This window comes from Spea bombifrons, chromosome 4, assembly GCF_027358695.1.
Source record: "Spea bombifrons isolate aSpeBom1 chromosome 4, aSpeBom1.2.pri, whole genome shotgun sequence".
Lineage (NCBI taxonomy): Eukaryota > Metazoa > Chordata > Amphibia > Anura > Pelobatidae > Spea > Spea bombifrons.
Genome location: NC_071090.1, coordinates 29,420,102 through 29,540,914, shown reverse-complemented (window position 1 = coordinate 29,540,914; position 120,813 = coordinate 29,420,102). Strand labels below are relative to the sequence as shown.

The window sequence follows — 120,813 nt, the reverse complement described above, 5'->3', positions numbered from 1 at the left end:
AAGTCATTCTACTATTTGTGTTTGTTAAGGTTATGCAAATCCCCAAAGTGGATCCCGACTGAATTCTACGCGCAATATTGGCTTTCAGAAAAGAGAAAGAAAAAACAGAGTATAAACATACATTACTTTTATATAATAATAATAAAAATAATTATATGAGCCATGCTAATGACAACGGATTAAAAATGGTCGCTAGTTGCACAAAAGCTTGCTAATATATTCCCATGTAATAGGCTGAAGGGTGAACTGCAGCCCTTGGAAACAGTAATACAGTTACATTATTATTATTATTATTATTGATTGTGTTAATCAGCCATTTTTAATAGTAAATGACATCAGAAGGGAGAAGACATTTATTAATAAACAATATTAATGTTGTATATTTTAGACTACACTAAAGTGTGCTAATTTAACAATATTTAAATATCTAAAACAACTTCACTATAATGTCCCTTTGAGCTTTTATATGAGTAATGATATTTTAAAAAATGGCTTAAAATACTTGTTTTATTTTCTGTTTTAACCTTGACCTTATCTCTATGCACAAGAGTGTTTAAATTGCTGCTGTCAGTGTTCCTTGCTACAAACAGCATATGCTAGAAGATGCTCTCTGAGTCATCAAGCCATAGGTTACAGAGTGACAAAAAGGCAGCAAGTCTTGATAACGAGAAAGGCGACAATTGAAACAATATCTCTATTAGAAGTTGATAAATATGCAGCTATTAAGAGTTTGGCTTATGATTAATACCAAAAAGCATTATGTATTTTCTATCCCAAGAGCGTAGGGTCTTCATGTTTTCATGGGGGCTCTTCATATTTGTGCAGGCTGTAAACTACCATTAAAATCACAACATAAACTACCTACTCACAATTATGATCAAGACAAATATGTTAAAACACAGATCCCTACATTTTATATCGTTCAGTACATTAAATAAACCTATATAATGGTATTTACAGATGGAAAGATACTGAGTTTAAAAAAAAGATAGAATTATAGATAAAAAGTTTGATATAAACAACAACTGTATTACTGTTAAAGACAGCTAGAGTTAATTATTTAGCCACAAAATGTTTTCTGTTACAACTCCTATGCAACCAGCAACCAACTTTCAATCCACTGGATGGAATTAATAATAATAATAATAATAATAATAGTTTGCATCAGTTCTTTTTTAATAGTTTAGGATTTTTTCTTTATTTTTTGGGTGGTCCCTTTTCACAACTCCTATGAAAGGTAATATGTAAACATTTTTATAGGTTGTATCCTTTGGGTGCCATAGGGAAGGACCATGATTTTCACCTGAAGAGGCCCTGAGCCTCCATCTTGGGTACATAGAGGTATGTGAATAGTTTTATTTTTATTTTTTTTTAATTACCCCTAACACATGGGTTGGTTAAGAACGTGGGAATTCATCATCCCTCTTTGGTTAATGAAAGTCTAGAGCCATTTTGAACATTTTTTCTGTGAAGGAAAATAACTTGCAAGCTTCAGTCAAAGACTAACATGGCTTCCAAGCAAGGTCTTGAGATATGAGACCAAAAACTTTAGCAAATTATTCTCATTGATTTTGACACAAAGAGCATTAATTAAGAGGGAAAAAAAATAATATTGATTATGATTTATGTAGTAAACCAAAAATTTTAATTCATTTAAAAGGTAAGGTGAACTGCTTCAATCCAGAGCTGTCATTCCAACCACTATGCGTTATTCATGATCTTGATAGCCTTTCCCCTCAATATTCAAAGGTTCTACATTCACAGCCTCCTGTCTACTTTGATTATTATGCATGTCAAGGGTTTTATGATTGTGCAGTTTGCCCGGCCAGCATAGATCATGCAACACTAACTCATAATTGTTAACTGTCAGAAACTCCACTCAGGTGAGCGAGGGGGCAAATTCCTGCCACACAGCTGTGAGGTAATTAATTAACTAAAGTCATGCTAGCAAAAATCGTTTTTATTTAAGAGAGTATTCGCAACATGTCGCAATATAAATAAAATAAGTGACTTCAGCAAAACTTTTAATGGCGGCAATGTTATGCTAGCTAGAATTATTCACAAAAAGATGAGCTACTGCCAAGGTGAATTCAGTGCTGTTGAGTTGGGCATTGCAAGCTTCTCATCACATCACTTTCCTACATAGTCACCTTCCTTTGCGATTCAATTTTCCCAATGTCAAATCAACTTTTTCCCAGAAGACGGTCAACATCAACTTTTCTGCCAAATATCTTTGCTAGAGGAGATGATGGATGCGTCCACTGCATACTCTGCTGCTTGCTTTCAGGCTCGTTTCATCTTCTGCAGAAAATCATCACCTTCTTCACTGTGTCGGGAACAAATGTCTAAGCGCTTGCGCTTATGCTTCTCTGTCAGCTGCTTAGGCACCTGTCTGGCATATACTTTACTGAACTTAAGGCTGTCATGAATCAGGGCATAGGCAGATCCAACACTCACATTCAGCTTTCCTGCAACCTCTTCAACTGTTATTCTTCTGTTTTTACGAATCGGTTCCAGGGTTCTTTTTCATTCATCGGGGTCATGGCTATAGCTGGACTTCCGGGGCACTCTGTATCCATCACACCAGTGCGGCCATTTTCAAACTTTTGAATCCACTCATAGACGACTCTACAAGAGAGAACTTTATCCCCATACTGAGCACACATGCGAAGATGAATTTGTGCTTCCGGCGTATATAGCGTATGACATAACACTGTTCCTCTTTGGTGCTATTTATAGGTTTTGCAGCCATCTTCACCCCAGGGTGAAAACTCTTATACTAAACTGCAAGAGGAGTCAGCTTGCCAGCCCGAACTAGTCACATGACCCGCTAAGACACGACCAATTACTACTCCTTCGGCCTTCACCATTTCCAACGAAAATAGAAAAGTGCGGAAACATTTCAAATGCCCCTCGTATGTATTCCAAACTGCTACTTCCACACTTTGAAAATAATGTATCTTAGATGATATCTTAGCTGCAAATGTCCTTAAGTCAACTTTTATGCCAAAAAAGGGAGACATGCAACATATTTTGCACATATTGAATCTGTCAAAGAAACCCATTGTTAATTTCCAAAAACCATGGTCCTTTTTTTTTCACATTTTATAGGTAACCGATAGGTAAACTGCCTTTATCCAAGTTATGTCATATTAATGTATGCATTACAAAACAAAAAGCAACAAAACAAATACAGGGAATCCCTGTAACATATTTCACTAGTTGTCGTTCTTTTATTTCATTTTTAAGACTCATTTTGATTCTATTTAAATATATTTAATTCTGTTATTTCCGCACTGATCATAAATTGTTTAATGAAAAAAATAGCAGGATAGTTCCAAGTGATAAACTGTTCCCTAATTTCATCTATAAATTATAAAAAAAAAGTCAGTGTTTCATTACTTAGGTTTACTGTAAAATCCCTTTTCATATATTTCCAGAAAAGTTAAGAAGCTGTTGTTGGGAACAGGATAACAAAGACAGGCCCATACAATGGCAGGTCTCTTGACTAAACAAAGTGTAAAATATAATTGGGTGGTATAGATTCGACCTATAACCTTAAAATATAATAACCTAAACTGATAGGAGGCACAGAGACTGTTATAAACCCCATCCTGTGGCCTTTTGGATAGAGGGGTTAAAAATACCCTTGAAGGCACAGAGCTCACGTTTGCCTCTCTTACCTTATCTTTTCCTATGAGAAAGAGGGCATTAAGTGAAACAATGCTATGAATAAATGGCCCTATTAAACCCGAACCCTAAATCTTCCGAGTGGTTTCCATACAATATTTTTTGTGTGACCTCATTGTCATCATGCTTGGCCCCTCCAAAAACAAAATGTAATAAAAGGCTGATGCAAACATGAAAAAACATGCAAAAAATAACACATACATTTGTGCTTGGTGGCAGTGGATTCTAAAATGGTTTTGCAGGACTGTGGTCATATACTACTGCTTTTTTGCACCAGCTGCCCCAAGTGGCACAAACAAATATGATTTGATGTGAATAAAACAATTCAAAGAAACGTGAAATGGTACAGCACACCAGTTCCCCTACCTGGCATGCCAAGTGTTAAAGTATGAATTTTTAAAGACATGCTTGGTTTTTCTAATTATCATAATATGCTGGAAGACATCAGATTTTTCTATTTTTATCAAGCAGATTGCACATGGGAGCAGCAGCTAGAAGGATGCCAGTTTAATAAAGATGTATATTGCTATTCAGACATAATGTGAAAACAGAGGAATAGCGAATTTCCTTTTTTTCATTTCGCTCATAATATTTGAAACACTTAGATTTCTCTTAAAAACCTACAAAACCATGCTGAAAGGTTCCACACCGGCATCTCATTGCCAGTCCTCTGGGTACAGATAGAGTTAAGACGGTGGTGCATTTCATGTACAATTTTTTTCTTTTGCCAATCTGAAGCCAATACAAATAGTGTTTTTTCCAAGTACCCCCATAAATATTGCAAGAGGCTGCAGTGATTCAGTTGGGTCCAACAGTTCATGTTTGTTGAGTATCACAAATGTTTTGGATCACTGCAAGCACCGCCATTGTTGTGGAAGTTGCTGCTGGGTTATGTCCGTGGGGATGTAGAAGAAGCAAGAAGAGAGCAGATTAAGGATTGAAGATGGAAGAAAGAAGAGGGAAGATATAAGATAGAGGAATATGCAAAGAAGATATGGAAGGGGAAGTGGTCGCCAGACAAGGTAGGGAGAGAGTGTAAGAGAGTCTGAGAGATTGAATGTGGGCACCGGGCAACAAATTTTGTTCCCAAATCAAAAATGTCCCCAAATTTTTGGCCGAAATGAATGGGCAGGGAACTAAATCTGTTGCCGGAAAACGAATAAGCCAAAAAGTAACCGAAACATTTTTCCGAAATGTTTTTGGGCCATTGGCACATGTCTAATGTATAGCCTAGGTGTCGGCATCACTAGCTTCACCCCTCTAATCAACTTCACCCTAACATTGAGCAAATTGGGTACAGTATATGAGGCAACAAGATAAAAAGCTTTTTTAATCTATAAATACTTTTTGTGAATTTTTATCCGCACACAAACACACAGGTATGTTTCATTTTCTAGATGCAGACTAGCATTACCTATTAAAGGCATCCCTTACTTTTCATGTTTGAATAATTACCAAATTATGCACAAAATATATTGTGATTCATTGGGTCCTTGTTTTAATTATCTTTAAGTTTGGGCACAAAAGTAGAAAAGGTTGCCTTCATAAGTCAACATATGTAAAGTAACACAGCCTCTCTTTTTAATGGATGAGTGAAGCAAATAGTATCTGTGCATCAGTGCTACTACAGAATTACTGGTGACCAAGATATATAGGGAATAGTGGGCAATACTGGCGTTAGTATGCAGTGAAACATAACATACCATAGAGAGTTTTTGGACCATTATCAATGGTTTCTTTGGCAGATTGACAATGCAAACGTTAGCTAATTATGTCATCTACTCTTTATCTGGCAGAAAAAACATCTTCATCATCTAAGATGTTAATAACAAAAAATATTAGATGCCACTTAAAAATAAATATACAAGTAATACAATTACCAACATGTAACTTACAGAGTTGGGCTGATTGCTTGGCATGTGAGTGATTATTTCTCCCATTTTGGTCTTTTAAGTAGTAGTTAAGGTTCCTGATAGGTACAGATGAGTTAGAGAAAGGAAGGGGGATCATCTTTGGAAAATGAACTACTGTCTAGTTAGACTTTACCATAAATCAATAGGAACATTTCTGATCAAAACAATCATCTTGCTCCACATTTTATTAAAGAGCATAATAAATAAACAAAGTATTTTCTTGTATGGATGTATGTATAGAACTCAAAACTTTAGATAAAGAATGGAAAATTGTAAGTATATTAAAGTAAGCGATTATGTACCATACTCAGTTTTGATGCCTTTTCATATTTTCCAAGTCATTTGACAGTTGTGATGATTCAACATCAACGCAAGATGACTTAGGTGTCAAAACAATATTTTTGATGTGATGCATTTGACAAGTACCTGTATTTGCCAGTACTCACAACTCATATCAACACACTCACATTAAGAAAGAAGGAAAGGAATCCAAATGCCGGAAAGAATATTGTTTGAATATTATTTTTTTTCTGAACATTTCCTACTAATTTTTTTAAGATGCCCCAATGAAACTTTTAATTTCTCAAGTTTCTGGAATTCTCTTAAACTCTACCATTAGAGTTTCCATAAAGACACATTAGGCATGCATAAAGGAAACTATACTGGGAAACTGACTTGGCTTTACATTGGCTCAAACCCAAAGTATCCTTATGTGTAACTCAAGAAAACATGCAGCGGAGATCATTTGATCTGATTTGATCTGGACCATTTAAACACCAATATTAGATAACTTAATAATAATAATAATAATAATAATAATAATAATAATAATAATAAAGAAATATGCCTCACTCTGACTATTGCAATCTACTTTTTTTATTAAAACAATGTTCTAGCCCAAGATACAACTTTTTGTGACTTAATATCATATCCTCACAACATAGAAAAAATAATGTATTGAACAATTTTTATGAAATGAAGGGTCTAACAAAAACAGGCAAAGGACAATTAATCAATTAGAACAAATGGCTTTGAAAATTAGCAGTGCCTTGGAAAAAGAAAGAGGCTGTGGATGTTGCCTGCTGGACAGTGCAAGGTACCTTTTGTGGATGATGAATGGAGGTCAAGGATAATAAAGGTTGCTAATATCTGTAGTACCAAATAAATGAATCATTAGTATCGTCATATATATAATTTATAATATGTAATCAGAGCCATAGCTAGCTCCTTTTGCACCCGAGGCAAGAACGGAAAATTGTGCCCCCCACACACACCAGCTTACAAACACACACATATACCTACACTGCTGTTTGTCCCCTAACAGCCCAGTGTAAGACATCTTTGTCGGCAAACAGCCCACCCTTCACGTGCCATCTTTGCATTTCCCCAAACACTTACACAGTTACTCACTCATTCACACAAATCATTTACACATATTCATTAACGCAGTCTCACAAGTCATTCAAGCAATTCATCCACACATTAATTCATTCATTCTTGTATGCATTCACACAATTCATCCACACATTAATTCATTCATTCTCTCACTCATTCTAACTTTTTGCTCTTCTTAATAGTCTTATTATCCCCTTTCTCACTATCTACCCCCTCTATCTACCCCCTCTCCCACTTCTCACTGTCTACCTCCTCTCACACTTCTCCCCCTTCTCACTATCTACCCCCTCTATTTACCCACTCTCCCACTCACTGTCTACCCCCTCTTACACTTATCCCCCTTCCCAATATCTACTCCCCCTTCCCCCTATGTACCCCCTCTCACGCTTCTTACCCTTCTCACTATGTACGCTCTCTCCCCCTTCTCATTATCTACCTCATCCCCTTCTCACTATCTACCCACTCTCATCCCTTTCTCACTATCTACCCCCTCTCCCCACTGTTCACTATCTACCCCCTCTCCCACTTCTCACGATCTACCCCTTCTCCCCATCTATCCCTCCCCTTCTTATTATCTGCCCCTTCTCTCTATGTCCCCCTTCTCACTATGTATCCCATGTCCCCCTTCTCACTGCCTTCCCCCCTTTCTCACTGCCTACCCCCCCTGCGCCTTCTCACTATCTACCACCTCTGCCCCTTCTCACTGCCTCCCCTCCCTATGCCCCTATGTTTTAATTTAAGTCCCGGGCAAGCGCCCCTGCTGCCACGTCACCCTGTGCAGCTGCACAGGTCACACACCCCTAAGGCCAGCCCTGTATATACACATACAGTCCCCTTACACCACTTTCTCCCCATATCATACCGTTCTCATCTTCCATCATGGGAGCGCGAGGTCTGTCATTTCAGTGTTCCCTAATGCACATCATCCCCGCGTTCTGCATCAATAGACAGTACATTAGGGAACATCATTTGACAGTGCGTAGTGATTAGGGAGCACGGAAGCTGAGGTCTGAAGTGACAGACCTCGTGCTCCCTAATGATGGGCCTGTTAGAGGGGGATTGTGATCTCCCCAACCAGCCCTGCAGGCTGCTGAAAGGGCGGCTGTGCGCCCCCTTGCAGCTGCGCCCGTGACGAGTGCCTCTCTCATCTCACCCTTCCTACGGCTCTGATATATATATATATATATATATATATATATATACACACACACACACACATACTGTATATACATTGTATATATAAGCCCCAGACAGTATCATCCCCAAGAATAATATTTCAGAAGACAGGAAGGGAGCCACAGACAAAGCCCAAGGGGACCATTATGCAAAGCAGATTTTCGTTCCCAAATAACTACATTACTTCTTACAGCTACTGAAAGAGCACATATAATCAAGTACTCATCAGGCAACTGCCCCATTGTTAATCTGACCCTAAACACTACCAGTGCCTGTGTGTCTGTGACTCTCATAGTAACTCAAGCTAGTATGCAGAAATGTAAATTCACATTAACTGATAGTACACTGCCCAAAAACAAAAGGAACAAAGAGGATGACAACATTTTGGCAGTGCATAGCTGGAGCTAGGAGAATCCAACGTGCTGTCATGAATTCTTAATCTCAAATATTAAAGCAGTTTCCAATTAGGGATCTTTAAGCCAACCAAACAATCCCCTTAGGCTTTAATGCAGGAATTTTATAAACGTGTTAAAAGTTTCAGTGAGCGATGTAATGGACAATGGACATACACTATGGCGATTGAAACTGACTATTTTTTATGGCATGTAATTGCTGTGCCCTCAACGATTTGAACATCTACAGATGAACAATTTTCCACAGAAAACAATGTCATGTTAGCTCCTTAATTACTTGCCCAGTGTTTGGAATTTCACATTTTGCTATATTAGGAAATATAATTTTTTTTTAGCAGAAATTATGACCAGATCAAAAACTTTAGAATTCTGGAAGATTTACTGTTGAGAACAGAGTTTGTAGAATTACAACCATTCCAACATTATGAATGGTAAAAGATGGATGCAGTTTCAGACTGGAGAAAGGCTTTACAACTTTAAAGTGCTTTAAGTGACTGAATGAATAGTGCTTTATGTGACTGGACAAATCAGGAGTAAAGTATTATTTTTACCAAACTAATTTTAATCTACAAATGCTTAAGGACACACACGTTACTAGATTTCTGCACATGGACCAATACCGATTCGGCCAAATTTTGTGTTTCGTTTTAAGTACATTTTTTTTTTCCGGACAATTGGAGGGATTTTTCAATTCGGAAACGAAATTCGTTCTCACTCCCTCATTCAGTCTCTCACACTCTCACACTGTCTTACACTTTCTCATGCTCTCTCTCTCCCAGTTTCTCCCTACGAACCGCTTCTGTGTCCCCATCCCATTTTCCACAGCTCAGCTTATTATCTTGCCTCTTCTTGTTCTTTGTTTTTTCTGTATTCTGTCTTCTTTCTTGGTCTGCTTCTCCCCAATATCCACTGGCTAGGCTTCTCTGAGTGCTCTGAGTGAGGGAGCCTCCACCCTCCACGCATTGAAGAAATAACAGACCCGATTTGGTTGGGATTTTCCCCCCGTTTAAGCGCATATGCATAACTTCCCTGTTATGCCAACCTCTTTGTATGTTTTCTGGCTTTTATATTATAGATATACAAGAAGATATTGCACCATTTGGGGTTTCTGTCTAGACTTGAAAGGAAGAAATAAAGACACTTTGCCACCTTTTACCTTGATGAGCCACTTATAACGTTTTACTTGTGAGTGTAAACTTACCACACAAACACTACCAGCATTTGAACGTATTACACTATTGTGTTTTATTTTTATTTTACCCATATGTTCATGTGGCCCATTGTTGATGTACTGATAACCTGAATATTTTTGAAGAATGTTGATTGGGAGCTGTAGTAGGTGTAGGCAGGGCCGGCCCAAGGGCCCAAGACTTAATGCCGCCTGGGGCGAAGTTTAAAATATCAAAGTGCCGCCCCTTCAAAAGTTTTCCTCTGTAAATACTGTATTGTTGTGCAGCACAGAGAGTACACAAGGCATTGTATAGAGAAGCATTGATAACATCACAAAAATAGAAAAAAATGAAATAGTTACAGGGATGCAGAGATTATAGAATCTTGCACGAGGCATAGGAAAAAGGTTTACAACACAAGAACAAAGATTTAAGGGGCACAAGAGCCCTAAATACTGTCAATGTTGGAATTGTTTTTACTCAAGCTGAGGATCAGTTTACAACAGTCTCAGGGCATTCGAAGATAAGTCAGTTACTAGAAGACCAAAAAGTATCCTTAACACAACACATTAGGCTCTAGGCTATGTTTTAATGTTGCCTTCTATATAATATCTCGGAGGAAAAGTCCATAAAAAAGAATGTTAGAAGTCATCGAGGTAATTTGGGAGGGTTCCCAGCATACCCTGCACAAAAGCACCCTGTCTGAACAAATCTAGTGAAATCCCGATAACAATGCACTGTGCGCAGTGTCTGGCCACCCAAACCATGTCCTTATGTCTAATGGTCAGCATGCTGGATGACATGTGTAAACAGTCCTTGCCGTGGCATCAGGGAGACCTGGAATCCTCACCATTATGTCCTTGGCTCTGATTGTTCAGAATCCTTGGTCTTTTGTTGTCAACTTAAGAAATGTCAAAGACAAGTTTCATTCCCTCCAGACATTGAACTTCCTTACTTTACACCTAAGCCTCTGACGCTCTTTGGTTTAAACTATGACCTCCTGTTCTAATATGTTTTCTTACTTCAAATAAGCTTTCCTTCTGTATTTTGTCAAATCCCTTTAAGTATTTACATGTTTTTATCCTACAAGTTTTATGTATTAAAATCCCTTCTAATCCAGTCTGTGAAAAGCTGGTGAGTCTTCCAGTCATGTACCAATGGTAGTCTGTAAATGTCTTGGTACATTAGGCCAATGTAAGCGCAATATATGTCCTGTAAGCCGAAATCTATGCAGTGCCCTAAACATCAACTAAACATCAGCAAAACAATTAAAGGCAGCCCAGACGATGCAGTCTTGTATGTAACTGATCATTTCCACGATAAAGGCTAGGCTGTCTGCTGTTCCACATCAATGCAGCAGGTCTAGTCATTGTGGACAATGATGAGGAATGCAAAGAAAGCAATAGGTGAAGGTAATAGTGTTACATTTGCATAGTAAAACAATTCATAAGCGTGTCACATACTGTACATTGATAGACACATCACAATATTTCTTTGCTAGTTTAACATATAATGGAATCATGCTTTAACCCTCACAATTTACTATATAATACCTTTATCTAGTCCCTCCATTATTTTCCAGATTGTGCAGCAAAATATTATTCTTTTGGCAATAAAACTGTGCTCAAGACTAACTGAGCAAATGCATCCAGCCAAATGTTGCGTGTGCTTTGTCCTTGCAAAATCCAGCCGGTAATAAAAATAATTTTTTATTTAATTTTTTTAGGGAGTATAGCTAGAGAACACATGCATTTATACATCTATTCCTAAAAAGGTTAAATTTGGTTTAAGATTACAAAGCACAGTGTGAAAATTGTCAGACTTTTATGATGACACAAGCAGTGTTGACCTGTGTCATTAGTCATGTGGGGGAGGGGAGAAGGGAATGCTAGACCAGGAAGAAACTGCAATTTCTTACTTCCATGGCTAAAATACTTCATTCCTGATTTCCATTTAGGAAGCAGATGCTCAACTAGAAGGCTGTACTTAAATTCCGGTACCCCTAGGGGATGTAGCACATAGATAAACAGATACTACTTAAAGTGTCTCATCTGCTCTATTAGCTAATGCAGAATTTAAATTAAACAAACAAAATGTAGCTACTTAATCTGCAAAGGTTCTTCTGTGGATCTACATTGCTATTTTACTTTACACATTATTGGCTAGGTTTAATCCTTTATGATGTTTAATGAGGTTTAATTTGTATGATGACATCACCATTACTTTACTCACTCAGGATCAAGACCACGACCAAAAGGTATGGAGCCCAGTCAGGCTTCACCCCCCTTTGAAGCCCCACTCTTATTCTCCCTTCCATTTGGTCATTTGCCTATGTCTAGAGCTGGATCTAGGGCCCAGTAAACTATGGAGACCTGGCAACCCCATGTGGCACTGCAAGTTCTCCAGGTGTTTATAACTTAATCACTTATCAAATGCATTATGAGTTTTTCAAAGTGCGTGCATCATAAAAGCAATTCTAACTTATTTGGATTATGGGCAGCATTTTGGATGCAATTTCCCAAACTTGTTGAGTTTTTATTTATGGAAAGCTGTCTATACAAAATAAGTTGCCAAAGTATAGCAACAGTATGCTATTGGTGAGTTTTATGTCAAATTGTTGACTTTATTACATAACACGCTTCTATCACATCTGTTGACCCAAACATTGGCTCTCCAGAAAACAAGAAAACAACTAAACACTGCACTGACTCCAGCTGGGTGAACAATAAATAATAAAGTCATTGTGTTTTGTTGTACTGACTACCCCACCATACACATCCACAAATAACGGGTTTGTGTTCTTCAGAGTTTGACAGAATTCCAGATTCTATATGTGTTAATTTTTTTAAGGATTAGTGTTGCTATATCGTACATTTTTTCTAGGACACGCATATACACTTTACAAATGACTTGTCATAAGTTTTATGTAGAACTAAGTAATTGATACTTATCTGTGATCTTATACATCCCGCATCCTGTAGAGTAGCACTCTACATCTGCAGGTCAACAACATGTCACCCAGAAAAATGGCCAATTTGACAAACCTTTAGGTATTGAGGTTCAAGTACATTTTGATACTACTGTGCCAACTCCTAACCGATCAATATAACACCAATATTTAGCAGACATCAGCTGACCTAGTCTGCTTAATGCCATGGCCAGCCCTAGACTTCCTAGAAGAACTATGAAGAGATCACAGTTCAAATACAAGGATACGTTTAAGGCAGGTGGCATATCTGAAGTCATATCTGAAGTCACAGTCAAGATATCCACTATCAACCACATGTTGTTTTACAGTCTTGTTAAGTTATATAGGGAACAGTTATACAGAGATATATTTTTAATAGGAAAGAACACCCCCACAGCTAAAGCATTTGACACAGGGGCAACATGACGCCAGGTAGACCTCCTTTTCTCTGGGGGCAGCCCACAGTTAGCATAGGGGTATATCAGGGGCCATCCCACAGAACTGCCCCAGAGTGTTGTTTGCTGCATTGGACAACGTCCTACCTACCTTCCTGTCCCCTTTAGCATAGGTTTGTATGTTTGGTTAGGCTGGCAAAGTGCAAGGATTTAAAACCTTGTGATTCCGAATGTTGGATGTGGACTGCCATGCATGGAAGCCAGTAGTCATGACTTGAATGGTACTACTATGCCAGCCGGCTGTGGCGTCACAGTTAAATTGGTTATTTATATTGGTTTTATTGTTTGTTAAGTGCCGTCTCAGTTGCCAGCTCATGCTAATGAGGTTTATTATATGTTAAAATGGTTATTTACACATTATTATGTTATAGTAGCTTATTTAAAGTGATTTGTTAAATGTCACTGTGCAGAGATACAAGTGAAAGCACTGTGGACAAAGTACATGAACCCAGTATACCTGGGATCTTACCAAACAATAGTTTCTTAGTTGAAAAAACAGGGTAAAGTTAAGGAAGATGGCATTTCTGAAGTGACAGGAACCTATAAGAGTCAAGATACTAGCTATGAACCACACTCTTTTTCAACACAGTTGATATTCAAATGAAAGACATTTATAGCACGTTCTTTTTTTTTTTCTTTTTAGAAAAAGACAGCATTAAATTTCCAAGTGTAAAGCTTTACCTCATGAAATTTACCTCAGAGAGCATACTGTCTTTCAGCAGCACGCTTTCTGCTGTTGTGGTATCTTGGTAAGTTGGTACAACTCATTTACTTTGACTTTGTCTGTAATAGTCAGCTTTACTATAGTGTATAATTTATTAAAATAACATGAATGAAGTAGCGTCCAATTTTTGGTCCCCCCACCCACCCTAAATAACACAAGAGACACTTCTTTATTTAAACTTTTATTAAACGTCAGCTACGGATAACATTTTGTCCGCAGTGCAAACCACAGCACCGCGATACTCAACAGACTTAATTAATGTTAAACATAAATTGTTAACTTTAACCATTAATGTGCCAAACACATTTTGACACAGTATATAACAGCTTTAATACCATCTTTATTACCGTCAAACAATAACAATTATAACCAAGTAAGTTACTGGCTGGTATGGGCGTATCCACCTGTATCCCTGCTGGAACGGCCGGCGTCCCCTAGCACAGCAGCCACACGACTACGAATGCCCCCGGAGCGTCCTGCACTTACAACCTCGTGCGCCACAAGATCGTTAATTCCTGCACCGTACTAGCCTCAAACCTGAGCACTCGGCTGATGTAAAACGTAGGGGAGGGATGGGCGGGAAAATTTTCTTTTCAGATGAATTACCCCTGCCCACATGCCCCCTTTATATACCCTTCACTGAAGCAAAATTACCCCCTCCCATATTCGGCTTTGCTCGTGCTATGGGGTATTAACTATTTCCTTGCCAAAATTTGGCCTAGTCATACCTTAACCCATTATTCCAACACTCTGGGGGGGGTACCTTGTCCTGCACTTCATTCATGGGTCTCCTCCATCCTATTCTTTCCCTCTGGGGCTGTACTATATCATAATTCTTCTCTACTGGTAAAGCTACATTTTTATTGGACTACTAACATTATATTTTTTGTAAATATAAATGTTAGTCTAATATGTAGGCATCACTACCTACAGTCATACTATGTGACTTGAATAACATATTTCTTTCTACCTTTCTCTTTCCCTTTCTCCCTTCACTTATCTCTTGAAACCAATAACTGTGACAAGAAGCACATTGCTCGTCAGATAATCCATAATGTTTCCTAGCTAATGTAGCTTCTTGCCTCGCATTTGCATTAGCAGAATTAGCGAGTTATAATCATGGTTTTGCAACTGACGTAAGCCATTATCACAACAATGAAATTATACGTTGAAATTGTTATGAATCAAAGGGACACTCCAGTCATCATATGCACTTGAGTTTATTTGGTCACTGAATGTCCTTTTTAAGTTATTGTTTGGTGCCTAATCTGCAGAATACCCCATACACACGTGCACTCTGCATTTACCTCTTTTCCCACCAGCCCGGCAACCTAGCTTACAAAACATGTGTTTGGCAAAATATATTTCCTGCTGCCTGCCCCTACGTGTATAAGCCACTCAGCTAGAGAACTTCCCCAATGAGAATTCCCGGGGTCTGAGAAGAGCCCCCGTGCACATATTCAGAAAGTGCTCAATTTAACTTTAATGGGAGCATTATCCAGCTACTGAGATATGTAGTGCAGGTTTTTCCTGAAGGTAAGTCCATTTTTTGCTGGTGAGACGCCTTGGGACAATAAACTGTCCTTTAAAGTGCTGCGTCCATAACCAGACTTGTAGATGGCAGCACTGAGAACCTACAATTTGTAACCAACGATATAGCCAGTGGAGTAACCCCTTGTTCCTGTCTCCTTGTAACAGTTCACAGTTTTTTTAATAAAGGGCTCCTTTGACTTAGACAGCACTGGAAGTGTATGTGTTTGTGTGTGAGCATGGATATGTAATTGTGTGTGTGAGAGCATGGATGTATAAGTAGGGAGAATTGGAGTGTGAGTGTGAGAATTAATGTGTACGTGTTAGTATGAGTAAGTGTGTGTATTTTGTCTGTGTGTTTACATATGTGTGCCAGAGTGTTAGAAGGGGGGACAAAGAATGCACAGACAAGTTGTTTTAGGTCAATGGTGGCACAAACCAGCTGTTGAAGTTGAGGGGGCACTAGGGCAATTTTTGCACCAGGGCCCTCTGGTTTCTAGTTACGCACCTGGTCATAGCATATCGTTTAAAATATATGCTCTTTTTACACTAGGGTATGATGTCATATTCCATATCTTAAAGACACAAAAAGAGCATAAAAGCATGCCATGAAAGCTATATGCCCTTTCAGTACAGTCTCCATTGTGTAAATGGACACATTGCCTAGTAGCAAAATAGAAGGGCAGATCTTCTAGAAGGGAAATTTGTGTCCCGGTTTTGCGACAGGGGAGTGCCGCCTCCCTGGACGTGTCAAATTATTTAAGCATTGACCTTGTGAGAACAGTACGTTTGTTTGCACAAATTCAGAAGATGCCAGCATCTTAATGAGTAATGGTAGAGCATTGCTATTTTTGTAAATCTGTCTCCTTTCTATCCTTCTTCCATACAACATTAGAATTCCAATGCATATTTTTTCAGCAACAAATTATGTGACTGCAGGCCTTCATATTTCTCTGTGATGCTTTCACTGATGTTTAGGAGACTGACTCCAATTGAACCAGACTAAAATGAAGCCAACATTGTGCTCAGACAGCATCCAGAAAAAAACGCCTTACAGCCAAGGGAATGCAAGCACTTAGACTGTAACAGGATAACTGATAACATATACATTCATGGAAAAATGATACCTGGTACGTATAACTATAAGTGTATTATTGCTTTACTGAGTTATCATATAAATTGGTGTGTTTTAATTGTTCAATTTATTGTAGGATTTGGTGACCTCACCCAGGAGACGCTGTGGTGCTTCTCGCAAATCAAAGGAACTCTGGACTTTAGGGAAGCAGAAGGTACAAAACCATTAAGGATTTTAAAGTGGCTTTGTTTCATTAATTTTCCAGATTAATTATGATTGCATCTGCTTTCTAATTGAGCACTGACTAAACTTTTAAAAAAATGTAAAAACATTGGCGTTATTATTTTCGGATTCAGTTCTTGTGTGCCTAATGTACAAATTATGTAATTAATGGATTCATTTTTTTTTCCTGCATGAGGCAAAAAACGTCTGTTTCTTGTTCTTCATTTAATTTATTAGTAAGAGTTTCGACATAACAAGATTTTAGAGCCCATGAAATATCGTTCATTATGTTCTAGTTTACAGCTAAAAATATGACACAAACGCATACTAGAATTCTGTGGAGGCAAGAAGTTTACGTTTCAAATGCTATTACTTTATGACAAAACATTTAATAATAAACAGCTAGTGACTGCAATGTAGCAGATAAAACAAAAAATCTTGTTGTTTTGATATTTGGAAAATATTTTGGTCAAACTATATTTCATTATGTAAGACCTACATGATAATAGATGCTTACTATTAGTGGTATGGTCCAGAGTGTATTTCTTGAAGCATTTGTATCTTTAGATTTTAAGGACAAGTATATTTTGCTTATAAAGTGCAATGCATCCTAACCCTGGTCTTGTAAAGTTCATCATAAATACTAAACCATCTAAACTATCTGGCTTTTGTGGATAATCCAACCATTAACTATAGTCTGAGGCTAAATTCATTTTCCTTGGATTTCCTTTGGATTTCCAGTGACCAGCACAGCTCAGTTGAATGTATTCATGCGCGTGTATAATCATCAATTAATTGGCGGGACTCTAGTTTAATCAATAATCAATATTTTATCTAAATTATATTCAGTTATGGTCAATTATTGGCACCCTTGAATATGTTGTATATCATGTACAATATCTTCAAAAATTATTGGAAATGTACCTACTTTGTATTATCAGAATATTTTAATGGGATATCCAAAGAAATTCAGTGAAAAAGATGCCTTTTTAACTTACATGTCGTGTTTTTTACTGAAGAAATATAAAATATGACCTGGACGGCATTAAAAGGTGCCTTCTTAATATTTGGTTGCACAACCCATGGCAACACGGACAGCTTTTAAACATTTATTGTAGCCAACTATAAGCTTCTTTCACCTGTCTGCTGGCATTTTCTCTCACTCCTCAACTGCAACTTGTTGAAGCTCTTGAATGTTTGCAGGATTCCTTTTCCCAGTGGCAGATTTCAGCTCCTTCCAAAGGTTTTCAATCGGGTTGAGATCAGGATTAATGTCCAGTCCATTTTTTTCTTTTTTTAACCATCCTTTTGTGCTTTTGGGAGTGTGCTATGGATCGCAATCCTACTGGAGGATCCATGATCTTCGACCCATACCTATTTTTTTGACACTGGGTTCGCTGTTGTATAATGAAGTCATGATAATGTTTACATTTTTATATATTTTCCTCTCATTTCTTTTTATTCTGTGCTGTTGTATCAAATTTTCGTGTATATAGCCCAAAGCTGTTTCACTAAACACTTTTTTTCAGATGATATTGTACATGATATGCAAAATATTTATGGGTGCCAATAAGCTTGACCATGAGTCACTTTATTCTTCCCTACTTCACAAATTTTAACACAGTGTTCTAACATAAACCACTGATTCATCTCTAACTTCACAAGTAGAAGTTAGTGATTAGGAATTGTGCTCTAGTAGAGTATAGAGACAATTATATAGCCTAACATTCATGTTTACAGCAATATGGCAAATGATTGCCTTAGAAATAAAGTACAAGCATCTCTGTTTTTCACAATAGTTGCTGCTTGGGGATTATTACAAACCAGCCATTTTCTAACATTATAATAATGAATAAGTGATGAGGCATTTTGAGAAACATAAAAGGCCCTTTTGTGATCCTAAGAACTTGCATTTTCTTGAATGATGAAAAAGAATAAAACAAAATCGTACAATAGGGTAAAAGGTTTTAGAATATTTTAACTAGCAGAAGTCAAAGGAATCAGACAAACTGTTACTATAATTATAATTATCGCGTACTGCATTTATGGGTGGCTATACGTTTTCTTCTAGGGGCTCTCAACTAAAGACATAAGGAGGTCAAATCTTTAACGCTACTATAAGTGATAAAAAGAATAAATACACTAGGAAAGACTTCACATATAATAATATAATAGATGCTTGCGTTGAGTCTCTCTCATCGGAGGCTCTTAGATTAATGCTCTTAGATAAGCAGCGGCTATATTTGCTTAAGTTATCCATGGTACCCTGTCCATGTCATCTGCTAGGGTTTCATATAACAAATGAGGATATAATATTATATAACGTAAAAAAGACAATTTGAGGGTCCTCGCGATTTGATCATGTACACGAATCATACTATATCATTTTCATATTCAAACTTGCAGGGAAAATAACCACAACTGGTTTGCTTGTCATCTTATATCCTGTTCCTTTTACAGCATGTCAAATAAAGTCTGCAGCAGTCCAGACAAATTATTTTATTATCAGCCAGGTCACTGTGACACTGCTGCATCTTGCTGCGTCTGTCTTATCTACGTTCCACTGCTTGCTCTGCCCTGCTAAGTGCACTGATTGTTCTCTGTTAACTTTGTAAGTTCTTGTATGCATTTTTGTGTTTTGTATGTAACTGTATATATGTACAAATATATGTAAAATTCCCCATAATTCCATATCTATTAGATACGTGCATTTGTTTTTGTACAAAATTATTTTAAATGAAAATTGCCTGTTTCGTGCGTTTGTATGACTCAACGAAAATGAGTAAACTAACGAAAACAAATTGCAAAAGTGGTGAAAATGTGTTTGGATTCATTAGATTCCTTGCCACATGTAGCTGCCATTACAAGCCATTTTGGTGTCAATACTGGCCAGTAATGTGTCCTTACTCTTTTTTTAAATTCTATAATTTTGGGAAATGCAGTCCTGCTTGTGCCCATGATGTGCCAGTGTCTGCCTGCCTAGGCCCAGTACTTTACAACTGCTGCTACTACTACTACTACCTCTTTGACCGTCCTTACTCTAGGCGAACCTATTATTAAAAAAAATCTATAATATTGCTCCATGGGGCTTCATGTGGCTAAGATGTGCCGGTGTCTACTACTGCTGCACTTCTTTAACTCTGGGGGAACCTTTTTTTTAAATCTATTATCAAAATGACCCTTGCTGTAATGACGTAATTCTTACTCAAGCATTCTCTCACATTCCCTCTTAACCTCCTAATAAAATGTCAGCTCACAAGGCCTGGGCCCTCTTCACTTTCTGTACCAGCGTGTCTTAACACTGTTGATGTTATTGTTAACTTGCGTATTATGTCCATGTTATGTAGCTGGTCTAAAAAGTTAGAGTTTTTGTAGGGTAAGAACAGTTGTTAATTTACTTCTGAGCTGACCAATAACCCTTTTATCTACTTCAGCTGAATGTCTCATGCACTTAACAGTATGTACAAGTATTTCCTTAAAGGGAAATTTAGTATGTTTACTGTTTAATGTGCTGGGTTCCTCTGAACAGAAGAGAATGCTGCAGATATGTCAGCAGCTTCTCTAGAAATACAAAACAAAAATAGTCTGATTTAGGCAGCAACTAGACCATTTGGACAGGCAGCCTATTTGGACAGGCAGCCTATTTGGACAGGCAGCCTAATATGGCTGCATGTTACTATGGTATCCATGAATGTGGAAGGGGGGGTTAAAGCTCCAGAATGCTACCAGTTTATCAATTGTAAGATCAGCTGGCTGGGATACCGGTACAAAAGCCTGATCCCTGACACAATGGAGAGATAGAGAGAGAAAGAGAGAGACAAAGGGAGAAAGAAAGAGAGAGAAAGAGAGAGAGATAACTTTATTATAGCATATGAGCCCATCATGTATACCTTTTTCCCTCATAAATTCTTTGTTATAACTATACTAAAATATGTGGTAGTCATTGAAATTGCATGGCCAAAATGTCTTCTTTTTTCAGCCTCTCCCTCCCTCTCTGCCTTGTTTCCTCTCTTTTTTCTCCTCATATCTCCCTCCATATCTTTTATCTGCTTTCTCTCTCTACCTTCTCTCCTCCTCTTTTCTCTCCCACATTCGCTCTCTCTCTCCTCCTCTCCTTAACTTAATGTAACCTTACATTTCTCTCTCTTCTTTTTCCTTCTATCCCCCTTTCCCCCCACTTTCTTCAATCACTCACTTTCTTTTTTTCCTAAATCTTTATTCTCTCACTCTTTCTTCTCTCTCTCCATTCCCTATCTCTTTTATCTCTCCCTTATGTCTTCGTATACGTTTTGCCGCCATCATGTTAGTTTGTTAGGTATTTGGCCTGAACAACGAAACGTACCCTTCGTGTTCGTTTTCATGTTCGCCCGAACACGAATGCAAAAGTCTAATTACAACTCTTTAATTGGGGTGCAGCATACACACACACTAAATTATTGTACATTGCAGTTACGGTAGGGGACTCTACAGACCCCATGAGCCTGTGCCACATGAAAGCATAATGTCAGTATCTGTTCAGGTATTTAAATTCATATTGAATGTAATGGCACTCAGTTAGAGCATCACTAATTTAAACTCAAGTGTTATGGTTTCTTGTATGGTACCTGGAGGAGACAAAACAGCTAACCGTAGGTTTTCTTAACACATTGAAAGTGCAGGGAGGCTTGGGCGGTTACAGTTTAAATAGGAACAAGGTGCTATTCACCTGATTCAACTTAAAGGCAGAGTTCACTATAAACAATGATAGGTGAAACATAACATCGAGACCACAAATTTTGTCCCAAGCTGTCAAAGGGAGATTTGTCTATCAGCCCAATCTCCTGTGCACCGGCTGTAGACGTATCACAAGGGTAAAAAAGGTCTTTAATGTCAATGAGAATTCAAGAATGTATTTAACCTGCAAGGTCAAAGTAGAAATGGTTTCGCAAAAAGGTAAAGACAACAAATAGTACAGAACAACCAAAATACATATACCGTATTTGCTCGATTATAAGACGAGGTTTTTTCCAGAGCAAATGCTCTGAAAAATACCCCTCGTCTTATAATCGAGGTCGTCTTCTAATCAGATCTAATTCTGCTGGGGCGGTGCTGCTTACCGGGCTTTTGTCCCGAGCAGCGTCTCTTCTATTAGCAGCAGGAAGCTAGCAGAGTGTCACATAATTCTGCCTCCCCCTCCTTCCTCTGGGGGCAGGGCCAGAGAAGTTGCTCGCACAGCCGGGCCCCTGCAGAAATCTGCGAGTGGGAGATCTGCAGTTCAGGTAAGGGGGTGGGGGGTTTGAGCGTGTGTGTGTATGTGTGATTAATGGAATGAATGAGTATTTAAATGTTTGTGAATGAGTGTGTGTGTGATAGCATGGATGTGTAAGGGGGGTGGGGGTGGTAGCATGGCATAGGGAGGCTGTAATCACACTACTATCATCCACAGGTTCCAGCATGTACTGGCTGCCTTGGCTTGATAGGAGAGTGATTGCTGTTAGCAGTATATATATATATCTCCAGAAATGCATTTTAACCCCCTATATGCCACTCAGCCCCATGAAATGCCTTTTAACCCCCTATATGCCAGAGTGGCATATAGGGGTATAAGGCATATCATGAGGCAGAGGGGCATATAGGGGGTTAAAAGGCATTTCATGGGGCACAGTGGCATATAGGAGGGTATAAGACATTTCTGATATGCTTTTAACCCCCTATATGCCCCTCTGCCCCATGATATGCCTTTTAACCCCCTATATGCCAGAGTGGCATATAGGGGTATAAGGCATATCATGGGGCAGAGGGGCATATAGGGGGTTAAAAGGCATATCATGGGGCACAGTGACATATAGGAGGGTATAAGACATTTCTGGAGGCAGAGTGGCATATAGAGGGTTAAAAGGCACATCATGGGTCAGAGTGGCAAATAGGGGGTATAAGGCATTTCTGGGGGCAGAGTGGCAAGCCTGGGGGCAGATGTGCATAACTGGGGGGGGCAAGTTGGCAAATAAAAGGAAATAAAAAATATATTTTTCTCAATCATAGCTTTTATTAAATATGAAAATTAGTTTACATGAATTAATATTTACTAGTAAAACTTTTTTCCTATAGGGTAGTCTTATATTCAGGCTTTTTCTTTTTTTCCTAAATTAATATTCAGATTTTGGAGGGTCGTCTTATAATCGAGCAAATACTGTAATATCGGGAAGCTAGCTGCTACATTTATATATTTATTTCACTTCACTTCACTGCACTACTTTTTATTTTGTTCTAGATAAAATGACACATAATCTATTGGATTATCTCATACTGATCTAGTACAATTTCCAAAGAGCGATCAACCACATTAATGAAACAGTGGGAAAACAGGAATTGTAGTACAGAGTGGTAAACGTGGTCACTGAGTCTCCTTTGCTTCTCTGCACTAGAAATATTCTCCATGTGTAATCCTTTTTGTGACAAAGTCCCCCCCTAGACTTACATTGTAAACTACTAGAAACCTATGAAATGTATTTGTTCATCTTTATTTTCTAGCCCCACATAATAATTTGAAAGTACACTTTCAAATGTATATTAATGTCAGTTTTATTAAGTAATTCACAGAGCAATAATTCAGCCTGTGTACTATTCCTTATTCAGTCACAAACTCATTTTCTACTTTAGTAATTTATTATTCCTGTAAAATTAATGTAAAACCTCTCTCGTGAGTTGATTTTTACATACTGATTTATAGATAATTGCAGCTCTGCTGTAGCAGTCTCAGTTGTATTCAAAGGCCCTGTGGCAACAAGGGACTTTAAATAGTGATTTCCCTGTATGTTATTTCTGTGACAGTAATGACTGTTTACTTGTACATAAAATATATTAAATATTCTTGAAGGATGATATACTAAATTTCTCCAATTTAAGGTTTGCAAAATGTTATTTACTGAAATGTTCTGAAAATAAATGCAAAAGAAGATGTAAAATACAATTTAAAAGGCAGGCATTTGAAAAGATACCAAAATAAACTATATTAGTCATTTTTTAATAGTATTTTTAACACCAGGATTTGTCTGTTTGCAATATTAACTTTGTATATTCACGCATATGTTCAACAATTTGCACCAGGGTTCACTGACACATAGGGGTTAACTCAACGGACCAGACTTGACTGAGGTTATTTGCCTTCACAACCTGCAGATTCGCTAAAATGCTAGTTGCTGCGAGGGCATGCGCCTTAAAGTTTTTGAGTTTCAGGTGAAGGTATGCAAGTTCAATGGAAAATTTCAAAATTACCTCCTCACAATACAAAATAAATAAAGGAGGGACCAATAATGCCCTCGTTCTGTGTGGGAGAATAATTAAATAAGCCTGGTGGGTATATTGTTCATGCCTCTACCTTGTTCCTCATCCTCGCTCCCTAGTGGGTTGGGGGCTGAAGTAAAAGAATTGCGCTTTGTGGTAAGGGAGGTTAACAAACTAGCAAAAACCCTCTAGAGTAGCACAGAAACCATCCCATGTCCTCCCCTATCCATTCCCCTGTGGGATGGAGGAAGTAATGTAGAAAACCTAGTCCAGCCACTGAATAATGTGGGTAATGGATGGGTTGTTACCTTCCATGCTTACTCCATCCTGTGTGATAGAGAATTTGCTTGCTGAAAAAGGACTGGCAGTGTGGTGTGCAGTTGGGAGAGGGGCTGCTGGAAAGTGTTGTGTGTGTGTGAGGGAAAGGGGTGAGGGACTGTTGGCTAGCGTTGTGGAAGGTAAAGAGTTTCTGGATAGTCGTCTGGTGGGGGCTAAGATAGTTTTGTGTGCTTTTTTTTCTGATTTAATACCATTTTGAACATAGTATTTATTTAGAGAAAATAGAGTGTGACTTAGACTGCTTTAGGCAATCATTTTGAACAATATAAAAAAATATTTTTACATCACCAGACTGAGAGTTAGTCATGTATATTAAGTGCTTGAGAATTTCATAAAGTTGTCTGTCCTACTGTACAGGATGGTGGACAAAGGATGTCAAACAGGTGGAAAAAGCAGCTCTACACTGAGATTATGTAATGATTAATCATAACTATGAATAATTCTAATTAAACATTCATTGAGAAGTTCTCAATTGGGCAACATTGAAGAAAATAAGTTACAGGACAACATTAAGTATTTATTCACTATGGGACGTTAAAACCCTATATGTTTAAGAGTTTTTTATGCCTTTCTTCTAAATGTTTTTTGTTTATTGTATCCATTAGACTTATGCATTCTGATTCATATGAATTACAAACTCACCGAATTTCGATAAATCTGGTGATTTGTACGAAGCCCCGAAAACTAGGCCAGACTTCCCCACTGAATCGGAAATCCCATTTAACATTAACTCTCTAAATGTTTCTCTACCTTCTCTGCCAACCACTTCTGCTTCTGCCAACTGCTTCCGCCTCTTCTTCTTTTTTCATCTTCTATCTTTTCCCTTCTCTTTAATCTGCTATCTTCATCCGCATCTGTGCAAACATAACCTGATGGGAACTTCCTGGAGAGGACGTCACCACAAGCACTGCCATATTGCCCTAAGTTCAAGTTAGAGCAAAGCGACGCTTTGCCAGAGAGGACGTCACTGCAAGCACCACCATTTTGGCAAAAGTTCCCGTTGGGTTATGTCTGCAGAGATGCGGACGACGATATAAGATAGCAGATTAAAGAGAGTAGAAAGGAGGGGATAAAAGATAGAAGATGAAGAAGATTCAGATGTGGTTGGCAGAGAAGGTAGGGAAACATTTAGAAACAATGTGGGCACCGGACAACGGATTTTGTTCCTGAATTAAAATTGTCCCCTGATTTTCGTCTGAACCGAATAGACGGGAAATGTAATACATTGATCATACGAATGGGCAAAAAACGAACCGAAAAAGGTGTCCAAATCTTTTTGGCGCTTTTTCAAATGTGTAGTATTTATACTATGCATTTCCTTACCCTGTTCTGCGCTACTTATTTCAATTTTCACCACAAAAAAAAAGAACACCAGTGTATGTGCCTAATACCAACCACTTCAATTCTGCAAAGAAACTGTCTGTACACCCAACCTTAGAGATCTTTACTTCAGTTACTTCTCCACATAACCTTCCTGGTGAAGTCATCCTCACCCCATGGGCAGATCCAGAGCCTGGCTTTAAGAAGTATACTCACATTATGGGACTGACCTCTTTATCCCTGCTTGTGAAGCATGCTGGCGGCCCATGTCTCACCCAAGCAGTCCCTCACCTTCTGTCACATTCCCCCTCTATCCCCCTTATGGATGGTAAGCTTGCAAGACTTGTATGTCTTAACATCTGCTAATGTTATTATCGGTTTGTATATTCCCAATTTTAATCGTTATTCACTCCCTTCTATTGTAACAGCTCTGCAGAATCTGTTAGTGCTCTATAAATAACATGTAATGTCATACTGGTATTTATGAATTACTGTCTTGTTTCTATTTCCGTGCCTCTGTTTTAATTTGTATACATTACAGAGTCGCATGATAAAACCATTTTTTATTTCCTTTTTATTCAAACTGCAAACTTATTGATTCTCCCTAAACGCAGAATCAAATACACTACACCAAACATCTTGCATTTGGCACGTGATAACTCATCATAGACACCTAAACATAGCCAGTGTAAATGTAATAAGGTATATGTTGGTGCTTTTTATTTTGTAGCGGTGTATTAATGTAGCTTAGAAACAACATATAAAAAGAAACAATTATTAACCCCTTAATGACAAAGCTCGTACATGTACGGGCTCAAAATGCATTGTTTTCAATGGGTTTAGGGACCGCTCATTGTCTTTAAGGGGTTAAAACTTTTTTTTACAGTTTTACCAGAAGATTACGTTTGTCATTTTAAGCCCCGTTGCTGTCACTGGGGTGTGTAAATCGCTCACAGCCCAAAATGTTAACACATCCGCAAATCTTATAATATGGTGTTGTTGTGTCTAGTTAATCATTTTGTTAACCCCTTATCTGCAAGGTGGGAGTGCAAACTATTAAACCCTCTGTTACTCAAAGGGGTTAACCTAGAGATCAGTGTAAGAAAATTGCTGTAGAGGTGGGAGGCAATTCCTCTTTGTTTTTTGTTTTGTTTTGTTTGTTTGTTTTTTTCTCTCTCACTGGACTGATGGAGAAATGAATGCAGGAAGCAGGCTTATTCTCTCTGTGTGTTTACAAGCAAGACTGACTTAGTCAGCAAATCCTGATCTGGAGAGCTTCAGCCAATGAGCAGCCTCCCCATCCTGCTTGAGAGCTTCAGAGTTGGAGCAGTGTGCATGCAGTAATGTGAGGCTGATCTTCCTGCTGCTGATGACCAAAAAAAAAACATGGGGTCTGTCTCCAGACAGTACTCGGGTTTCCCAGCCATGCAGAGCCCTGGAGTCATCAGAGGATGCGTCTGCAATGTAGCATGTTCTGAGATCTGGATCCTGATGGAATAAGAAGGCACTGCATGTCCCTACAATTAAAGATGAAATGCTTTTCCCGTTACCTGCCCTACATCTTCAGACCTCCAAACACCATCCTTTCTTCCAGCTGCCACACAGAAGGTACAGGTTATGAAAGGGTGGGGATGTGGGTGGGTGTGGAGATAAAGGAGTGGGATGGGAGGCAGCTTGACTTCCCAAAAGATCAGTGCTGATATTGCTGGTTCAGCTGTCAGATGACAGCCATTTCTGCCAAAAGCCTTATGTGAAATAGTCTTACTGATGAGACATGTGTTATAGCCTCAGACACGGATCTCAGTGAACTGAGCCCTTCCTTCCTATGTTATATATATATTGTGAGATGTACAGGTTCATCCTCACTGTTCTCAAGAAAGAATTCATTTATCTACATTACTACTTATTGCAGAGTAATTAAGCCTACTTCATCCTAACATCCTACCAAGGCAAGCCCCTTCTGTGCTGAACTATGCACTTTACAGCCTATACAATTTGTCACTGTCTGCTTAATGCTGTTTTATATTCCAAAGCAGTTTATTTGAAAAACACTTTTGTCTACTTTTATTTTTCCTGCTTTTTTCCCCCTTGGATAAAATATGCAAAAAAAAAAGTTAAAGGGAAAAAAAAATATCCGCAAGAAGCATGGTTTTCTATGAATGTATTACATTACAGTTATTTATATAGTGCCTGCTCAGACTATGAGATAAATTTAAAATCACAATATATATTATATATATATATATATATATATATATATATATATATATATATATATATATTATATGACTTGAGCCTCCATGCAATATTTTATACATTTTTGGGTGAAATTGCTACAGAAAATATCCATTAATAATTAAGTAACATTGCAACAACTAAATACAGTTATTTAATCATGAGCTAAAACATGGGTTAGTGAAGAAAATGAACAGACTTTTTTATATTCGAAATGATGTGCTTTTAAATCGCATTTCTATGTTATTTAGAGTGCTGGTGTATTTTTGTAATCAAATAGTATATGTTCCCCATAGAGTAACACAAAATTTAAGTAAATTTGTTGCGAAACAATACAAAACACAAAATTAGAACGCTATTTCAAGTGAGAATTTAATTGAAACCCAATGCTGCCAGCGATTCTATGGAGGCAGCCATCTTGCATCTTCACTTTTCCAAATAGACATCACCATGGCAACACGATACCACTATGGACTTAAAAAGTATTTTTTAGTGTGTTTATTATTTTATTGGGAGAATGTTGGAAGGCAGCAACTCCTATATTTTTATTTTTATATAGATTGGTACTTTGGGGATTGGAAAATGTTAGTTGGAGACCGTTTACATAAAAGGGACACTAGAAAATTCTTCACTCTGGGTGTTAACTCTCTGTCCTTTCCTGAGCAGCTACTGGTGGTCTCCATGTTTAAGCGGTGGAAACCAAGTATACATGTTAAAAGAAACAGTTACTGGATGTTAGACAGCTGGGATTTAAGTCAGGGAATGGCAAACTGTCCATACAAGCACACCAGTGTCTGTGCAGTGATTGTGAAGGTCCATAGAACATTATTAAATTGTTCATCACAGACCTCAGAAAATGTTCACCATGAGCAATGTTGGCGCCTACCCCTGCATGTAATGTTTTGAAGCAAAAAATGACAAAAACATATAAAAAGTATCCAGTGTGGTTGCATTATCGAGTGTTTGAAGAGACTGTCCAGTGTGTATCTCTCTGTAAGTAAATGGTACATTGGGCAGAACAAATATTTTGAGGCTGCCTACCAGCTGAATGAAATTAACACCAGAAACAGGGATACTCAGGTTGTAGAATGCTTGTAGCTGTATTGTTCAAAGAGGTGGGCCAATATTTAAAAGTAAAGGAAATCTAGATTTGGTTGAAGAAAATATATCTACTAAAGGTCACCTCTATTATATTTATATTTAATATTAAAGTCATCTATTAGCTGTTTCTTCATGATTTATATTAGAAATACAGATAACCCAACGTAAGCAACTGTTCTCTTGCCCATTGGTAAAGATGGCCCTATCAAAAGAAATGAATGGAAGAACCTGTGAACAAAGTCATTATGCAATGGTGTTTTTGGCACATATTAAGGCAGTACTTAGAACTCATGGATTTTATCGAGACTAATTGATTTCAACTTTTTTTTGTGACAATTCCATGTAGCTCCATATGTAAATGAATAATTGATCACTGCAGTACTTTATCCATGTTCTTCATGTGCTGTTCTACTTCTGAGTATTTGTTTGCAGCTCTGTCATGCATAAATTACATTTTACCAAGACTTATAAAGATCAATTCTGGGACAAATTATTGCTTCTGATTAAGGACTACCCCCCCCCCCAATATACCATTGAACTGCTGCTAATATGCTATATTCATCACAATTTCAGTGAAGTGGTGGTTATTAAACAAAAATGTACCTTTACATTACATGTTTAGCTTCACCAGTTGCCTCCTCACTGCTGTTCTTATTGCTGAGTGTCATATACTGGCACTCCATCTTTTCAGGCACAGTCCTCCATAGTGTGAATGGGCCAGTTGGGGAGATCAGTGATCTCTTTCCTTAACTTGACCAATGAGCAGTAGCACTGCAGGGAGCCTGATCCCGCAATTAGCTCCCAGTTGCGCCACAGTTTGCCCCCTGGACCTGTTGGCCTAGACCAAAGTATACCACTTGCTGCAGCACAACAGTCCCTCCGTGGGTCTCTTTTCTGTGACGCTTGCATCTCCTGCAAGCTGAGTAGCTTTGGGAATTCTGCAGAATCCCTCCATGCATTTGCAAGGGTGATCAAACTAACATTTTAAGGAACTACTCAGCTATTATGTGTATTAAAGTGTTGAGATGTCTCTTTAATGTCTGTGAGATATTTACCATTTTCTCTGCTATTAAATCAAAAGTTAAGATCATCACTAAAAGCTTGCCAGCATAATATCTGGGTTTTTTAAAAGTCAATGTGAAGGTAACCATGCTATTTTACCACTATCTTACTTTCATTCATTTATTCTGTCACATTGTTTGCTAAAAATAATGTAAGTTAAAAAAATTGCTTTAAAAATACATGTTCTTAAAAATATAAATGAGCACGGAAGATGCACTCTTTTCATATAGTTATACCTAAAACAAATCTAAATGCTTGATGATATCTTATTAATACATTTTATGATGGTTTACCTTTAAAGAAATAATAAGGTCCCATGCAAAGTAATCAGTCCTCAGCCCTACATAACATACCTGATTACACGCATGTGACATCATTTACACAGATGGGTCAATCACTGACTTGGTTATAATTATGTAGCCAAAGAGGAACCTGATGTTGGTTGACTAATCCTTTCAACTTTTAAATATTATTTAAATATTTATTTGTAAATAAAATGCGCTTTTATATAAGGCTAACTTTACAGCATTATTTTGGGACAAAAATGTTTTGTTTGTTAAACCTTATAGATTCTTAAGACAATTTATGTGATCGTTTTTCATAGTGGATTTTTTATGCAAGTCAGTGCAAACCTTTTGTTAGTTTGGACTGCCTGCGCTCCAAGAAAACTAGATCTTGATAGTCTGTGATGTTCCCCCAACTACGTGGAACATTCATCGTTTCTGACGAACTTCACAACTTTAGTGGCGTATATGCAGTTCGCAAAAAGAAAAAGATGTTTCACTATTCCACAGGTAAATTGGTTAACGGGCTGTATCTTGGGGGAAAAATGGGATTTTGGTAGATTAATAAGATTGCTAAATTGCCTCTATCGCATTAAATATAAAATTGGTGAAAAAAACACTCTTGTTCCTATGAGATTCGTACTGCCCATGTAATTGAGACTCTCATTGCGTTTGAGTTGCAGAATCTTTTTGTTCTTTTAAAGGGTTAATATATTATGCAACTTTTAGTTATGCATATGTATGAAATGCTATTTAAAGGAATATTTTGCTGAAGTGGTATTTTTTTCCGCTTCTATGTGGCTGGATCTCATGTGTTCACAACATTGTTAATGCCAAGTGCAAGGCAAATATATTACAAAATAATGCAAATGTATTCTGGGAAATGATTATGAAATGTTGACAAGCATGTAACTATTAGTGCCTTGTGTGCTTTAATTAGGGATTCTTGTAAAAGATGCATCCAGATTAGTTGTTTTTTCTTTTCTAGAGGAATTTCCTCAACTGGTAGACAAATGTTTTTGGTTAGACTATGCAACTGGGTAGAGATAAAAAGCAGATTCATGTTTAACCCCTTAAGGACAATGGGCGGTCCCTAAACCCATTGAAAACAATGCATTTTGAGCCCGTACATGTACGGGCTTTGTCATTAAGGGGTTAAATGAAATGAAGAAATGTTACATAGCCCGGCTGTAGGGTATGTTTTTGCACTTCAAAAAGTGACTTACGGAAATCTAGCCTGCGGTTGCATACTGTAGGGCATGGAGTATGTATAGGAGGCTATTGGCCAGTGGCCCATCAGCCATTGTGGTCATTCCAGTCCTGCATATAAGGATCAACTGCATTACAAAGATACTTATTTCTCCTAATTAATGCTTCTGAGATAACCTTGAGTGTCTATCGTATTCTACCACAATACTAATTTGAGAAACGCACAGACTTCTTTAAAGAGGCAGTCACCCAATTTCTGAAGGCACATTGAAGTTAAGAGTGTCCATGTCATCGCCTTGTACTTTGCAAAACAAACGGTTTTAGAGATGCTAACCCTCCACCTCCAAATGCCTGAGACATCAGTCATGAATCACTACAAGATATATAGGCATTTCCATGTTTCTTGTACATACTAATTCTAATATGACTCTAGGCAAAACAGCCTGTGTTAGATTATGGAAACTGGGGGAGATTAGTAGCTCTGCAGACTGTTTAGTATACAGTGTTTATTTGTCTTGTTTTTTTTTTTGTTTCATTTGATTCGCCCTCCAATCTGAATGCTAAACATGATTTACTATCTTCATGTTTTTTGTTCTTTTACTTATCGACGCTATCAAGCATTTAATAGAAACTTTTGTGCAAGGATTTGCTAAGGCATTTCTAAGTTGATTTTTTTTTTCTTCCTCTAAGCATACGATTCATCTAGAATAACTAACTGAGGAAAAAAATTAAGTGATTGTGTGAGTAATTAACAAAGTTGTACTAAATCTGGCAATATCTGGAGCTTTCATGAGTGAAAGTGTGAACACTATATGACCAGGCACCTGGACACCTGACCATCGCACCTGTGTGTGCTTGTTAGACATGCCAATTTAAAACCAAAGGCATGAATATAGTGCTCTCTTTGCCCTATAACAGCCTCCCCTTTCTGTGAAGACTTTCCACTAGACTTTTGAGTGTATATGTGGGAATTTGTCTCCATTCAGCCAAAAGAGCATTTGTGAGGTCAGACACTGATGTTATGACATAACCTGGCTTACAGTTGGCATTCCAGTTCATCCCTAAATTGTTCCGTGGGGTTAGGGTCAGTGCTCTGTGCAAGCCACACGATTTCCTCCATACAAGACGCCTCAAGCCATGTTTTCATGGTCCTTGCTTTGTGTACAGGGGTACAGTTATGCTGGAATAGAAAAAGGCCTTTCCCAAACTGACTCCACAAAGTTGGAAACATACAATTATATAAAATGTCTTTTGTATGCTGTAGCATTAACATTACGCCTCCTCCTCCAAACTTTACATTCCGGTGTATGGTGTTCTCCTAGAATCTGTCAAACCCAGATTCGTCCACCAAACCTCTAGAAAGTGAAAGGGATTAATCACTCCAGAGAACATGTTTCTGCATGTGTGTGCGGTCGACTGCTTTGTGGCTGAGCTGTTATCATACCTTGGAACTCTGGGAGAAGCACTGGTTCTCCTGGTCAACACCTGAATCCTTCGGGTGGCGGGTGAGGGGTCTCGACGCCCCACTCCCTACCCAATCCCCTCTTTAAATGAGGGTGTTTCCCATGATGTTAGCCAGACTGCCCACTGACATCAGCGAGCACTTCTGGCTGCGTCCCACAAGGGTAAGCTCTGAGTAGACAGAGCTCAAAAGTTCCCAGGTATGGCTGTTATTCCTAGATGCCTTCACTTCACCATAATAGCACTTTCAGTGGACTGGGGCAGATCTAGCAGGGCAGAAATGTCACAAATTAACTTGTGGCAAAGGTAACATCCTATGACAGTGCCACATTTAAAGTCACTGAGCTCTTCACCTAAATTTAAAAAAAAAAAAAAGTAGGAGGGAGGTCCACTCATATGGTGTGTATAGAAATTGCTGAATAAACCTTATATATCCTGTGTAGATGTAAAATTAAGTGTTATACAATAAAACTAAACGTTATATATAGCGGAGCTTTCAATTGTTACCTTGCTAAACAATAGAAATATTTTCAATTTTTAACTCTGGACTGCTAAACAAATTGCATTAAAGCCAAATATATTTATAATTGTTCAATCTGTTCAAAAACCAGAGCACTCATACTGCAAATAAACAGAAAAGGGAGGATATCCTGAAAACAGCAGGAAGCAAATGTTGAAATCCAGCCAAAAAAATATATTGTTGAGAACCATATGTGTCACATTAGGAGTTGTTTGTATTGAGATGTGTATGTATGTATGTATGTATGTATGTATATGTGTATATATATATATATATATATATATATATGTATATATATATATATGTATAATATATGTCACGCAGTACGGTTAATAAACTATTAACTCGTCTGTTTTTGAAAGCACTCTTACGTTAAGTATTTTTTTTACACCTGGCTAAAACTCTTACACAGTACTGTAAATTTAAATATATGCATCACATAAAAGGGTTTTCATTCACTTTTCCCTCTTTTTCTTTTGTTTGCTTCTCAGGTGAGGAATGTATTGTGGGTACAGGCCCACTTTACTCTCCTGTACTCAACCTCAGTGACCCTAAACTAGAGCCCTGCGCGGGACTACTTTTTTAATCCCGCTCCCGCGGATTTTAATCCCGCTCCCGCCCGCTCCCGCAATGTTGGTGCTCCGCTCCCGCCCGCTCCCGCCACATTTGTGGCCAATCATGCCCGCCTCCTTACCTGATTTCCCGCGCAGTCCCGCGCGGCTGCCCTCGAGTTGTTCCCTCACGGCGTCTCTTCTCTTGCTCCGCCCAGGAACAAGGCGGAGTCACAGGAAGTGACGTCACATCACGTGACTCCGTTTTGTTCCTGGACGGAGCAAGCTAGGAAACACTGTGAGGGAGCAGCAAGAAGGCAGCCTTGCGGGACTGCGCGGGATTACCGGGACCCGCAGGTACAGTGCCTGACCGCCTGCTCCCGCCCACAGCCCCAGCAAGACCGCCCGCGCCCGCAAGCTTTTTGGCGGGTCCCGCGGGACCCGCCTCCCAGTGCAGTCCTCTACCCTAAACATATTTTCATATTACATGCAGAAAGCTACACAGAATTACCAGAGCTGTAGAATCATTATAACGGGTCATTCCATCTACCACAAAACTCTGGATTAGGTCACGATATGTTTTTAGAATGTATGTCACATAATAGGTGCCCCATTTTTGTTCAGGTTTGATATTATTTAGGTGAGAGGGAATACTTGTGTCTCTGGCCTTAGGCTGTTAGTTTAAAGCCCAGAGGTTGTTGGGTGCCCCCAGACCATGATCCGAATCTGGGCACAGTGCACAGGTTTGTGTGTGTGTGTGTTTTTTGCACTTGCTGGTAAGAGCACCTGGTACTTTGGACCACTACAAGCACCGTTTTATTTTATTTTTTTATGTCACTAGCCTCAGCCTTGCAATTGTTAAAGCACCAGCCTAAAAGGCTGGGGCTTCATTTCTGAAAATTGTTTAATTGTTTAATCATTTCTGAAAATTGTTTTATTTAATCTACTGAAAACTAATATCTGATACCTGACACAGAACTCCTATTTTGTTCTGGTGGAGGGAGGAGATAGGTAGCCTTTGGGCAGCCCCTTACCTCTAGTGATTATTCCAGTGACCAAGAGAGAGAGGGAGTAAGGGGCAGTATAGCTCTTCGGGGAGTGCGGCCTTCTGTGCGCTTCTTTTTTTCACAGCCAAGCCGCTGAACCATAGGGCTATAATATTTTTTTTCTATGTGTTCTATGTAATTGGTTGTATAGTCTGGCCTAGAGTGACAGATCCGATGGGCTGCAGCCCCTGTTCCCCTTCACTTGGACTGTCCTCACTAGTGCTCTACAGCTTTCAATGAGTTTAAGGAGATGATAAATCTCCAGTGAGATTAGACCATTTGTACCACAGAGGTCGGTGCAGGCATCCATAGTACAATTTCCGTTTGCGTTGATGCTGAGTGCCAGGATATGTTGGCATAACCCAACACTCTGCACAAAGACAAACCTCTCATGAGGAGGTGGTGGCCATCTGTGGCTCGGTAGATCTGGGAGTGCAGGGTCATGATTTATGTATAAATAAAAATGTTGCATACATTGTAAACCTAATTGTGTGGGGCATTTTTCCCATTTATTGCTTTGGTGCCTTCTTTTAATCCTTTTTCTTCTGTTGTTTGCAAAATCTGTTGCTATCTCATCTCTGTTTTTAAATCCATGAGTTTCCTGGTTATTCACATTAATAACGTTGTATGCATTTAACATTTCAGCAATAGGCATGGGGGTATTAATGCTGCTAGGCATAAACATTTATAATAATATTTACTAATCCTTGCATTGTGTTGCTCTTATTCTTTCTCGTGTAATATCAATATGCAAGCAGAATGATGGGTTGATAAAAATGTTCTTGCCTTAATGCAGTTCATGTTTTGATTTGGATTACTCATGCAGTTTTATTGTATTTTTTGCAGATAATCACAGTATTAAACTGCCTTCATGTTGATGTAGACACTGGTTATTGACTGAAGAAATTGAGGCAACTCTGAGATAATCATAAATCTTGATAATGGAAATATGCAAAAAATTTAGGAGCCTAATCCATTCACGAACAAGATACTTTCCTCTTGATTTTTACAGTGATTACCTAATAATAATAATAATAAGAGCAAGAGCAAAGTTTGGTAAAGGTGATATATTTTTTTCCAAACTAAAGTATAATAGATCTCCAAACTAACTAGATCTCCCCTTGAGGCCTATATATGCATTAACAAGAGACCTAGGTAGTATTTATTAGTAATCAATCTTTGAGACCCTAGGCCCTCTTTCCTTTTTGCCTCCTCTGGTGTACTACTATTTAGGAGTGCTAATTGAGTTTGCAGGAATCTTTCTTTGTCCTAGGGATAAGCATAGCCAACTACCAACAGCTAGTGGGTACGCAGCAGCTTCCTGAAAAGACCGGTGTCTACTAAAAAAGCTCCCGCCAAGGTACTCTCTCTGACTTCAGGAGCCATCAACGCTTGTATATAGCAGTATGATTGTTACATCGTCCGTTGTTCTGCAGGCAGGGAAGCTAAGACGCAGCCCGCGCGTTCAGCCCCCTGCTCGTTCCGTCGGCGGGGAGCCACCGTCAGGTCCGTCTTGCTGCCAAACGTGCGACCTGGCAAAGATCGAAGGATCTTCACTAGATGCGTGTCTCAGCGTCATGAGACGTTCGCATATGCGCAAATGGCTAACTCATGAATATTCATGTAATTTATCTTTTTTTTTCCTCCTCCCCCTAATTACGTAGGTAAGAGGGTCTAGTAGTTTGGAGGGATGTTTAAACCCTCAGCTGGCATTACACCTTTGCCTGTGATAGTGCCTTATTGCATACACTAGCGTTTTGACCTGCTTGTATCTATTGATTCTTTAAATTCAGCTTGTTCCTGACCATCGTTGTTTGCCGCCTGCCCTGACCTTTGCTTGTGACCCCGACTTCTTTTTTGCCCGACCCTTGGCATTTATTATTTTGTTCCTGTACATTCTGAACCCTTTTATGTTACGGATTCTTCTGTACTCTGCTAAACGTCTCCACTGCCAATTTCTGCATAGAGGATCCACAGCCGGTACCGCCGCAGTGACAATGATTTCTAAGACCTAAATCATCTTCCTTCACCAAATGTGCTCTAAAGGCCAGCTTAGTGAAATCTCTAACCTTGGAGCCCGAATCCATAGTCCATCTAGATAGATTAGCCCAGTCAATTTAAGGGAACAATGATGGGAGTTTTTTACTGGAACATCATCCTTAGAAGAAGATGAGGACTGGCCTCTGGCAAGGAAGACTCTCTTATGAAGCCTTTTAATGCTCTGGAGACTGCCTCCGGTAGAGGTATCCATCACAGTCCTCCAGTAGTGCTGCCATTTTAAGTCTGAGGTGATTTGGGTCTTCCGCGTGCTGAACAGTTGTCCCAATCACCTGATTGGCTGGAATGCGCTGCTAAGCATATTCATTAGTCTTTTCGGGAAGCTGCTGCATACCCACTAGCTGTTGCTATGTGGCTATGCCTCCTGGAGGGAAAACAATGTTTAGTTGGTATGAGTGCATCAAAGTGTTCTGTTGCTCTAAAAGTCAGAATGTGTACATATAGCCCTTTCCCTTGATATGTATCAAACCACAACTTCTAAAGGAAATGTGTTCCTCCTTAGAGGTTTCAAATATTGGTGGATTTAGCAGCTGACCAGGCTTTGTATTCGGTAGATGCAGTACTGTAAGACTACAAATGTCTTTGTATTTAAAACCTTTTGTGTTGCAATTGTATACGTTGGGGAGAAATAAATCAGGAAAGTGATGTGTGGTTTAACCTCCTTCACAATAAGAACAAATTATTATTATATATTATACTGTAGATCCAGAAAAGCTATTTAACTTTATAGCTGCTTACCTGGGTGTCAGCCTTTAAGCAAATAAGAAAACATATACATATTTGAACACCTATACCTTTTCTAAACTTCCTGGCCCAATAAGAGGTACTTTTCCTGAGCTCCTTTATCTTACCAACTCCCCAATCTATTGCATGAAAAAAATCCTTCAAATTGTCCTGTAGTTCTTTAAAATGAGACAATCATACTTTTCCTTAGTGGTTAATGGGACTCTCTGGCCATCATATACATTTATTTATGCATCTGTTATTTCCAAGTAAATTGAGCGATTTCAGAAGGATCTTCCTAGGATTTTGCCTTTTCCCCTGTCCCCTATACCCTTGACTTCCTGGAGATGTGTTCATCCAAACACATCTCCTGCTTGTCACTATGCATACTTACTGTCAGCATCTGCCATATTGCCTCAGTTCCTGTTAGAGCAAAATGACAGCGCTGTTGGTTACAGCCTCTCCCCTGATTGGAGGATCTGGGAGAGGATGTCACCACAAGCACCATGATTTTGGAGGCAGTTCCCACTGGGTTATGTCCGTGGAGATGTGGACGAAGCCAGAAGATGAAAGATCAGGAAGCGGTTGACAGAAAAGGTGGAGAAACATTTAGAGAACGTGAGTGTGAGTGAAATGTCCTCGAACCAAATGGGCAGGGAACACAGTTAATTGCCAAAAGGGAACTGAAAAAATTTGTCTGAATCGTTTGACTTGACAGAGGAAGTGAAAATGCCTCCTTAAATGTTTTTAAAACATAAAATGGATTCCCTGCCATATGTTACAATTTCCATTCTGTAAGTCTGGCATTGCTTTACTTTATCAGAAGAATATTAATTCCTAAATGATTATTGAGCATTTCATAATATTTGACTTTAACTGAATTGTAACCTCCTTTTTTATTCAATTTATTCTGTTGGCATTCATGGTCAGTTTGACAATAAATTCTAGATTAGGTTTGTCTTCACGGTTCTTGGCAGTATACCAGACTCTGAATTGTTGTTGCTGTAGAAAATACATTGACTTTAGTTCTTGCTGTAGAAAATGCATTGAATTTAGTGGTTGCTAATTTACTGCTTGAGACCTAATTGCAAATGCTATCACTTTCCTGCTTTTCAATAATAAACCTTATGAGTCTAAACACAAGATGTTTCATTATCTCCTGTAACGTTTATTAGAAATTACTCTCCTCGTTGCACTGTTTCTCTGCATTACTTGTAATATATACACATTTTTTTTTTAATTTTTGATTTGTCAGGCATAACGTTTGTATAATCTGCCTGCTTAGTTTTGTAAAATGTATTTTGAAAACATTGTGCAACAAGCCTTCTCCTATAATACCAACTATTGCCACAAGATATACACTAGGGGTTAACCATAGGAAGTAAATACTTTGCATTTAATTAACATAATTAAAATGACCATTTAAAGGTAAAACTCTAATAACACATACCCATCCCCAGATAAATAGTGTCTTATTAAAACACCTGAATTCAATAATTAAGGGTTGTGTCCCAATACTTTTGTCCATATAGTGTATTTTCTGTCCCAGATGAATAGTGCTTCTTTTTTAAGGTGAATCCTCAAGATTCTTCAATGAATGCATAAAGATTCCAGGACAACTTACAAGCTCGAAAAACCCTTCTTTAAACAAAAATATGGTCTCCTTGGCTAGAAAAACCAAACACCTGATCTACCTATGCACTTATTATTTTGATAGATTGGTAGCTGTGCCTGATCCCCTGCTAAATTAACTGTCTCTTACATTAATGGGACACTTATAGTTACATAGTTATATAGGCTGAAAAAAGACATGCGTCCATCAAGTTCAGCCTTTCCTGTATCTGTTAATTTGTTGCTGTTGATCCAAAAGAATTTGGATTCTCTTTTTTTTTCTTTTTTAAATTTCCTGCAAAATTCCATCTCACGAGTAAGGTTACAAAAAACACTCAAAGTCCGCTCTGGAACCATGGCTGGTCATTTCCTGAAAAAGTACATTAAATTTTAAAGGCTCATCTCTCACCTGTGTTTTTTTTTTTAATATTAAAACCTATTTTTGTCATTGATACCAACCCAACTGGTAACATCCCTTATTTTTTGTAAGGAAAATAGATTTTATATCCTTCCTATGATATGACAAAGATTATTGCCCTATTAACCAATAAAGGTATGACTATACATGCTGTTGGCAATATGTATTTGTCTATCTTTTTTCCATCTTTCTATGTTGATAGCATATATAAGTCTATACAAAGTATTTTTAGCTTATGTTATTTTGTAAATATTTGGTGTTTACGGATTATAATGAACATATATGACAACATTTTATAAACTTTAAAATAAAAATAAAAAGATTTCAGGACAAGATATAAGGTATATGGTTTTGGCTTGTGAAAGAAAAAGGCAAAGGTGATACACAGGTGAGTCCCAATAATTTGTAGTGATCCGGGTCTAAAGGGCACAATCTGAACATTCGGGTTCCTTTTTCCCCAAAAATGTCAAAGCACTTTGTTTTCATAATTCAAAAGCTATTGGAGAAGTTGAGGTTCATTATGGTCTTAAATCTACTTGATAGCTTTGTCTTATGCTGGAAATCCAAGATGAAAGCAGTAAAAAAGGCTTAGGTCAGATAAAATGCTGTTTGCAGGCTTAAGGGAAAAAAAAATAGCACCTTGTTTTTAATCATTTAAGGTATCCACAATATTAAAGCTGGTATTTGTAGTAGACTAGGGAGCCGGCCAACTCTTCGTGTTCATCTTTGTTGGGGGGAAAATATTCGTATAACACGAATATTCGCCCGTTCCTGTGTTCGGTTCGGCCGAATATTCGTGTACATTCTTCTTGTTTTTTTTTTCTTTGTTTTTTGTAGAAGGGGTTAAAACTGGGTTACCGCGGTACGGACTACACAGCATTTTTGGCGCCAGGATTTTAAATGTCCATACCAGCAACTCTGTTGGTCGCCTGCAGGGGCCTCCTCTGCCATCAACCAATGAAGTACACCTGTTTAATGAAACTATGGACATATCATATATTTTATATATTTGTCCCTTTTTTAATGTCTGTATTCAAAGGGTCTTCACACTTGTGTTTCCTGTTGATCAAAAGAACTGCCATTGTTATTGTTATCCACAAGATGGTAGTGTTGAATGGTGTTTCCTCCACCACTGTAAATGTTGTAGCAACTGTGGGACACAAGTGTTTGTTAATGTACAAAGCAATTCATTTTGTGAAGTGAGTGATTCATAATGTAATCAACATGCTACAAAGTTATGTTGTAAACTATACCTTTTTAATTCTGATAAGTTGCTAAAATATAAAACCATATTGAGGCAAACATTTACTTGGAAGCATTTCTTGGTGGTTCGTCCCAAACGGTTCTAGACATGTCCTGAGCCGTTCCCTTGAACTCTATTTTATGTATCCCAGGCATCTTTCCCCATCCAACAATTTACTTTTCGTTTAAAAATTACAATTTAAAAAAAAAAGTAGAGTTGTGGTTTCAACTCTCACTTCACCATTCATTCATGAAAGGCAAGAACTGGCAAATTTCTTCTGCAAATAGGGCTGTGCTGGCCGATGCGTTCAATGGGTAGTGAGGCTTTGAAGAAATCTCAATGACCTTGGCCGTATTCATTTTACAGGGCCAATCTGCAATCTTACACGCCTTTTCTGCAACAGAAGTTTGGCCCTTTACAATGAATAACGAAGTCAAGTAGTTGAAACCGCAACTGCCATGCTAGCTCTCCTTTTTAGTGAATGAACCCCAATGTGATGTCAGGATAACTGTGGATGACGGCAGCAGAATCAGGACTTCAAGGACAGTCAAGGGGTTGCCTTGATGTCCTCATGTCCCTAGTTTCGGAACATTCCCTGGAACCACATGGGCATGTGATCTTTATGTATTATGTACATGGCTTCAGCATCACCTGGTTGCAGTTACATGACAACCAGTGCTTGATGGTTCAGGCTTATGCTATCTACTGAGTCCTGATCATGTTTGATTCCAGTTACCAACCCTTGTATTCTGACTTTATACTACCTATTTCCTGAATATTTGATTAACGTTTGTGCTCTCACTACTCTTGACTACTCTTGTGCCCTGGTGTTCTGAACTGTGCTAGATTTGCTGTAAGCTGCGAGGTGGGGCCTCCATGGATGCATCCTGGTGCCATGCCTTCTCCAGGTAAGCGACGCCAGCCATGTAAAAGAAACCGTGAATTATCAGACCAGGCCACCTTCTTCTATTGCTCAGTGGTCCTGTTCTTATGCTCACGTGCCTGTTGTCCCGAACAATAGATTGGACATTGTCATTGTGCTACTGAATGTAGAAGGAATATGAAGGAAGCTATTTTATATTTTTTTAATGAGCTGAGTATAGCTATACATCGGATGTAAATGCTTTCTCAGCTCAAAGGCTACTATGCATCTTTATTCCAATTCAGCATTTCCATTTAATCAATGCCCATGGTACTCTGCAATACATTTTCCACTATGCGACTCTGCATTAATTGAAACATGTGACCCATAGCAGCAAGCTGTGTTGTGTACATAGATTGCTAGCTTGTTTATTGTAAATCACACTGTTTCAGTTTCCTAGAAATGTTTACCATGCATGACAATTGCCACTGTTATTTCTAAACTAACTTAAGCCTGGTCTTATTACTCTTGGTGGTTGTGCAGTCGGAAACTACGTAGTTAGTCTCTGTCCCCTACAGGAAAAAGACTGTGATGATCTTACATGCGTAGGGGTGGGGGATAAAATGATTGGTTTGAATTTCTTGTTGTTTTAGTCCTTCAGTATTGAAATAAAAGGTTCTGTCTCATACTCATAACACGTAATTTATGTGGGGCTCTTTAATCTAGGCAGTTGAGATGTTTGGGAATTGGCTGGTGGTACCCACATATCTGCTATAGTTAGCTTTATGCCACAGTTTGTCTAATCCCGCGTTTTACTAAAGTAGATCGGATTTTGCTTTTAAGTATGGTTAATACTTAATCCAGCTCCTATGAAAATTCTTGTTTTACTGTAGTATCTTATGCCAATGGTTGCCTTATTACTAATAAACAGATAAGGGCAAGGTTATCCTCTTATATGCCTACAACTTCTATGACACTGAACCATCTATCAGCAGAATAACCACCCTATCACAAATCTAAACATTTTGTAGAGTAATGTTTCCATGTGAGGCTTATAAATGCAAGAACACTTTCTCCTTATGCCTTCCACCCACAGATCCATTCACAAGACACATTCTCAACCTGTGCCTGAGTTTTGAGGGGTTTTTTATCTTTTGTTTAGTCTGTTTTTTTTTCTATATCAACCACGATGTTCAAGTAAAACAGTGGGATATTAGTTATTCAGTTATTGGCTAAATTCCTATGGTACTCATCAAAACAAGCACTTTTCCTTTTTAATCAAAAGACTTCAGGATATGCGTCTTACTAATATCAAAGCCACCGAGGTGTACAGATACTCTCTGGACCACTACTTTGATGTATTTTAATACCATTCTTTCTAGCAGAGTTTGCTCTTTTTTTTGTTCACAGCTGAAGAGAAATTAAGTCCCTAGTGTTCTTCATTAGAATTTCTACCACATATCCGCCTGAGATCTGACTAAGCATTGTATACCAAATATCCGTGGCTGTCTGGGCAGTAACAGGGTGAATGAAGCCTACATTCCTATGTTTCATGTTTCATGGTTACTTGTAACTGTATATAAATATGTATTATGGCAGTTTCTACCAAGCATTATTAACATAGGTCTATATAGGGTTATGGGGGGGTGTCCTGCCAGCAATTTTAAATGATTGGCTTGTATTTGAAAGGGATATTGTTGTCACCTGTGTATAAACAGCAGATAAAACATAAAATACGGTCTTCATTTATGCCCTGTCACACTCGGCAGAGGTACCAGAGCCTCGTTCAGCTAAGAAGCAAGTTAATGATGGATACCTCTCTTGTCTGGAGCCTTCAATGTGCTAAAATGGATTGTTCTTTGATTCATGTGATTGTCTAACCCTCAGGCATTATTTAATCTGGTTAACTGAACACATGCATTTGTCTTGTTTTCATACTACTAAATCCAGTGATTTTGGGTTGTGGTAATTACACTCAGGACATTAATAGGATGTGAAGCCTTTTAATAATTAACACTAATCCTAGTTTGCTAGCCATTTTGTTCAGATATTATTATGATTTAGAAGATGGTAAAATCCAAACTGGCTCTGGGCATGAAAAAATCTAAAATAATTTGATCTACATTGGTTGTGAAGGAACCTGGTATAGAAATCCATAATATTATTGAGAAATATGTTAAAATTGGAGTTGACAAAAAAATTCAGAAGGTCCCAAAAGTGGTTTATAAGAAGAATAACCCAATATTATAAAAATACTGTTTTATAGAAAAGAAACTAAGAAAATGTCTCAATGAAGATGTATGTTAGTAGAGCAACCTATTCGTGAACGGGTCACTTGCCTATGGAGTGGTGTCATCACAAGTAAGCTATTATTAGTAAGTTACCAACAACAGGCCAGATCAGCAAGAGGGGGGTTTTCTAGACAATTGTTCTTGATTGGCAAAAGTATTAGAAATTGCAAATCTTCAATGTAATGAATGATATGCCCTTCAAAGTGGAGATAGAGGAATTAAGGTTTAACAGATTTCTGGGCGATATGAATCAGAGGACTAAGCCCAAATTGAGTAGGATACCCTATGTTCAGAGATAATCGGTACTAGGTACTGTTGCAATGTGACTGTTTTGTCTTAGGCCACTTCTATTTAATGCCTATCAATGATCTTGCAATGGGCATTGAGAGTCATGTCTCTGTGTTTTGGGGATGATGGTTTGGTCAGTTTGTGAAATTGAGCTCAATGTTTACACAAGAAAAATGGTATCTTAGAGGGGATATGATATTTTTCTACATATGCATACAGGGCAATACAAATCACCACTCAGAGGTCATCCGTTCAGGATTCCAGCAAGTCATTTGCCAAAATGCCCTTTATAGTAAAGATGCAACATTCAGTTAATGCGGAAGTTGTGCTAGCAAATTCAAATGAAATGTTTCCCCCTTTTGAGGCACAAATAGGAATCCATGTATGGTTGCTGCTGCCTTCTAGATCAACAGCAGGGGTGAACTTGATAAACCCCCACCCTACGTTGCTGCTAACATGTTACTTTGCCATTCGCATTCTCTTTGTATTATAAGGAAGTATGGATGTTGCAGCATTTTGAATAAAATATATTTTTAATATACATCTCCCTAATTTATGCACTCTTACACTGATCTATCCTGCTTTTTAATATATATATTCTATATAAATTGTTTAATTTTTTTATAGAGGAAGGCGTGGCGATACCATGTATAGGGACAATGATGAATATATATATATATATATATATATATATATATATATATATATATATATATATATATATATATATATATATATAGAAAGGTTGAAGCAAACATTACTGACACACAAATAAAATTAGTAGTAACATCAGTGTGCAGTTAGTTCTCTCCATTTAATAGACTATAAGGGTGTGTGTATATATGTGTGTGTGTGTGTGCGTGTGTGTGTGTGTATATGTGTATATATATATATATATACACACACACACACACACACACACGCTCACTGCCAACTTTATTGGATACACCTTGGTTGGACCCCCTTCAGAACTGCCTTCATTCTTCGTGGCATACTTTCTACAAGGTGCTGCAAACATTCCTCTGAGATTTTGGTCCATATAGACATGATGGCATCATTGAGTTACTGCAGGTTTGTCTTCTGTTCCACCACATACCAAAGGTGCTCTATTGGATTGAGATCTTGTGACTGTGGAGGCCGTTGGAGTTCAATGAACTCATTTTCATGTTCAAGTTTGAGATGTCAGCTTTGTGATATGGTGCATTATCCAGCTGGAAGTAGCCATCAGAAGATGGGTACACTGTGGTCATTGGTCATAACCAGATAGACATGGTCAGCAACAATAGTCAGGTAGGCTGTTGTGTTGAAACAATGCTCAATTGGTACTAAGGGGCCCAAAGTGTGCCAAGAAAGTGCCCCCCACACCATTACACCACCACTACCATCCTGAACCATTGAAACAAGACAGGATGGAGCCATGCTTTCATGTTGACGCCAAAGTCTGACCCTGCCATCTGAATGTGGCAGCTGGAATCGACCCGGCAACCGGCAGCTGGAATCAGACCAGGCAACGTTCTTCCAGTCTTCCATTGTCCAATTTTGGTGAGCCTGTGCGAATTGTAGCCTCAGTTTCCTGTTCTTAGCTGTGGTATGGTCTTTTGCTGCTGTAGTCCATGTGCTTTAAGATTCGACATGTTCTCCATTCGGAGATACCTTGGTTGTAATAAGTGGTTATTTAAATTACTGTTGCCTTTCTGTCATCTCTAACCAGTCTGCCCATTCTCTTCTGACTTCAACAAGGCATTTTCGTCCACACAACTGCCGCTCACTGGATATTTTCTCTTTTTTGGACCATTCTCTGTAAACCCTAGAGATGGTTGTGCATGAAAATCCCAGTAGATCAGCAGTTTCTGAAATACTCAGACCAGCCCCTCTGGCAACAACAACCATGCCACGTTCAAAGTCACTTAAATCACCCATTCTGATGCTTGGTTTGAACTTCAGCAAGTTGTCTTGACCACGTCTACATGCCTAAATGCATTGAGTTGCTGCAATGTGATTGGCTGATTAGCTATTTGTGTTAACAAGCAGTTGAACAGGTGTACCTAATAAAGTGGCCAGTGAGTGTATATATACTGAAAATAAATAAAATGTTGTTTTTCCTCTTAAGGCATTCCTTTTCTAAACATAAAACTTCTCTTCTCTGTTGAAATTACACCCACAGACTAAAATTGTATTATTTCTATATAAATCAAAAAGCAATTTATGCTGCTTAACATTATTTAAATTAGGTTTTTGCAAAAGACTAAATAATGATAGAGTATTATTAATTTGGTCTGAAATTCATAAATTGAGCTGAAGGATTGGGTTGGATTCACAGCAATTCCTTTACATTTCCAAATAAATATTACCAAGGACTGCAGTCAGCATGCATATTTATGTTGCAATTTGTAATAACTGCCTTAAAGCCGAATGGGACACATCAGTCATAGCACACCCACGAGTCACAATTTCAAATGGACAGAAAAGATACATTGTATGCAGATGGTTTGCGCAGCATACAATCTAAATTTCATGGTGTTTGAATACTGGATTAAAGATTCTTCAATTTATTTAAATTGTTTTTTGGTTTTTTGCTCATTGTGTAACATTGACAGACGAGACTTAATTTTTCTTTTGCTTTTTTGTTTTCTCTTTTATTTTTTTTTGTTTTGATTACTCCATGTCAGTGCAAAATAAAGCCAAATTGTGGTTATTTTGTATATAGGTAAATTTAAAAAGTCTGTGTATTTTTAAAAATTTTGTCGTTTCGTACAAATCTATGAAAGCTCATATCTAACCAGTCTGCCCATTCTCCTCTAACTTCAACAAGGCAGTTTTTTGAGTGAATTTTGTGGACTCATTCATTCCCACTTTTATTCTCATGCTCTCTGAATGTCTCCCTATCTTCTCCGCCAACCACTTCCTTGTTTTTCAGCCCCGCTTCTTCTCTAGCATCTTCTTGTTCTTCTTTCTACGTCTGCGTCTCTGCGGACATGCCCTCTCTGTGAACTTCTGCAGAATAAGAGGAGCTTCCGTTGACATCCTCTCCCCTTTTGGAGGCTTTCAGGGCAAGCGCTGCCATTTTTGCAGAAGTTCACCAAAAAACAATAGAATTATTGGGCCAGTTGTTTTGGTGTTTGGTATTTTATATAGTGATTTTGATATGGGTGTGTGTTTGTTTTGACACCTGGCATGCTATGGTTGACATATGGAAGTTGCTGCATTCTACATTAAGCTTACCAGCCTTGCTATTTGGTATGCCAACATAACCATGGCAACTGGGTAGTCTGATTATTTGGATGAAATCTGCAGACAATTTCCAGACTTGTTTTTCTAGATTGGTTCCCCGCAACCTGCATGTACATACATTAAAAAAAAACACGATGCTTTAGTACTGTGTTTAGGCTAAAGCATACAAGCTTGTCTTTTACATCAAGGCACCCATTGGGAAGTGAGAAAAACATAAATTGGGGGGAGGGCAAAAATATAGGGAGGGATTCGGGATGAAAGATGTCTCTTCACACCCTTCTTAAAGGAATTTTGTGACATTATGAGCTGTATAAATGTTAATGGTGGTGTTAATTGAATAGTTAGTTATTCAGCTGCATATCTAAAAATAAGCTTGTGGCCTAAAATTCTAGATTATGATTGCTACAAAAGTTACATAGAAATCAAAACCTCTTTGCCCCTAAGCATAAATAAGGTGTGCAGAGTATTGATTTGATCTTGATGGATACATTTTACATGTACTCATGGGCATAGGAACCCCTAAAGATGTGGGGGATAGCCTTTTCCCCCCATCAGATACCTCTTTCCTCACTATCCCCTACCCCACTTTCTCCCACATTCAACTACACAACTAGTCATGCACTGTGTACATACAAGGGACAATGTCTACCTCTCTCTGAGTCTCATCCCTCTTGCTTAAAATAAGCTGTAATAAGTGCATACTGAGTGCTTTGACAACTCCTAAAGTTAAATTACACTACTACCTAAGCCTACCAATGGTAACGATCTGCTAGATAAATTGAACAACACTTTTAGTGAATACTTTTGCTGAGAAAGGGGCCTCACTGGGTATTTTGAATCAAAATGTCTTGTTTATATATTGGTAATGACGTTGGTGGCTCAAAAATAGGTATGTTGTTATTGGTACGTTTAGTAACAGAAGCATCTGGTGTAGGCTCTTAAACCCACAAATCCTACTTAAGTTAAGTCTCTAATCTAGTTAACATAGTGATGCAAAGGGACACGTGACACAAAGCAGACACATCAATCCACAACATATCACAGTACAATGTGGACGTGCACAGAGTACTCCTTAAATTTGCTTGAATGTCTTCAAATATGATTAAGGGATTTACAATTAAAATTAATTCGTTAAAAGTAATATAGCAGGTCACTTTATACCCATGTTCCAACACTGATGGCTCGCAGGTGAAATGAAACATTTTTGAAGATAAGAACCTGCCGTTTCTTCTGACATGCATATCTTTCATGTATGTTGCAACATTGTTTGGGCAAACTGCTATCTGCTTTTGCAAGTACAGGGGGGAAAGGAGATTTAAACTAAGATTAACTAAATTAATATGATCCCGCATTTACCAAATTGCTTTATTTCTAGAGTATTACTAGAGGTAAACATTGAATTAGACATGTGTTGCATTGCGTATATTCATGCGTCAAGAAGTACATTGACCTGATCTTCCAACATTAGGATAATTAACCATTTTGCTGTATCTGATAATTTAACAATTATCTTGGACGTTTATGGAGAGCATGAAAAGGAAGGGAAAATCTACAATAAAGAAGTGTTAGGACTATTCTTGCTTATGTCGAAGTGGGAGAGAGCTGAGAGCAGAACTAGCTAAACAGCGCAGATTTCCTTTACTCTTCTGACCAGCAATCAAATGGATTGAAGAGTGCCAATGCCCTTCTATATGCTAATGACCCCAACTCATTTTGCCCCCCAGTTGCATGCTTGTTGCTGGGACAGGACACTAAAGATGGCAGTGTCTAGGTAAAATGTATGGACAGAAATGCTTCCAGACATCCCGGAGGTGTCCATGAAGATGGACTGTGCAGTCTCTCCAGCTTATTGCAATTGAATGCATGTCTTGTGTCTTTAACATAAAGAAGTATGTCCCTGCTCATCCTGTACAGATTTCCATACAGCCATGAAGGTGGCTGATTTGTTTGACACAGCTTTATATCAGCGGCTTGTCAGCTGCCTACAGGATTTTTCTCTTCTTCTTCTTCTTCTTATGGAAACTTTCCAGTCGTTTATGGAGACCTTAGAACGCAATTCTTTAAAAATCGTATTTCTATCACCAATGTTTCTTTGAGTTCTGAAATCTAAAGTTAAATCCAGTTGCCTTCAATATGTGTATAAATAAAAAAATGGCTTAGCAAACGTGTTTACAGTGGGCAGAAACTGAAAGATAAATTACCAATTTTAAAGCGTCACCGGCTACATTTTTTACGTTTCTCTAGAGGCAAAAGAGAAAATAATCAATTTTAACCTAGGTACGTTACATGCACTTAATGCAGTCATTTTTTTTGTCTCCTCACAAATACAACTTTGTAGTAAGAGCAGTTTGGAGACTGATACATAATCATCTAAGTTTTTGTTTTAATTTACAGTGTGCTGATGTTAATGCTTCTGATCCCCATAGCGATGACTTTGCCTATAGAAGGTCTTTGGTTTAGTACCTATTACTGTCTAAAAATGCAGATACAGCAGCATAATGAAGGCCTGAAGTCATATCTGTCTTCAATTTTGCACTACTGTTGACAAAAAATGAACACAAGCTTTGATTCACAATAACATTTGACACATGTTATGGAAGCCAAGCAGGTTTGAGGATTTTGCAGCAGAGTTGAACATCCGAATGTTACAATTTCCAATGACGTGCCGCTCTCAGTCAGTTCCTGGTACATGGTTGAGTTGAACCTGTAAAATGTTTAGTTAACGTGGGTAGATTCATTTAAAGTAATTCAACTTGGCCCCTACAGGAGAAGCCTAACATACTATGAGTTGAAATGTTTATCCCACCTGCAGTGGCCTAGAGCAGATCATGGGGCAACATAAAATCCAAGATGACACCGTTGTCCAAAGTAAGATCCCAGCTTTATTCCAATAGCATAAGAACACAGTCCCGCACGTTTCACATTTAGATTCTTAATCACAGACAAAGTGTCAAATTCTGGGGCAGGTGGAGTTGGCTAGGTTGAAGCAAACTTGCACACAGTCTCCTTAATGGAACCATGAAAATGGAGGAGCAAGTCACAAGAGCTGGTAACACATTTTAGTGCACCCTTTTACTTAATCCACTGGCCAGATGACATACAAAAATGATAGGGATTCCCCAAATAAATCCCTTTAAATCAGAAGGCTGTTTTTTTTTATTTCAGTTGAACATGAAAGCCTTATAAATTGTCATACACAAGCTGTTGGGGTCGCTTTAAAAGAATAATTATATTTTATAAATGATTCTAAATAACATTTGATCCTAAGAGTCGCCTAATATGTACTAACGCTTTCTCCATCTGTTACTGTGTGACCAACCATTAACAATGTTCATATATTTGCTAATGTAAATCTTTGCTGACTAGAATTGCTATCATTGAGATGAGATGATCTGATTCGAAGTTTTATATCTAAAATAAGTTGTAGATGATGAGTAATGTATTCTGGTGACGGGTGTAATGCAAAGTGAGATAAGACCACCATCGCATTTAATATATGCTAATAAATGGCTCTGAGATGAGAATGGCTTTCTGTCACTATTCATTGGATTTCAATTTTGCACAGACTACATTAACTAGCCATAGTGGATCTCGGTCAGTCATGCATAATGTTGACTGGTGTCTCTTACAGTCCATATCTCAGCCGGAATATATGCAGGTTCTGTAATCTCCATCTGTCTTGGCCATCAGTTACCTTGCTTGTTCCCGTTGGAACTCTCACACAATGGTGCAAATGCATAGGGGGTTTCTGATGGGAAAATGTTTGCTATTGTATACATTTACAGTGATAGCGGGAGTGTCCCTTTAACATGTTCATTGTAGGTTCTCATAAATTGACTATATAGTATGAAGAGCCCCATACCATATATTGTGACCTTTTTGTCTCCAAGTCAGTTTCTTCCTCCTTGGGGCAAGGAAGCGACATTCCACTGCCCTTCTGCTTCCTTTCTCAGTCATTGCTTACTTAAGGGTTCCTAGACCTCCCCTCACGAAGGAGACTGGAGAACACTGGGACATTCCCAGGTATGTCTTGCTATTAATATCTTAATTCCAGTAAGAAAGTGGATGAACCATTAAGTAAATTTTAAAAAGGCATTGTGACGGTTGTGTTGTCACCTGCTAAATAAGTCTTTGTAATATTCCCATTTGTTGGCTTCTGTTACCTGTACCGTTATGCATTTCCTTTGATGCTCAAAGGGATACTTTTTTTAGCATTATTGAATATTGTATAATGCGCATATTTGTGATAGGCTTGTACATCTAAAACCTGGATGAGCATAATGAGCAGTAATTGGGGAAATGTCAATAAGAAACCTCATTGGAAATGCAAAGACTCTTGTTTGAGGTGGTTTAAATCCAGTCTCTTATTACATTTGTCTAATGCACAAATCAAACAGATATACGCAGAAAACCATAGTTGAATTTGCATTTGTCAAAAGCTGCATTAATATTTTACGTGAAAATTGGCCGTGTGCATATTTAATCTCGTATTGGTACCACCTGCTGTCCGTTGCTTATGGTGTCTGGATGGCTGCACTTGGATTGAAAGACAAAGCCTGGACAACCATTACTTGTCCAGCTGTTGGACTGCAAATCCCATCTTCACCACAGCCATGTAATTGCTGAACATGATTGGAGCTGCTAGCTTGTAGCTGTAGAAAAGCCACGGGTTACAGTAATTTGACTCCATTAAATCCACCATTTTTCCACATGATTCTCCTACCCCCTTGTTTTTTTTCTTTTTTGCTTTTTTCCACCTCTCCCACCATAGATTTAATAAATGTCGTCAGATTACCCGCAGCTGGGTTTCATATTTTTTTTTGTGAAAGTATTATTTTTTCCAAGCCATGTTGAAGAAAATTTATGTTGTGACCAGTGAAGTTATGAAAGCTGTGACTAGTGCATCTACGGTATTTGGGAAGGAAGGTCTGGATATGATGAAGTATCCTAGGCTTCATTAATGGTCTTAGAACTCCATGTGGCCCGGAATCAGCTTTGTATATTATTCAGTCATACTTCATCATAAGGGCTGGTATTTCTCTACCACCAGTCAATCACTGATGCGTATCGTAAGTAAACATAACTAGGGCCCCTCAAAATTTGTTGTTAGAATATCTAGCTTTGGGTTTTCTCATGTTGATATTCTCTTTTGCGGTGTTGACCCTATGTAGCTTTTCTGACACCTAAGTACTGGGAAAAGGCATTTCAAGTAATCACACAGCTTTAACACAGCTTTTAAAACTTAAATTATATTTCTTTACTGTTTAACCCAGGAAAATGTGTAAATAGTTAATCTCACACACAGGGTTAGTGTGTGTGTCTGGGAGGGGGCCTCTCTAAATGTGGCTTCCAGTTATTTATGTCCTTTAAGCAGTCTGCCAAAAAAAGATTCCCGTGGCAACAAGCAAAAAAAAGACCTTTTGTTGAAATGAGCGTGTTCATGTATGGAGTCATCTCCCTACCATATGGTAGAATTTCTGTAGTGCTTTTTTTTCACCAGAGTCTTCCACCATGTAGCAGCCGTACACCTGTCACTGCCTTGTGGTCCTTGAGGTGTGTAAATATCCTGGGGAGGACATGTTCAACCAGCGGAGATCCTCATGTGCTCTCATTTTGTCACATTAGCCATTGGATGCAGCCTACAGTTCAGCAACGCTAACATATGTTCTGTTTTTCCATTGTCTCCACACTAAATTATTGTCTAAAACTGTTAAACTACAATTCTTTTAATTTCTAATTTATTTCTAAATGAATGTAAATTGGTTTTCTTTTTCTAAGGGAAGAGTGTGTTTTGACCTTTATACCTTGGTGATGTTTCTAAAGCTAAATCAAAAAATCTGTGGTGCTAGGCTGATAACATTATCTAAAGAGACACTGATCATTTTTAATATATAATCTTTCCAATAGCATTCTGTATTTTCAGAAAGATAACGGTTCGATAAAAATGGTGGTAGACAAATCCGAATAGAAAAAAGTCAGTAAATAACCAAATAACGCACAACTTTTCCCCAACAATAACCAATAATAACACCCACAGTTGAGGCTTCTCTGATCTCAAGGGGTGGCTTTATGTGGTGGGGCTGCACACAGGGGAAATTGCCCCCAGACAGGTCCAAAATGTTTCCTGCCTCCCTGGACCAGCCCTTTGTGAAAAAGTTTGGACCTGTCCGGGGTGGCGGAAATGCAACAGGGTGAGAGAGTGTGTGTGTGTGTGTAAATATATCAGTACACGTGTGTGTTGCGAGGTCAAGGGCCCCTCCCCCGATAGTATGTCATGGAAGTCAGGACTAGTGGCACATCGGGCTGCACCCACACAGTATTGAGTAGAACAGAAAGTGTCTCTCGCTTGAGTCCATGTTTTTGAAAATGTACTTATGCTCTCAACATGCTGTTTTAGTCTCTGCTACAAAACATGGAGGAAAGGCCTGTGATAAACGACATTCGATTGTTTAATAGGCAAGCAATCTACCTTTGTCAGATTTTTTTCTTCCCAAAGTAAAGCCATTGCTTTATAACACCGCGTTTTGTAAGGCATAGTATACAAAGCTGTAGGAGGTTATTGACATCTAATAAACCAAGCTGTGGTTTAGTGGAATGACTATCTATTTCAACGCCAATAATCGGGTTGACTGATTGAGGCTGATAGTTATGTTGATGTGGAAAAAAAGCAATTTAAGAAATTGCTCTCACTTAAGCAATTGGTTATTCCCCCTATGCAGAAACAGAAACTGGCTTTAATGTTTTGGTACCCGATGAATAGTGCAGTCTAAAGCAAGTATATAGCAAACCTTTTTACTTCAAATCTCATGTCTTTCTCTGTGAACGCACCTGTATGCGATCAGTTGTCTTGTCATTTATTTTGGATGTAATGGCACATTTGTTTTACAAACTTTAAACTTTTCTGCGTGTAGCTATGTAACACTTTAAAGTAAAGAAACAAACTGTGTAGTCTTACTTGGAATCCGTGATCCTGAAGGCTCAACCACAGCATGCTATCTGTGCCGCAGTCTTTACGACAACGTATAGAAATACATTTTAATGGTGAAACCCAATGTTTTGTTTTTTGTACTATTTCCTTGTCAGATCGTTGCCCATCAGTTGTTCTTGGATATACCTCTTAAGCTGTATCATAGTTCTTATACCGTGCTCTCAAGTCTTATGTGGTGGAGAACATAGACTATTAGGGCTCTGATCCATTTAGTATGTCTAATCCTGTAAAATGTTTCCTTAATGATGGACGGACAAGTATAAGGGTTGAATGGTTTACAAACAATTAGAAACTCTGCTTGCCATAAAATTTATACAAAAAACAAAAACTGTCTGCGCTTCTTACCCTAATAAAGTTGGCAACAAATATATAAACATAATATAAATGAGAGGTTTTGGTTATATGAATTGGCCAAAGCATAATTAAGCTCACCCGCCACGTCAAGGCACACTCTCAATAGGGTGAGAACCTACTCTCACCTCCTACGTAGTGGGCACACAAAGCAGTTTATACTGCTACCAAAACCTTATTAATGTGTTTTTTTTTGTTTTGCCATAAAATGTCCCAGACACTTGAGTCACTTCTCAGTGTGTCTTTTGCCCTCATTTGTGCCCCAATGAGCCAGAATAATTGGAGCATCTCTAAACTACGTCTGACTTGGTGGTGTGGCATCTCATGACTTATTTACTTGCAGACGTCCACGATCCGCACCAGCTGAGAAATTACTCAACGCCAATCCAGTACATCTTGCCTTTTACACTTACTGTTACTAGAAGCTTGGATAAAGTCATTTCAACCAACGAGTATATTACACATAGTAGCAAAAATGGCTGCCGGCATAATAACCTTAGATGAGCTGGCTGTAAATATGGTCCGTTGTTGAATTTCACTGTGACGTAGTAGTAATTGTTAGCCGCTTGTAGCTGCTGTAGTTCACTGGGTGTTGACTGAAGCTGGCTTTTCTCAATGTTGCTTTTTTATTATGCCACTTTATTTGCGAGTACAATTAAAATCTTCTACCATTTGAACTACCCCCCCAAGGAATTATCGAGATTGCTTACTTAGCATTCAACTTTGTGTATAGGTACACTTAAGAGAACCTTCTAGCATCTGATAACACCCCACCTCGTTTTTTCCTGTGCTGTAGGGGCTTCTATTGTAAATATGTGTTGTATGTTTTATTGTATGTTTATTTTTTACACATATACCAGTCTGTACGTGGTGCAGAAAATGTGTTCACGGTTTTAGCTAACACGTTGTTCTTTTTTTAATTTTCTTTTTAATTTGATCAAGAGCTTAATCTTACAGGCTTAAGGCCTGTGTAAGAGTGGTCACGTCCTAATTGTACAATAATAGGCTACCACCTGCTACCATTCTGCTCTGCCCAGTGCTGTCGCATGAAATTTCAGAGGCTACCGGCCAAGAAGAACACGTGACATAAAATGTTTCCAAGAGCGCACAGTTTTCAAGCGGGCCGCCTAGAGCAATACACTGGAGCAGGTTCAAATAATGGTTGGAACAAAAGGTGAATTAGGCTCTGGTTAAAGAGAGAAAAGATTTAAACGCAAGTAAAGGTTGTTCAAGTTTTGTGAAAACCCATCTATGTAACAGAAGGGAGTCACTACAAATGGCCATTATTACGGAAATACACTACTTCTACTTTTTATTACTGGTACCATTATAATATTACATTTTGGGGGGGGAAATATACAGTTATATATGATGACATACCAGATTCCGCTAGTGTATGGACCTTTCCTTGTCTTTTCTTTAGGTCTTTTAGTTGCATCACCTTAACCAGAGACACGGTATAGTATAGTAGGTTGAAAAAAGACTTCAGTCCAAGTTCAACCTTTCACACATACCTAGTTCTAAAATTGATCCAAAAGAAGAAGAAACAACCCTACTTGGGGCAATTACCAATTATGCCACAACAGGGGGAACAATCCTTCTTGATTCCATAGTGGCAATCAGATTACTCCCTGGACCTTTAGCACACTGTGTAGGCTGGGTTCAATAAAAGCTGGAGGGTTCTATGGAGATTTAAATCGGGTCGTTGTAGGACAAGGGCTGCCATACCACCGCTGTGCATTGTAGTTTAGGTTTAAAAAAAAATAAAAAAAAATCATGTTCAACCCCATGTTGAAGCAATTTCCAATTATTCCCTGACTCAGAATTAGCACACATTGTGTAAGCAGCATTTCCATAGCATCTAGGAAGCAAATGACAATACTCACCAGGCATATGGTGGTGAGGTCTTCTTCATATATGTATACATATGCATATATTCATTGTTCACAACAAATTATATATGTAATAGAGAAATCAATTGATATACAGCCAGAAGTAGAACATAATGAACTGCAGTAATTCTTATGAGATTTCAGTATTTCTGCTATAGCCAACGGTTAATGGGTTCAAATCTGCGTTGTTTAATGCAACCATTCGCAAGGTCTTAATACACGTTATTGGCAAATACATGAAAGGGTTTATGCTATACATTATTTTGTTTGCTTTGTGATGAAATGTGAAACGAAGCAATGATAAATATATTTTCATATACTTCCAATGTCATGTCTAAGATTTTGTAACAACACAAAATATGTTTAAATTCTGAAAAAAAATGCTAGTGATCAAGCTTTCGGGCAAAACAAATCAAATATACATCTCTTCTTTTTTTCCTCATTTAAATATCCTGTGATGATAAACCCTTAAAGGTGAAATCTCCAACCTCTCTTTTGACAATGCCAATATTAAACTGGGAATCTATTTATTTAAAACATTCTGGTATCAAAGAGCCCTTGAGGTATTCTGTAACCATTGTAATTTACAGAGACTTCCCAAGGGATATAAATTAGTCTCAGACTAGGACTTTACTAGTAATTGCATTTGTAACCATTTGCTTCCCTATCCATCTCTCTCAAAATTTACCAATTATGTGGCTTCAGTATTTTCCAGTCCATTGGCTTGCCTAAAACGTAGTTCAGGCAGGTTCTTGAATGCACTCAAAATTAAGTATGCAATGGAGAATACAAGACAGAAACCAGTTTGTTCGGTTTATCTCTTGAGGGAAACAGAATCTGTATTGTTAAACTTGTATATTGCGCGTATGCTGCAGCGGGGAGTTGTTCCCATTTGTAGAGTATGTCAGATTGTGTAATCAAAGAGATGCTGATTAATATAATTGCTATATTCCATTCTCCACACATTGGTTTTTTATGGGGCTAAAATAACTATTTATTAACAAGTAACTCGGATGCATTTCATGCTGAGCACGTTATACAGATTTTTCTTGTGCTCTTTGTATAACTAATGTCTCAAAACCTCGCTTTTTTAAATGGGTGAAGGTAGATGAAATCTATTTTTTTATTATTATTTTATGTTTTTTTTTTATTATTATTATATATACTGTATGTGATTGTAAAGACAGAAGTAGCAGTAATGCTTCTACCGGCTCTGTCCAGTGTCATGAGACTGTCACCACCATCCTTGCTTGCTGTAAGTTTGAAAGAACAAAGTAAAAAATACTTAGAGGTGTGCGTCAATTGTCCAATACGCAACAAGTTCCTTAATAAATAAATAAAACTTCTGCATGATGGATCATGGACTTGGTGGGCACTGGACAATGGGGAGGGATAGAGGCAATATAGATAGCATTTCTCTGTATACATGGGAACTACCTAAAGCCCCTGAGCACCCTTGCTATATACACCCCTACCTGGAGATCAAAGTCTGAAGTAGGAAATATGTACTTCATATTGCTGAGACACTGAAACATATTGGAACTTTGTATCCAATGACTAACATCTTGATCAAAATGTTTTCTTACTAGGATATTTAGAAAACCAAGTAAATGGACGGTGCCTGACTGGAGACTGGTTATGGGACAGTTATGGGACAGTTAGTGGAGCTAGTGGAGATGACAAGAAGGCCTCCCTGGTGCTTAGTATCTCCTCTGTGATGATGTTAAAACTGTATGGGCACTGATATAATTGTAATTTCATTATTTTTTTTTTATTGGTTACTTATTTTACATGATGTACATGTTTTGTAGCTGCCATGGAAACCGTAGTGTGTAAAATTAAGAAAAATAACATAATTGTGATATAAAAATTTACTAAATTTAGATAGTTTAGTTAAGAGTCCCAGTATTAAATGATCTAACACCTGTGTAAATGTGTAGGGGTTTTTTTTGTTTGTTTTTTTCCCCATGCTTTATAAAAATGTATAAAATGACAGTATACGCTATCGTTATCTGCCAGATACGTAACTGGGTTTGCGCTGCACCTGGGTGTACCAAATGATCTAAATGTGTGGCCTAGTAACAGATAGTGAACTGCATTCATGTTAAAGCGGGCATCTGCCTCCCTGGAACAAGTTTCCTGCGTAAATCAGGGGACCAGCTGCAGATTTTAGTGGGCAATAAGGAAATTTACATTAGCATTTTGTTACCATAACATTAATTATTTAAAACATTTTCTTAATTACAATTTTTAAATTGCTGCAAAATATGGAGCGCTTCGGTTTGGCTTGAGTGGCTGCTAAAACGTGCCAAGACGGTGACAACCTGCGATAACTGCATAGGGCTATTCATATGTAAACCCGGGCCATCGTGGCTATAAATAACCATTCCTGAGCATGTTGTTCTAACACGGTAATAACCTCTGAATGTAATCTGTCTTTTGTACGGATTTACAGTCTGCTCATAAAGTACCAATTCCTGAACTATATGTCCCAAAAACATGCAATGCAATAAACATGGCTTTAGATTGGATCACTTCTATATCCTGTTAATTGGTGATGTTTTTATACTTTATTTTGTAGACAGAACTCGATTCTTCATATGGCAGTCACAGGGCCACTTTTGTTTTCGTGGTTTTATTATTAAGTGCCCACAAATTATGCAGCACTGTACAATTAAATGGGGCCGTTAACACATACATAACAAATACACATTAATACATACAGATACATCAAGAGTTTAGAAAATGTTTTATCAAGGAGAATACATTGAGATTTCTTTGTTTTTAAGTATGTCTGGAGAGCACTGCAGCTGCAGCAATGAAGTTACATGTGGTTCCAAGTACATTGGCTGTACAGTTCGTTGCCTGGTGCCCACATTCACTCTCACTCATTCTTGTTCATTCTCTCACGCTTCTACTGACCGATTCCGCATCTTCTTGTTCTTCATCTTTTATCTTTATTTTCACTAATCTTCACTCACTTCACACATTTCTTTTATTTTTTTATCTTCTATCTTTGTCCGCATCTCCGTGGACTTCCCAGTATATTCACCCCAAAGCCAGACTACGCAATGCTCAGATAAATTGCAAAAAAAAACAAGAGTAACATCTCAGACTCTACAGGAGTCAGCATGTTCAAGTTCATGACAGTACAAATAGAAAAAGACTGAATGAGTGGTTTGTTTGAAAAGGTTGCCAGGGGAAAGCCTCTTCTCTATAAAGAACATGGCATCAAGGCTTAAGTTTGCAAAGTTGCAACAAAAATTTGGAATAATGCCAAAGTATTGAGTCAAATGTGAGGCCACCTGTCCGACGGTTAAAGCTTGGCTACAATTGGGTCATGCGACAGGACAATGATCCCAAGCACACCAGCAAATCCACAACAGAATGGCTAAAAAAGAAAATAATTAAGGTGTTGCAATGGCCCATTCAAAACCCGGTTGGTGGGACCTTAAGAGAGCTGTGCATAAACAAATGCCCACAAACCTCAATGATCTAAAGCAATGTTGTAAAGAAGAGTGGACCAAAGAATCCTCCACAACTATGTGAGACTGATAGTCGTACAGAAAATGTTATTGCTGCTAAAGGTGGTTCTACAAGCTATTGAATCTTAACATGTACTTAGTTTTCACACATGGCTTCTCCATTTTGGCTTTATTTTTGTTGAATAAATCATGACACGGTATAATATGTCATGTGTTTTTGTTAATCTGAGGTTGCATTTACCTAATTTTTAGACCTGCTATGGAACAGTGTATTGTTATTGTGTCCTGATATGTAAAATTATGTCATTCAGAGGGTGTATTTTCTTTTTCACACGACTGTATATATGTTTGTGTGTAATATATAATTTACAGCTTTTAATATAACATTTACAAAAATACCAATGAGCTATAAAATTTCCCTACTATTTTAGCATACCCGAGGGGTGGGCTATGTACTATAAATGTACAGAAAAAGATGTATAAATGCTTTTGATGTTTTGTACTGCTGTATGAATAGCTTGGGCAGTGGACCTGCTTATTTAAGCTATAAACAACAATTTTATTGTACAGACTGTAGGTCCCTTTTTAAAGGGGGGCTTGTGTGTAAAGCGATTATATCTTTGATTATATCTGTGGTTAATGGACACAAACATGTATGTCCATTTGCAGTAGATCAAGGCAATAAAATGTGTTCAATGCAGCAGAGAATGTCCGGCTAGTTGTTTAATGATGTACACTGAAGGATAACTGAGCATGCATAGGTACAAACCGTGTATAGCTACTTGTATAACAGGAAGGGAGTAAAGGTGTGAGCAAGCCAGCTAATGTTTGAGTAGGAGTGTAGGGTTTGTGTTGTAAATAGCATGATTGTGTGGATAATATGGACCATTGCGATAAGAGATGAATGAAAGCCAATCGTTGGATTCAAAGACTGCATTATGAAGATATTGCAATGTGTCGAACAATCAAAGTAATCAATCTTTCTAATTACAATTTCCTTTCAGTGCATCTGAGTGACATTAGTATATTGATCTCCCACCAGAGTGTCTGAAAACATAATTGGGTAGCTGGTAAAGCAAAGCTATTAACCTTACAGGTTTTCTTTTTGCCCTGTAAGTGGCAGATTTATGTTGTCAGGGTACCTAGCAGTGTGTGATAAGTACGTTTGTGTCACCTGAAGCAGAAGAGCAGAAAACTTTAATGTTTTGCACGGGTATCTTGTCCTGTTTTCCCAGTGTGATTTACCTGCAATAAATCCTGCGTTTCATACAATTGTTGCCTTTGCTAGCCAGACTTCATCTTCTACTAGCCAGAGCTGATGTCAGATGTGCTATACGTATTGTTTCAAATTAAAACCCTTTATCATGAGTAGTTGTGTATTTGTGCAAAACGTTATATATATATATATATATATATATATATATATATATATATATATATATATATTACTATTCCTTACAGCTAATACTGCATTTGGTTTTGGCAAGCCTATAAGTTTTTTTTCCTTGAGATTCATTTTAAATTGAATGATATGGTGGCTATTTTGGTAACATTACATCTCCAAGAGCTTTCCTTCACTACTCGAATGATGATTATGACCTCACGGAAGATTTAAGTTTCTGACTCTGATGGCATGTGTTATAGAGCATAAGCATACGTTAATGTAATGTCATCCTAGAGTGTTTGGTAAGATGTTATATTGCTAGGGGTGGGTGGGATTGATGAGAAATGCTAACCAGGTCTATTGGCCATATCTAGAATGTTTATGGTTTGCATTGTTAATGTAGAATGCTGTATTTTATAATATTGTAGCTTACATAAAGGCAATGTTTTACCAGTGTTTAGTGGTCACAAGGATGTAGATGGTGGTGGTCGTTGTCAGCATATATGACAGCAGATTATGTCTTTTGGGCTGTTGGCATATGCTTTTCTATTTTCGTTTAGAGCGGTCACATCTCCACTTTATGCTAAATCCATTGGATAACATTAAAATTCCTTTTCTACCACTCTATCCTGAAATAGGATAGAGTGGTAGAGTCCTTTATTAAAAGGCCACTGTTTTGGTGTCCAGCTATATTTCATTTATTTATATTTTGGGCTGGGTTGATCAGTCCTAATGAAGAACTAGACTTCTGGTTATGACATAATACATACAAGGTAGAAGCTGCCCGTCTACTAATAACTTAGTTACTTGACCTATGTGCAGCTGAATCAGTAGCCTATAGACTGTCAACATTTCCATAAGGTTTATTCACTAAATTCACTGGGGTTTCTACATTAAAACCACTCTGCATTATAACCCAGCAGGAACTTCTGCCAAAATGGGTTGGAGGATCGGGGAGAGGACGTCTCTGCAAGCGCCGCTGTTTTGACAGAAGCTCCCATTTGGTTACGTCCGCGGAGATGTGGCCAAAAATAGAAAACAGAAAATTTTGAATTCATAAAAATATGATTGTACAATTCTATTGTTTGATGTTTTGATATTACAGCATAACGAAAGAACTAAAGAGTATATAATGTGGCCAATGGGCAGTTATTGGCAATAAGGAAGTGTCTTGATGCAACATACAGTACAGTGTCCCAAACTGACATTTTTACAGAAAATGTAAGATATGTGGCAGAGTGCGTCTCGGTTTTATAAAGAACTGGCCAGTGTCTTGGGGGGAAAAGCCACATGCAACCAACACCAAATAACACGTATTGCACTAAATACAGTAACACAAGTGAGATTCCTGCTGCTTGTTCACTTAGTGTGTCATATGATTGATGAATGAACCCAGGATTATGGGTCAACTGTTCATGTAGTGGACCCAGGAGGTGTGTTACCATTGGTTCCAGAGAAGCTTCCTTTCAGGAACTCAATAGCTGAGAACTAAAGATATCTTTACTGTCCACCTGTCTGCTTCCCCCCTGTGGGCTGTGCTGAAGCTTCTAGTTGACCATTGTGAACCTGCATTTACCCCGGCTTTTGCTGAAGGGGTTTGAGCAATACATTGTGCATGTGCATGCGTGTGCATAGCTTCAATGGCAATGGTGCAGCCACGATGCGGATGAGCTGCAAGATATATCTTGTTTAAGTGTGTGTGTGTGTCGCTAGATCGTTAACGTGGATTTATAGCTATACAATATCTGCATTGTGGGTATTTTTCTAAGCAGAATTATGGGCCAAGCATTCCTTCTCTATTTAATGAGTTCTAAGATAAGAATGTTTGCGAATGGCCATCCTATAAAGGGGTTAATGGTTTCCTCCAGAGAAGCCATTGGCAGGTTAGGTATCTATCCCAAGTCCAGTGAGTGGGTGAAGAAGATGCTGCTGATTGCTGAGCTCCTCAGCCCCCACACTGCAGCAGAGTCAGGCTGATGCGGTTGCACAGAGACGGGCTGCGGGGGAGGAGCTACACCAAACGCAGCATCCTCCTGTATCCAGGCACCAGCAACAGCTAGAAGCCACAGGGGCAGGATCTGAATCCGGATCAGCAGCATCCCCTCCCTCAGCAAGGGGCAGCCGGCACCACCAAGACCTCGCATGAACAGTCTGGACAGTGACCTTTATACGCAAGCCCTTGCGATCTAATGTGCTGCAGATACTGAAAAACATCCAGTTTTAGGAATCTTGCAAATCTAACCAGAAGCAGCAGATTTAGGAAGCAAAGCTGACTGATCACACCTAAGAGACCCAGCAGGAAAAAAAAAAGAACTGCAGCTCCTGGAAAAAAACTGCAAACACAGCGGCTCAACTAAATCCAGCTTCCAGCAGAGTCCAGCAGCACCACCCCCCAACAGGATCAGCAGAGACTGCCGGCTAGCCCAGGATCTGCAGCGTCACAGCCCTCTGCACTGCACCCACATCCACTGCATCGCCAATCTACTGCAAGATCAGCACCCACATCCACTGCAAGATCAGCACCCACATCCACTGCAAGATCAGCACCTCCATCCAGTGCATCATCGGTATACTGCAGGATCAGCACCCACGTTCACTGCATCGTTTACGTATCAGCGCCCACGTCTACTGCATCACTTACAGTATACTCGGCACCCATATGCTTTGCATCGCTTAACACTCCTCTGCACCATCATTCCATGCATCTCCTGTATTGACGGTAGTCTGTGCCAGATCGGCACTCCTACGTTGACATTTCTCCTAAGGCTGCCCCAATTTAAGTTACCGGCGGCACTCATTTGCATGGTTGCGCCTTAGACGTAGTGGCAGATCGGGGCAGTGGGCGCGGTGACCTGTTGGGCCTGTGAGTTAGGAGTACCGCAGCTCCCCTTGGCACCCCATCCGGCTCGGCTTTTCCCCACAACCTTCACCTGCAGCCATCTAATTCTTTTTTATCGGAAAGGCATTGCCATGGAGAGCTGTGGGCAGCTCCCCCTCCACCTCTGCTGAGGCTTGCACTACGGATCATGGATACTCGCTGTATGTTTGCTTTCACCATTCAGATAACTCACGGCGGTGTAAATGGAGGAGGACATTGATACCCGTAAAATTAACAACAGTTTCCTGCGCGATCACAGCTATGCAACCGAAGGTAAGTCTGCCACAGGGAGGAGGGAGGTGGGGAAACGAATTCCAAAGCAAGCTCCCTCCATCACCTTGGCAACGCAGTATATAGCTGGGTACCAGCCGAATCCTTCCATCAAACTCACTGTATCCCAGCGGGGGGCATCCATCTACTGGTGGTCTGCAACTCCCACCTCCCTCAGCCAGTCAGAGGCTTTGTCTAGGAGGATAGATGCTGCAGACAAGCAACAGGTGGCAGTCCTCAGCTTGCCCACCCTGTCATAGACCCCTTTTAACCTGCTTGATGACCCCCCCTGCCTGATTTTGTATAGTTTGTGCAGAGGCATTAGATGGGTGAGCTGTCAGCACTCCTAATACCCTCAGTTAAGTTGGTGGCATTGGGCAGAAGGCAGCTCCTATAAGAAGCTTTAATATGCACACTCCGTGAAGTGGGGTGGATGCTGGGGGATTAGTTGGGTATGGTAGGGCTACAGGATTTCAGAACAAAGTATTTTAGCAATAATTAGACTGTAAGTAATTAGCGTCTCAGTGGATTTCCTCTGCACTGAAGTGAATTCTCTCACATTAAGTAGTAACCCTTGGGGCCAAATTTAATGATGAATTCTGAGGAAGGAATATGGAGCTGTTGCTGTGGAAACCAAAGTAACCTTCCCTAACCATACCAATGAAGAAATATTTTTGGGGCGAGATGATGGTGTGGAGCACACCATCATCTCGCCCCAAAAATATTTCTTCATTGGTATGGTTAGTTGAGTCCATTTATGTATCGCTAAGCAAACTATCGGATTCGGGGCAATTATCAGGGATATTCCATTTGTTTCCATAGAGACTGCACCACATTATAAATTCTGCCTTAGAATGAAGCTTCTCACATGTGGCCCAACGTGTGGCTTGTTGGCTGATGAGACCCATCAGGCCCACCTACTCTGCCCCGTTTTCCGCATGTAGATTGCATCCTATGCACTTAATAGTAAATGTGAGTGGTTGGGGTGTAAAACACTGAAATGCCAAGGTAGTAAGGGTCTCTGGGCTGTTGAGTGTATTTTTTTTTTTTTTAATTTTGAAACTCAAGGTTTCTGAGACCCCAAATCCAGTGCCACTCCTCTGTTAAAAGAGGTTTTCAAGCCCTTCTTTATAGACATCCCCATGTCTTGGAATTTGTAAGACATAAAGGCGTCAATCAACCCTTATGACTTCTAGGCCTTGTGTTTTATGCACTTTTCCTGAAGCAAATCCCATTTTATTTTACAATGCCAATTAATATATATATACATTTTTTCTTGTTAAACATTTTCAGGTTTTGTGTGTGAGGAATGCGCCGTGTAACTAGGGTGTCACAGAACATATCAGTGCTCATAGGTGGGGTCTCTAGCGAGACAGATCACACACAAAGCTATAATCCATGGTGGGGAATACTAGCGCAAGATGACAATCTACATTAAAAATGTTTCTATATGTGATATTATATCATCAATAAATTAGTTCATCATTTTTTTTTTAAAATCAATGATCTAAGTGTTGTATTGTGAGATTTTAACCCCTTTTCGTGGTTTGGGTTTTCAATGTGTGTAGTTTTTTCCTAAAATAAGCGGTGGTCTCCCATCCCCCTCTTAGTATTGCATGTACTGTGGAGTGGGAGGATTAACCCTGTTCGTTCCCAAATGGGCGAGGAATGCATTGTAGAGGGTTACCTTTGATCAGGGAATAGCCAAGACATCCCAGTGAGTTGGTAGTTAGGAGTGCAGAGACAAACAGGTCATGTCTATCATACATGACCAAGGTTTCTACCTTTTTATCTAGTCAATGTAAGCTCTATGTGGAGTGGATGACAAAACCTACCAAGAACTCACATGGAGCGTGGTTTAGTTGCATTCTTTTGTCTTGGGTTCCTACTTTTAATATTTTGGAAACAAAATAGCGGCATTGTGAAAAATGAAATATACTAATACTATATATATATATAAATATATATATATATTTATTTTTTTTAAAAAATCTAATAATTACTATTTTTTTTTTAAATGTGTATCTAAATAGAATTGTCGTTTGATTAAGCAGACGTTCCCTTTTCTATCATGTTAAATGACAACTATCCAATATTTTCTTCTCTGGGCTTTTGTTAAAAGATTTGAGCACAAACGGGGTCTGCAAATGTTAATCAGATAAACCTTTAATAACAAGATGCATTATAGTAATGAAGACCGCAGTTGGAGGTGTCCTATTCATTAACCTCTATCCCTGCCCGGTGTTCACTGTAGAATAAGTGCTCGCTCAAGGACGACTCCTTATAGGGCACTGTGTACTAAGTAGGCATGATTTAGGGTGTGGTGTGGAGGGATCACCCCTACCTTCAGTGGAATTCAGACATTGTTCTTGGGTCATTATTTTCATACAAAGAGAGCAGAATTAACAAACAATGTGTGTCACCTCCCAAGTTATGTATATATCTATATATCTATATAGATGCCAATATCAAGTGTGTGTGTACGTATATATCTATCTATCTCAGTATATAATATATATGTGTATAGAATTTATACAGCAAATAAAGTTGATGCACTCATTTTATTTGCTGCATATATTTTTTGGATTGTTAGCACCTGGGTATATTGCAACTGCTTCCAGTCAAGTGAGTGCATTACATTCTATAGCTTTTGTTATATATATATAAACAAATTTTGTCTTTTTTTCCAACCTTAAGAAATATCTACCCCATGGTTGCAGAGAACAGACATGCCTCGTTCCGTTATTAAAGTCATAGGTGATACAATGTATTCATTTCCTGTTTTATCGGCTATCACTACATTGTTCTGATAGGGAGCTGTCATTCTGAGCCTTTTTTTTTTTTTTTTTTTGTGCTGGAATAGAAGCGTAGGTGCAGTTGGTTCAAGAATATGTATGACGTCATCTGTTAAAACCATTTCTGTGCTTTTTTCATTTATTTATGTATTTTATTATTTGGAGGCCTTGCCTTTGACCTGGGTGTGGATCAGGTTGTCTGGCAAGACAAAGTATGCAATGTCACTTGGGTACAGTAAGAATAATGTGTCATCACAGGCATGACCAAGCAGTACGGATTCTGTTTGTTTAATGGACCCTCTGAGGACTGGGCCTGTCTATAAGCAGTGCAACATGGTCTGAATTATACTGATCAGTCCCTGGGGAGCATTGCACGCTTTCCTCTAATATAAATTATGTTATCCTGTACAGCGCTACGGACTATGATGGCGCTGTATCATTTTTTTTAATTTTCTGAACCTGTCTATCTGGATTTACAGTGTTCATATTTAGATGTAAATCTTCAAATGCCACATTTCACAATTTTCCTCTATAGCTCTATTGCCTTGTCCTCAACCAACTCATATCCGGCTTGTGGATCAGTGTTAAACCCAGACCAATACTCTGACTGTGGTACATAAATTACAGACCACTTACTCAAACAGGATGTAAAATACTGAATTAATTTCGACATGTCCACCAAACCATAATGTCTCCGTAGCTTGTGACTATGACACTTAAAATCTGTTTGCATGAGTTCTATAAATGTGCGTGAAGGGTCTCCAGAGACGCCTTCCAAATCTCATACAAGCCAGCACTGGAACTGGTTGGCAGTATTCTGCGCATGTGCATTGGTAAATGGGTGAACACATCTTCTGCAAGCCAAACAGTCTGGGGCAGGGGTGGGGGAATGATGTATCCCTGTGTGCATTTTTAAGGAGAAACATGTTAATTTAAATGGGATACAGCTATCAGATACATTAAAGTGCCACTTTAATATAATGAGCAACGCCCATTAAGATGATTCTGGTATGTAGATGGCATGAGAAAAATACGTGCACTTGTCAGAAATTAGGCCTACACATGCAGCAAGAATCTTGTACAGTGTAACATGATTTCATTGTTTATATATACTAAAATGATACATGCGATCAAACAGTACCTGTTTTCTAGAATTTATAAACATTACTGACTTAATTGGCTTTTTTTTTTTTCTAACGGCAAACTTGTGCAGATGTATCAAAGTCCACCAACATTGGCCGTACCGCCATACCTGGGAACTCTCCAGGTTTGTCTCAACAATTTAGCCATTTCCAGTGCCCATCCTATTCTCCTGCCACTTCCAACCCATTTCAGGTTACCAGGGCTAGCCCATTCCCTCCCACGCCTAACTATGCCCCTCATGTGGCTAGGCTTCCTTTGTGTATGGCTAGCCCTGTCATGAAACCACTCCGAAAAGGGTAACCTGCCATGGGTATGCTCACCACCCAAAGACCTCCTGGATGGTCTTTCAGCTGATTACAGCTCTAATAACTCCTGAAGTGAGTATCCCAATTGTGATATTGGGATACTCCTATATATAATTTTATTGAAATTGTCACTTTAAATCAAGCTTATTAATTCTTCCCATTTACATACATGGCCAAAAAGCAGTGCAACTACTCTAGGGGAACCAGTAGAGCATTTCATGCATTTAATTTATGCTACTCCAGAGATTATCATTTAGCATTGCATTACATAAACTTGCTAATGTCCATGTAAGTACACCAAGCTGCAGGGTGTACTGGTTTCTGGAGATGGCATCCTCCATGTTGCGTTCAAAGAGCTGTAAACCGGTGTCCTCTGAGTGCAGAACATGTGCCAGCTGTCTGAATTCAACGACTCTCTGGCCTAGAGGCTCGCTCGCCGATCTCACTTTGTGTAACAGAATGCAGATTATACATTGATCTCTAGGTCCTTGCTTTGGCAACGAGCGCAGATACATTAATGAACATCTCCTGAAATGTACCCATTGTATCAAAACAATTATCCTTGGCCAATTACTAACTAGTCGCCTTCGGCTAAAATGAACGCAAAGCTAATTTGCACCCTTTTTTTTGTATGAATAATAAAACTTTATAGTATTTGCATTCTTCTCATAATTTGAGAGCTCTTTGTCTTTTGTGACCTACAGCACTGATTTACTCAGACCATGTAAGATCAGAGTAATTCTGCGCTGAAAATAGTTATTCAAACCAATGTCAAGACATTTTTGGTATAATACAGGGTAATCTGATTTCAATAGCTTTTTAAGGGGGGGCACTTTTCTAGTAGTTACACAGAGATGCTATTAAAGTGGGGGTATTTGCAGGAGAATTAAACATTTAAAATTCCATAATATCATAATTTACATGTCTTCTACATAAGAAGGTGGTCCTCTTCCGTTCCACTGTGTTTTTCTTGGTGATTTACTTGTGAAGAAGAGCATGTAGATTCAGCATACAACTTTACTACACTTGTGCATTTGGATTTGTACAAATCGGAAATCTATGAATTTTGGTAAATTCAGCAATTCGTATGAAGCCCCGACCATGAGGTCAGACCCCCCGCTGAGTTGTTTGCTTTGTATTTGTCCAAAATTTGTAGACTCTCACACTCATTCCCGTTCACTCACGCTTTCTTAATGTTTTCCTATCTTCTCTGCCGACCACGTCTGCTTCCACTTCTTCTATCTCTTATCTTCTTTCTGCTATCTTCAGCCATATCTCTGGGGACATAACCCGGCAGGAACTTCAGTTTGTGTTATGGTAAAATGATGACGTTTTCAGTGATGTCCTCTCCCCGATTGGCGAATCTGGGAGAGCGCATCACCGCAAGCGCCTCCATTTTGGCGGAAGTTCCCGCTGGGTTATGTCTACGGTGATGCAGACGAAGATAGAAGATAGCAAATTGAACATTAAGTGGAAGGCGGAAGTGGTCGACAGAGGAGGTAGGGAAACATTTAGAGAGTGTGAGAGAGAGAGTGAACGTAGGGACCGGGAAAGAATTTAATTCTAAATTAAAAATGGAAAACCATTCCACTTAAGATTAAGGGGGTAGTAGAAGTATCATTAAACGCTCATCTACAGACACCAGGCAAGCCAGAAGGCTCGTTTTTCCCTCAGAAACCTCATGGTGCTGCCACAGCCACAAGGGATTCTGGGTAGGCACATGCAAATAAGGTCAACAATGATCACCTTTTGCCTCTATATCCACTTTATACATGGATCCCTTGAAAGTAATTGTCCACTGTATGACAGAATTAAACATTTTTCCAAATTTTTGGCTGAACTAAATGGGCAGAAAACGAATGAGCCAAAAATGAACCGGAAAATACTGGACTCTTCCTCCAAGTCCAGTCAAAAATATACAAATGAAACTGAAGTGCATGGTGTAGAACGCTATATATTTTTATTTTGCATTAATATGCACGTGTAGAACATGCAGTATTTAGAGGGATGTAGAAATGATCTTCTGTGTCTACATTTCTATATAATAACTATACATTAAATTGGTAACAATACTTGCAAAGGCAATTTTCTATGTAATCTGGGACAAAAAGGAATAGTATCTATTAGTATAAAGAACTTGATTACGAATTAAAATACTACATACCACAAGAGCTACATGTGTGCAAAGAGGAGGGAGAGAAAAAAGAGGATCACAAATGAGAAATGTTGATAGCCAAACATGATGGCTCCCTGGTGAGAATGGAATGAGAAGGCATTAAAGGGAACATACGCTTCAGGGAGAAGTCTACTGGTTTCTAGCCTTGCTTTTAACTGTATTTTAATGAACGTATCTCATGCATATTGAGTGAATGTTGCATTTGTAAGCGGCGGTATTTTTAGCCGTATTGTACTATTAATTCGTCGTGTAATGGCTTTGGTGATATTAAATGATGATCGTTACGGTAAGGAACTAAAGAACGGTTTACACTGTAATCTGGACTAGCTTCAATTAAATGGCGTCTGTTTAATAACTACTTTGGCACTGCACAGCCAAATAATGCTTATAATAAAATGGTGTGTCTAGGTAAAACTTTCTGATACTTCTGATACTTTAAATCAGCAGATATTGGATATTTTCGGTAGAAATGGCACTATAAAACACCGCTTTGTGTGCACTCTTTCCAGGATACTAGGATTCCCTGTATAAAAACAAAAACCTTGGGTAGCCTTGCCTATGTAATGGGCAGTTCTTAGGATAGGTGTACCCACAATGAAGTTCCCCAAAAAGCATGCCTACCATTATAATCATCCAAGGTAATGCTTGGGCAGAGAGGTGAGTGAGAAACCAAAACACCAAGAACATGCTCAGAATTATCAAATTACGAGGCTACTAAACCTAAAACCATGCCCATAAGTCAGTGAATATGACTAAATGAAGGTGTTTGGTCTACATGGGGGGGGGGTATGGTCAGATGGGATTCTCTCGACCTCTTGGGATATCACATTTGTGGAAATTAGATTAGGTTCAGCACCAACAACCTCTCCCACCTGACCCCTTTAATGTTCTGTTTATGCTTTTGATTCGAAAGGTCTGGTTTTCTGAATCGATCCTCAGAAATACATTTGTAGATTTGATGTAAATTTACAAACCACCGAGTTCTCAAAATTAGGAGAGACTGTATGTTGAAATGTTCAGTGACTCGAGTTTTATCTCCGTCGTTATCGTACAAAGCTTATATAAGCAGTCTGGGTCCCAAACCAGGCTGACATAACATGAGTCCACATAAGAAGTCCACATAAGAAAAATGTTGTGTTGAGTAGCAGCTGCGAATACAGGCCCTACATAAAGAGATTTGAGCTCATAGGTGTCAGGTCCAGAATATGGTCAACTTCTCTTCAAAGCAGTAAAAACATAATCATGGATGTTCTTAGCAATAATCTAGGTGACATGAAAAAGTCCTCAAATTGAATAACTTATACTTTTTAAGTAGTGCTATATAACTTATGTTTTGTTTTTAGATCTCCTGTACAGTTTATCTTTATTACATTTTGGTGACAAGGACACAATTGGGTGTTAGGATCTAGGATGTCTACTAGCGAGCCAGCTGTCTGTCACTTATTGTTACTATCTGCCTGCCACAGTTTCAGTATCGTTTGCTTAATATGTCGTGTTCTTGAGGTCTGTGCCAACTAATGGCGCTCTTTACAGGATTACATATAGAGGGAGCATACAGACTCTCTCAAGGACCGGTTCATGAGTAATACACTTCCCCTCTGAAGATACAAGGGCACATGTGTTCTTAAACGACACAGAACACCTAGAGCCGGGCGTACCTCGCTGTCTCACGACAAATAAGCAACACTTGTTTAATCCATGTGATAGACCGTTAAAATGCACTCAAAATAAATTATCCGCTATTTAAAAATAAAGAAGAAATCTGCGTCACTCTTAGGCATACATTTTTTTTGGTATTATATATACATTATAGTTGTTGAATATTACACACCAATCTTTTAATTTCTAAAATTAGATTATTCCAAATATGCCAGTTTTGCGTTTTAACTAGAAACGAGCTGTTAGTGATCGCTGCATATATGCAATATACAGTATTGTAAGTGCCTAATGTGTCTGTAGTTGGGCCATTAACACATAGATTACCTTATTTTGGCTAAGCATGTGTTTAAAAACCCCCAAAACAAAACGGACGAGAGCCATGAAAGAAAGATAAAATACCCCGTTAGTGCAGACTGGCCCTGCTTGATAAGCCATGTATAATGCAATGCGAATTTTCAGGACCATGGACAGATACTCAGTGGCGAGCTCTACCCACAGCAAGAGTCAATCTTTTTTAATGCTTCCCTCATGTATTATATATGTATATGGGTCATTATCCAAACCGGTTATTAAACAAATAAATTAGGAGGTTTCATTACTTAACAGCAAGCAATTCATTTTAGATGATAATCCCAAAGGAACGTGCCTTAAATGTTGGTCGTTATAGTAAAAGTCATATGTCACTTTGACTTCTCATTTGGCTATTAACCACTTCATGTGTACAGTATGCTGAGGTTTTCTTTGAAGTGTAATATTTCTTTCCTCCCAGTATATATTGATTAATCATATAAACCAATATTTATATTTTTTTTCCAGTCTGCCTTGCAAACTACTCATTAGAGACTCATTTTATTGTATAATATAGCTAGGTTAGCTAGCCTATTAAAAATAAAAAATACAAATTCCGCTATTTTGGCAAATAGAATACAAAATGTAATGATTTTATTTCCTTACTTGCGGAGTAAATGTACTCGTAGAATAAGGACGAGACTCATGCCCCACAATCTATTAAAATGTAAAATATTCACCTACTGTTAATTTACATTTTAACTAGCCAAGCTGCAAATATAAAAAATAAAAAGAAAATCGTACATATTGCTTCTCGCACATCTAAAATCTAAAAATGCATACATATTTTATTACGTTCAGTGATGTAGAGAGTATTAGAGAATTGCCTTACACTTCGGTGATGTGCTTTCTTTTTCTTATCCTTCTCCGGCACTGATGGGATATGCCGTATAAATATTTTAGTTGTCTTCTACTGTGGGATTAACAAATATTTCCATCCGTATAAAATGTATAATGTGTCTGATTTTCTGCCCTTGAGGGTTAGAAGAAAAATGTTTAAAAATTCTGTGCAATTTGGGGTTCTGTGTCACTCCTTGGCCTTTAAGAAACCGTGTGAGCAGCAGTTATTATTCTGCGCAATTCTGAAATGAAAATGAAGCAAATTCATTCTCTTCTCTAAGGCTACAATGCAAGTGTTTCTTAAGCTATCTTGAGGTAGTTAACTGTTGTGCCAATAAATTCTGAAGACGGCGAACAAATTTGTTCCACCCTGGAAAAACATGCTTTTTTTTTCTGTTCAAAAATATATATTTCTTTTGTTGTTTTTACCCTTTACGCTCATGTGCTTTGTCTTCCAAACACAAATATAAAATATATACACAGTATGTGTGCGTGTGTGTGTATATATAATATATATCCATATATTTAAGTCATCACTGCCTTCTGGATTTATTGGATCGTATATGACAAAGTAGTAAAAATATTCAGTTGTATGTTTATTATATTTATACTTTTCAGGCACATTTTTGTTATGTCGTTTCTGTTGTGCACTATAGACAGGTTATTGCTAGATCGGCTAAGACATTGGGCAGATCCAGAACTCTGGAGTGGCCAAGCTGATCAACTAAATGGTCCCACCTATACTTATCAATAAATCTTTAGAAGGCACTCAAGGTGAATACTTATTCTGTACACTTGATTTTGGATGGGGCAACAGCAAGGTATGGCGTGTAAACTGGCTTCTTAATTTTAATGGTTAAGTTCCATTAGAACCATATCCCTTCTTTATATCATATCCTATTACATGGGAGATCATTTGAACCCAACCAGTCTGTAGCCATTGTGTTGGTCTCTGTCTCTTTAAAGCCTTGCTTGGAAGGTTCACATCAGCAGTTTAAAAAAAAAAACCTTGAATTTTCTATATTACATTTTCTGGAGTGTTTACTAATAAATAAAAGTGACTAGACTGCTTTGAACGATATGAATGGTACTATTACAGCCTTTTGAGGTAACAAAACCCCCTACATTTATATCAAACATTTTTCTAATGCATCACCAATTTCCTTGTGTCTCCTAGAATAGAAGAGATAAAGGGCTAAATATGCAAGTTAATTAGAGGCTAATGTTACAGTTTAAGGTTTTGCCCCGGTTCCTTTGAGAAAAGCAGATGGTGTCTCTGCAGGAAATGCCTTCGGCCATTTTGTACACCGAAGAAAAATACTTATATAGGAACTTGCATGTGGTTTTTGAACGCAATTTGAATGCAATTTTCCTTATTTCATAAATTCTTGATTCCTCTATCAATACAAGTTGAATGTGTAGAACCAAAGATAACAAAGAACCTTTACACGAACTAACCCAACACTGGACACCCTATACCACAAAATTACAGATGTAACAGACGTGACTTGGTTTGCTTTTTTTCTACCCTTTTTGCCATGACAAAACATGAATGCCTCATGCTAGGATTGCATGACTGTTGTCTGACAACATCACCAGTGCTTCTATGTATAAGTATTGCCAGGTCTTAATGTCTTTATGATCCAGCGGTGAACAACCCCTGTCATTGTTGCTGGAAAACTGAGGGGTTTTTTTGTTAACCTGGAGTGGTTTCTTTGTTAATGATTTATCTAAGACCTAGGCCCGGTAATATAATTACTTCTGCTTTCTATTTTATGTACTGTTTTCTACTAGTTGTATTCTTCTTTCCTCCCCATTTAGAAAAATTCGGCCTAATAAGGGGGATTAGTTATAGGCATAACCGGGAACTCTGTCCAGCCCCCCTCCCCCACACACATACAATTCCATGGCATTTTAGGCTAGCAGCCTCTTATTGGAAGCTAGCCTTGTCCATCCGTCAAACAGCTGTATATATTGAATTAATAAAATGTAAGCATTTTGTTGACCGTGTTTTTGTGGTGTCCACTACCATTGTCCAATAGAGAAGATAATCATACAGCTGGTCACATCTTCTAGCCCATCTTTTCAACATCTAGATACATGTGAATTCCAAAAGCGAGAACGCGGTTGGTGTATTCTCACCCATTTCTTGATTGATTTTTAAAGCTACCTATTATGGAATAGCATCAAGTCACAGACAAGACTACGGCCATTCAGGAAAGGTGTGAGGAAAAAGTTCTAGTTTGTAAAACAGAAATTGCTTACATTTATGCAGACGTCTAGAGTTCTCTTTGGGTGAATAAATGTCTGTGCGAGTGTTATTGCAATCCAGGAATAATGTACCATGCGCAAGTCTTCCACATATCGTTGGGAATGCACCTGATCACAGCATCTGGAAGCCCTTCTGTTGCCCATTCCATGAGAACAGTGTAAGGCATTCTAGCAATTCTTAGGGGATAAAAGCAAGTTTTATAAAATGTGCATAATCTGACATCTTATGTTCTAACTAAAAAATAAATTCAGCCTAGAATTTAGCATTTATGGCCATTAAAACATTTGAGAGCAGATCAGAACCATTCGGCCATCTAGTCTGGCCGTTGCTGCTGATGTAGAAACTCTGACTTTAATCAGTCCTTGGTCTACTCTTTGCTTCGGATAGCTTTATGCCTATCCAATGCATGTTTAAAATCTCTCACTGTTTTAGCCTCTACCACTTCTGATGGGTGACTGTTTTATGTATCTATCACCCTACCCTCTCAGTTAAGTAAAAATGTAGAAAGTGTGTTACTTTGTGTAGATTAACTGGTTTTGATTTGCAGAGATGGGACAAGTTGCCTGAGAAAGGTTTGGAGTGGAGATGGACATGCTCTAAGCCAGATCAGGAATAACTTTCTGATTGAATGCCAGTGTAGACAATTGCACATACGTTGTAGGGACGTTATTGCTAAGCTGTCCTTACTATCTGTTGCCATTATACTGTAGAAATCATTCTGCCACTCAGTCACCAAACAGAATGCATGAGTAGATTTAGCAAACTCGCTATTTCAAACTGGATACCAATAATCAACTCCGTAATCAAACTCTCTAACAATTTCCCATAAACCCACTTGGCACTTGATTCTTGTTGCATGTACAATTCTTAGGTTCCACAATGTAAGTGGTTGATCCCATAACTCTTCTAATAAACGGACTGTTTAAGGTTCCAGACAGCCTCACCAAAATGCATATAAAGTACTTCTTAAAAGAAAAAAGCACTTAGGAAGAAGCTGCAGCTTCCTTGCTTCACGGTTTGATAGCTCTTGCCACTGATTGGCTGCTGGAATGCACGTGCAGTGGTGTTCGCCAAGCCAGAGCTGGAGCTGACTGGTGGTATGTGTATCACACGGGGGGTGATGTGTTTGGTTTAACACATCTACTACATGGAACATAGAGTTGGAAACAGACAAACGTTAGGCACACATTTTGCACATAAATCACCTGTGGCCCTTTCTTCCAGAAAATGTGCTTCTTAATAGTGCAAAGATGTTGCTGCGTACCAAACAATAAGTACCAATGGCCTGCTGAATTTGTACCGCATCATTGTATAAATTACAAACATACTGGATAATGTATCTATGAGGCTTCTCTGTGGTATGATGGATAATATGAGGATTCGTCTAGGTATAGGTTTGTATTCAAGTGTTATATCCTGTGATATTTTGATACAAGTTGCAGATGACCTTGGAAAGTGCCCACGTGGCAAAAAGCCCTTGATAGGGAATTGTTTGACTGATCTTTCTTGACAGTCTTTTGCCAAAAATAGAAAAGAAATTGATGTGAGTAATCTTTTGTTGAATCTGCTATTTGCTTTAGTTATGACAGCCATCCACATAGGCCTAACGTATGAAGTGGCCCTAGGCATTTTAGATTTCTGCCGGTTAGGCATGACTACGGACACGGAAAGCTATGATAAAATACCAGTGGGAGAACCACAGTCGTCCAGTCTTGCTGAGACATTTATAAGCCAGCTCTACAATAGTACACCATGTCCGATATGGATGTGTAAGAGTTCTTTCCCTACTGTACCTGCAAGTTTTAAAATGATCTCAATAAATAATAACCCTTTAAAAACACCTCATTAAGATGCTGGGCCTGACATTCACCAGTTGCGCTAGACAAATGGTTCTAGCACTGGTTCTTCCTAGCTCAGGAATCCGCTTGGAGTGGCGTGACACTGAGGTCTATCCAGTGAAAGGATTGCTCCCCAAAACCAGAAGACTCCCCAATTTTGTGAAATAGTTACGCACAAGAAAATGACACATTCCTTGCAGGCTCAAAACCCTAAATGTTTATCTAAATCTTGAAAATCTTTGACAAACCAGCAGTCAAGACCAAGGGCCATTATTTAATTTTATTGGAATATTTCATGTTTTTTTTTTGTGCCTCTAGGTATCATTTTTCTTGTGCTAGAAACCACCCTCTTAAAACAAATTACTTAATTAATTTCCATAACAAAACAATAGAGTATGACATTTGTATTTAAATAGGTACCCTTTACATTTTTTTTCTAACATTTCCTATCTTCTATTTATATTAACTGACAAAATGCGTATCCCATTACAATAAAGTGAATGAAATCGGTCACAATAAAAAAAAATCAATTTAATGTCGACTTATACATTATAAACAAAACACTATCACGGTGCAAATTGATGTTAATGTCTTTTACCAGTGTAAGTTAGTGCAAAACTATTATGTATGAAATAGCCCCAGGGATATGGAAATGTATCTATTAGGGTTCCTTGACCTTCAGCTCCAGGTATCTGTTGTGTTTCCAATACATAGTTAATAAAACTAATCTTAATGTGAAATCTGTTTAAAGTAGTGCTATTGTCTATAGGCCTTTAATACTTAATACTTTTATATTTTTTGTAAGGCCTTTGGAGAAAGGTTGTCCATTTATATCAAAAGGAATGGATCCTTAAACAATCTCTTAGTTGCCTTCTCCACTCTCTAATTTGTTTTTGTTTAATACAGTCTATACTTGGAGGTCTTTTTAATGTTATGTAGCTACTTCAAGAATGCCAGTGCCCTTTTTTTCAAGTCCTTGTGATAATTATGTTACTATTTGCTATTTTGTGATTATTGGTTACTGTGCATCACAAGCCTGGCTTGGCTGAACGCTGTATTAACGGACAGTGAGTGTCTCTAAAATAGGAAGGAGGCTTTGTTCTTACTGGTATTCTTGGTCTAAGTGAGAAAAAAAACAACATATATAATATATACAATCCATGAAACAGAATCTAGTTATATTTCCTATACTTATGGGTGAGAAAACAAGCATCCCAAGTACTTTCTAATGTCACATTGGTTCTGGACCCTTAAAGTCTACCACAAATGGATACAACTGCCTCTTAATACCAGCAAGTGTTATGCGTTCTTTCTAATGTATAGTGCGCATGTTGTGGGAATCCTAGAACAAGCCACAAAACGTTCTACTTTTGTGTTGTTATTTAATTGTGCGTGTTTTCATTTAGGACAGCATCATGTACATGTCATTTTGTTATATCCTCTACAATTGTTTTCATCCTTTTTTCCCAAGTGTGGATGGCAAATACATTTATGTCGACTCATCGTCCAGATTCTTTGTAGACATTTCATTAAAATTTCAACAGTATCATTATGATGGTTACTTATCAGATTCTCTTTCTATTCTCTAATGAACCTTCCTTTGATGCAAGAAAATTCAGTCTTTCAACCATCCTTGCGTGGCTAACGATGGGTTTGGTAGAGAAATTGAGCATCAGCCTTGATGAGGAACGTTGAATCATTGAAAATGGATCATTGAGCACATGAGCTCCAGTTGTCCATGGTCCATTGTCAATCAGAAATTACAACAGTAGAAACTATTTGGTGTTTCTGGCAAAGCCTTTGCATTTCTATAGATAAAGAGTAGGTAGTGATTATTTTTGGAACAAACCATGCTCATTGGACTATATGATATTGCAGTTTATTCACTAAACATTTCATCCCAACAATGAGAAGTAGGGAACATTCCCACCAGATTTCTCAACAGATTATCTGATTATGGATTGGTCAATTCAACCCTTTTAACATGACACATTTATGACTGATGGCTCTTTATGTTGAGCTGTCGACCAAGAATGTATTTTTTTTTTTGCTGTTGTCCACTTTATTTTGCAGTTTGGATGGTAATCAGAGAGCAATAAAAACTATATTGAGATACATATTTAAACAAAAAAAGAGGAGATGTCAGAGTCTCTACGTCGGCAACAATGGGCAGACTAGATGGGCTGAATGGTTCTGATCTGCTCTCAAATTCTATATCGTATAGGGTATGGATACTAAATTCTAGGCTGAATTTATGAATTTATATTTTAGGAAGAAAATTCTGAGTTTCTATAACATTCCTGAAATGTGCTACCACGTTACATGTAGTTATGATGTCCTAGTTTTCTCTGAAATATAACGTGCTGATGACTTATATTTTGAATGTGCCTCAATAGTAATCTTCTAAAAAGAACCCTTTTATATGAGAATATACTATAATTGCCCTATCAAGACTATCAATCCTATTGTGAACAAAGACATTTTCAGCACTGCTCCCCATCCAGACTTGGACTCTATATACTGTATTAATATTTCTTGGAACCAGAGTGAATAATGAGTATGCTAATGATGCGTTCACAGCTCGCCCTAATCACCTTGATTCCCTAAAGCATAATGGCACTTAAGATTTCTGACCCTTTTGTAAATCGCGGTTCCATAGGGTATTTGAAATTTTTTCTTTCTTTCAAGGGAATGAGGTTAATTACGAATTTCACCCTGCTGTTTGCGAGAGGCGAGTAATATTAGGCGAGAAGTCAGTCGTTTTGTCAGTCGTAAAAGGTGATGTAAGCATTTTTGTAATGCAGTTATTTTTTTTTTTCCTGTCAGGAAGAAGTGCTTTATTCAATCTCGTATGTTATGACTTTTGGTGCCCAGAGGGCAGCCAGATGAGAGAGCGAGAAGACCTATACGAAAACATGTTCAAATTAGACTCCAAGTGATGGTTTTCCAGGTCAGCAGGGAGATTAACAATATAGATTTTCACTTGGGACCAGGACAGAAGCAGTTCCAAAGAAGAATCAGCAATGTGTTTTATTGAGCATTATAGAGATTTTCAGTATTTTGCTATAAGGTGCAGGAGAACTCCTTGATAATGACCATGCATGAAGGGGCAAGGCCCTGTGAGCTACTGCAAGGTGGACCTAGTGGACCCTGTATAATGCATAGACAATGTTTGTAATACATACTTGAATCAGTGAGGGGCATTAAGTGCCAGTTCTTGCAAGTGCAGCTCATTGGGATTGGCCCTTTAATAATCTATAGTGATTCACTTGAAATGGTCTACTCTCCAGTAAATGTCTTATTAGTGAATACCATGACATCCGTAACACTCTTACTTAGTGGGTGTGCTTCTGTATAATACTTTCTTTTTTGGATGATTCGTTGTCATGCCAATGAGCAAAAAAATTATTCCTTGCCCAATCCAGGTTTTAGGGAAACTACTTTTGGAACAGCATGTAAACTTCAGCATGTTGGCTTATTCTTCACCAGTTGGGGCCAAATCCTTTCCCATGTAAATACAGAAACGTATTCTACGTAACATATTCTGTTGAGTATTTGAACTCTTTAATTGGTTTAATCACACATGCTCATGAAGGTGTCTACTGCCGTCCTCAGAAACCATAGCCCAGTGGGAGTATCATTTTATTGAGAAAAACAACCTAAATCACACATGTTTACACTCCTTGTGAGTGAAATTTTATAATATAATCTATACATAAATAGGAATAATCCCAAAATGATTTTTCAGCATCACATATGTGTGCGTCAAGTCTTGTGTAACAATTTTTATATTTGTTTTCTACCTCCAAAGTTAATCTCATTTTCTTCGATGAGCACAAAACGTGCCGGTGAGTCAGCAGAATCTTTACAACATCTTAATGATCAGTCATGCTTTTGTTTCTGTATTTTGGCATATTGCTTGTGTCGGCCTTTCTCACTGAACTTGTAGAATATTATCATGCATTACTTACAATATTGATGTAATATTTCATGTGAACGGAGGTAAGTATATGTGACTGCATCCTTAGTTCATTGCATATTTGCAGCTAATGTTTAGTGTTGACTTAACTAAAAATACGTTTTTCTTCCTCCTTTAATATGAAAAACTATCTCTAAATGTATTAGCGGCTAGTGATCCCTAAATATGTTGTTCATTTATATCCCTTCCCTAGAATGTGGTATCACCAAGAATGATAGTGACTTGCTTTTACTCATGGCGAGGAGACTTGGTGCCTGCAGGGTTCCTATGAAAAACACTGGTCAGTTCTTGGAAATCTGAGAGGTCCTCTTCGGTGTCTGTCCACCATCAAAGAACATCCAACCTGGCCATCCTTTTATGTATTTTGTTTTCAGTTACAGCAGGTGGAGACATTGATTTCCATTCAGACCAAAGAGATTTTACGATTTGGTGTAGTTTTTTTTATTTATTTTATATTTAATTCACATACATAACCAAAAATATAACCCTAATCTTCTTTAGGAAAGCTTTAACCTTTCCAGTTCTTACTTTATTTCGGTAGATGTCTGAGCTGCAGTAAATTTTGTTTATTGCCTCCTGTACATAAAAATCATCGCAAGTAATCTCACACACAGCATAATCCCCAGAGAGGCCCTGTAGAGATCTACGCACGGGGAATGGTGAAATGTCACGTCTGAACCGGCACGGGGGCTGGATCACACCGGTTAGATGGTGCCTTCTAATTAGCGATACTGATGTGAATGCTGCAGCTTAATCATAAATCCAGTGCGGGATTCTGGTTGAAGTTGAATTCATTCTATGGGATGATCTTACCTTTTTAGAAAGATATTTCACCTTTGCTTCTAAATATCGTAAAACATATTTACAAAATACAGCAAGTCGAATTTATTTCTAATATATAATTATTATTTTTACTTATTTTGTAGTGCCTGTTTGGATTGTAAGTATTCCTTTATGGAAAGCCCTTATCCAGTAGTTGGCGTGATCACGTAATTCATTTCCCCCTGTTGGCTCGTGTAAGCGCTTGGTATGACGTCGTTCCTACTGTGAGGGGGGGCTCTACAAGCCGTATACCGCAAACGTGTGTGCAGCTAAAGACTAATAAGCAACATAGCTCATGAATAAAGCATAGCAAAGCACCATAAAAGAAGCATCCATTGGGATGTTCATATTTCTGGTATCGTAATTCATCTACCCATGGATGATTTGTTCGCATTCTGGTGATGGTTAAGTTCCAGGGAATGGCTTCAAATGGGGAATATATGGGGGAAGGGCATCATTAGTAATGGAGATTTATTTAGTAACTATTTACAACTGAAATTGCCAACTGTATCACATATATAGAATTATATATATATGTATATATATATATAATGTAGTTATGTCTTTTGGTTTTCTTCTAAACTTGAGAAGTAACAGACACTATTACAGACCAAGCGTTCCTTCAATGCGTCGTCTGACACCACATTTTGTTTTAAATACATGTTAAACTAAGAATTCTGAACCACAAAGAACATTTGACCATTCTTTCGCAAGAAGAGACCCTTCTGAGTTAAGTGGATTTATTTAATTTGCTTTCAACATGGTTTCTGATGAAAGAAAAAGCAATTAGCCTAGGTGACCACATTTGTATTTATACTTAATCATCATTTACAATAAACGGTGAAAATCTTTTTTTTATATAGTATAGTATATAGTTTTACTCGGCACTGCCTTTTTAGTTATGTTCTAGTACCGTGATTAAGTTTAAACTAAAAATTGCATTTTGAACCTATATAATAAGTTCTGTGATTAAAACATTAATTTTTGGCTATTAGAATCAATTTGTTCTATTTTTCAATATATTAAAAACATAATAATGCGCTGAGGGGCAGTAACTGAGTAAGGGGCAAGTCTGTGATCCATTAGTAAATTTGAATAGATTATGGTTGGACCAGGGAAGAAACATGAATGGTAAAAACTTTCCCTGCCTCTCATTAAACAAACTCCTGGCTTGGGGTGCCAAGCACTTATTACTTGGGTTCTGGTTGGCCTGGTTGTTCCTTGATCGGCCCCCTAAATATGTGCGTAAATTAGCCATTTTGGGGTAGTGGATGAACCCTTTGTGTTCGTTTTCTTTTTGTTCCATTTACATACACAGTGGCTGATCTGAATTAAGATTCTTGTAGTAATCTAGGATGTTATGGCAAACATATTTCATTACAGTTCTTTAAGGTAATAAGAATAATAGTTTTTTTTTTTTTTCATAAATCACACAGAATATTGGCAATGGGATTATATAACGCCAATATAAGGCATCCTCTTAATTTTAATTTGACCATAACTGTCATGGTTTTAGTATGAGATTTTGCTTGTTTTTTGGTTCTGTGAGATAGGTCTGGGATCGCCCCTCGCTAAGGTCAAGGGACAAGCGCCCGTCTTCATTCAATCCATACACACAGCAGTAAATTCGTGCAATCTGACACAGGGTCAGGTTTATTAGACAGGTTGCAAAGACAAAAGAAATATATAACAACACAGCAACAAAAGAAAAACCTTGCCTGTCCAGCACTTACTATACAAGGGATGTCCCTCACTACCAGCTGGAGAGCTTCTCTGCCAACTTAACAATAACATGCCCAGCAACCTTTACTCACAGGTCTCTTCCACAGACAGGCTTTCTGTGTCCTCAGCCAGAGAGCTACCTGCCCTCCTGGCTTCCCTTTTATATCCGCCCTCTCATTCACCTAAATTAATCACCTAGCAGGTGGAAGACTCAGGTGTTACTTCAAATAGGAAAGGAATCTAGGAGAAACATACCTCCCTTCCACCACCAATCCTACATGAATGTCACAGTTCTAATTTTGGAACTATTGCTTAAATGGGTTTTCAGTATGCAATTAGTTTTATTTTTTTTCCTATGATTTATTGTATTCAGTTCATCTACATACTGGGAAGTGGTCGCAAGGAGCAAAGCCAGGTCCCCGAAGGATCATCTTTAGCACTGAAGCTCACAGATCACATTTGTTTGCACAGTATTTCGCTGGCAGAACTGTTTAATTATTAATAAAATCTAGGATTTGGGATGTGCGATTGCTGTGAAATAACAATTATACGGTGTTTATATATAAATATTGGGGGATAGACACTATCCCCAATAAATAAAAAAAACACTGTATAATTGTTATCATTTATAGGTAACGCTCATCAATCAATTGCATCTTACGAGTTCTGGCCCTCTAAATGTCATTGGAAATAACTAGAAAAGTGCTGCAATGCAATACAAAGAATTTGATTAAAAATGTGAATGGCGTCTTATTAGAAGACCTTGATTTTGAAAAATAGGCTTCCTTTTTACTACACGGCTTTGGGCAAATCAAGAAGAAAAGAAAATCATTTATCTACAGCTCAGTGTGGTTTAAGGACATTATCAAATGATTCCTGGTCACGAGGAACCATTACTAACTACTATAATTATTGCTAGATTTACTATTTTCTTTTTCTTTTCTTTAATCACAGGTGGTGTGTTTTGGAATATTATTGTTACCATTTGCTCAAAATACTTACATTTTATGCGTTGTGTCAAGTGTGAATAGTTCTCTTTATAAGTTTTAGAATATCATCTACCAGCTAGTTATCAGCATGAGTGTTAAATAATCAATCTGGTAATTAGATATATAGTAAATTATCATTAGAGTATTACTATTATTATTAGTTACTTATAACTTCAAGTGCCAAGCATTATTTTCCATTATTGCCAAGCAAATATATAAATGACATGGTCTTGGGGCAGATGACCCTTTTTCTCCATTGATAATAATCCCTTACAGACATTAATGTAGCCCACAAAATACCCATGATTTTCTTTGTTATTCTTTTTAGTTATTAGCTTTGTGTGGCAGAGAAGTTACTTTCAGCGGATTAAATTCTCATCATGTCTTTAATTAAAACTGGAGGTGAATCAAATTACATTTCTGTGGTTCATATACCAAATGTAGTCATGTGCCAGAACATACCCCCTTTAATCCAGAGCATGAGATCACTGAGCTGTGACCTTGAAAACCAAATTGAGTATTATCTACATCCTTCCTCGTCCCACTGAAGTCATCACATGCCATTCCTCTTTTGAGCTTTTTCCCCCCCTTGGACGCACACTTAAGAAACAAAACATTCAGCAGATCTTGGTAATTCCTAGTGAGGATCGGTTTAATTAGATCCCCTCTGTCTGGGAGTTCGCAGTCTAACGAACATCTGTCTCTGCGTTTGGGTATTTCCTATGTCCCTAGAATTAACACCAGAAAAACGCCACCATTATTTAAAAAAACAAAATGCCAAACAGCTGGGAATTGCGATACGTTGCCATTGGTTTTAGGGAAACTTTATTTTACAGCACTGGCATTGGACCAGAAACTATGACAAGATGTTTTATTAAAGATATCAGGGCCACTTTTAAATTCATTACTGTCAGAAATGTACATCACATAAAAAAAAAAATAATAATAATAATAATATACCTAAGACACGCAATAATTTCAAGGCTGATCATGTAAACGGACGAGGTTGCGGAATAAAATGTTAAATGTGAAACTACAGAATAAACTTACAGTATATATATATAAATAAAAGCGGATTTTTAAAATGTACATAGAAAACAGAAAGTTAAGTCATTTTAAATGCTTACATCTGATTGGCTCCCAGTAGGTTGTGTTTCTCATATAAAAACCTGCATTATGTGATCATGGAGCAGACTGGTTTATGTGTGAACTCCTTGCACATTCTACTAAATAGGACCGTGTTGTCTTATCACAACCCAGCAGACTGCAGCAATACGTGACCTGTGGGCTTCTGTTTCAGACACTCTGTGCTGCAATAAAACCCGTCACTTACTTTCACATCTTCCTCCTTCCATCCGCTGTAGGAATTTTTCCTCTATCATGTTTGTGTTCACCTCTGTTAAAATGCTGTCGTTATCTTCCACTTTGCTTTGCCTTTTTGTATCTCCGGTACAGCTGGGCTATTTAGAATGGGTAAAAATGGAGCTGTTAAAGGTTTTTGGATGGTTCTCAATCTTGTTTTGCTATTTTAAATATTTTAAATACCTACTAGATTAATGGCTCTGTTCAGATTTCTAATAAGATCTCAAAGTTGCTATGCACATGCACTAGTAGTATACTAATATTTGTTATACTAAAATGTTAAGTCCAAAATATCAAAAGTCGGGAGGTAGGAAATGGTAGTGCATACTGGTAAGTATTTTGATACCACTCAAGTGTTTCTGACCCAAACCCAAATTACTTTGGTCTTTCCCAGATGTTCCTCGATTCTAGGCACTCGTAGTGTTTGATCATGAGAATATCAGTGTTCTGCAACCCTAAACATCACAATCATATCAATATAAACAGCACAAAATGGGTTTATAAATGAAATTGCATGTAATTGACATTATTCAAATGTATGCCTTCCTCTATTACATATATAATAAAACGTGTATCGCAAAAACTTTGTTTCCTGGCCATGCCTGTAGCCACATTACAAACATGGTCTGTGCATTATTTACAGGGTATTACAGATCTTTTCATTGGAAACTGCCACAATCAGAGTCCCAGGTGTCCAAAAATGTAAACACAGTAAGGGAATGTAAACCTGCATTGTATAGGATATATAAATCCTTAATCTAAGTTGAGACCAAGGCCAAGGGCGTAACTAGAAACCACAGGGCCCAGCACAACAATTACCTATCCAACTTTAGCAAGCAACATGTCCGATAGTGCCATCTTTGCCCCAAGCAGCTTATCCGTACCATTATTACTCCCAAACAGCCTGTCTGTGACACCTTGCCCTAGCTTGTCAGTGCGATCTTTGACCTCAAACAACCGCCCTGTGCCATGATCGCCCCCCAAACAGCTTCTCTGTACCTTTTTTGTCCCTGCATTTTTAATGCAACGTGCACTTAGGCACACATACACTTACTCTTACTCCTGAACACACACACAAATACTCATTATAACACACACTCTCATACAACTTATATATGCACATTTATTTTCGCAAACTGTAATAAATATAAGTCAACACAAACACAACACATACAAATTCATTCTCAAACAAAAACACACACGTTAACACACATTCCATCTCACACCACCTACACAATCATTCTCACACAAAAACATTTACATGCACATCTGCACACACATCTATGCACACATACACTCATTCATGCTTCTACAGGCTATACAAACTCTTCCATATACAGATTCATGTTAACACACACTTATACATACAGATTCATGCACACATATATATAAAAAAACTGCTTAACCTCTTAATATGCTGATGCATAGTTTCTAGTTAATTATTATAAACGGTATATTTTTCTTCAAGTGGTAAGGCAGCTTTAATTTAGGCTCCCTCAACATTATTGGTGGCTTACTGCTTAAAATTGCGACTTTCCCAATATAGCAAGAGTGAGTTGCCATAACACTCCTTTCTGCAGATTGAATTTCAGATCATCTTCCACTGAATTACTACATATAACTTGGCTAAAATGACTTGGATCATCTATCTTAATTTGTAATTGTAGGTGATTTTTTTTTAATGATCTCTACCTTTGCCTGTATTTCACATTAAATACTTGAATGACAGGGTACTGTAAAACTCCTCACATCCTTGACTGTGGTTACAGCAGGTTATCAGCAGACACTTGCTGATGGAGTCCTTTGGGTCCACCCTTCCAAAGCACAAGGCCGATCACCCACTGATTACTAGTTGAAATGAAGGCTAGTCTATGGTAAACCAGGCAGGATCAAGGGCATGTTGATAACCTCCTATAGATGGAAATGTGAGTTTATTGCCTAGAATGTTTGTTCTTGAGCCTAGCACTTAATTCCGATCTAGGCACGGTAATCTTTTCGTTACTTTTATTATTGTGCAGATGTGTATAGGCATCAATTTAAACGAATTAGGTTTGTGAAATGATCATTTAACACAGTCATACATATTAAGCCCACATTAATCAGCTAATATAACATTGGTCAACAATACAATCCATGCCACCGTCCACCAAGGACCATGTTCCTGTCACTGATAGAGCAGTGGACATTCAAGGGAGCTTCAGGTGGGCAAGACACTCTGGAAAGATGAGCTACACAAAAATAAACTTGTAGTAAAAGGGTTGATAAAATTTCTGAATTTCATATTCACTGCCCTATGCCACCTAATTTTCTTATTCCTGCTACCACGATCCTCTGGAGTCATGTACACCTTAGATTGAGGTTTCTGTGGTTTTGTGTAGTATGGGCTTTACCAAATACGATGTAAAACCTTGAAATGATGTTCTAATGCAGTGCCAATCCCTTTAGATAGCAGAGGAATAACAAAGAGTCCTGGATTTGGCAGCACTTCCAATGTAATTACACAGCATGCATTTAATTGAAAACCGGGAGTTGGACACAAGGTCACAGATTCTAAATCAAGCCACGGTATGCAATATACAGACACGGTGACTGTGAATCTCTCTGAGAAATCGATATGTTAGGCTTTAGAATTTATGGAACAAAGCAAGGGGATCTGTGATGTGAGATATGTTCAGTGCACCTTTTTTCTGCTTTGGGGATAATTTTAGAATTTACAGTATTACATGTTATTGAGTGCATTTTAGCTTTTCTTTTCCAGACAGTGGCTTTAAATAACAAGTATTGCAAACTCTGTTGGAGAATATATATATATATATATATATATATATATATAATGTTTTTGAACTGATGAAATCTAGCTTGCACTGATTGACCATGGTCTGTACAGTGCGGCAGAAACAATGGTGGAGTATTAAAGGATTTGACCCTTTCCTATCAATGGTCTAGTGGGAGGGAGCAGTGAGATGGATGTTGGGAGTGTCGCATATCTCTCCTGATGATTTGTCATTGCTAGCTTCTCAGGGCCGGCCGAAGACTTAACGCCGCCTGGGGGGGGCGGCATTTTAAACTTCGCCGATGCCATAATCTACCCCCCCCCCGGTATTTACCATTAAACAGTCCTGCGGCGAGTCTCCCTGCTCTGCCACGGTGCCGGCTTGTAATGCTGAGCGCCGGATTGACGTCACTTCCGGCGCTCTGCATTACAAGCCGGCACCGGGACCGAACAGGGAGACTCGCCGCAGAGGAGAGAGAGAGAGGGGCGCCGAGCGGGTAAGCGAAAACCACTCGGTGCCCCTCTCTCTCTCCTCCGCTTCAAAAAACAAAACAAAAAAAAAGCGCTTGGGGCGGCAAAGTGCCGCCCCTTCTAAAGTGCCGCCTGGGGCAATTGCCCCAGTCGGCTCCATTGTAGGGCCGGCCCTGTAGCTTCTAATGACTGAATATCCGGTGATGTGACTTCATGGCCGGTTTCTCTACGTCACACAGAGAAGCCAAGATCTGTACCGCCACAGTAGAACTCTTGATTTAAATTAGGAGTATTCCATTGTGGAATATCAGAACTAAGAAAATGTCAATGGCCTGAGATAAAAAAAAAAAAAGGTCTTAACCCCTTCTCCGACACCTGACATGTTACACGCTCAAACGGAAACTTAGTCACAGGCTTTTTTTATTTCTATTTGTGCCAGATCTGAGGTCAAACTGCTTCCATGCAGGCACATTTAGAAACTTCCTGTGCAGCCAAGAGCTTGACATATGAAGACCATCTATCTTCTTTGTTATGCTCTGGTATCACTCAGCATCCTTTTTCTAGACCACTGGGCTTTGTTAAACATTGCTCCCCTTTGGATTGAGTTGGCGATTACACAAAGGTCATATTTAGTCGTCTTTACCAGCCCATGTCTGAAGATGAACTAATCATTTGTCATGACTGACCTTTTGGGTTGCGTAGCAAAGTTCAACCAAAGCTCCTCTTGAGGAATATATGAGTAGAAACATCAAATCCGCTGTTATGGTAAAACATTGTTATATTTAAAATGTGTTATATAATTACAAATGTGCCCTCGTTACCTTTGCTTAATGTTGGATAATTGCAAACTTAAATCTGTAATGGGTGCGCTGCATATATAGCGCTTTACTGCCAGAGAGGCAACGCAGTCCTGGATTAGATGCAAAGAGGCCACATTTTATAAAGTAAGAACCCGTAGTTTGATGTTACAGCTTTGTCCATATTAATTTTAGTATTAAGTGTATGAAAAAAAATGATTTCAAAGCGTTAATGTGCTGTTGGACGCTGACAACTGGCGAACAGCATGCAAGCTGTCTATCTGCAGACATTAGGAACAGAAAATGAATGCTCGTTTAAACTTTCTGTCCCTCTAGTAAGAACATTGGATTATAAAAGGGTCTATGGAGAAATGGCTCAGTCGTTCCTCCTCATTTCCTTAGAAACAGGATCCTTGTGTCTACTGCAATTTGCAGAAGAGTTTAACATCTGTGCCATTACTTAGCATATGCTACATATCCAATCTGATTCTCTTTCTGCTCCTGTTCCTTTAACAATATTTCATTACAAATGATTTCATAAAAACCTCCAATCAATATTGTTAATTATAAGAATTAAAATTCTGCAGTATGTGAACCAGGGAAAATGCGTGGGTTAAAAAGACATACACCTTGTGTATGCTTTTTAATGTATTCTTCAAACCTTGATAAACTGGTGATAGTAGACCTTCTTGTTCTGCACTAGCTAAAAGTTGACAAGTAAAGCATAGCGCTGCTTCCACAAACCCCTTGTGCACATGTAGATGCTGCTTCACTCACTAAGTTCTAATTCGGCCATTTTACCTAGTGAAATAATTTTATATTCTGTAAAGCAGCTGTTAATTCTCTCTCAAAGTGTGAAGGATTATTATTCTTGGATGGAATCTCCTGACTCCGCACTTATTGTCATAATTATGGCATTGTTTCATTGTTACAAGTGTAGGACCTAATAGGTATTGATGAGCTAACCATGGATGATCCACTCATGGCTTTTCATTAATTCAAGATCTAATGGGTTGTATACTTTTTTCAGAGGGCGATTTGGAAATGATTGTTACAGTGAATAAGCTATTTCTCATAATGGTAGCAGATCGAAATCCATACATTGGTATACATTGTACTAAATTACAGGTTCTTCATGTCTAGGGTCATCTCCTTACATCTTCCACTAACTAAAAAAAATCCACCTGTTTTATAGCTCCCATAAGCAGTCTACTTTGTCCAAGATAGGGGAGAGACCTGAGGAGAATGTGCCATAGATGATCATTCATGGTTGTATCTATGCAATAACAAATTATGGAGACTTTTGATGCCAGGTTTGGGGCAAAGTCCCATGGAAAACCATTCATTTATTTTATCGTAACATTCCAGTGCTATATAATATAAAGAACTTGGCTTCCCTGTAATATTGTTAACTGGCTCTAGTTTTGTGTGGTGTTGATTCCCAATTTAGCCAGTAAACATACCGGTGTAATCTGTTCTGTCTGTGTGTAGATTACTTGGCAGGTCCTTGCCTTGTGATGACATTACCTAATGATCAGGTGAAGGTAATTGGACTAGAGTATGGGAATATAGATTTGTCTTGGGGTCTGTTAACCTTACAATCCATTGCGGAATGAACGTGTTGGTTTAATGAAGGGACACTTGTGTTCCGTTAATGACATTTAAATCAATAAGTGGAATTGCTGATCACAGGGAAAATGAATGGATATCGCTTAACCCCTCTACTGCCTGTAAGATGTGAAATATATACACAGTAGATATTTCACATCATTGGAACTGATAGTTTGGATACCACTGCATGTCCTTTTCCTTATCCACTAGTCACACTTTAGAGAAAGTCTCCATGGTCAGCTAGTAAAGGTTCCTCGCGGTTTCTAATTGCCCACAAACATTTAGCCTCAGAACTGATGGTCACAACGTCCATTAAACATTTAACTTTTTAGGAAATCCTGATGGACTATTGTTGGAATGTAGAGAATCAAACTGCTGGGACAAGTTTTATCTCCTGGCCTGTACCTTTCTAATTAGATTGCCATCTGTCCAAAAAAAAACCTTTGGCTTATCCAACACCTTTAATCTAGTATAAGCGAGCACCATACTGCTTCTACTGTGCACAGTGGTTGAAATACTCATTGGTATATTTCCACATATACCGATATGTTCATGTTTTTATACAGCAGTGCATAATCTAATTCTAAACGAACAGCATTATTGCCACCTGCTTTATTTGTTTGTCCATTTAGACACCCTATAGTTATCAAATGATGTCAGTGTGTTATAATTATGCATTATAAATTTGCATTGTAGTTGAATCCAGTAAAGACCATTTTAGGACGTAAATTTCACAGGCGATAGATCTGCTAATTCTGTTTTACCTTTGGATATTTGGTGAGCGATCAGATTAGCAATCCATGTTTGGTGCCTTTAAAAATTGACATATTCTACACAGGAAATAAAAATTAGATTGTAGAAAAACAAACTTTTCCTGCAAAATATTGATGCATGTTAAACACGTAGCTGAAGTTCCATGATAATTTCTTAATCTGTGTCTTTATAACACATTTCTGTAATGCTGTTGAATTAGAGTTTTAAAGATTTGTACTTTACAGTTGTTGCCTAAACCTCTTTAACCCCATGATGTGCTCGGCATGTCATCAGTCCTTAACTGTATGTATTTCTGTGACGTGTATGGCACGTTACTGGTCTTTAAGGGGTTAATTATGCAAACATAGGCCTACATTTGTTGTTTCTGAGACCAGTTAGACTGCATGCATCTTTCTCTGCCTAATTCTGCAGAATTGTTTTCCGCACTAGTTCCTTAAGTGGCCGAAAAAAATCAATTCTGATCAATATTGTATGCTTTTAATTTGTCACCTGGAGTTAGTCTAATCTCCCTAATGCTTGCTTCAATTCATGCAAAGGTATCCGGCAATCAATTGTTATACCGCCTCAGTCAGTCACCTTAAATTATGCCTTGTGTCTCTCTATTGGGGCAAAAAAGGTACTGAAGTGGTTGCCCTCTAGGTTCAGTATTTCTAGGATCAAACTGAGAACATGTCTCTTTTTGTTACGTTTTGTTTAAATTCTAACCAATGGATGTGCAATTGCAAAGGAGAGAACCCTGTAATGGGGTCATCACTTACTTAATGCACCCACCCAGACTGTGGATTTTGTCCATTATACTTTATATGTATTATATACACATATGCATGCACACTCGTATATCTCTCTTGATTGCACCCTCTACTAATCCCAAGAACTCACTTTGGAGCTTTGCCATTCACTTATTGGCAAAATGGAATTTCTGCCAGAATGAGTGCCGAGCAACTGTTGGCTAAAGCCATTAGTTTATGCCTAGTAAAGTGACTGAGGATACCAGTAGATTATATCCTACCATAGTGCCTCGAGTCTCTAGGGCCAGTGGTGATTAAGCAGTCTTTGTGCCTTTGTGGGCATCTGTTCCTGTGAGGCCATATCAATATTCGGATCTTTCTAGGAATGCTCCAGCTCAGTTTGACCTTATTTTGGGCTACTGAGATTAAAGATCAAGTCAAGAATGCTGACCGACAAATGCATGAATGGCATTCGCTCTGTTTTTAGGATTTCCCGGTTTAGAGCGAACCTGGAGCCTGACCAGCTTTTCTGGCATGTGAAATGAGACCCTGGCTTAGGACTGAATATGATTATATATATATATATATATTCTAAATTTCATTATTCTATGCAAAAAAAAAAAAAGTATGTGTATGTATATATATATTATAGCTTTGAAAAAAGGGCAATAACTATATAAAATTATGTGTATATAATGTGGTGGGTTATGTGTGTGTGTGTGTGTGTGTGTATACACACACACACACACACACACACACATATATATATATATATATACACACATATACACTATATATATATATATATATATATATATAGTGTGTTTATGTCTACCATGGTTGTGATGCTGAAAAGTAATCTTCTCAATATAGCAGCAGCAGGATTTTGTTCCTGTTGTGATAAGAGCACTTTACTAATTTAGGTTACAATTACGTAATTACGTTACAATTAATTTCTGAAGCAAATAAAGCTATTACTTTATTTATTTGTAGCCGTATGAGATTGGTAACATGAGTTGGACACCCATCTGGTTATTCTAGATAAACGTGAGTTGAAATAGCTGTGTTTTGCTTAAATGTATTTTTTTTAAATGTCAACTGTATTTCTTCTGTTTGCTTTTGAGAGTGCCATAGAGTGTCTCGCCTTCCCCCGATCTCATTAACTGCAGGAATCTTTTTTTCTTAATTTAATCTTTTGAATATTTTTTTTTTTTTTTTACCAGACGTACCATTAACCTTCTTACTGGGTTGGGAAGGTTCACAAACTAACAATAAAAAAAGGTTAAAGTCGCATTATCCTCCGTCAAAATGCAACTGTGTCTGCTCTTCGGAAATGAAATCTGATTTTCAATTTATTTATCATGAAAGCAGAGAGAACCATTGACACACTTTGAAAAGCATGGTGAAGCCGGATCCTCAAAGGGGGTGGTCACCATGGAAACACCAAAGAGAATTCCTCTTTGTGCCCCACTCACTTCTTGCATTAATCAGGTTCCCTGCTCGGTTGCTAGGCCCTCCAGCAGTATAAGGGTTAAGAGTCTCTAAGGATCGTTAGTTACAAAAATAAGCCCAATTCTGCTGCTGTCAGAATGTTTTTGCAGCATGAATGTAAGCGGTTATAGCTTTAAATTATTAATCGGCTTACTATATTGCAGTTTTGCTGTTATTTTTTGTGCACAAATGGTCTCTGTTTTTTTATTAAAATACCTGTTAGACACCGGATGTTAACATAGTTTTACTGTTGTTTTTATAAATAGAAATATTACTTTTATGATAAAAAAAAGGTTTTGCTGGAGGTATCTTGTCTCTATAGGTGATGTTAAGGATCTTTGTGTGATGAGTGTGTGTATATATGTATATGTGTGTATGTATATGTGTGTGATGATGTATAAATATAATACCCAGAGTGACATTGACAAAAGAGAGCACTCCAAGGATTTGTGCTGAAGCTTAGACTTTTATTAATAATAATAATATTATAATATTATTATTATCTTTTAGAATTGACAGACTAAGACACACCGATACATTAGGTGGAGAGAGCCCGGCTCGCAAGCTTACAATCCTGAGAAAACACAATTTACAAAAACATTGTAAAGAAGCGTTTTAAGATTTAGTGGTATCGGAATTTGTTTAATTCTGGGTTTGTTACAGAAATGTTAAATTCATCAGTTTTAAGAATCTGCACCTTTAAAGGGGCACTCCGGTGTTCCAGGGAGCCCCCCTAAACAATCATTGCATATAAAAATGCCTTGTAAGCACTATGCACTGAAAAAGTACTTACCTGAAGGAGAAGCTGCAGCTTTCCACCCGCTCTGTGGTCCAACATTTGATGCCACTGATTGGTTGAAATTGGTGGGAGCGCTTTCCACACATGTGCATGGGGGACTTGTCAGACCCTCGCTTCAAGCATTTTTGTGCGAGGGGATGTGTTTGGCCAAATAATCTCCTCAATGGAAAATGGCCATGGATTGGGCAAAAGGCCAAATACTCAACGCTGCAGAATCCCCCCATGCATTTGCAAGGGGTCACCACACAACTTTAAAGGGCTTCTCGCATTTAGCAAGAGGTTTGTTCATATTTATAAATCTAAATATAACTAATAAGGATTTCCTAAATTAAATTTAAATTAAGATATAGCAAACCGGTATGGCTTTTCTAGAAGGTGGCTTCTCTTCTCTTCTCTAAAACATTGTATCTTTGGATGCATTATTTTCTGCTTCAGCCTCTCTTAAGTGATCAACATTTCCACTTTGAGATCTGTAAGATTTTTTTTTTGCTTTTCAAATATGCCTTTAAAAAGAAATCAAGTCTCTTATTAATAGACTTTTTGAAGGAAGAAATGTATGGGCTATTTCATTCAGATGAATGATTAGCTGATGGTTGTCATCTTCACTCATGGAACGAAGTGCACGCCATAAAATACACATCATTATTAGTAAAACAATAATCCGGCGAAGAATTGATGCCCCTACAGCTGGCGAGGAAGTAAAAATCTATCGCACACAATGTAAACCTTTTCACGCTACATTTCTTTTGCATTCATAACATTTGGTGGAAAGAAGTGGCAGATGGGAAGTACTTTGTTTAGACAGATTTAACACCCTAAACTAATATGGAACATGCGAAAGTATTTGGTACACCATACGCCGGTACAGGATTAGAAACATGGTGGCATTCGAAACCCTAATTGGTTTTGTTCATACTACTTGTCTATGTATTTAAAAATGATTAACCGGCAGATTGACGAAGGCTTTCCTTTCTAACAAAGGATCCAAATAAACAAAATCAAAGGCCAACATTCTTGCTTTTCTAGCACGAAAATGTTCTCCTTGAGCATAAAATACAGCGCTGTATTGCGTGATATAGGTTAACGTTGACAAAAAATCTCATTATTACAATAAACTTCCTTTATCTGCCTTTGGCAATCGTGTGATATGTTGGTTGGCTTTCCCTTTTTGAACACCACGCTGAGATGATTCTTTATGGCAATGCTAATGAAGTCCATTCCTCCATTGGCTTCCATTGGTAAGAGAGTCAGCTGTGTGTGGCGGTAAACATCGGAGTAAATTAGAATAGGGAGCACTAAAAATGCAGAATTATAAATGTGCTGCGTCAAAATCCAAAGACTAAATTATATGACATAAAACGTCCTCAGAAATATCCTGTGAACCCCTAAAGGTAATATTGATATATCAAAAGAAGCTTTAGAAAATTGCTTTAAATGGTTTAAATAACAAAAAGACATGGCTATTGCACTCAAGGCCATTTAACTAAACAGGCCACATAAATATTTTAGTAATGGAATTCACAGCATTTAAGCATTGCCGACCATCCAGAATAGCTTTAGTAATGTGGGCGAAGTGTTAAACTTAAAATTGTGATTTTTCACAACCATTCTCCAAAAAATCTACCTGCTGAGGGCCACTTCTGCCCAACATACCCTCTCTCCATTGTGCAGTACAGAGACGTGTCTGATGGTACAGAAACAAGCAGCTTTCATACAGTTCTCAGGCCCTCACCGCCAAGTGAAGAGTCAACAGGACTATGGTTGATGACCCATGAGCAAAAACAAGTAAAAAAAGAAAGAAAGAAAATTATTATTGGTAAAAAAAAAAAAAAAAAAAGAACAAAAACAACTCTAGACACTGTTTTTATTTCATTTTCTTGCTAAAGCCAAAATTTGCACTATTCCCACCGGAATTTTAATTAGGTTTATTGTGCGCTTTTGTTGTTGTGACCCCATTGTGCAATGCTATCTAGCTGCATAAAAAAGGAATCGCATACCTAAGCGTTAATGTTCGTTCAAAATCACAGCAAGGTGAAGCAATTTAGTTAAAAGCCTCTGAGCACTTAGTATAATGTTCAGATCGCACGTGACGCTATTATCAACCCGGCTGCTCTGCTGGAATTTAGAAAACCCAAGCAGTTCACGGAAAAATCTCTAAAGCAGGCAAATCGTCGGGACTGAGGGGGTGGGAGTCTGGCTTCCCTATTGCTACTTATAAGAAAGGCTCCTATAACATGCACAAAGCAGACCCCTGATTCGGTTAAATATATAGGAAATTCAGAAATATAGCCTGTAGCGTCTTTCATATATCGCCTTCATAAAAGCTTGATATCCCTATTTCTCTTACACATATAAGATGGGTACAATGTTCTAAAGGACTGCGATAATAATGGACTGTAGTGAGCGAGGAAAAACGCGTGCGTGCTTTGGATGAATTATCGTTTCCTGTATTTTAGGGGATTTCAGGCAAAGCCACTGGCGGTTTTTAATTTACACAATGTACCCTTTATTGCCTCGCCTTGTCCACAATCAATGTAGATCAATAAGCTTTCTCTGGGATATGCTTTGTGTCTGACCCTTGGAGAAGGATTGTTGAACGGAATACCACGGCCAGTGTATGTCCCCTTGGGTTTAAGTCTTGCTTTCCAGCTCTGTGTAGATTGTATAGATTTTCCAAAAGATGAAACCTTTATATGCAAAGCTATTTTGGATGGAACCAAATTATAAGCCTAGCAGTGCTAGTTCCTTTATCTTTTTCTAGTAATTGTCTACACGTTGTCTGGTAATACGTTTCTTGGAAACCCATGGGTTCTCAATGCAGGAACGTGACTTGTTTTCTGTCCCGATAACACTTAGACCTCCAATTGCACTACATGTGGTACCTTCAAAGGCTCTCCAAGAAGCAAACCAGTGTTTAGCCATAAAGTGTGGCATCTGGTTAGGTGGGTGGAAAAAAACATACTGGTTCAGTAGCTGGTATGTGGCATCACTGCAGTCTCTTACCAGAGCCAAGATATTTACTCCATGGGCTGGACTCGTAGCAGCAACTGTATGTATTAGGAATTAGAAAAAGGGGCTGGGAAAGATAAGATGGCCAAGGAGACTTACCTGGAAGAGCGTAATAGTGTTAATCTGCGGCTGCCCCTGAAGGTTCTAAAACCAGTCACTATATGGCTTCATACACCCTGAATCACACGATAGGAAAGACAGATCTCAAAGATTCATTCAAATTACCACTCATCTGGTTCCCCACATTTACTGCAGGTTAGTCTGAATCCCCAGTATAGTTAAAAGACATGATGGCGAGCCAGATAAAGGAAGCCCTAATCAAGAGAGGACCATTTATGCGAACGATGTCGGCTCCATCAGTCTTTGCTGCTTGGTTACTGAACTGTATGCTCGCTCGCTCACATGTGTTGGGTGCTCATCAAGAAAATAATTGCGCTGGAATTAACCTCTGACGTATATAAAGAAATAGCCTCAATTAAGCTAATCAGAAATAATTCACCTATCCCCGCGGCCGTAGCATTTAAAGCGGATAGCGATGGCAACGGAGAGAGCTTTTAGGCAGGAAAAAAAAAAGCACCTTTTTATCGTCTTAAAACTGCTTAAAGAGCTTAGACGCAGAAACATGATTGGAAAACCACTGCAATCAGCCTGGTAACAAATTCCATGTAGATTGGGAAGACCGTGAAAATGTGTGCTCATATTAGCAAGTGGTATATATTTTTATATTTAATATTAACAGTTTGACAACTGGAGGGTTGTGGTAAAATCTTCATTACGTGTCACTCCTACACACACACATGGACAAAACTATTGGGACACCTGACCATTACATGAACAAAGACTTTAATGACATTGCATTCTAAATAAATAGACATTAATATGTAGTTGCCCCCCCCCCCCCACAGCTATAACAGCTTCCACTCTTCTGGGAAGGCTTTCCACAAGATTTTGGAGAGTTTCTGTGGGAATTTTTGCCCATTCATCCAGTAGAACATTTGTGAGGTCAGGCACTGATATTGGACGATAAGGCCTGGCTCACAATCTCCGTTCCAGTTCATCCCAAAGGTGTTTAATGGGGTTGAGGTCAGGACTCTATGCAGGCCAGTCGTGTTCTTTGACACCCAACTCATCGAATCATGTCTTTATGTAGCTTGCTTTGTGCACTGAGGCAAAGTCATGCTGGAATAGAAAAAGGGCCTTCCCCCAACCTGGTTGGAAGCATAGCATTTCTTGGTATCTCCCATTCAGCATACAATGCCATGATTTGTTTTAATTTATAAGGAAAATTATTCACCTAATACTTTGTCTTTTTCCCGCAGCTGACATTATCTCGACAGTTGAATTCAACAACACTGGAGAATTGCTTGCCACAGGAGACAAGGGGGGCCGTGTCGTAATATTCCAGCGCGAGCAGGAGGTAAGGGACTGACAACCTCAAAATTAATTTTATTTCATTCCCACATTACAGGCTTCACGCGGTTTCCTAATTTCTACTTCTCACTCATTGCCCTGTTTTCAGTAAGCCAGCCACACTTGACAGGAGTCTGAGCTTCAGCCCTTCCTTCTTTTCATAGATTATTTATATATATATTAGATGCAACACTCATATTTAGCTACAAGACGTTAAAATGTATGGGGGTTAAACATAGTCGTATAGCTGGTTCAGCTTTCAACAGCATTAGCAGATAAAATGACGGCAATACTAAGTAAGCTCTGCGCTAATGGAAGTTTGTAAAAATAGAACCATAACCTTGCTATACATAATTACATATTGATTTTTGACACATTTAATCCCGCAGTGACTATGAATCATCAGATCAATTTTATAGCCAGTGTAAGCAAAGTAATGTCAAATGTGCAATACCATATCTCGCTAAGGGCAAGCTATGTGGCTTGGCTATAAAACAGGTTGGATTAGTTTAGTAAATGACTCCAACCAATGGTCTGCTCCCCATTTCCCCATGCCAATTTATTATGGTAATAAGTGCTATTTTGTTGCATGTTGCAGTGCTGTCCTAAAGGTAGTACATCATTTTGTTGAAGCATATCTGCCCCGATTCTCAGCAATTAAAGACTTGTTAGGTATGCGACTAAAGCTGAGGAATTGAAATCCCGGTCTTGAGGCGGCAAGCAGACCTGCATCCGGTTTCATACCCGGCTAATTCAGTTGAGCTACCTGCAGGGTATCCAAAAACCCTCGCCTATTTTCTATAGGGCTCCCATATTGCAGGAGTAACGATCCCAATGCATCCCTGCGGTATAAATTCTTCAGACTGATTGATGGTTAAAGGAGCTTTCTGTTTGCAGGCCTTGGAGTCTGGAATGAAACACCTGATTACCACCTTAATGGCTTTTTACCTTCTGGCTCTTGTACTTTTTTCCCTTTGCATTGACAAGAATTTAGTTATATGTATTAAAAAAAGAAATTCTTATAATAAGGCATAGAGAACCTTTTCAGCCAAATTTTACATGCCTTAGGTATGTGATCAAGTTAGCCCCAGTGTAAACTCCAGTTAGCTACAGTATATATATATATATATATATATATATATATATATATATATATATATATACTAATATCCCCTTTTGTGCTAACCAACATTTTAGTCTGAAATATTAAACGCTGCGTACGACGTAACCATAAAATGCTATGTTTTTATCTGATTTTTATCTGTTTTTAAATATGAAGTTTGAACATTGGGTGTCTCAAATTAATAAGAATCCTGTGTTTTTTTTTGTAGAGTAAGAATCAACCTCACCGGAGGGGAGAATACAATGTTTACAGCACTTTCCAGAGCCACGAGCCGGAGTTCGATTACCTGAAAAGTTTAGAAATAGAAGAAAAAATAAACAAAATAAGGTGGCTTCCCCAGCAAAACGCAGCCTACTTTCTACTGTCTACCAATGGTATGTCACAAAACCCGAAGACCCACTGCGTCTCCCTTTCAGGATTCCTTAAGTATTCCCAAAATATGATCCACAAGGATGCTTGATGGCTGAATGTTTTATTGACTCGTTTTGAAAAGATCTTGGCTTTTTATTTATAACTTTACGGAATAACATTCAGCTTTAATTTACTTGTTATACTTAATTTACAGCCAATAAAATATATTTTCATCAAATGTAACAGTAACATTAGACAATATTTGGGCAAATCTTTGTTTTCAGCCATTTATAAGACTTTGTCGCTGTGTGTTTCAGGACTACCACCTAACTCCTGTTAAAAATATTACCCCAAACATATCTTTGTGGTGATTTTGCAGCGGAAGGTTGCGTATTGTTTTTTTTTCCCGACTTGGCCTGGTAGATAATTGATCATTTTAATACTATTATATACTTATAAATGCGATCAGAGAGGGGGAAGACATTGTGAGAAATAAAGATTAATTACATGGTGTAATGGTCTCTTAATTGAGTTTTAAAACAGACTTTTGATTAACAAGGATATTCTCTCCAATCTGACATTTTCTGTGCCATCAGGAAATTAAAATTATCTTTTTTTTAATGTACCATGTTATTGCATTTGTGCCAACTCTGTAAATGGGTGATTGTTCAACCGAACAAGGCAGGAGAAAAAAACTCTCTAAGGAAGCCTTGGTGAGAAGATGTAGTATTGTGCATTCTGGCCTTTTGATAACTAAGTTCTATTTTTCAGTATTTTATAACATGAGACACTGAACCTTTTTGGGATTTTGCTTAGGGATAGGCTACAAAAAATAAACCATCTTCCTTTTTGTGAGCATCTATGTTAATATTCTGAGGGTTTACTTTTTTAAGGCAAGCCACATCTGATTTATGGCGGGACACCAACCTGAAAGGTTTCTGTGGATGTTGTATGAGAGCAGTTGCTGCATCTGTTGAACCAAATTAACTAACTCCCATACTAGTCCTTCTGAATGCATGGGTTGGCATGGAAAGTTGCCTATCGTTAGTAATTTTGGTGTTTGTAAAGAACAAAAATATAATAACAGACTGTCCATGAACCTAGTGTTGCCCCTTAGTAGCAAGTGGCATTCGTGTGATTGGACACTGTGTGTGTTGGGTATGTTAGGCGCATTATCATTGAGAAATCTGGTTCGATGATATTAGTTACTAGACTTGGGCGCCGGCCAACTGTTCGTGTTCGCCTTTGTGTGGGAAAAAATCTTTGTATTCCACGAATATTCGCCCGTTCCTGTATTCGGTTCCAGCGAATATTTGTGTACATTCTTCATGTTCGTTTTTTTTTTTTATTTTATTTTTTAGAAGGGGTTAATACGGGGTTAGCTCGTACAGGCCTTTAACTCCTGATGGCAAAACTCCGCCTGGTCTCCCGCTCCAAGAGTTAAAGGTCCGTACGAGCCACTCTACTGACAGCGACCAATAGAGTCGCTCGAACAGACCTTTAACTCCTGACGGCGGAATTTGGCCTGGGGAGACCATTTGTCTTCCCGCTCCAAGAGTTAAAGGTCCATATGTTTTTTGCTATCATAAATGATTCATTTACACTTTTCAAAGCAAGCAAGCGAGCAATGTTGATACAAAAACTATTTTAAATTACTCCTGTAATGCATGATTGTCAATAGTCCGAAATAATGTTCTGAAAATCTAGGGTTAAACAGATGATCATAAGGATCATAAGTTGTACAGTTCTGTTTTGTTTAAGCATTTCCTTTCCCAACGAGTTATTGAAGTGAAGCTTGGTATATGAACTTCTTGGTCCCTACAATAAGTTGGATCTGTTGAATAAATTTGTCCTGTTCCCTCGAACACATATACTTTTCATACAGAGAATTTTTTTCCCTTTTCCTTCAGATAAAACGGTGAAACTGTGGAAAGTCAGTGAAAGAGACAAGAGACCTGAGGGTTATAACTTAAAGGATGAAGATGGACGACTGCGTGATCCATGCACAATAACTTCATTGAGAGTAAGAACTTGTCAGGCAGTAAACTTCTTTATTGGGATACTTTTGATTAACACAATTTTTTTCCTTCCATTTCTGAAGATCGTTTCATCAGAGAAAAATGTGAGCTTTGTGTGTTTTTATAGAAGAAGGGCTATCCCAGTTAGAAATATTCTACGGTTCTTTGGGAAGTTACATTTTTTAACATTACTTTATGTAAGTTCTGTATGTAAGTTCAAGTTCAGAAAAGGTACATGCATTATGTTAAAAACCCATAAAGCATTTACATTCAGTTTGCTTCTCGTTGTTAAGATATAATATCCATTAGCTGATGCAGCTAGTGTTTTCTGGTTTCCATGCCGTTGAGGTTTGGAAGGCCATTTATGATCAAACGATAATGTCCCAGATGTTTTCAGGAAGTAATAGATCCCTTTTAAAACTTGAAGAATGACTTGTGTATGGGCATCTTGGTTTGCAAATAGTTCCGATTACTAAAATCATAAACTTTACATCATAAACTACTATTTTGGGACCAGCATGTCCGCACTGTAGCTATATCCCTGTAAGTATTGCTCTATAGAAATGTTTCCTAGGTGACAGCTTGGTGAAGTTGCAGTTTTTCAACTTAATGACATATTCCTTTTCCCTTCTGGAGGCAAGGTTTTGTTATTCGGATTCAGTTTGTCAGCCCTGTGTTTTTTGCAGCTCGGATAAGGAATAGTCTGTACCGTTTCATTTTATTAGGACTGAATTCTTCTTTCTTCCAATTTTCATGGCGTTGTAAAATGTATATAGTCAATAACAGCACACTTGCTTTCTCAGTGGAGCTGTCCACAATCACGGTTCTGAAATACAATGTCAAAGGGAAAGAGCGAGGAACTATGACGTCTGCAAAGAGCTGATGAAAGGGACCGGTCAGTCCCTGTAAATGACATTGAGTTTAAAAAAGTTCTTCTGTACTTTTCATTTGTGGTCCTTTCCTCCTCATTGCTTCTGGAATTCCACCCATGAATATTTTTTGGTTACTGCTTGAACAGAATAAAAACAGAGATATCTTGTTACCATGGAATATGTAACACGGAGTCTTTTGCTTAATTAGTGTAAAATCCCTGATACACCAAATTATACAGATTCTGTGCAGATGCCCCAAATAGGCCGGTGAGATACTGTTTCAAATAGTTTATTATTATGTCCTTAATATGTGTACAGATCTTCATTTCATAAATGTAATAACGTTGGGTGGCTTCATGGAAAAAAGCTTTTTGTTTCATGAGGCTGCATCCACTGTATTGTTGTCACATGATAACCCTTGGTGGTCCCCATTATGGTTATCTACAGATGGCTCAGCCAAAGGCACATATAGGTCTACAAGTAAAGTCAACCTCTTGACAGCAAAATGGCTGTTTTGCTCTTGCTTGTCAAAATTGTAAGATTCGATGCTTGCCAAACCTTTCTATTTCCCTTAAAGTAAAGGAAAAAGCTGCAGGGAGGTCACAGAATACAGACAGTTTGTTTTTTCTTCCATTCCAATTCACCGAAGGGATGGGTATCGTCTTGGAGCCGTTCCACATAACAGATGTGACTGCTGAGCCTAAGCTGCTGGATAGGACCAAGTGTGATGAAGCTCATCTCCGCGTCCTGCCGTCTTTTTTTCCCCAGGGTGACAGCTTACAGAGAAATCCTGCTAAATCTCAGATAGATATAGGACAGCCGGGGCAGGGGGGATGCGTGCCGCAGCTTGGTGACAGGCACATTTTTTAAATTATCCTCCAGTCAGTACTGTATACTACAAGCTCGCTCAGGAACATTCAGTCGACGGCTCACAAATTTTAACGGAGGCATTACCTTCCGCTCTTTTATAATCATATTTAGCCTTTTAAATCTCCCTGGATTTGATACAATTTGTATGGAAATTGTTTTCTTCTATAGTGCCGCATGCCATCAATTTATGAAGGTAGTAAAACTTTTCTGCGTGTGCCTTTTACACATCCGTCCCTGTATTGTCTGATATATTTTTTGGCCGCGTTATGGTGTTCTAGTGCAAGAGCATCTTCGCATTAATAGAATTTTGAGGTAATGGTTAAGGGAGCTATCACAAAAATCTAAATTTTGGGTACTAGATTACCTTTAAATGTATTTGATGGTTTCCAAAATACCTTAGAAATATCACGGTTTATGCTTTTGTTTAACCAGAGTATAGGTTATTGGAGAAACAACTCAAAGATTCTAAATTTGTTGTATCAGAGATTGCAATTCAACCTTTCAGAGAAAAATTGGTAGGTGTGAGTGTGAGTGTATGTGTGAGTGTATATGTGAGTGTATGTCAAGCTCATAGCCTGTGAGGACTGCAAGGCAGGATAAATGGTTAGAGACCGGTATGCAGGAATGTACTCCAGGAATCAGTAGATAAGGCCGGTGAGAGTAGCCGTAGTCAGGAACGAAGCCGTGGTCAGGGAAACTAGCAAGCAGCGAGGTCAAATCCGAAAGCCAGGGTCAGGAAACCAAAAAATCAGGAACGCCGTTTAGAAGCCAAGGGTCAGGATAATAGAAGGCAGCGGAGTGGAGGACAAGCCGGGTTCGGTACACAGGAATATCAAATAGGAGAATACACCAAATGGCACTAGAGCTCGAGAAAAAATAAACAATCACTGAGCACTGAGCTAATCTCAATGCTCAGCTTTTAAACTTGCCGCCAGTGAGAAGCCTCGCCCCCAGCCGTGACGTCATCGGTGCGCGTACCCCGGCGTCTCCACTCGGGGACGCATAAAGTTAGTTGAGGGCGCGCACGCGCGCGCCTAGCGGCGGACATGCTGACGGAGGTGGAGGGAGCTGGAGACGCGCCGCGGGATCCGGTACCCGCGGGCATCGGGTATTCAGGTGAGTCGCTTCGTCGGACCCGGGGTTGCGGACCCTGACATAGCCATGCAGTCTGTATTTACAAACATTGGTGAACAAATGGGTCGTTCTAAATGGCTCAGTGAGTTCATCTGTGGCCCTGTGATAGGATGCCAGTCAGTTCGTGAAATTTCAGCTGCTAGATATTCCACGGTCAACTGTAAATGGTATTATTGGAAAGTAGAAGCTTTTAGGAACAGCAGCAACTCAGCCACGAAGCAGAAGGCCACGTAGTCACAGGGCGGGGTCACCGAGTGCTGAGGCGCATGGTACTTCAAAGTTGCTGAAGCTCTGCCAATTCCATAGCTGATTGATAGAAAGAAGGCTATATGCATGTTTGTCATCTTTCTACAGTTAGTTTTATTTGGTTTGTAATATTCTCAGCAACAATCAAACTACAATGTGGTATGAGTGTCATAGCCAATATGGCTCAACTTACATCATTCAGCTGCTGCCCCATCTTAAATCTGTAAATTGCATCAACGATTTATGTGGATAATTTGTCTATTTTGATTGCTAGAGAAGATTTGTAGGTGTTTTTGCAGACATGTTTGAGATGCAACAGAATTTATACTAAAGTACAATGAATTACAAAAATATATATAAATATAATGTACACTGTGAAGGAGACATACCAAGACATTTTTGGACAATGCTTTGGTTCCAACTTTGTGGGAACAGTTTCCATTCCAGCATGACTGTGGCCCATTGCACAAAGCAAAGTCCATAAAGACATGGTTGGGTGAGTTTGGTGTGGAAGAACTTGTCCTGCCCGCACATAGCGCTGACCTCAACCCCATCGAACACCTTTAGGATGAACTGGAACAGAGATTGCAAAATGATGGAGACCATAACGTTGAATTCAAAAATACACCAGGAAGCTATCTCTTGGCTCTTTCCTTATATTATAAAATTATATTTATTATTACAAAGTTCATTTAAAAATACTTGATTTAACAAGCCACCCCTTGCTTTCCATTTTCAGCACAAACAACATAAACTGATTTTGCTAGTTTTAAAGCCATCCCAGTTCTTCAGGGGATAAACTATGAGTGCCCCAATTTCTAGGAGATTGAAGGTATGCACAATAACTGGGCTTATGGCACAATTATCTATTTAAACAAGAGAAAAAGTAACAGTATGCTTCACAACATGCATACAAAAACCTTCTTGCCCTAAAAGAGTTAATGACTTCTCACATGTCTACTGCCACCATAGCGGAACACGGGGACAATAAATGGCTTGGCTTTTCAAATGACTTATTTATAGACACTGGCGATATCGCAAGCACTGGTGTGCAGCCAAAACTCATGAACGGCAATGACTCCCAAGAAAAGAAAACTCAGGGCCCTTAGAAAAAAGGACTTTTCTTTATGCATGCCTCTGAATGGACTGGAAGGGAGGTAGAGGGGTAGGGCTGAGCATTTGTGCCTCATCCTCAATGTAAATTAGTTTGTTCAAGTCTAGCCAAGGAAGAGTCCTAGAGGCTTGAGCTGAATTCCTATGTGAATTTACATAAAAGCATTGGAGGCCCATCATGCAAGTGATATAACATATATGTACAAAATACACAGAACTAATACTTTTAAAGCAACGTGTTTTTGTTGCGTCATAGACATAATAAAAAGAACCCAGCTATAACTTTTGATACACTTTTGTAATGGTCCAGCTTACACTAATTTCCCGATGGCATTCGTGGAAAATACGTATCAAGAAGGCCCACCATGGTTCCAACTTCATGAGTTTAGTGGCCTACCTGGGAACTGACAGATCCACTTTGGGACATGGTGAGGTCTGCCACAATTAACATATCCACAACCCCTTAAAAGAATTCACCGCTAATACTTTATCATACAGTTTTTAATATTCATGGTTGTAATCTTAGAATAATTACAAGCTGATTTTTAGCATTCGTTGTAGACTTGAAATAAGAGACTTGTACGTAAGCCATGTTCCCATACATTCTTAGCCACTTCTCTATTAAGATACAAACGTAGAAGAATGTCATTTTGAAGTGACAGAATGAAACAATATTATCTCCGCTAAAATGTATGCCTGAACATTCCTGGCTGCGCTAATGCAGTATTATTTTCCTGTCGTCCTTATTGTTGGGGCATCATTCCTCATATTGTAGAGGTCTCTGGGGATGACGGCAGCATGGTGACAGGTCCTTGATTCTGTAATCTAAACCACCATGCCCGGCGCTGGCGCAGAATATGCAGAGAAGCCAAAACTATTTCAATAAGATGTATTGTGGTGACTAAATATCACTTCTGATGCACCATTGATGTATGTTTTAGGCTCGATGGCTGTAGGGAGTTGGGTGACAGCTAGAATTATTTTTTTTTGGGGTGAGCAATGTTTTGTGGCTCTTTTTATAGTCTTGAGTGATTTTGTATTGGGATTATGTCAGTGATGCCCATTTTTATGTTGTTTTGCTTTTGTTTTTAACTATAATTTAAGATTATGCTTTCTTAGAACAGTGTTTTCTTAGCGAATACAATGCATTTTGTTTATTGTATGTAAGAACCCTAAAAATATTTATATGCTGGATTCGACCCTTCACTCCTATCAGTTTCAGTATACAAAAAAGTCCAGGAGCAACATATTATATTATTTATTATTATTATTATTATTATTATTATTATTGAATTATTTTTTTGGCTGCAGTTAGTTTTATAGTACAAATAAACTGCAGCAAAAGGAATGGTGTTGACACCGGTCTTTTATTTTAAAAAGCTGAACTTATGAGTAAGTAAATGCCTAATTAATTTGTGCGTTAAATGCATATGTAAAAAAAAATATATTGTGTTATAGTATAGATCACCCACGATTACTTTTTTTTAAAATATATATACATCATTGCCTACTAAAATTAAAAACAGTAAAAAATAAATAAATAAAAAGAGAGCAGGTATTCCTGTTCTGAAAGCACCAAAATTTACTAAAACCATTAAAAAAAAAAAAAATAAAAAGGCACTCTTTCGGAAGTGTTGGTGTTTTGTTACGCTTCTGTCACGTAAAACAAATAGCCGCTAACTGCTTAATGCTTCTGAAATGTGCTTTTTTGCATATCAATTAAAGAGAGCCATTAAAGAGAATCAAATATGACTGCGTTTCCTCTGGAAAATACAGAGTAATTGAATTTGTTAGCGGCTTATTTTATTTGACAGCGTCTTAATGTTCTTGATCTGACGAGTTAAACTTGGTTACCCCGTGTAATTACTCTGCGTTGCCTCGCGCTGCCCTTCGTGTTAGACGCACAGGGAGCGATCTTGGCATCCATTGAATTGCAGAGATTCCTCTGGAACTAAGCGGATATGATCCAAATAACCGCCCCAATAGACATAGAGTGGTACCGTGTTAGCTTTAGAAAGAAAATGAGCACATTTGTTAAAGGGGATACCTGTATTCACTGTCTGGGATATAGTAGATTGCAAGCTTTAGAGACTCAAGGGTGGTAGATAAATGGCACAGCCTCCCATTAGAAGTGGTAGAGGCTAATGCAGTGGAGTAAAATGATCCAGCAATATAAACGTAGACTAAAGGGGTTCTAGTCGAGTAGTAGTTCAGAATGTACGGTAATAGAAGCAGTCATATATTCTACCCTCTCTGCCACCTAATCAGCGGACCTCATATGCAAATTGTTATCCAACATTGCAGCAGTTAATTTGCATATAAGGTCATGTTGATGATAATGAATGCCTTACATAGATATGCATCTAAATAGATAAAAATGAATGTGTTAATGGAGAACCTATATCATGGCTATTTTATGTGCAAATAAAGATTTTTTTTAAGAGGATAAATAGCATAATAAGAAGGCGATCATGTCTGAAATGAAAGTATAAAGTTAATAAGGCATTTTATATGGGTATTTATTATTTCTTCGGGGATACATGCGTTCTCAGTCAGTATAAATGTTATCACAAGTCCCATTGTCGGAGAATGAAAGCTGCCGGCTCGGTTGTAATTAAAATTCTGTTGGTGTGATATTAGTTGCCATGGCTAACACAGCTGTGCAGCTCTTAGTAAAATGGGCATGAAATCTTCTTCAGTGGTTGTTAGGGAAATCAGCATAAATTAGAATACCTTCACTCTCAGCTTTGGTTCAGACCATCTGACATTCAGCTGGATGGGTTTGCTTTGCTCATTCCAGAACAACAAGAATAGGGTTTATGTATCAAAAATGATTGTGGTACAACGTTTTGGAAGTGGTTTTATAATCACGGAACCCAATGAAATGGCTCAATCAGCAAGAATGGCCCTTTGGTTGGAGTGGTGAGGTAGGGACAAGAGTATCTTTCTGTACATAACCCCATTCATGTTCCAAACTTGGTCAAGAATGGGTCAGATGGTATTTATGGCTTGACTTGGTGTGCATCACAATCAAACTTAAATTTGAAGCCTCTCCTAGAAAGGACCTCAATTGTCAGCCAGTGTTTCCAAACCCAGTATTTTTGCAGCATTTTTCAGAGTCGCATTGCACAAGCACAGATGGAACCGCATGGGAATGAGCCGTAACACATCCTTGTGTTAATTAACCCGACTTTGCCCATGTGAGGAGATCTGGGAATCATGAGCTCATAGTCTTAATCGAGATCCAAAACTCTGCATTGTTTGTTGAATCTCACGGGTTAACATCTCTGTATGGTCATGGCTCTTTTCACAGCTGATGCAGTAACAACCACAGACTTCACCATCATGTTAATTAATCTTTTAATGACTAATAAGGACTTTGTGCCAAAGCTGTTAACACAATTGGGATCCATACTGGCCCAGCTGGAAGCGTCGCCTTTTTGGCACATCTACCTAGCCGCAAGTTACATTCTAACTACTGTCCAGTAGCAGCTTAGGGAGAGCCTACACGAGGGGACATCATTATACGGCATGAAGCAGGCCGCATTGGTGGTAATATGGCTGTAGACTGGCCTTCTTCATGTGTTTCATACTGCCTATGATCTTGGCTGAAGCTTTAGTGTTCCTTTAGTTGCTACATTGTTCCCCAAACGCTTAAAAAGATAAGCTTTAGTGTTGATTAATTTGAAATATATATAAAATAAATACCATTTGTCTTAAACCCTTTTAATTAAGACCAAAATCCGGAGGGCTAGCAATGCATTGCTATCTAGAACAGTTAGAACTAACCAAACCATAGCTTTGGACTGCAGCTTCTACTCGCTGTCAACCAGTCCAGAGCTACTTGAACGATCAAAAAAAAACACAGACTCAATTTACTTTTTTCTTGCTTCCTACACATTCTCTCTTTTTTTTTTTGTACATTCAACTGCTTTTTTTTATGTGAGCATAAATACTGTCTGTAATAAACTTGCTGGTACATAGCTCCAAGGCAATTTCCAAACTATCATAGAATAACTTGCCGTGCCCTGAAAACGTATTACCCAGCCCAGCCTAAATTGGAATGAAATATGCAATTCGTGGCTCGTAATGTTTATTCAATGAACCGGTATAAATTTGTTCATTTCATTAGAAATTGGTAACGTGTTCTGCGGCTCTTTGCTGCTGTACCTGTAGATGATTTGTTTAGAGGTGAAGATGAGAGCTTAGAGCCGCGGAAGGAATACAGCTGGTGCAGCTCCTCAAGTTGGAAGTCATCCCAAGGAAAATCTTGAATCGTTTTTAATAATCTTGCAAAACGTTTAATATTCTTTAGATTTTATTGTATTTGGGTTGATAAACTCATTTCCCCATATAAGCACAGTCTACAGTATAACTTGTGTGTTTACCCATCAGAAAATATTGTCAAAAGTATACCTCGAGAAAATGGTGGTGGCGTCCTGATGAAACATGTCTTTGGTTCCAATTGTTATGTGTATTTCTAAATGATTGTGGCCCTTTCCTGCAGGTTCCCGTACTCCAGCCTATGGATCTGATGGTTGAGGCCACACCTAGAAGAGTGTTTTCCAACGCACACACCTACCACATCAACTCGATATCCGTCAACAGCGACTACGAAACGTACATGTCCGCAGATGACCTGAGAATAAACTTGTGGAACCTAGAGATAACAAATCGAAGTTTCAGTATCCTTTTTATATGATGACGTTCACTTGTCTCCATGGTATTAATTCCCCAAAAAGTCTTAAGTGGACTAATTGATATGGAGGGATGGGTATGTGCTACATTAAGGAAATAGATGCCGTAGAGCCATGGTGCCTGTAAAATGGAACGTACCTCCATTTCTTTTGGGTTACTATATAGTGGAGTATTTTAGGCTTTGTGTTAAATTACACGCATGGCAGTAGTTAAAATTGGTAGCCATTATTTCAAAGGCTTCTTTTTGTTTCTATTGTTTTTTTTTGGTGCATTATTTCCCTTTGACTTTGCAATCACTAGATATTGTAGATATAAAGCCAGCCAACATGGAGGAGCTGACGGAGGTGATCACGGCTGCCGAGTTTCACCCCCATCACTGCAACACATTTGTCTACAGCAGCAGTAAAGGGACAATCCGGCTCTGCGACATGCGCTCCGCCGCCCTGTGTGACAAGCACTCTAAATGTGAGTCCCGTAACTGCGCTCTTGAATAATTTCTACTTTCAGAAGGTTTAGTTTATCTCGATTAGTTTAATTGACTACATAAAGTAACGTAAGGATGTTTTGCTTTACTGAGAGGGTGGTAGATAAATGGAACTGCCTCCCAGCGGAAGTAGCAAAGGCTATTGCAGTGAGGAAATTTTAAACATGCATGGGGTAGAAATAAAACGTGTTCCTGACAGATCCACTGTCGATAAAATATTCAATAGAAAAATTGACGGTTTATGGTCTACTCCCGAAAAGTCTTAAGCTTGAATAAATCCAGATCCTTTGTTAGATTAACACAGAGCAATGTCCTTTCATAATACTCTTGTGAGACCATAACCATGGCTCCATTAAATGTGTCCTTTTGAAATGGTTTATAAATTTGCCTATTCTCACTGGCAGGTGAAGAACTTTACACGGTATTGTTAAGGGTAAAGAGAGTGGCCGGCGCTAGAAGAAAGCGTTCCTTAATTAACAGAGACAGCAGTGTATAACCGAACAGGCGACATTAGTTGGTTCAGTGAAGCAGCGGGTGCAGGCTAATGCCTTTAACCTTACTAGAGAATGATCAGAGAATTCAAATGACTTTGGAAGGCATCGCCCGACACACTTCCTTCAAACGTTTCTCATCAATTTATATCGAGGCGAAGTGTTGCAGAATTTTAAAGATCTGGCCAAAATTTCTCTTTGTCTTCGAAAATGCTGTGTATAATGAAAACATTTTTATATAGTTATAAAAAATGTGAAGTCCCTGTCTACGGTGCTTGCTGTGAATGGAGAACGGCCTTGACTTTTTATACCTAGAAAACCCATTGGCTATTACCTATTGGAGAAGTAATAAATAAATTCAAGTGTGACAGGAAAGCGTACTTCATAGTGACGTATCGTACAGATAAGTGAAAACATCATATTGAGATCTCTGTATATAGTGTCTTTTTTGATCCACATATATGGGGGGGGGGTTTGTGTAATAGGACTTGATGGACACGTTAAGACCACTCTCTTGTTAAGGCATTTGAGTACAGAATTCCATGAGGTGGCTCCAGGTCGCAACTAGATTTGACAGCAAACAAGGAACTGGTCCATCATAGACTTGTTGCAACAATGTAAATGAAACAGAATTGGAATCCAGTGTCCCATTTTATTTTAAATGTATTAGAACACTAAAGTTGAACAATCCATAGGCCATACGGCGTGTGTAAGTATATTGCAGAGGACTTATTTGTATCGGGGGTCAGTGAAGTTTTTCCACTACAAGGTCTACGAGGATCACCATGAACCCCTATTCTTATTGAATGATTGTCTCAAGACATGACGAGGAGCAGATACCAAACATGATCTCTTAAACAAGTTGAATTGGCAGCCAATTTTAAGATATTACACTCAATTCCCACAGACTGGTCATGTCAGCATTATTGGATCCCTTTGGAGAGCTGACCCCCTTAACTTCTTGCAGTAACCATATTGTTTGTTCCTCTAATGGCTATACTGGGCTAATATTATTTTTTTGGTTAAAGCTAAACCCCGTGTTTCATAGCCAGTGTGTATATTCCATGTACAGTATATTCCATGTACAGTGCTTAACCCAGTCTTTTGGGACCTTATATTTAAACCACCACCTTTGTGCAAATGTTTAATGGATAAAACATATCTACATCTAAAGTAGGTTTTTCACATCCCATAATCTGTTTTATGATTGAACCATCCGCCCAGCCATGAAGAGTTTGACTTGACATCTTCCTTGACCCCTTTTTGCCATCTTCCCGAGTTCAGCGGCTTTTATTCAATTGCTCTTCAGTTGATGGGCAGAGCTCCATTGAGACAGTTCATCAGAGTTGAAAATGAAAAGTAACATTGACTCTTATGGCTGAATTCTCAGGGGACATTGGGGAAATTTAATAACTTTCGACTTTAATCAAAATGCAGAATTTTGAACAACAAAGGATAGAGTGAAGCTCTTGGATAAAAATACACAGAAAATGAAAAGTAAATCAACATATTGTCCCTTAGCATCTGTATGGTGTTGGAGCAAAGCCAATGCAAGCGACAACTGCTAACTTAGCTTGGCAGAGACCCTTTTAATTTTACTTTATAATGAAGCTTAAGTATGGTCTATTTAAATTGACTCTAGGGATGGGCACAAATCCTGTCCCCCTGTCAATATCTATAGATTTAAGCAATTATTATTACATTGTTAAAAAATATTAAAACATGAACATGTCCTAAAATAACACATATTGGTGTCTGTCAATTAGCATCTCAAGCTTTACATGTGTCTTTGCAAAATACATTTCTATATATCTCGGGGTATATATGAAAGGGTAACTTTTTCCCCAAAATGTGGGTATGACAGCACTTGAGCTTTTTATGGTACTCCATGAGAAATAAATTTCTATTTTGAGCCTGTTTGTAACGCCTATGGTGTGGTTCATCCAGAAGCTCTTATTCACTTACTCACATGGTATGAGGCTCCTCCGTATTCTGTAAGCATCACTCAATGTATTACTGGTGGCCTGCTTGGCCCGGATGGGTATTCTGCTCAAATGATTATGTCCACATCAATCTAGGGCTGCCATGAATTGGACCCAAAGCTGGTAGCTATCCTCCAGCCTTTGTAAATCATTGTGAAACATGTGCACATTTATTATCTTGTATAATTGGTGTAAATATAATGTGTTTTGTACTGAGCCTTGTATTAAAAAAAAAAATCTGTATAAAAATGGTGAATTGATTCACACGTGGTTACTGTCATTACATAGAAAGCGGCTATTTGACATCTTCCATCTTCAGCCTCTGGTTCTCTTCAAATTTGATATCTGAATCGAAGTATGATCCCAATAGGCTCCAGTGTTCAAAATGTACATACAGATGACCTTTGCTCGTTGCATCCTCCCTGTCAATGCAACTTGAGTGATTAGCTACTAGGCATGATGGAAATAAGCCGAAACCGGTTTCCATGGGAACCAGATGGGCATCTGTAAGGCCTCATGTGGTTGTTTGTAACTATGCCATTTAGACATCCCTTCAATTATCCCCTCTACTATTTTTTGAAGTGTGTACATGTTTTTTTCCTCTGCCTTTTAATCAAGAGTGCCTTTTTTCTTAACCCACATCTGAATGAATTGTAGATGGCCTCTTGCCTATGGAATGAGCGCTGTTTCACGTACCTCACCCCAAGTCTTTCAAGGCCCTTCAATGAAATAGGTCCTCTTCTGACTTTAATTTGCCCGCTGCCAATTATCAGAGAAGTGCCAATTCAGAGAGTTTTTTATGTTTCTCAGTAGGGGGGTTAGAATTAATTCCTTAGTCTGGTTTCAACCTTGCTTTTTCCACAATTGGTTCATATTGGGGTTAACATATTCGATTACATTTTTTGTGAGGTGGACTGTTTGTTTTCTAAAGACACAGCCTAGCATCAAAAGGGTTTAATTTGGGTCCTTTTTGGGGGTCTTGTTCCAGAGTATTTCAGAATAGCCTGAGGAAAGACTTATTTTCGGCCACATCCTCCACAACACCATCTCCCACTCGTATTTAATTATTACTATTGTAATTTTAGTTTAACTCAAGATTACACAATTTTGTATTAACAGACATTTGAAAGGACTTGATGGTTTTCTACCATATTCAGTATTATATTGGAAGTTCTTCCTTGCTTGTCTAGAAGAACTATAAAAATGCTTGCTCTTCTTATGCTCACAATGACAGATTTGGCGCATAATTCCCATTTGTACATAAATCTTTCCCCCAAATGTGAAATACGAATAACAAAAAGTTACTTTAAGCTAAATATTTTTTCTCTATCTTCTTGTCGTTTTAGTATTTGAGGAACCGGAGGATCCCAGCAACAGATCGTTTTTCTCCGAGATTATTTCTTCCATATCGGACGTGAAGTTTAATCATAGCGGTCGGTACATCATGACCAGAGACTATTTAACTGTTAAAGTATGGGACCTGAATATGGAGAACCGTCCAATAGAGACATATCAGGTAAACAAAGAGAAGCAGAGTTGATCACATGGAAAATCACAATACCTATAATTATGTGTGTAGTTTAAGTGACCAGATTATGCCTTACCATTTAATGCAGGGCCGAATTAAAATCACTAATTCTCTGCATTATGCGTTTTAGGAGGGGCACTAACTATGTGCATTTTCAGCTCTGAGAACAGCATTATTGACAGGTCCTAGGGGGTCGGTGACAGTGATGGTGGTACATCCAAAAGCCATCCTGCAGAATTGGTCAAGGTTTATACAGTCGGGGATAACTAAGTCAACCTAAGCATATTCCAAGGGTCAAATAAGTTAACCCCTTAATGACAAAGCCCGTACATGTACGGGCTCAATGTGTTTAAGGACCGCCCATTGTCCTTAAGGGGTTAAGGTATTCTGTAGAAGGGGAGGCTAGATGTATGAGACACGTGTTTGCTATCAAATCTGGTAAGATCATAGCAATTCTGATTCCACATATAAAATCAGTCAATGTCAACACCCTTGCCTCCATAAATTACATCACAAAGGTTTAACTTATTCTTCCAAGTGCTGGGAAATTCAGCAGAAAATGAATTTGCAATGACTTGATCGCTGTCTTTTTGTTTTTATTTTAGGTCCACGATTACCTCCGCAGCAAACTATGTTCTCTCTATGAGAATGACTGCATTTTTGACAAATTTGAATGTGTTTGGAATGGTTCAGACAGGTACGAATCAGATGAGATCCCTCGGGTCTTGTAGGGATGTACACCTTACTAATATACAGGTTCACTGCGTATACCAAATACGGATCACGCATGTATATACCCGGATAGAAGGCAATCTGGCTCTACATAATCACGTGCTATTTTTTCCTCCCTGGCCACCTCTGTTGAATCACAAATTTTCCCATATCCCAAAATTCCCAAATCTGCTTTTGGACTTAGAATTTTAGCCAACAGATTCTTCTCCAATGGCTGTTGAACTACAGTTTCCACAATCTCACCAATGTAGTAGAGATTAGCATTGTTCATATTTGGAAGCATCTAGATGGAACATGTGAAAATAGTGGCAGATGCCAGCATATTCGTACAGCCAATGAATATTTGATGGCTCTTTTTTCCTTAAATGTATGAAAAATTGCCTAAAATGGCCGTGCAGCTAAAAGGTTATTTTGTGTATTTCTGAAAAGCATAGTAAGAGAGATCCTACAAGCAAATGTTACCCTAAAAGGGCTGTCAAAATCTTCCATCTAAAATGTCCCCAACCTCCCCATCTAGTATCCCAAAGCCTCAAACTATGCCCTTGGTGTATTTGTGATTCCTTTCTCTTAAAATGTATTCTAAAACGTGCTGCGTGACATTTTATCGAGCACAAGGACGCATTAACGCAGGAGTTTCTCAAGTTGCGTTTCTTTCTGTTTTTTTCAGTGTCATAATGACTGGCTCCTACAACAATTTCTTTAGAATGTTCGATCGCAACACGAAACGGGATGTCACGTTGGAGGCCTCCAGAGAAAACAGCAAGCCTCGGGCGATCCTCAAACCCCGCAAAGTCTGCGTCGGAGGAAAGCGAAGAAAAGATGAAATAAGCGTGGACAGTCTGGACTTTAGCAAAAAAATTCTTCACACAGCCTGGCACCCTTCAGAAAACATCATAGCCGTGGCTGCCACCAACAACCTGTATATATTCCAGGACAAGGTTAACTAGAGCACTGTTACAGGAAAATATTAGGAATTATGTGTTTAAGGCTTTTTACTATACCCCCTCCCCCTTCCCTCATTTTTCTAATATTTCTTCTGTTTTATTTATTTCAATTATGTTCACCAAGTTCTTCCTCTGGCGAGTTATAGACCAAACGAACAGGCAACTTTTAACCCTATTGACCCTACTTCAAACTGATGACAGTTGAGTGTTTTTTTTTTCTCCCACTGGTGATTGCACCAGTCGCAGCATTTTGAATCCTACTCTAAAGGAGTTTGTAACTTGCCTCTCACATGGCGTGAAAGGTGCAAGCAAAAACAAACTGGACAAACCAAATGTGGGCATATATAATATTCTTTTTAATTGGTAACTTGATTTTTAATAAAAGATAATCATTGTAATTGCGATTACTTTATTTCGTTCTACGACTGTGGTGATGCTTGATGAATGATACAAAAAGAATACTGGTCTGGCTTTCTCTGATCTTACTTTAAAACCTGTTGATTACACTTTTCACCAAGATATTGGAAGCCATGGCTTCTGGGATACCCTCGTCCTAATATATATTTTTTTCTTCTCTGTTGAAATCGTGCAGTAAGACACAAAGCTAATTATCTGGCTCTGAGAAGAACAAATGCCCAACCCTTAGTGTTTAAGCATGAGATGGAACTTCACTAGATTTCAGGAAGCCATGAGATTATGAGTATTACCGGTGACCCTTGGGGTGTCAAAGGTATGACCAATGATGGTACATGCCTTCTTTTTTTTTTGCACACATGTGTGGACTACCATTCAGAGGTTAGTCGTTTTCATTGAAAACAAAGATATTTCTAGCTATGCTAATATAATTGCAAAATGATCTTCTAATGATCAATTAGCCTTTTAAACTTAAACTTGGAATAGCGAAACACAACATGCCACTGGAACACAGTGATGGTCGCTGATAAAGGGCCTAGAGACGACCATAAGGATTCCATAAAAAATCAGCTGTTTCCAGCAACAATGTCTGTACTGTATTTCTGA

The 120,813-nt window shown here is 38.4% G+C and overlaps 1 protein-coding gene across 2 annotated transcripts; it reads left to right on the top strand.

Moving 5' to 3' along the window:
* Window positions 1-26,932: 26,932 nt before the first annotated feature.
* Window positions 26,933-120,191, top strand: PPP2R2B (protein phosphatase 2 regulatory subunit Bbeta). 2 transcript variants are annotated; one of them, XM_053463155.1, is made up of 9 exons: window positions 26,933-27,260; window positions 101,117-101,214; window positions 102,539-102,704; window positions 104,592-104,704; window positions 113,442-113,619; window positions 113,933-114,097; window positions 117,936-118,105; window positions 118,723-118,814; window positions 119,517-120,191. In XM_053463155.1, exons 1-9 carry the CDS (start codon window positions 27,164-27,166, stop codon window positions 119,794-119,796), a joined length of 1,359 nt encoding a protein of 452 aa, XP_053319130.1. In that variant the 5' UTR covers window positions 26,933-27,163; the 3' UTR covers window positions 119,797-120,191. The 2 variants fall into 2 exon arrangements, with proteins under 2 accessions (XP_053319130.1, XP_053319131.1); XM_053463156.1 differs by lacking the exon at window positions 26,933-27,260 and adding an exon at window positions 64,504-65,097.
* Window positions 120,192-120,813: the final 622 nt, after the last annotated feature.

Excerpts from the sequence above, each read along its gene's own strand:
- PPP2R2B (XM_053463155.1), top strand. The coding sequence starts at position 27,164 with ATGTCCCTACAATTAAAGATGAAATGCTTTTCCCGTTACCTGCCCTAC. Across the intron at positions 101,215-102,538 it reads TATTCCAGCGCGAGCAGGAG|AGTAAGAATCAACCTCACCG; the intron begins GTAAGGGACTGA and ends TTTTTTTTGTAG. Across the intron at positions 102,705-104,591 it reads CTTTCTACTGTCTACCAATG|ATAAAACGGTGAAACTGTGG; the intron begins GTATGTCACAAA and ends CTTTTCCTTCAG.